Genomic DNA, 133,766 nt, shown 5'->3' with positions numbered 1-133,766 from the left:
TAGAAACATCCTGTCTCAGGGCTGGATCAGGTGACCCTGAATTCTCCCTTAGTTACAGTGCAATAGGTCTAGGCTGCAAGGGGATTTCCATGATGCACTGAATGTTCCTTCTTCATTCACCTTTTTCACTCACTATGTGTTCATACACCTCTTGTCTTGCTCACAGGGGGGCATTTAACTTTTAGGATTTTCTCTGTTTTCTTTGTATTATTGTAGGGCCTTTTCCCCTACAGTACAAAGCGCCTTGAGGCAACTGTTGCTGTGATTTGGTGCTAGATATATACAACTGAACTGAATAAGATGTTATTTCATTGATCTGTGTAGTCCTAAATCCTTGTTTCTTTTTTATTTTGAGATACTGAATAACTAAATACAGAGCAAGTACATGAAAGTGACTGAAATTTTTTTCTCATCAAAATCTCTTGACTGTATAGCAGCACTGATCAGGTGCATGACTAGCAGCAGCAACACAAGGCACATACTGAGTTTAAGAAAGTGCAAGAGGATTCTCGGACAGTTAATTTCTTCCATCCTTGGGGATGGAACCAAACCAACAGTGATGATAATAAGAAATCTAGATGCCTAAAATGAGAGAGAAACAGGAAAGGTGAACTTTTCTTGACAGATTCAGATTATATCTGCCGCCCTGTTGCTCATTCTAATGCCTTCTGAGTTGTTTATATTTTATTTACAGCTGCTCTCATGAGCTCAATGGTCAAAGGTAAAACATAATTCAATTAAAGCCCTGCTGGGAGGAAAATACCTACCGGTGTCATTAGGTGCTGTGCTCGTTTTTGGCCCCTTGACGCTATCTATATCACCCTAAGTACTTTAGGGACTCACTTAGGATATAATCCCATGTTGCACAGGGATAGATGGCTGATGCAAGGACAGCCTTTGGTGCAACAGTGCTGAGATAATCAGAGAGATGCACAGTCATGCTGGCCTGCTGCAAAGACTCACTGCTGTTTTTTTCAGCCTTCACAAAGGTACAACCTATATATGTGTGTGTGTGTGTGTGTGTGTGTGTGTGTGTGTGTGTGTGTGTGTGTGTGTATCTGTATGTGTGAGTGTGTATGTGTATGCTGGCTGGCTTAATATTTGATGACTTGCATAAAAAGAAACTTATTGTCTGGTGTTGCATTTTGATGATCTTCTCCATTACTCTCTTTCTGCTTGTTTCTGGCTCCGTTTTCTTCTAACGAGGACATCTTTTCTCGGTTTGTGCACGCCACCCATCCCCCACTTCCTCTTATTTCACTTGGTGTGACTCTGAGGTTTGGGTTGTCATGACAACAGAGGACACAGGCCCATCTCTATTCTGTTTGCAAAGTTTCTGTTGTTGCAAGCATATTGCACATTTGCTGCTGGGATAGGGGAAGAGCCTTGCACCACCATCCCCCACCCACACCTTGTCACAAACATGCAGGCGTGAATGAGTTCTCAGAATTATAAATGAGATACAAAGTGCTTCCTGTAATTTATACACAATGTTTTAGACTTGCAAGACAGTAATGTCTGACTTTTGAGGACCGTGCTGAGGAGCACCGCTCTCCCTTTGCTAACATAAACCTTTAAGAGCTTCAGCATCTCCAAAGTGAGCTCCCTCAATCAATAAGTCTACTTTGACTCACTTTGATCTTTTATCATTACATTGCTATTTCAGTCAATCCTTAGTGCTGCATTGGCAAAGAGCTACGAGATCATTGGTACACATCCACATAAATTATTATCAAGATCAATATCTATCTGCTTCAGAGACTGACTTTTGTTTTAAAAGCAGTTGCCACCTCGTAAAAGTATGTCCTTAAAAGGGTTGAGATCACGCTTGGCAGCAGCGGTGCAGTCGGCCAGGACCTGGGTGTACACTCTGAATTTGCATATGTGCATGTGTGTGTGCGCGCTTGTGGTTGTGTCTGTGTGTGCAGATGTGCAAATAAACACTTAAATTAGACCTCCTAAGATAAATGACGTTAAATTCAGAGGTACTTTTAGGTTGTGAAAATAGATTGATCTGATATTTTTACTTAGTGTGAACACAAAAAAGAAATATGAAGTATAGTACAAGTACATGTTTAGGTGTGTACGAGGTAGTTGGACTAACAGCAGCTACAGGTTCATAAGATTACATACACATCAAATTTAAAAAATCTCTACAAAAAGCTGTTAATACAACTAATAATTCCTGCTTTATCTTAAGGAAATGTGCAAATACTATTTCAACTACTGTGTGGTGTGTGTGCGTACGTGTGTCTTTGTGGGTGTGCATGTGTGTGTGCACATCTGCATATACTTGCATGCATGTATTTTTTGTGTGTGTGTGTGAGAAACTGTTGGGGCTTTTCCTGTGTAAACCACGTGGCTCAGACAGGGTTAATAAAAAGATCACGCTCACTTCTGGGTTTTCTTTCTTCCTTGGACTCCAAACGCTGGTAAGACCCTGATGACAACTTGAAAATCTGATGATCAACGTTTTTTAAACACACTAACATACTAAGACATTACTACTTCATTTCAGCCTAATTTTGAGCAAAATGTCAAGTCTTTTGAATGTTTTTCTTTCTTTTTATCAAGAATGATAACGTGAATTTTGATCGTGTGTTCGGTTCAGTTTGTGAAGCCTTGCCTTTGATTAACCTTCAGTTTTCAGTATTTGCGGTGGATCGACCAGAAGCTACTTGATGTACAGTGTTGTCACCCATAAAGTAGAAAGCACTACTAAACTTTACTACACAGTGTAGTGTTTCCTACTTTATGGATGAGTATACTGTTTGCTGCAGAGGAAAGTAAAAGAAGAAACCAGACCGACTATATGAACATTTGAAAACCTGCTGAACTTCTTTGTTATTTTAACCAATAAATTTTGTATTTCTTTTTATTACAACAAATGTATTTACCAGACAAGAAAAGAACTGAATGTCAATTTTTGGTCCATTGTTAAAAAGAAAAATCAGGTAAGGAAAGTAAGAATTAGGACAGTTTATTTTCAGTTTAACTACAGCTCTTACATTTGTTACATGATTAAAACTTTTTTTCAGTTATAACAAGAGTCTCTTTATTTTTACAAAAAATTGCTGCAAAATTCAAAATGTTTTTTTTTCTTTTTAAATAACTTATATGAAATAAGCCAGTGATAGAAAATATATACACAGGGCATAAGGCAAAAAATGGAAATGCTATATCAAAACACTGGGGAGAAAGAAATCTGTAAATTGTGTATTATTAAGGCTAAAATAATTTATCCATTCCCATCAGGTAATTTATTTAGCAAGTCAGCTCTTGTGTTTTTGTGAAAGCGCCTAAAGCAAAAATTGCCAGACAAAACATTTAGTATCTTACCTGTAATTTTCAAAATATGCATTATTGTAAATATTCTGTTTTTTTGTTGTTCATGTTTTTTTTTTGGTTTTTTTTTTTTTTTTTGCATCAAAGGGTTTGTAAGTATCTGTTATTTCAATAAAGAAACATTTAAACAAAGGTCGGAACTCTTTTTAGTTTTGAGCATTCTTATTGATACTAACAGAGGGGTTCATTAGCTGCTTACTTTCAGTCTAAAACGGATGCAGTTAGTAGAATATAAAAATAAAATAAACTATTTTTTGATATATGAAGTGTCCTTTTAGCCATATTTTACATAGAAACTTCTGGTTTCTCACTGCGTCTGTGACTTGGCATTTGTAGCAAACAGCTTAGCGTGCATTTTCTTCTAATCCCAGGGAAACAGCTGCAGAAAGTTTGATGGAACCAAACCTCGTTGTCCGTGAAGATCTCCCTGAAGTTGAAATTAAAGTTTAGCTTCTGTACAGACATCAGTATGAAAACTAAACACCAGTCACTGTATTGTAAGTGCAAGGATGATGCTTACATAGTAAAACCCATCTTGATCCATGTCACCTAAAACATATATGATATCTCCCGAACGAAAGCCGAGTTCAGCCTGTAAGACAGAGCAAGTCAAAACCAGTTTGTGTAAAACAGTAGATTAACAGTAGACTTAAACAGTAGATTAATCTTCATATTTTAAATATATAATATATGGTAATGTTACTTCACAGTGCTTACTTCACTGTCCATGTTGGGTGAGTTTTCCCATGGATCATAGTCAAATAAGGCTACCATTCGTCTAACAGCCCCACTGTCAGGGATACTGGTGACATCGCTCAGGTCTGGTGTTAGAGACATGCCTGCAGTACGAAAAGCAAACGTCCCAATGAAGCTTTCATGCTAACATAGGAGATAAACAAACACTCCACGCAGTGACAGTGGTAGTGTCATATTTTTACAATCAGTAAATTTTGCATTCACATTTCTAAGCGACGTGCGTGATAATTTTATTCACTGTTATTTGTCCTAATATCTGTTGTAAACTTCCTGTAGGGAGGAGCTCATTGCAAACATCCTCTCACAGATCATCTCTGAACGGCCTCGTTCCAAATTATGCCACAATAATTGTTTTTCAATTATACTTCAGTTACCCCAGCAACACTGTTTTGCCAGCGTGTTACAGTAAACAGGCTAATACCTGTGTGGTCCACGGGGAGGAATCCCTGCTGCATGAGTAGATGCTTCAGATACTCATCATCCACTGGGATCTCAGCCACCATATTACTCGGCACATAGCCAGAAAGCCCGCCAGACTCACCATGATAAAACCCATCTGCGTCTTTGTCTCCAGTAACCTAAAAAAAAACAGCACCAGCAGTTACTTTTATAACTTTAGGCTTGGTTTCTGAATAAAAGAGTGTATTTATTGCATACATGTATTTGTCTGTATTTATGTGATGCAGCAGCAGACAGATTCAGAGAAAAAAGGCGGTAAATCACATCAATCAGATGAAAAAGGTGACAGGAAATGAAGAAAAAAAACCTATTGTCTTCTTACACATTTAACTGTCGTGACTCCAGCACAAACAGGAAACACTATAGGTTCTTTCAAAGAACATTTTGAACTGATGAAGAGATGAAACGCAACTCAAACACAGAGAAGCGCTTCGGTTTAGTATTGTACAGAGTGCATGAAATTACACTTAATCTTACCTTGATGATCTGGCCTGGCACAAAGGGCAGCTCTTCTGCAGCTGTCTCGTGGTTTGGAGACATGGCAGCCGGGTTGTACGGGTAAAGTGCAACAAAGAGCCGGACGGTGGGTATGGACACCTGGCTCGCAGTTTCCAGCTCCCAGTCCCTGAGATCCTCCGGAGTAGCGATCCTTACTTCATCTGGGTATATCAAAACATCCAACTCGAGCCTTGTCTCCATTTACAGCAAAGTGAGTGCTCGACTGTCCACCTGGCAGACAGATGGCCACTGTAGACAGCAGACCTCTCCTTAGCCTCAACCTAATGTGAGGTAACTAAGCTAAGCACAAGGAACAGTAATCCTCTTTGAAGCAAGTAGATAGATTCATTAGTTCAGCACTGCCAAACTGCACTGTGTGCAAAGCAACAGGAGCACAAGATGAAATAACTTTAGTTTTAATGCAGATATTTGAAAAGCAAAAATGCTTCCAAATATACTTGAAAGGAGAAGTTCAAAAGTAGAGAAAACAGACCTTTTTAAAAAAATATTTCTTAATGACACATAGATACGTTTAACTGTAGCTCTGTTCGTAATATTTATTTTCTTTTATATACTTTCTTTTGCATTGGTCCTCGTCTCATAGGCCTCGCCAGAGATACTGGTGGGTTTTATCTGGTTGCTCTGGTTTTCTTCTGAAGCGTTGCAATTTATTTTCTTTTAAGTAAAACAATGGTTCTGGTTGGAGAACAAAGCCCTTTATCAGTGTGAGTGTGAATAGTTCAGTGTGGCTGGTTGTGTACAGTGTAGAGTGTATAGTTTATATGTGGCTCTGCTTCCTTAAACTATCAAGCCTTGCTCAATTAAGGAAGTAGCCTTGTTTTCTTGTTTCGTCTTATTGCTCCTCCTCCTCCTGACATGACCCAGTTTTCATCGCTGAAAGTCGACACTTCCTTTCTTCACCTGTGGCCAAGTCAGCAGGTGATAATCTCCTCCAGCAGAGATTATCAATCATCTGTGTGTTTGTTGAAAAAATGGTAAGGCAGAAACTGAAAACACATCTGAGCCATTGCTGCTGTTTACTCTTCCAACCATTAACTGGCGCTATGTTGTTTGAATAACTGAAAGTTGTATCTGAGGAAGTTGAGGCTGAGTAGCTTCAGGTGTTGTTGATTTTATTCACTTCATTAATTTTGTTCAGTTTTTGTTTTTTTGTTTGTGTATGTTTTGGACTTTGAGAAATGCTTTTCTGTAAAGACTGAAGAATATTATCTTTCTTTATGTATTAACTGCCACTATTCATTACTTTAGCTTACTCAGCCCTCATTTTCCCATTATTCCCCATCTGATTTATTTTGTCTCACCTTTATTTGACAGGACAGTGTAGAAAGTAAACAGGAATGAAGCGAGAGAGAGGGTGAAATGCAAAAAATGGACTCAAACCTCAACCAGATGAGCTAAACTGGTGCCCAATTATGTTTCAGTTTTACTGCTGAGAGACAAAATCTGTGTTTTAATGTTGATGATTAAAAGAAGAACCAGCGAACATGTGCACTCACTGCTTTTTGTCCTCTTCAGTTGTTAGTTAGGCTTTTCAAAAGTCAGTTTTCATTCAGACAGTCATTTGTTCTCATATGCCCTCTTTATTATTTTTGCTCTTTTGGATCATTTTGTTCTTACATTATGAGCCAAGCAGGCTTTCCAATTAACATCTTTGATTATTTTGAGTTAAATGATTCAGGTTCTGTTACTTGCTTCCAAACGATTATATGATTAGTTTGTCTGTTTATCTGTTTGCTAGCAGCTAAAGAAAAGCCACAGACAGTTTTAGATGAAATCTTTACCAGAGATAAAGCTAGCCCTAACATAGATTCTTTCCCAATAAGAAATAGAGCATAACTTGACAAATACACATTAAACTGAAATAAGAAATGTTGGTAGACATCTCCTTCTTGTTATCACGAAATTATCAAAAACAAATCTGGACCCAGGGACCAGGTTGACTGTTGGTGATATGTGACAGAATCTTGTTTTCTTAACTAACAAAAGAACCATTTTTAATAATTATTAATCAGAAAAATCTACATGGAGGTGTAAAGCAGGTTCAGGGAGTTGGTGCAGTCTATTCAGTATAAATCAGCATATCAACCACACCCCACTACTCTGCAGAGGGCTATGTATGATTAGTAGGTTTTATTTTTGATTTGGTTTGGATTATTTTTGCATTTTTACTGGAATACTACAATTTTTCTCGCATTTATGAAATCATGTAACTACAATAATGAAATTTGTTTGCTTTTTTCTCATTACACATCCTAATAGATGGAAAAGAAGGATGTATAGGCCAAGTTTATGTAGCTCTAAAGATATAAATAAATAGATTAATAAGAAAGAAAGAAAGAAAGAAAGAAAGAAAGAAAGAAAGAAAGAAAGAAAGAAATAAGGAACGATTTTCTTCGTTCCTTATTTCTATGGATGCCTAAGATTAGGTCATTTTTGTATTAAATTTTGAATTAAACTCATTGTTTGTATAACAAAAATAGAAAAGAAAAAACACCAACTTGCTAACATCATTTAGTTCGTTTAGCCAAACTGACCACTCACCCCTGGAGGGAGCCACATGTGCCCACATGTGGCTCCAAAGTCACAGGCTTGAGACCTCTTAAAGGATTTAATAAAGCAGGCTCCAAAAATTACTCTTGGTTTCAGTGAGCAACAAATTGAAAACATTTCTCATTCTCACTTGTTCTCTTGTCATTTTTTATGTTTGCCCAGAAGAGGGAGCTGTTGCATGTTTCTAAGTATAATAAAGAGTCTGCTGTAAAATTAGTCAGTTTAACAAATTCATGTGACATCAAAGTTTTAGATACATATTGACTTATAGGTACATACACAGACACCTATACTAAGAACTGCTGTCCTTATAAATGCATATCACTCTAAATTGCATATAAATGTACTTAAAGCATCCGAATAACTATTGAGAGTCAGATCCCCCCCCCCCCCCCCCTCTGGTATTCATGTATATCCTTTAATAACTGTTGTAATTAAATAATTAAAAAGCTTTCACTGCGATTGTATATGTTTTAAGTCTTTCAAAAAGGTTTCACCTCATACTCGCTTACATACAGTTTGGGCCATTATTTCTTACACTGCTTTATAATTATTCTAATAATTTTTGTATATAAAACTTATACTTAATATCAACAGAACTATTTAGTGCCCTTCTTTTATTCAAGTGTGGAGAGCTTGCTGTAATTAAAATCATAACTTTGGCAAGCCACTCTTTATTTTGTTAATACTTTTACCAGTGTAGCAAAATACAACAATTTAGTGCATTTTATATGAAAACTGAGTGCGTGTTCACAATACTCTCTTAGCTGTGTGCTCCAGTCATTTCAGGTGTGACCCAGTCTCCTTGATTGGAATCTGATATTGATGTTAGCTGCAAAACAAGTAAAGGTTAGTAGGCCAGCTGCTAGGTTAGGTCATTAGCAAATGGTAGGGTCAGCACATAAGCCAGGAGAACTTTAGGGTCAACATTGATTCATTGAGAGAAAAGTTTGATTTTGTCTAATGTGAACATGGTTTTCCTGTTTATGTAAAAGAGCAGAATCAACTTTCTGCGATATTGTGTCAGAAGTTTTGGATTGCACTCTCAAACGAAATAAAATGGAATTCCTTATCCTGTTATAATAAGTCAGTACCTTATAACCATAAAATAGAAACCATCAAAGCAGGTGGCATAGTTAGTAATATCATCTCAGAGCAAGAAGGTTCTTGGTTTGAACTTGCCCCTTGGCTCGGGCCTCCCGGTATTTTCCCTGTGCCACAGACCAAAGATATATGGTTAAGCTAGTTAGTGACTGACTATAAATTTGCCGAAGGGTTGGATGTGAAAGTAAATTATGTCTGTTTTTCTATGTTTGCCCTGTGTGGAATGGTTCCTTGCCTCTTGGCCTGAGAGCTGGCTCCAATCCTAATTTGGTTAAGTTGTTAAGAAAATGTATGGATGAAGGTTATAAAACCTTAAACTTGAGCTTTCTCATTAAGCCCTTGCTTTTGCAGCTTTTGATTCAACCTTTGGACAAAAAAAGCCTGTCTCCTGTTAGATTCTGCAAATCTGTTTGTATTAATATCATTTTTCTCTATCTATCTAGCACCACTGGCTAACCCAGAGCTAATCTCCCTCTTTACAAGTGTAGATTAATTCAAGATGAAAAGTTGCAACAGCATTTTGAGAGAAGGATGTCCAACAGAAAAGAGCGTGTAAAAATTTTAAAACACTTTTACAAATAAAACTACCAAAAACTAGTAGGTTAAGAGAATGCTGTTGAACTGCTATGCTTGTAGTGCAGAGATGGTGCATTTTTTCTATATTGTCGAAAAAAAAATACTATCAGGTAAATATTACTACCTGATAGTATTTGTTCCTGTCTTTGTTCTGTATGGTGTCATTCGTGTTTTAAATTGGAAAAAAACTGCATAGACCAAAAGAGAAGAGAGACATATAAAGGCAAACCACTAGTTGTACTGACGTGGTTTTAAAATCATCTACATTAATAAATGCCAACTACAACAACAAAAAAAATGTTTTAAGGGTGTAATTGTTACCATAATGGTCAGACCAGTCCAACATAAGGGCATTGTAAAGGGCACAGCATTTCTTGTTTTTCATCAGAAGGGCTGTTCACCTTGTGTTCGTTCACTGCAAGAGCACTCATCATGGCATCATGTTCTCTCACACGTGACAGCACCCTAATAATCACTAATCGTGTTTTTACTCACTTGAAATAGCACCCAGTTCTGCACTTAGGCATGTTAGAGGCACAATGGATCACATCTTTTCCACTTCTTCTTCATACCTCCCCCATAATTACAACAGCAGCTCATATGACACTGCATTGCATCTCCTTTATTTAAAGGCACTTTATCATGCTGCCTTGTAGGTGAGTGTAGTTACTGTCCATATTCTACCAATGTGAGTGCGGTCAAGAGGGCATTTAATCCTGTATTAAACATAAATAAGATGAATACTGGAGAGCTTGATATGCTTTTTCCCTTGATTGGAACTTTACAAAGCTTTTTTTATGCTTGAGTCTCACTCTTACTACACTTTATTGAGGTATTTCCTCTCCTTGGGGGAAGAATTGGCCAGTGAGCAATGTTATCAGTCATTACCATGCTGTGTCATGGTGACCACCTTCCCTGCCAGACCACAAATGTAATTACACCTACCTATAGTGATAGCTTTACTGATTTATCTTGCCTACAGTTGCCTATTGTGCATCTACAAGCTGCTTTGCAACCCACCTGCACCTCATCTCCTTGTTTTCATGTTGTGCCTGACTGAATAAAACCAATCTGTTATCAGTGATGCCTGCTTTGTTCTGTATGGTGTCACTCATGTTAAAATGCCCTTTTCTTTGAAAGACCTCTTTACTATGTTTGGAGCTTTGAAATGTGATTATTTGATATATAGTGTAGCTTTCTTGGACGTTACTGGTTAAAGAATAGCGCTTTCTAACCAAGCTGGCTAACTTTGGCTGATAACTCGAAATCTTGTCCAAATATGGTAGCTTCTGACTCTGACCATCTTAAACAGCTGGCAAATAAAGGAGGCCAAAATGCTAACGTTAAGGTTTCAAAATGGAAAGTTCAAAATAATAGGGTCATGTGATTATAGTGGATGAATTCATCTTTATCTGTGTTTGGATCAAGCATTTAGTGCAGAGATGGCGAAGTGTGGATGCAGTGTATACATCACAAACCTTTGAAGTTACAAAACTGACTTAAAAAATAGTGTCTACATAATAATGTTAAAGTCATGTTTGCTGAAATTAAGGCTAACAAGCAAGGCTGTGAACCTGTGTACTCATTGGTTAATGGCTTGTCAATAATTGTAACCTGGATGTCCCACCTTTCTGACACTAGGAATGACCAGAATTTTCAAAATGGACTTAATTTTTTATAAGTATGACCCAAAACTAGTGACTGTGCCATTAAACTCACTGGAAAAGTGTTTTCTTTGCTTAGGGCAAAGGGCTGGGTTGTTTTTTTTTTTTGTTTTTTTTGTAGGCTTCTGTTTTGCAGCCAAAGCTATCGCACCCTGGAGGCCTCTAAAAAGAATGCAGTTTAAGGCACTGCAATGACTTCACTTTTCAGTCCCAGAAGCTACACCCATCTTTTATATTGTCTATCCTTGCAATACAATGGCCTCAGCTGTGTGATGTCAAGATGCAAGATACAGCTGCACTCCACCTTTTCATTCAAGTATGGGCACTATACTGGATCCGAAAAACTAACATAACAGCGCGGAAAATACACAGTCCAAAACCGGTGGGTGACGTCACCGCGGTATGTCCATCATTTATACAGTCTGTGCTTTAGGCAGGCCTTTTTGTCGCTCTGCTGGGGACCCCATTTCCCATAATTCATCTATAGCTCACCTTTGCTCCCATCCATCCATCCCCATAGGCCTGGCCCTCTACTTCCCATGTATGGAGTGTTACATCATTGGCACAGACACCCACCTTTTCCAGTGATGACGCAGCCCGGGAAGAGTGTGTGTGTGTGTGTGTGTGTGTGTGTGTGTGTGTGTGTGTGTGTGTGTGTGTGTGAGAGAGGAGGAGGAGGAGGGGGGAGAAGGAGGAGGAAAGGCAGGGAGGGAGGGAGCGAGGAGAGAGGAGAGGGTGTCCCGTCTGCACGGAGCTCAGACAGACAGCAGGGAACAGCTGCAGCATTAGGTTCGCGTAGGATTTCACTGCATTGCGATTTAAAATTTAAGTAATTTCTTTCCCCAAACTTCACGTAGAGCAGCTCGACAAAGCAACCAAACATCATCTAAAAAATGGTTGATCGCGAGCAGCTGGTGCAGAAAGCCAGGCTGGCTGAACAGGCTGAGAGATATGATGACATGGCAGCTGCTATGAAATCGGTAAGTCAATTCAAAATAACAGTAAAATACAAAAAAAGAAAGATGATAACTGTGGCTTACATGTGCGTGAATATCGGTGTAAAGCTGCTGCGTTTGCGTAAAGGCTCGCCCTGCGTAAAGGCTCGCAGCTGTAAAGCTGCGGTTACAACTGGCTCTCGATATTACAGCACTACATCTGGGGGTCATTCTGAAATAACGTTCATTGTGTTTATTGTGCTGTCGCCAGTTCACTGACAGCTCAGAGGCTTTTTTTCTGATTCCCGTCCAAATCGGCTCCTCCTTGGGCGGTGCCTTTCTATCGGCCGTGCCGCTCATTGAGGGCGCGTTACAATGAAACGCATGCAGGCCCGAGCTTTCACTCTCAGGCTAAGAAGAGACTCGAATCGTGGAACGGCTCTGCTCTGACACATTTGCTGATTTCCTTTTTTCTCTCCCCTTCTTTCACCACCACACCTCCCATTCCTCCAATTTGCTGAATTTCTAAGAGCTTCTGCTGCTGGGAGCCATGTGAGGTTGCTCAGGAAAAAGCCTATCAACTGCTCTTGCCCCCCCTTCTCCTCGTCCTCTTCTCCTCCCACTCCTCCTCCGCCGCCTCCTCTCCTCTCTCTTTGTCACATAAATTAAAACAATAAGAATGATGGCGATCATTTTAATGTTTCTACTCGAGGCTTGGAGGATAAATTGGAGCATGATTGCTTTGGACAAAGAAAAAGCTTTCATAAACTAAACGCTCTCCTCCAAACAAACGTAGGAGGCAGCAGAATCTCTCTAGAATATTCTTTGTCATATTGCAGTGAGTCAGTGTGGTCAGATTTGATTACAGGAATTTCCTTCCTATTTATTACTTTATTTGTCAGATATCACCTTCTGTGCATGCTGCTTGTGTATCAAGGGCTGATATCTGGTAGCATTTTAATGCCATTTTTGGTTAATGACCCTGGTTAATGGTGTAATATTTGATGTGAAGAAGATGACATGCTGGCCTGCCTCACTGTAGCTTTCTCAGCTCTTAATGGATGGTGCTGAGGACAGAGCCTTTGTCTGCCTTTTTTTTTTTTTTGTTTCTCTGGCCCCTTAAGAAATTCTGGGAAGTGGATTCAGTAACAGTTTTTTTTTTTTTAAAAACTGCTGTGTCACACCAGCTCATACTGGAACCAGCAACATCCCGGTAGTCTCAGCACAGCGTCCGTGAGCTCACACACGGATTAAAATCATCCCACACTTTTTAAAACGAGGAACATTTTGCCTTATGCGAGATGGGTTGAGCCCCCGTGGAGCACTTGTCATCGAGGGTTTCTGGTTGCAGGAGGTGGGATGATGTGCGTGCAGGGGAGGGATTCCTTTCTCTTTAAGCAATCTGCCATGTCAGTGCGGTCCAAAGTGGGCCCTTTTGCAGGGGTGTGTACTCTCCCTCTCTAATCAAAGGGAATCCCTTGCCGTTGCAGCCAGAGAAGACAAATGATAGGCTGTCACCGTTGTGTTCCTCGTGAAAAATGTAGGCAGAAATGTGAATAATTACAAGAAATGCCCTTCAAAAGTTTCCCAACCAGTGCTGATAGACAGCCCAAAAGACAGAACTGGCACAGAACTCTTTTCACAGCTGATCTCATTTTTGCCTGATAAAACATTTAAACGACTGATTGATAACTCTGTATCAACCTCAGTCGTTCTTGTCTTGTTTTATGACCATGTTATCAGCAATGAGGTATTTGTTTTATTTTGTACATATATAATAGTATAACTATACTTATATATAGTGTACTAGTGTAGTTCCAGTTGGAAGCATCACAATAATTAGAGCAGTGACCTGTTTCCTTTCTTTTTACAACAAAACCCCCCCACATAGGTTGAGTCATCAGATTAGCAGTAATCTACCTCATTTGACTGTTTTGTGTGTTTTTCATCTGCAGTCTGATGGTATCACTGGGTTTGTGTGACAGTTTTGAACAAGCAGAGCAAAGGCCACTCAATCCCTATGAGTTGAGAGCTTTGCTCTCCATCGCTGTGACATCAGCGAGTCTGCGCCATGTTTGTGCTCCTCTGCCTGAGCAGAGAATGTCAGACCTGCTCAGGAGAAATGTTTGCACAAAACGAAAAGCTTTTTGAGTAAAACCTGCAAAAAAAATTGCAATAAGCTCTTTCTTCTTTTCTTGGTGAAAGGTTATGATAAGCCTAAGCACCATGTTTCGTACCGATTATTGATCTGCAAGAGTCCATGTACCGGCACAAACTACGTTTCCAATATAAAAGCCTCGAGTTACATAACCCAGTCTCTTTGAGGACTGCCTGGCCAGCATTCGGATTCATCAAAATCTCAAATTAACAGCCTAACTCAGAGTGATGTCACCGTGTGGTGTTTTAGACAGGTAAAAAGGTCAGTTTCAGTTGGGGAGAAGGTCACTGGGACATGTGAACCGCCTGAGCAGTGATGGTTTTCATTTACAGTGCAGCTGCCCCCGAGTTCTCGTGGGAACATTTTAGCCATCTCCAGTCCTCCTTTCCTCTCCCAACCCCCCACTGCTGCCAACTATCTTGAATATCATTTCTCACTAACTAGCATTAGCTGTCCACGTGGCAGCTGAAGCTACTGGTGCACTAAATGAATGGATTGCCATGGAAACTGGAATTGCACATGACGTGAAATATTGCTCATCTTCTTTGCTGCGGATGGCCCCATTAACCCAGGTTATTTCATGCAAAAGAAGCCCGAGTTGTGGCAATTAGGACTGCAACTAACAGCTGTTTTTGTTATTGGTTGATCTCTACATTTGTTTAGTCTTTAAAATTAAAAATTTCATGGAGTTCTATGCTTCCATTACAAACCACTAAAGAGCACAAAATCACCCTGTTTTGAGAAGATGCAACCGTTAAACAGCAACAGCCTTGTCATTTTTACTAAATCATATTACTGACTTCTTGAGGTCATTTCTTGGATGAAATGTTCTTGCTTTAACTTTTTTTTCCCACAAAGTGAATGTAGTCTGGTGCTGTTATTTAACAGTCCATCTGCTTCTTCTTCTTTTTCTTGTTCTTCCAGGTAACAGAGCTGAACGAAGCCCTGTCCAATGAGGAGAGGAACCTGCTGTCTGTGGCCTACAAGAACGTGGTGGGTGCCCGTCGCTCCTCCTGGAGGGTGATCTCCAGCATTGAGCAGAAGACCTCGGCCGACGGCAATGAGAAAAAGATTGAGATGGTGCGGGCCTACCGGGAGAAGATTGAGAAGGAGCTGGAGGCCGTGTGCCAGGATGTGCTCAACCTCCTGGACAACTTCCTGATCAAGAACTGCAGTGACACGCAGCACGAGAGCAAAGTGTTCTACCTGAAGATGAAGGGCGACTACTACCGATACCTGGCTGAGGTGGCCACGGGAGAGAAGAGGGCCACCGTGGTGGAGTCTTCAGAGAAGGCCTACAACGAGGCTCACGAGATCAGCAAAGAGCACATGCAGCCCACCCACCCCATCCGCCTGGGCTTAGCTCTCAACTACTCTGTGTTTTACTACGAGATTCAAAATGCCCCCGAGCAGGCCTGTCATCTGGCCAAGACCGCCTTCGACGACGCCATCGCTGAGCTCGACACCCTCAACGAGGACTCCTACAAAGACTCCACTCTCATCATGCAGCTGCTCCGAGACAACTTGACACTGTGGACAAGTGACCAGCAGGATGACGAGGGAGGGGAGGGCAACAATTAAAAAGAAACCGCACTTCGAAAAAAAAAATATGAAGGGCCGGTGGACTTTGGCAGCCGCTTTTGCCGATGATACTACCGCAGCAGCAGTTCTTTATTTTTCCATGTGTTAAAAGAAAAGAATCAAAAGAGAGGTGAGAGTGGAGGTTAAATCTTAGTTTAAATATATATAGAAATATATATACAGTTGAAAGGGGCCTCCGTCTTCTTGATTTTCTCTTTGACATTTGCCAAAACCACTGATATGTCAGTCAATCAGCCTGAAGTGGTTGTTGTTGGATTGAAATGGCAGCCTCACACTGGCGTAGGAACTGAACTTGTTCTGTCAAGATAAGCTGCTTAGTTAGGTTTTTGCGTGATAGAGATGCATTTGAGTCACTTGAGAGAGAAAATGCTTGAATGGGAATGCCTCACAAAACTAGTTTGCATTGGTTCCAGTAGTAGTCTACGTAAGAGAAAGAGCCCTGAAAGCCACTGATGCTTTAAACTCACACTAGCAAACAAAGAGAAAGTTTCAAACCAGTCAAGTCCCCCAAATTTTAGAGGTTAAATTAGACGGGAGTGAAAATATCTGAGGATTGGTTAGTTAAATTTAATTCCCCTCGTTCTATTAGTCCGTTTTGTCGCTGGAACCATCGATTCCTTTGGAGGTGAAGATTACTAAAAGGCAGAGACTTAACAAAATAAAACGAAAAAAAAAGACAAAAAATACAAAATAAAAGCAGCTTCAGAGTTTGTGGTTTACTTCTGTGTTTGTTTTATTAAATGCACTTGCCTACTATACTGTTTCTTCAGTGTAAGATGATGACAACAATAATATCGATTATTCAATATTGTGCATGCCGGTGATGTATTTATATACAGTAGCTTGACTTTATTAACTTATACTGTGGGTGTTAAGTATTCATATGATTGAGAAAAACAGGCTTTGTCTGATGTTGATTTCTAATTTATTTCATTTTGTTATGGTTTTTGATTTGCTATACCAAAATGCTGATCGTAAAAATTGACCTGTAATGGGCGTTGCTATAGTGACATGCAATATGTGTATTTTAATTTGTTAATGAAAGAAAAAAAAGGAAGATAAAAACCCACCAGTGATCACCTAATCTTATCAGCTGGTGTTTGTCACATTGAAGTATGATTATGATATATTTTGTTCTTTGAACAGTATTTAAGTACTTTTTTCTGTCATGCTATCCAGTTTTAATAATGGTGAAGTTTCCAAGCTCAATGTTTCTGTTATGAATTCACAGACATGGACCATATTTTATTTCTGACAGTATACATTTTTTTTTTGTTTGTTTGTTTTTATACTTTTTAGCTGTTCCTGAGTGACAAAATATCTTGAATGTGAGTCATTATGTAGCAGTTGCACAAGAACCGAAATAATAGCTATGATAATAAAAAAAATATGACTAAATTATACATGCACCATTTCCGTGGTGGTCTAGTGTATTGTTGTATCGTCACCCATAAGTAAATTTGTTCTTAAAGAAAACCATTTCATAGGAAAAAAATGTTTCACTATTGTTTTGTGCCCTGAGTACAGTACTGGCTTCTTTTTGTGCGTGCCTGTATTATTTAAGATGCCTCGTTTGCAAGTTGACCTTTAATGGGGGAAAAAAAAAAAGATTTATCTGCCAGTATTTTACTTTCCTGCAAGGATGTGTGAAAGATAATATTTTCCCTTCAGTGTTTTCTCATTTTCACGTTTCTGCTGTCTGTACAGCACATGGGTATGAATAATCATCACCAACAGTCACAGGGAGAGCACAGTCAGTTCGCTAGTGTTGGTTATCGATTAGCGACTACACGTCTTCAGAACAAACTTTAAATAAACACTTAGAAGCTGCTTAAGAGGACAGAAAGCTGCTGAACGGGTTTACAGTCACAATGCTGCTAGTTCTTTAGAGTATTAATATATTCACACAGATGGAAGTTTAGTTTTTTCTTAATGCATGGCAGGTTGGGAGACCTTTTTTATTTCAGATGTGACGACTTGAGAGAGAAACCTAAAGCCTTAAGGTCAGTCATACAACCTTGTTCATGTATGCCGGTTATGTCACCATCATGAGTCAGCCTCCATGAGCTCACACTTTATGTTACAGCTGCTTTGATTTATTTTTAACGCAGTTTAAAAGTTGACGGCGCTGAAAAACTCGCCACTCAAAAAGCTTGAAATCCTAATCGGCACAACTGCTCACGCATGTCACTGATATTAAAATGGAGTTCAGTCCTTTGCTTTAATTTTTAAGTGTTGTGTGTGGAAATGAGTAGAAAGGGAATTTTGTCACTTATTTTTGTTTGGATTTTTTTGAAAGACTTTCACTCATTGTCAAGAAAACATGCATTGTGTTCCCTTTTTAAATTAATTTGTTTTATTTTCCCAGTGCTTTGTGTTTTTCTTTTTAAGTTTTCATTATTTGGCAGTTGATCTTTGTTTTTATGACATGAAAACATGCAGAAATTACAGATAAATTACAAATTTGATTAAAAATAAAAGAGCTGAGCTGCTGCAAATTAGTCAGAGTTGGGGGTCAGGGGTTGATTACTGAAAACAGTACAAACTGTATCCTCTGAGGAATTTTTGGTTGCCATCTGTTGCCCATTAAAGTTATTTGTTTATCAGTATTATTCTATATTTTTTTCTTTTTGTCTGTTACACTCATGCCAAAACCACCACAGCTCATTCTTTTTCATTCCAATACTCAACATTTCTGCCCACACATTAATACAGGAAACCAGTTTGACCTTATATAACCTTTTGTGGGTCACATAACTGGTGCGTGTATGTGGTATGTGCAAGTGTTTGCATCCATATCTTGGTGAGTATGCGTGTGTATGCAACTGTGCTGTTCCATGTGCTGAACTTATGAGATGGAGTCTGTATTAGCTGCAGTGCAGAGATGCTGCCAGCACATACAGCTTACTGCAGTATGTCTTATATGAGGCTCTTTTTCAGGCCGCTTTGCTAATCATTAACTAAATTAGGCCATAGATCAAAGAATATTTCTTGAAAAGACTAGAGGTTTTATGACCGCAGCAATAAAACAAAGTCCTGGATCTAATATTGGGCAAGGATGGAGAATCACCATCCCTTAGGCTTTTAAATTCACCTCCCTGTTGTATTTTTTGACACCCAAAGGTCGAGTTTATCTGAGCATTTATGCACATCTGTCAACCCAATGTCGCTGATAAAGCTGCTGGCTCGCCCACCCCCGGACTGCAGCCTCTCGCTGCAGCTTGCTGCACTGAACCTTTCATGAGATGAAATTCTCTGCTTTGAAAGGTCCTCTTCACCAGCCAATAGCTGACAAGCTTACTCTCTGCAGTCACCAATCCTATTCCTGTTGCTAGGGCTATAATAAGTACCCCACTAGCAGCCCAGTACCTATTGCATCCTGTAAAAAATGAAAGCTCAGAGCGCACAGGAGGCATTAGGATTCAGCACCAACCTATCTTCATGCTGGTGCTTCAATGCACTCAGTGCCACACTTTCAGGGACACCGGTGTCACAGTTGTTGGTAAATGCTGCTGACATTATGCATCCCAAAACACTCTGGGGCCTGCTGATGGACGTGTAATTGAATCTCCAGTAGCTACAAATTCAATTTAGTACCACTCATGGCAAATTCTTTCAAATCTGAATAAAACTCAATAGTTTTACTTGCATACATATACATATAGTTTTCCATACATATATGTTCATTTAAATTAGTTATTTACATTAGGTATTAAAGGCCCTATGCAAGGGAAACATTTGTTTAACTGTGCATCACTTCCACATCCACAACAACTGCTTTGTCATTACAGGAAGCATCATTTCCCTGATGAGTCCAGGATGACGATGCAGTTAGGTATCATCGAGCCATTGTCATGCCATCAAAATGTCTTTTAAATCACTGAATCGTTATCATCAACAGAGGGCCACAATTAGATTTCCTGAGACGTTTCTGGTGATACAAAAGAATGTATACCTTTGATGACGGATTAAAAATAAACTTTGGAAGTCAGGCTTGTAGTGATAGGGGCAGGTTATTTTTGTCCTCTCTGAATTTCACAAGCTCTTTCAAGGTTGTAGAGAAGTAGCTGTCTACACACTTATTTAGATTATGTACGTAACGCATAGAAGAGGAAACTGAAAGTACAGACACTGAATTTAAAGACATTTTATAAATATGCTTATATGTCTTATTTCACTATTCTCATCTCTTTCCAGCAAATTAAAGCGAAAGAGTTAGCCTAGCGCTATCTTAAAATAACTAAAACTCCCTGCACTGCACTCCCAGTGTGTCCAGTACCTTGGATATTTTTAGTACATCCTTGTGGTATAGGATTGTTTGCACTGCTTGTGCTGTTGGCCATGAAGTTAAAATAATACAATGCTTTTACAAGGTGCTTTACCTTATAAAAGTAGGCACATAAATGCTTTAAACAGGTGATTTTAGCCCCTCTCTAGGTGGTTGCCAGGCAACCTGATGGCATTATCGTATGTCGTTATATTGCAGGTTTTGTGGATGTAAATCAAATGTTACTGTCATGAAATGAGAAACAATGCAATTCTTTTGTATGTAACATTTTCAGGTAAATAAATACTGACACACATCATTTTAGCCTGATAATATATATGATTGTTGGGAAGCACTAATGCAACAAGGTGTTCGCAGGTTGCCTCTGTGGTGGCCATCTTGTTTTCCCTGTAAAGAGGAGGCCGCCTCAGTTGCAGCTCTTTTATAGGCCAGTCTGAATTGAGAAGGTGTGGTCTCTATTGTATTTAAAGCTGGCAGGAAATGCTGTCTGTATGTGCAAGATATTGGCAAGAGACAATAAAGTAATTACTTCGGTTAAGATAGAGTGATGTCTGATGTTTTCCTCACCACACCTCTCTGCGTAACAATGATATAGATAAGAACCTTGGGTGGCCCAAGATTTACCTGTGTGTCAAGTCTGGTTGCTTAATTCCTGATAGGAGTTAGTGGACAAAGAAACAGACAGACAGACAGAGATTTGGTGTATTATAATAGGAATGCTTGATGGGAACAAGAACAAAACCATTTTTAGACTTAAATGTGTAAAGCAGCAACTTCAGGGGCTAACAAACACAGAAGAGATGCAAATGGCAGCTCTTGGCGTAGACCCTTTGAGGCCAGCTTTAAAACAGACTCAGTCCACACAGACACTCGTGTTAAAATTCCAAATTAACCAGCACTAAATTGCATGTTGGTGATGAGCTTTTTTTTTTTTACCTTATCCATTTGAATATTAATTAAGGCTTAAAGTTAGGGATGTTGACCCTTTTGGTTGACAGGTGTGCTGGCACAGGCTGCTGTAGCCAGTCACTGATTGGTAAGGGTTGCTCTGATAATTCCAGCAATCTAACAGGACAAGAAAAGTCAGGAAATTTGTGAAGCTGTGGTTTTTTTTTTTTTGTTGTTGTTGTTTTTTAATCAGATTTGACTGGTGATTCAGGTTTTTATGTCTGTATATAAATACTGAAACTTAAGTTAATTTAAAAGATAACCTGCTAAACGTGTACCTGGAGGCTGCCAAGTGCAAACACATGCACAGAAGGATTTTTCTAATAATCGTGACTTTTATATTTTTAGTTACTAATGCAATTAAAATATGAATGGGATTAATTGGCAGGTTTTCTTGTTGACAGGAAACTCCAGTCTGTCTTAGCTCAGGTAAGGTTTTACACTACTTTTCTTAAACATCAAGAAAACACCAGTTTCTCAAAATCTAAAATTTTGGCTTTTGATACCTTATGCAAGACTTACGGCCTTGAGAAACAAGACTTTTTTCCGATACTTGCAATTCCATGACTATATTGGCAAAAGAATAAACAGCTGTGTCCCTGGAGACTTCTCGATTGTTAACATCTTCATTGACGCTTATGACTCCGGGAGTAACAAAGCCCTGATAAGTAAACTGTACAAATGTATGACTAAGCTCAAAAGGGACTCGACAATTTACATAAAACAGAAATGGGAAAAAGAAATGGGCATTGAGATTACAGAAGATGGGTGGACACGGATTTGGGAAACACAGTTTACCACAACTAACTCTAACATGTGGCGGGACTTTTGTTGGAAGAACATTATACGCTTTTTCATAAGACCTAAACAAAAGTCGAAATTCAGTGCTACACCTGCGCTTTGTTGGAGAAATTGTGGGGAAGTCATGGCAGATCATGGACACATATTCTGGTCCTGCCCATCCATACGACCCTTCTAGACGGAAGTTGCAAAAATAATCACAAAGGTACTGGGATTCAATGTGACATGTACATTCGTATCATTGTATCTGGGATATTTTGCAGAAGATTTAGTTACAGACGATGTTTATCTCCTGAGAATTTTCTTGGCATCTGCGAAAAAGGCTATAACAAAACGCTGGCTTTGTAAAGACCCTCCCACTATAATACTTTTTACCTCTATAGTGGAAGACATCAAATTGATGGAATGTATGACTTTCACCCTGCGACTCCAGGGAGACTTGGGAAGGAGACGTTGGAGAAAATGGCTGGGCTTTACAAATTGTGGCAGCACTCTTTAATGCATAGAACTTGCAATACCAAAGTATTGATATATGTATGTGTGGATGTACAGCTGTATACAAGGGCATATATTGTCTTCCCATGACCTCATAATATTTTGTCTTTTTTGTTTGTTTTTTTTCTGCATAAAAATGTTCCTAAATAAAGAAAAAGTATCAAAAAAAAAAAAGAAAAAAGAAAACACCAGTTTCTAGCCATGCTTGCACAAATGGCATTGTTATTTCATCCACAATTTTGAATGAATGAATATTGGATGGTTTACCATTACATTGGTGCATTTGGTTATTCTTGCTCCCAAGAGGATGAGACATATTTGGTTTGCTGTTCTCTGAATTAGCAAATTATGAAGGCAATTTATACCATCTACCAAATCCTAATCTAACATATTAAACATGGTTAGAAAAAAAAAGAAAGAAAATGTCTGCTAAACAGTAGAGTATTAGCACTTTCACATGCTACCTTGTAGATGTTAGGAAAACAGAGCTATTGTATTAACATTGTATTATTTGAGGCCTCACATCTGTCAGTGACTTTAGTCAAAAGGTCATCACAAAGTCTAAGCTTGGTTGCAGTCTATTGATTTCCTTTCACAGGGCTGCACTCTACACTGAGTGCAGCATTTTCTGCTGTCTGCAAATTTCTGCACTAAAAGGCAGTTAACCTCCTGTAGTCCATGCTTCTCACAGTCATTGTTGACCCATTCATTCATCATCAGCCAAACCCCAAAGCTTTCATGGCTCATTTGAGGACTGTGGGACAGACGTGGCAGCTCTGTGAACCAGCAGCAGCAGCAGCAGCAGCACCATGCTAAAAAATAGCACATCAGAAATGTAATTAAAACTTAAGACATTCTCTAAAAGAATAGGGAAAGACTAAGGGTTAAGTGAGACTGAAAGACCATAGCTGAAACCTCTCAGCCCAACACCAATAAATAAAACCTTAGATTAATGCTGAATTGAATCACTTTCCTCCAGCAGCAATGCCAGACACAGTAAGAATATATTTCTGAGCAGTTCACCGCACAGACATGTCAGATTTTGAAAAGTTTATGATCCAGCTCAACGTGATCTGCATCTCAAAAGATGCAAAGAAGATAATAGCTGTACAGCTCCAGAAATACCAACCCATTAGAGGTAGAAAAGGAGGGAGAAAAGAGAGATAGTGAGAAAGAGGGGACTGATGTAGAAGCAGAGAACAGAGACAGATCTATAAATAGGCCTCCCTGCAGCCTGTGAATAGACAGTGAGTAGACCAGAGACATCAGTGTGACAGCCCCTCCGCTGTAGAGACTATCTGCCTCTGTTTTAGTGGTAAGAGTTCATATCCGTGGTTAAAACACTCTGATTCATCAGTTTTACCCCCAACCGAGCAAACTAGAAAACAGCTTGGAAATAACACAGACTATACAAACAATCAGCTCTGATCTGTTTTCTTGAAGTTCATTCCATTGTGCTATTATGTTTTCTGGTGTCATTAAGTTATGATAAGTCACAGAAAGCTACAGACTCTTTTGGGCACAGAGACAGCTGTTATGCATGGCTGCTGCAAAATAAATTATTCAGGCTAACATTTAGACTTTGTATTATTTATCAAAAAGTGCCACAGTGTTCAGCTGAAGGCTTTACGCGACTATTTTAGGGAGCACTCGTCCCCAAACAGTCCGAGATACATTGCACCTCTCCATCTGGCTGCAGAACACAGCGCTCTGCTGTCTGGAGTTTTTAAAAAATTATTTGGTTACAGATGCTTTCCTGCAATTTCTTTTAATACTAAGGCATTATTTCAACCTGCAGAGTATAGCATTATCAACAAAAGTTTGTAAAATTAATCCAGTCCATTTGCTGTCTGCATGTTTGGTTAGGGGCTTAAATTTCAGGAACATTACAGCCATTAACATAACTATTCGCTCAGACTTCCTTATTTAAGCTTTACATTTTATTCTCTTTAACTGCAAAGGGTAGAGTTATAATTTCAATGGATAGTTTTCCCATTTGGACTTTCTCAGGGTGGTGAAATGGTGTGCTGGCACTATGGCAAAAATAATACAGTCCTGCTAATGGAGGAGATGAAGAAGGCTCCTCTAAGTGATTGGAATCAAAAGCAAAACAATGAGGGGCTTTAAGGAGCATCTACACATGAAGCAATTCACTTGCGCATGATGCTTTGTTACTAGTGGATATTCCAGGCTACTGTTGCCTAAGTAACCTCTAATGTATTTACCACTTTGTGAATGGTATCTTTTGCTTTCAGTAGTAGCTGATTCAATTGCCTCAAAGTTAAGTAAGGTTTAACTTTGGTTGATCCCACTAAATATCATTGACTTTCTATGGACTCTGGTTGCCACGTCAGTGCTAGTTGATTCCTGTGTGATTGCCCTTTTTGGGACTTGGGAAGATATTCAGTTTGCATTATCTTAAATAGGTCGATCAGTGTTGTGAAACAGAAAGCAATCTGGTCTTTGTGAAAGCAGTGCTGGTGTCTGTTGCCACCTAATGATTTATCCATTGTTTGTTAGCAGAAATACAAATTTATGGGAAGTTAAAATAAAATTTTCACTTCCAATAAAAGCTGTTAAAATTCATTACATGGACAAAAATAATGGACCACCTACACCTATAGGAGCTGCTCAGCCAATGAAACAATCCTGGTGCACAACATTTCCTTTGAACTCTCTGTGCATCCATGTGTTAAGTCTGGTTTAAAAGACGTTTCTGGGTCCAAATGGTCCCAGTGATTTGCCTCAAGTTGGCATTAAAGGAACAGCTTTTAGCTTTTGGCATTTTAGAGCCAGTTTACAGCCACAAGCTTGATCAGCACTTAGCGATTGAATCGTGGCAAAGTAAAAGAGCCTTCAAGTCAGCTCAGGATTCAAAGAAGTGACTGATGGAACTACACAGGTATCATTTCTTTTCTAATTTTTATTTATAGTTGTAGAAACAAATTCAACTTTAATTTTGACGAGTCACCTGTTAATAAGGCTCAAAATAACCTTTATAAAACTGTAGTTATCACAAATTCTTGAGGTGAATTGAATTTGAGGTTTGAATGACAAAACAGTCCCAGATTGTTATGTTGCACTCTGTACTGTGAGTCATATATGTTATAGGTCCACGGCGACAGCAGACACGAGTGTATTTACTGTAATGCTGGGCATAATTAAAATGACAAGTTGATGTGGAGGTGACGCTACAACACCGTTTGCATGCTGTGCACTTTTCACACTGTGAAAAGTGTGACTTTTAAAATGTACAGAATCACTTACATTGATATGACACAAATTTTTCTGTAAAGGCAAAGGTTCTCTGTTTCTGGTTTAGGTAGCATTTTTCAGTTTCACTACCACTAGCTGAGAGGTTTGCAAGCATTTACAAACAAGTATGTGGCAGCTTGCTGGGCACCAAAGCAATCACAGGGAGGTCTTCAGTGCAGCACCCACTTTATTACCAATTTCACCTAATGATTGCCAGCAACCACTTGTCAACCGGGGACTAGATATCATCCTCTATCAACCACTGACTGGTCTTTAAGTTTGTGTGACTGGGGACTAATATGTGCAGATTAGCCACTTAGCTGTATCTTAGCAATGTATGAATAAATGTGTTTAGGGTTATTTGGTAGTTAGCTGTTAGCTGATCTAAATAAAAGCAAGCAATTTAACAGCCAGATCAGCCCAGAAGTTTGGATGAATAAACCAATGTTATCCAAGACAGGAGATATTTGGCTAACAGCTTATGTCACTGTAATGTTGTTAGTAACTACAAAATATAGATCAGTGCTTTGTGGGGGCTGTTTTGTGGACTACTGCCACTGAAAAATGCATGCTAAGTTAATGTTGCCTGTCTGGCCAAGCACAAAAGAGATCCCTCCCTTCTTATTCTCAAGAGTTTGACTTCCTGGTTAATTAAAAGTTGAGCATTGCTCACTGCCACCCTGCAGAGGAGAGAAAAGACTGAAGGCACAAATGGCTGGCAATATTTCATAAAGTCTTTTGACTTCTGCATGCTTTTATTATGTAATTTAGATTGTTTGTTTTTTGTTGTTGTTGTTGTTTTTAAAATATCTGTTTCTGATGTGTCTGCTTATTAGAACAGGTTCTACTCAGCACTGCTTTATTACAATCAGCTCTCCAGGTGCCAAATATTTGGTGCCAAATTTGGCCCACAAACACTGTAAGGTATAATTATACCTTACAGTGTTTGTGGGTCTGTCTGGTGTCTGAGCCAGTGAGTCAGTATGTATGTGGGCTCAGGGGATTCCCCTCGGTGTAGAGAAGTAGAAGAAAACCCCCTCCTTCACGGTGCAGCCTCAAGGGGATGTACAGTTCCACTGACAGCAGGGCAGTGGGGTCAGTTGTGGTGAATAAAAGGCAGAGAGGGTGACGTGGAGCTCCCTGGGTCTAAAGGGGTGAAACATAGCATGGCGATAGGAATAGGAGATTAACGGGGAGAGGGGGCTGAAATGCAGCTGGCTCTGAGTGTGGAAACTAAAGGGAGTGTGGGTGTGGAAGTAGACACTGAAGCAAAGTTTCCCCTGACCAGAAATGAAACAATGACTGTACAGTTACAACCCAAAATACTGGCTCCATTACACTCTGAAACAGACAGAATAGAATAGAATAGAATAGAATAGAATAGAATAGAATAGAATAGAATAGAAAAACAGATTACATACATTATTTCTCAGCAGTGGGAGCTGAGGAAGATGAGCAGTCATACAGTGAAGTTACTACTCTGTATGAAAGCAGTATTGTGCTGTTGCATGGCAACAGTTTCCACAGAAATCTTTGCTCAGAAACACTCCTCTTTGGTCTTCACATAACTGCAGCGAGCAGAAAAATGGGCTGACTGCAGGAATACAAATGAACCATTTTAGCTTGCAGGGGCTAAAGAGTTGTTTTTACAGGGAAGCTAAAGCAGAAGATGTAACCTGGAGTCTAGCCTTCTGTTGTATTTCACATCCCAACCATTTCTGTATCATGACTGCACTGTATTAGTGGATACAGTCCACATTGGACATAGGACAAAATGTGCAGTTAGGATAATAGGATAAAATGTGCAGTTTCTACAATGAAGGCAATAATTAAAGAAATGAAACGTTCTTTCTAGACTAAAGGCCCTTCGTTATGAACTTACATAACAGACAGAGAATTTGTAAAGCATTAATTTTATGCCTTGTATACTGACCTGACATTAAGATATACAGTTGTGGTCAGAAGTTTGCACACACTCATAATGAGGATGAATGTTATGGTGATTTGGGGGTTTTACTGATGTCTTGAAACTGTTCTTTTACAGAGTGGAATGACTGTACAGCATTCATCTTTAGTGAGTTTAAAAAACATGATTTTGGCACACAGGTTTTATTTTCTCTTAGCCATGCTGGACCAAAAGTATATATATAGCCTCAAATATATGCATAAACTCACTGAAATCTTTTAATCAATGGAGATGAAGGTTCTACAGTGTGAAGTCAAGACCTGTTAACTTCTCATTAGTGATCCTGATTAACCGCAACTAGTAGTTTGTCATCGCCAGCAAAAAAGGATTTGTTCGACAGCACTCACTGGATTGACCGATACTCCGAACAATGGGAAAGTCCGAGGGAGATTTAAGGAAAAGTGTTGTAGGCCTCTGAACCCTTACTAAATAACCGAAGATCCCATCATCAGTTCAGACAACCGTATAAAAGTACAAGTTATTTGGATCTGTCACCACTTTGCTAAGATCTAGAAGAAGAGCCAATCTGTCACCCTCAGGTGAGAGGAAATTGGTTAGAAACAACCCAGGAACCACCAAGACTCAAGCATGCCATGAACTGGAAACTGCTGTAGCACCACAGTGCTACCTCTCTGCTCCAAAATCAAAACCTTGAAGCTCGAGTGGAAATTACAGTAAGGGTTCTCAAGTAAGGGTTGCTAGCATTTAGGAAGACTGTTCTTGGTCTGCATTATGATTTTAGATTTAGCTATTGTTTGTTAATATATTAGGAAACCTTAGTTTCAAAGATGTTTAATCATAACTGGAGATGCAATTAAATGGTTTGTTGTTCTACCATCCATACTATTAGTGTGTTTAAGATCACTGTCCCGCTGAAGAATGAATCTGCTGCCAATCAGATGGTTTTTTAGATAGTATTGCATGGTGGATCAAAATCAGATACTTTTCCGTGTTCATAACTCCATCAGTTTTGACAAGATCTCTAACACCACTGACTGAAATGCAGCTCCAATCCATGACAGAGCCTCCACCGTGTTTTACACCTGGCTGTAAACACACGCACTGTTGTATTTTATCCTGACCTCCTCCGTACTGATGACAGTGTAAATCAGAAATTAAAAATTTGGATTTTCCAAGACATCTTGTCTCTGACTTTTATTGCAGTTCTTGTATAATTTGGTGTGCCTTCTTTCTTAAGACTGGCTTGTCTCTTACGGAAATTTTCCTACTCCACTTCTATCAAAGTTTGGATATAATATTCTCAACACTAAGCATTCCTGGGAGGGGCTTAGCTTTGCTGCCAACTTGGCACTTACTGCTAACAGTGGTTTTTGAAAGATCCTGTAGTCAGTGACCACTCTCTATCATGTGTTTAGGGAGTCACCGTCACATGAAAAAAAGTTTCCACAGGACTTTATGCAATCCTGTGTAAAACAAAGTACACCAATGATTCAGTAGGTTGTAGAACCACCTTTAGCAGTGATATCTTGAAGTAATCAGTTTCTGTATGACTTTATCAGTCTCTGTGCATTGTGCAATATGGCCAAACACTTTGGCCTTATCTGTCCAAAGGACATTGTTCCAGAAGTCTTGTGGTTTGTTCAAATGCAGCTTTGCAAATCTCAGGTATGCTTCCATGTTGTTTTCATAGAGAAGCCATACTTCCTCAGTCTGTTTTCTAATTGCAGTTTTATGAACTTTAACATTTAACTTGCTAACTGAGCACTGTAGAGTCTAAGTTTGGATAGTAATAGTTTCTCTGAGTATTGCACAGTCTGAGCTGGAATATCCACATCTTTGAAGATTGTGGGATTGTGTAACACACCTGAATGCTCCAGACCAGCAAACTGACAACATTTCTGCTTTTTTAGAGGTGCTCACTTGCTGAAGACTAATTAATCGAGTGGATTTGATTTTTAGCACCTGGTTGCTACTTACCCTCCTAATACCTCTCGTAGCTGTAAGGATTTCTTTTAACACAGGGTGCTGTGCAGATTCTCTCGTTTACATGGCTGTATATGTTGAGTGCTATACAGGGAGTGCAGAATTATTAGGCAAATGAGTATTTTGTCCACATCATCCTCTTCATGCATGTTGTCTTACTCCAAGCTGTATAGGCTCGAAAGCCTACTACCAATTAAGCATATTAGGTGATGTGCATCTCTGTAATGAGAAGGGGTGTGGTCTAATGACATCAACACCCTATATCAGGTGTGCATAATTATTAGGCAACGTCCTTTCCTTTGGCAAAATGGGTCAAAAGAAGGACTTGACAGGCTCAGAAAAGTCAAAAATAGTGAGATATCTTGCAGAGGGATGCAGCAGTCTCAAAATTGCAAAGCTTCTGAAGCGTGATCATCGAACAATCAAGCGTTTCATTCAAAATAGTCAACAGGGTCGCAAGAAGCGTGTGGAAAAACCAAGGCGCCAAATAACTGCCCATGAACTGAGAAAAGTCAAGCGTGCAGCTGCCAAGATGCCACTTGCCACCAGTTTGGCCATATTTCAGAGCTGCAACATCACTGGAGTGCCCAAAAGCACAAGGTGTGCAATACTCAGAGACATGGCCAAGGTAAGAAAGGCTAAAAGACGACCACCACTGAACAAGACACACAAGTTGAAACGTCAAGACTGGGCCAAGAAATATCTCAAGACTGGTTTTTCTAAGGTTTTATGGACTGATGAAATGAGAGTGAGTCTTGATGGGCCAGATGGATGGGCCCGTGGCTGGATTGGTAAAGGGCAGAGAGCTCCAGTCCGACTCAGACGCCAGCAAGGTGGAGGTGGAGTACTGGTTTGGGCTGGTATCATCAAAGATGAGCTTGTGGGGCCTTTTCGGGTTGAGGATGGAGTCAAGCTCAACTCCCAGTCCTACTGCCAGTTTCTGGAAGACACCTTCTTCAAGCAGTGGTACAGGAAGAAGTCTGCATCCTTCAAGAAAAACATGATTTTCATGCAGGACAATGCTCCATCACACGCGTCCAAGTACTCCACAGCGTGGCTGGCAAGAAAGGGTATAAAAGAAGAAAAACTAATGACATGGCCTCCTTGTTCACCTGATCTGAACCCCATTGAGAACCTGTGGTCCATCATCAAATGTGAGATTTACAAGGAGGGAAAACAGTACACCTCTCTGAACAGTGTCTGGGAGGCTGTGGTTGCTGCTGCACGCAATGTTGATGGTGAACAGATCAAAACACTGACAGAATCCATGGATGGCAGGCTTTTGAGTGTCCTTGCAAAGAAAGGTGGCTATATTGGTCGCTGATTTGTTTTTGTTTTGTTTTTGAATGTCAGAAATGTATATTTGTGAATGTGGAGATGTTATATTGGTTTCACTGGTAAAAATAAATAATTGAAATGGGTATATATTTGTTTTTTGTTAAGTTGCCTAATAATTATGCACAGTAATAGTCACCTGCACACACAGATATCCCCCTAAAATAGCTCAAACTAAAAACAAACTAAAAACTACTTCCAAAAACATTCAGCTTTGATATTAATGAGTTTTTTGGGTTCATTGAGAACATGGTTGTTGTTCAATAATAAAATTATTCCTCAAAAATACAACTTGCCTAATAATTCTGCACTCCCTGTATGGTGAGCTCATAGCTAAACTGAGAAAATACTTTTGACAGTAATGGGACCAGTCTCTCTGTGCCATAATTTATATCACTGCTATTGCATTTTTAAAATGTAACAGATTAGTGTCAGCTAAAAATATATAAAGACTACCATACATTTTTATGAATAACAGGTGATAACAAGGAGTATAAATTGTCATCAAGTGAGCAAAAAGATTAACACGATTAATCGGGCCAGTCTTTCTTTTGGTTACAAACTGAGATTCAGCTGTTTTTTGTTATGTAATATTAAAACAGAGTTACTAAGATTCTGGAGCATTAAAGTATCTTTATTAATTGAAAGAAAAGGGGGTTAATTAGCTTTAGCTGTTCACGCTCTGGTGACAATTTCTCTCTATTATTCTTTAAGATTTAACTCTTATTTGTAATGTTGTACTTTAAACTGTGCCACTTTTTTTCTGCAAGTCAGGAAATAGAATAATCCACTTGAAATCAAGCCTATTTAATGGACAATGACAAACTCATCCTGATATTTAATTTTATTATTCTTGTTTTGAAAATGGAACTGTTAATTAGATTTGACACTCATGGCATTATATCACTGTCTGATTTAACTTTTCCTTTGTCTGACTCAAAATAATTGGTGAACATGAATGGGGTTTTATTGAGAAACACGTACAGGAACATCTTTTTTATTTGAAATAAAATATGTTAAAAGATTATCAATAGCTCTGATGTTCATCCTGTAAAACATGGGTGCTAAATCAGGTATTCTACCACAGCAGTGTAGAGGGAGAATAGAGAGATGCGAAGAGTATGTTTTGTCTGATTAACATGGTCAGACAGATGAAGATGAGAGAGACAGATGACTTCATAATCTATTGAAAGAGCCAATGTAACATCTCATCATGTAGTTAGAAGCAAGCAACAACTCATCAAACCCGAGCTCTACACCTTTATCTGGAGCTCCTTTGACAATGTGAGCTCTGTGTTCGAGCTTCTCCACCGCAATCACATGGTACCAGCTCATATCTCTTTTATTGGTCTTTACCTTTTCCTTTTTTTTTTACTCTCTACTTGTTGCCTTTGTATCTTTTCCATATTCTGCTGTTCAGACTATCAGAGATATTGTTCCACCTACTACACGCAACCCCAGAAAAACCTTCAGCCCACCTGTACTACGGTGAAGCCTGCCTCTCTAAATCCAGCTCAGTGCGATAAACTTGAAATCTGTGCTGATCAGGGCGTTGTGCTGTTACTGTGAAGCTGTGATGGTGATTGGCAGTGGCACTCTTGCTCAGGGATTTTAAATTTTGCAGCATCACGCCTCGTCCTCACTACTGAAACATCTATTTTTGCTGCACAAGAAGAGAGGAGGGTTGTGATATAATACACTCCGGATAAAACATCTTAACAGTGGCAAATAAACGTGATTGATCATTTAAGAAAAAATGATTCTCCCTATATTTTTCAGCTTAAGGATATATATATATATATGTTTGTGTGTGTATATATATACACACACACACATATATATATATCCTTAAGCTGAAAAATATAGGGAGAATCATTTTTTCTTAAATGATCAATTTACAGCAAATTTATATAATGGATCACAAAGCAATGACTGTATTCACGTTTATGTGTCCATAATAAAGTGTCCAGTTCAGCGCTCATATAACCGTATAAAATTTTAGAAAGCTGTTTTTGAACTACTGTAATGGTGAGGTGGATCTGCGGCTGATTGTTATAGCAGTGTCCATGGTGCTAAATCGTCTATAGCTTAAGGGTCCTTCAGCAGGGCAGGTTGTTGAGTTTGAGTTTGTATAATTGCTGCATAATGCTTCCCTCTACTGGTCAAAAGCACGAAGAGCAGCCGATATACAGAATCATTAGAAATAGTGGTAATGGAGAAGTGTGCATTCATGCGTGCACAGCTGTAGCAGCCACTGATAGTCAACCTAGAAACATTCAAATAAAAGTCATTATGAAATAATAGGTTTTCTCAAGGCTGCCATCTAGTGTTTAATAGTCAACGAAACAAAACTAAACGTGACAGAAGAAACGTGATTCAGTCATTGTTTCAATAGTTTATATTTTGTTATCTTCAACAGCTGTAGGAAAATGTAAAAATATCTTCATCTTCATGGAGTATATTTACTTTTTTAAGCCTGGATGGAAGTTAATATCATCTTTTTCTGTATTTTCATGCACTACAAATCTTTACTTGAATATTCAGTAAATTTACAAAATGACCACAATCTTCTCCTCTAATGTCAAAAGCAACAACGAACAAAAGAATTAAGAGAAAAAGACACAAATAAATGTACAAAAACATACTTTCTGTGTTTTAAATCCATGTGAGCCAGATTAATCAGCACTCTCTGTAAAAGCTTCATCTTCATACAAGTCCTCCAACTCTCCTTCTCTGCTTCCCTCTCTGCTGACTTTCCTGCAGGCGACAAACGCTCAGTCATGTCGTTGAAGGTGCAGCACTATGTGAGATTGCATGTGAGGAAGAGGAGGGAGGAGGGGTCACACTAGACTACAAATGTTATGGCGTACTCGTCCTTCACAGCAAAGCTTATCACTTGCCCCCCAACATCAACCTCAATAGAGGGAGGAAAAGCCAACACAAAGCAGTTGTCAACAACGCCATGTGTCCTTTTATTTTTGGTACAGCTCGTTGCTGAGAGATTTGTGTTGTCTTGTTCCTCCTAAATCCTCTTAAGGTTGAACAAACAACCGATGAGCTCCACTAAGTATGAAGCATCTGAGCTCAGCCTAAATGCTTAAAAATTTACCTCAAGGAAGGATGAAGGTGAGACGAAGACCCCAGTAAGCCCCAAGAACCACTGTAAGAAGGAGATGTGACGTAAGAGGCCAGGATTTAAAGTTTGTAATGCAGTTTATGACAAACACAAATTTTTACTTTAGAAACGCAGCAGTTGGTTGTGGACAGAAATTTTGGGGAAAATTGCTTTTTTGCTTGAGAGTTAGATCAAAAATTTGATGACAGCTATATGTCTGTTTATATTTATGAATGTGAAGCTACAGCCTGATACTGGCTTAGCATAAATACAAGAGAAGTGCAGGAACTGCTGATCTTAATTGTAGCCTTAATCTTTAACAACTCTTTCAATCTGTACAAAAGAGCGTGTTGTGGATTTTGGGTGTGTTATGTGTAGAATGAAAGTCATTCATTTGCAAAGTTTTGTTTTTACATTTCAGTTTTTACATGTATTGTGTTACTGTGTAAGATTGTGAGGTGCTGTTATCCAGATTTTGAGTGATGGTAGCTGTTTTTGCTGCTGGCTAGTGCTTCATATTTTACTGATAGACATGTTCTCTGCAGAAAAAGATCAGTGAGTTCAATTCATTAATTTTGTGGTTATACGTAAATAAGATGAATAAGATCACTTTTTTAAGCTATTTTTGCCCACCAGGTTTTTTTCCCAATGACTGAAAAACTTGAGCGTACAAGCAGTCAAAATAAAATCAAGCAATAGACGAAGAAACAGAATAAATCTACTTCTGTGATCGTCCATTAATAATATATAGTAATTTGTGCTGGAATTTTTTTTAAAAATGTCTAAAAAAAACAACCCCATTTGTTAGTATTATACTATGATAATGCGTTGGAAGATTAACCTGGCTCAGGCTAAACATGAAGTTAATTCTGACCTGGATCAAAGTGCCGCACTACGTCATCCCTCCAAGAAGATCAATCTAAAAAGTTTTGATCTTCTTTAAGCTGGCTGGAGCGCCAATCAATACCTTTCAGAGTGTGGAATATTTCTGCCTTTAATTTGATTTAAAAAGCGTTGCCATTATTAGCTCAAATGATCAGAAGATTTCAGTATTTACTCATCACATGTGTCAGATGGGCTTCACATATTTTGCTGAGTGGGAGACTGCAGCTCTGTGCTGTAGTACTGCTGGTAGCTGGGTAAGTGTGGAGGAGGATGTAGCTTCTCATCTCTTCTCATGGAGGCGTAATTAGCTGTGCCCCCCACAGACCGTTAATGGAAAACAAAGGCAGCGCAGCCACTACCGCTGCCACCGGGGGCTCCCACTTAGCTTATCAGGAGAGGACAAATGCTTTTATCTGCCTGCTGCTCGTTTAAGGACACAACAAATACAGTGTAAGAGCTACTCGGTATTTGAAGATTAATGCTCTTGATATGCTGGAACTGTAGATCTCCTATGTGTAATATGGGAAAGAGACTCTACATATGAACTGATCTATTTTTATCCAAGCATCTGCTCGCTGCTTTGCTTTGTTAGAGGCCTAATCGCAGAGCTGGCAGTCTGGCAGAGCGGCGCAGGCAGGATTTGCAGAGTAGGCTACTTACGTAAGAAGACCTCCAGGGGCAGACATGGACCTCTCCGCCCGTCTGCCCTGACACTCAAAGGGATTACTGAAAGACCGCTTCCTCAGCATGGACTTCACAAGAATCTGAGGGACATCAGAGAGAGTATCAGTGAATTCCCATTTGATTTACATTTTTGGTAAACTGTTGAGCTGCAAATCTTAGTTTTTAATTCTATTATATAATGAAAAAATAATTAAAAAAAATTATCCCATGCAATGTTAAGCATGCAATATGTCTTCTAATGCATGCTTCTGGAGGCAGGAGGTCTGAGCACTTCAAAATCATAATAACCCACTGATTTTTTTAACCATTTTACTGTTACTTTTGTGTGCTTTCTCTCTTTTCTCTTGCGTGGTTTTGAAGCATAAAGGACTGAAGTAATTGAGTTCTACTACCAGATTACCATTTAAAACATGCAGATGAGATGTTTTTGTTTCTTTTCATTGTTGTTGTTGCGTTACTTTAACACATTCAAATTACAGCCACGCAATACATTACTTTTTTTTTTTTTTTTTGCAAAGACCACAGTGCCAGCTGCAGGTACTGTGGTCTTTGCATGATCAATCAGATGTGTGCGACTCACCACAGTGGAGAGGCTGGGGATGAGTTTAATGCTGTTCTGCACCTCCTCCTCAGTGACCTCAACAACCGTGCAGTGCTCCTCCTCCAGTGGGAGAGGATTTGCACCGTTCTCTGTCACCCACGGATGGAGCTGCATCCGGACCACATATGTTCATTATAATTGATGTTGTTTCTGTGATTCTAGGATGTAGATGTGATAGATTTTCCTTCTCACCTTAATTTCTGGGATGGTGATTCTTGTTTCAGGGTTTTTATCCAGCATCCTTTCAATGAGCTCCTTCAGTTCATTACTTATTAATGGCCTGTCAAAATAAAAGAGTCAGAAAAATAAGTGGATAGGAATTAAACACATTTAGGTATGTTAACATGTGACATGAAGCTACTGATGAATAATAATATATTATACAATAATATTAAATATCAAATCATTATAGACTGAATGTCAGTAAGTTCCAAAATGCTAAACAAGTGAGCACAAGTTTATAAAATATTTAAAGCGCCGATGAAAAAAAACAGCTAGCTGACAGAAGATAAATGAATTAAAGTAAAAACACAAATTACTGACTCCTTACCTTTAACTAGATTTGATTAAACACTTATGAATAAAGAAAATAACAAATTATAATCAAATAAATGATCAGAGACCAAAAGCAAATAGATTTGTTCCCATTTTTTGCTTGATCTCAGGAGAAATCTATTCAATGAATCTATAAGAAACTACGATTTTAACCCATACTGGTCCTACTATATTTTAGTCTTATGTATCTACATAGAACATTTACACAAACCTTGAAAGTCAAAATCTGATATTGTCTACTGAACAATCCTACAGTTTGCTTACGTCTCTGGAAACTCCACAGGTTTGTTCTTTATCTTGTTGTGTAGAGAAACTATGTATTCATCATAAAAAGGACACTAAAGCAGGAAAAATAGAAGAAAAGGGATTCAAATGTTAAACGACTGATGTAAAAGTGTATTAATCTACAAGCATCATGCTGCAAACATGCTTACCATCCCAAAGACGAAGCAGTACAGTGTGACTCCCATCGCCCACACGTCTAATGCCTGGCAAATAAACACAAATGATCACAGTGACACCACTGAAAGGCTCTCAGCTGGTTCGCTAAGCATCACTTCTTGATACTTTCTCTCAACTAACACAGCCTGATATGTAAAATCAAAGCATAGTTAAATCACTGATGACCAATAGGGAAAAGATTGTCTCACTTTTCCACTGAAGCTCTGCTCGTGTTCGGTCATCATCTCCGGAGCCATGAAGGCCGGCGTCCCCGCTGTGCTTGACAGAAGGGCGTCTGTCCCCTCAAACTCTTTGCTCACACCAAAGTCTGCTATCTTGACGTGGCCATCATCTCCCAACAGCAGATTAGATGGTTTAATGTCCCTGTGAATAATCCTTTGGTAGTGTACTGCACAAAAAAATATAGATTTAACATTAATTTACATTACATTTACATTTTTCCTGTTAAGTTTATTATTTATGTACAGTTTTATATTCTAAAGTTAAAAAACAGCTTAAAATTAACCTTTGAATATTTTCTCAAATATTTTTCTTTTAAAGTCAAATATTATCCAACAGCTTATCTGACCCAGATCATGGGGCAGCTGTCAAAGCAGAAACACCAGACTTCACTGCCCCAAAGACATCCTCCAGCTTTTCCAGCAGGATACTGAATCATTCCCAAGCTACTGAAGAGACACAATTGAGGACATCCTCCTGTCCAGGGTGTCTTCCTGGATCTGAGACAGATCCTGACTGCTTTTGGTCTCCACACACCTCAGCTTGATATTGTAAAAGCTCATGATGAACATATTTGCAGTTAGTAAAATCAACTTAGTTAAGCTGCTAATCGTTTTGAAATGTGTAGCTGTGACAGGAACGATCATTTGGGCTTAATTTCATATGGAAACAAATTGTAGACACAGATATTCACCCATTCCTGCCTTGAGGCTTATGAGTGAAGTGAATGCAACTGAACAGATATGTAAAATCAGATAGAAATGTGTCAGAAAGTCTGTGTACTTACAGTACTCTATTCCAAGGACAACGTCTCTGAAGTAAAAGCGAGCCTGCTGCTCCGTTAGAGGGTTGTCAGTAGGCACCTCCATCACCGGTCTGACCAACATGAGAGGTGCACAAAAGCAGAAACTTACATTAAATAGTCATGCTGTATCTAATCATCATGGTGGCATCCCCAACTCAATAAAATCCCAATTCAGAGCTCAATAGAATACATGAAAGCACAACAACATACCCTTTTGTCACCAATTCGAAGGCTTGAAGACAGATTAAAATGAGATTTTAATGACTTCTTGCCTTCTTATTGAAAACAGTATTGCAGCAAAATAGATTCATAAATTATAATAAATATAAATTATTGCCTACCCATGTGAAGTCCATCTTCATCAGGATCATCCAGCACCTGGAAGACACAGTAACTGATGTTTATAATAATAGTAATATTATTATTATTATTATCATTATTATCATTATTATTATCATCATTATTACTACTACTACTATTATCATCATCATCATCATCATCATCATCATCATCATCATCATCATTATTAAAATAATAAGTCTTTGGCTCCTTTCCCTTTGCTAGTGGAGAAAGTTTAGTCTTTTTCTAGTCTATCGTTCTGTCCACCACAAGCACATTTTAAGCACAAGGAAGCAGCACAAAGGCCAGTGACACAGTTACAGTGTTTGTTTGTTTTTAAACATCTTTTACAAAGACTGACTCAAACAGGGATAGAAGAAATAGATGGTTTTGGTTTTCTACATTAATACAACCAGGAAGTGTAAATTATCAGATTAATGATGGGATGACACAGGCACAGTTAATCTGGCATGTTTTTCATCGGCAAGAGCAACCAGGGCTCAGGCACAGGGTGAACATGCAAACTCCACACAGAAGAGCGGTCAGTACTCGGGTTTGAACCCACTGCTGTGAGGCAATAGTGCTGCCCTCACCTGGTAACTAGCCTCTGTTAAATCTACACTGTAGGTACGTTTTAACCCCAAGACGCTCTAAAATCTTAAAATGTAACCTGATGTCCAGCGCTCTGAAAATGTACCTACACCTCTCATTGATTCAGGCTGAATTGGCCTATTTTCTACTCCTCCTGTGCATTTCCAGCCTCAGTTTTTGAGTGTATCAGTAAGAAAATAACAACATTGCCTCAGCATAATATGTCCACAATTCTTGAAGGGAGATTTTGAAAAACGATTGACGTGAATGTGAGGGAATGTTCAAAGATGTGGAAAAACCTGAGCAATAGATATGTTTTCCTCCAGAGAAAAAAAAACACACAAAAAAAAAAAAAACCTGCCCCACCAGGGAAATACATCAGAGGGTTTTTTTTATTTGTTTCTATTGTGGCTGGCACCACATAAAATACTGGGCCGTGACCACAATGTAATTAACACTACACACAGGGATGCATGCTGGCAACCGCGTCAACCACATACATAGGTTACGTCATAAGCTCTACGAAGATTCACTGCCGAAGTCTAAATCAGCCGTGAGATGTTTCCATCACTGCAGACTGGAGTTGGACCTTACACCAGTCACTAATGCAGAATCATTTCACCCAGCAATGTTTATGGTACCGAACTGAAGACAAAAACCAGATGTGAGCAGATTCTTTTTAGTCCATTGCTGGAGGTTTGAAGCTGCCAACAGCAGGGACAACTTTAGAAGTTGCTCGTTATGTTTTCTAGAAAGAATAAATATCAGTGATTACTACAGAGTGAATCCACTGGGAGAATTCAAGACAAAAGCCTGATATTAACATACATTAGTGTGTACCATTGCGAAGGGGCTTAAACCACCCACCAACACTATCTAATATCTGCCTTTTTCCTGGATCAAATAACAGCTCATGATACGAAGCATGTTGAAGATGTCATTTCTGTGGGGAATCACTCTGTGACTCTGTGTAAGCCACCATTTCCCTGCATCTCTGCTTGAACCTTAATCCAACATATTATCCAATCCAAAGTTGCATTCCGCTCTGTATTAAAAGCAGAAAAAGACTTTTCTATTATAAAGTGTTTATTGCATTCAATATCGTGCATACTTCAGCACAACTTTCATTCAAAGCTGAAATGTTTGTCGTGTTTATTTGTGTTCTTCTAAGCTTCCAATGAGATTGTAAGACTGAGTCCTCGTACCAACCTCGATCAGTTTGACAACATTATGATGGTCCAGTTTCTTCAGGATGGCGATCTCCTTGTACGCGCTCTCCAGAGGCAAGGCGGCTTTAGGGAACGGATCCTGCTGTGACTTTGACCCTGAGGTTGGCAGGCGGCCTGGAATGTATACACATACATACACACACATAACCACTAAAACCACAGCAAAAATGCCAAAAGGGAATTAATACTTATGACTAAGAATACTTATTCACTCACGCAAAAATCCACACTGCCTCATCAGCTTCTTCTTTGAAACTACTTTCATTGCCTAAATGAATTAAATAAAGCAAATTGTGGTAATAAAGGCAAACTGACATGTAAATTCTTCAGTATAGTTTAATCTTTTGACTTACATAGTGCTCTTCTGAATCTTCATTATAAGCCAATTTCACTACTCCATACGAACCCTGGAGTGAAACACCAAAGGTAAAAAGGTTCATAAATCGCATTCCCTCACTTCTGTATTACCAGAGTATATGCTATATCATGATTTTAATTTACCTTTCCAATCTCTTCCTTTAGTTTATACTGGTTAAGCTGGATACAGTCCTACATAAGTGAAGGATAGAATTCCATTATCTGATCAGTAAAATATCAAATTATTTAAAAATAATGTGAAAATTATGTAAGAATATCTCACATCAACGCCAGTGATTGACACACGTTTGGTCTCAATGGTTGGCTGTCGGGCCATGCGACTCCCTCTCTCCTGCAGAGACATTTTCCTGTCTGAGAGGCGAATTCGGTTGGTGTTGGTGGTCCTTGGACCACCCGACCTGTAGCCATTAGGAGGGGTTAAACGGTTGGCGGCCACGTTCATGGCTGCCACCAAGTCAGCAAGCTCGCCGTTGTTCTCCAATTCCAGCTCTGGCCTGCTGACGGTGTCAGCGCTCATGGTGGTTAACTCTGACTCACTCACAGCTCAGCGTCCCAGAGATGTTTTGGTGAAGAGCTAGAGGACGCATCATGGTGCTGACAGGTTGAAGCAGAAACAGAGGCATGACGAGATTTTGATACTGAGATCTTTGACTGGAAGAAAGTACTACTGCATAGCCTCTGTCAAATATGTTGCTTCGATTTTTTTTGAGTAGTACTTCTGTGTTGACATTTGCATCAGCTCTGATTCATACAAAAATGTTCTGCTGCATTTTAATACAATATTAACATCTTAATGCATAATATTGCTGGCTGTGACCGCACCAAGAGTCAGTGCATCTACATCTGTGGCGATGAGGTTCAATGTTGCCTCTCATTAAGACACACATTAAAGGAGCAGGTTTTCCAACCTTGTTAGAGTCTGTACAGACAGATTGTGGGATGTTGGCTAACGCCTCAGGGTGACACTGTCACTGTAGATGTAACTATGACCTTCTGACTGTCTTTGTATTTGTTTTTGATAAGACTACAATGCTATGGCATTTCCGAGCATCTGGTTACATTTTTGCCTTAAATTCAATAGAGACAGAAGATTAACTAAAATAATGACTGATTTTTAACATTTATAGTAAATCTTAAAGGAGGCACACAGGTAGGATTAAAACTGTTATCTCTTTATTTGTATGCAAACATTTAATCATATAGTACACCATAATGCAGCCAGGTCACCACAAGATTTATCACCTTTATCACTTTTTTTGAAAAATTTAAAGTTGAACTATTGAAATGTTGGGTTTAATTACTTTGCACAACTGTTCTTAAGTGTTCTGTTATTGAAATATACAAACATGCAATAATATCCAAAAATCTCCTTATATGATTTTTGTGACTTTAAAACAGCAGGATGCCTTGATATTTTTAGATTTATTTCGGCACTAAAGCCACAGCAACTGTTGCATTGTGGGTAATGTAGGCACCAGAATTTGTGGAATAAAGAAGAAGCCCAGCAATGTTGTTGTTATTTGACTGCATAAGAGTTGAGGGTAAAATATAAACAATCTGATGTTAAAGTGTCACGTGAAGATGTGGTAAATTTGGTCTTCAGTAGTAAAAGGAGAAAAATGCAGTTTCAAGAGTCCAAAGGTGTAAAACAAAATTGGGCTCTTATGATCTGGATGAGGTTTTCAGATCATAAGAGTTAGCGGGAGCCAAAACAGACTTGTTGACAAAGGACAAAAGGAAAGACGTGACTAATTATATACAGAGGACTGATTACACAACAAGACAATTAAGACAGGGCGGGCAATCGCAAACAAGGACACTCAGACAGGAGAAGACAAGTCACACATGGAAAAGGAGTGAGTGAAGACGATGAGATAAAGTACAGATGAGTGAGATGACACACAGGGAGGAGAAACTACCAACGTAAGGCAAGACAGAGAGGAAAAGACAGAAACACTGGGACACTACAAACACAAGAAATGAATAAGAATAAAATCCAACCAGGAACCAGAACCCAGAAACAGAAAGTAATGTTTGTCCTGTAACACTGAAAACACATGAACATTAACTGTCTCAGGAGTCTTTGCAGTCTTAGCAAAAAACTGCCCGTAACCAAAACAAGTGACTGTTCACTTCAGGTCGGTGCAGTGATAACTAATGAGACAGTGAATAATCACAATACTTCAAACTACAGCTCATGTACTGTGAAAGAAAAATCACAAATTCATGGAGGGACAGAAAAAATGAAAAGAGATGTGCTGAAAAGTGAAAGGGCAGCTTTTAGCACATCGTGTCAAAATGAGAGTTTCACATCAGTGATTTTGTTTTAATAACTAGCAAAATTAAAATTCAAGTGATTGCTCTGAAGCCATACTTCAGAGGACTAACTTTTAAACTTACGTACAAAAAAACTCGAAATATCAACCTAACCTTGTTTGTTAGTTGTTGTTCATCCCCTCCATGCCATAATTATTTCTTATTTACTCACAACATGCAGCAATCACAGACTCACAGGACTCTTTTCACACTTTTTCTGCAAACTTTTGCGAACAATAAAATGTGTTGTGCTTTTTGTGCAAATAGAAAGTCTGGTTAAGAGAAAGGCCCGTTTGTGGTTTGTGAGTTGAAATAATCCTTTGAGGAGTTTGGAGTTATATAAATAATGACTTCTGCAAACTCCAGCACAAGCATAGATAAGATAAGAAGTGATGTGAACAGAAACAAAGGCAAAGACACAGAAAAGGAGAAATCCTAACAATCAGAAGGTGCAGATAACCATTAACTCTTTATGAGCAAGACTTCTGTTGCCCATAATGCAAAACTGAGAACTGCAAAGCTTTTTGTGAAGATCTGTAATATTTCAAGACGACACAATTTGCACATTTAAAAAGTAATGTTGTTATAAATTTTTAAAAAGGAGAAAAGGACCTAAGAAATGCAAAAAAAACCTAAAATAAAACCCTATAACCTCATTAGAGCCGTCTTCAGCATACCACACACACAGTAAAACACATCACTATGCAAAATTTTAAAAAATTAAGTACAAGCAGAATCGCTTCCTCACCCAGTGGACATGTCCTGTGTTCAGAGCTGTGGTGGTAAATCTGAATGTTGTCTGGACATGAAGCGCCTCTCAGTCTCAGTGCAGGACTTTCACTGACGGACGGCAGCGCTGGACTTAAGGATTAACTGAGGCTACATATAGCCTCAGTTATTCTGAGGGCAGCAGTAGTCATGTTGACAGGGTGATCAAGACAGGACAAGGCTAGACAACAGAGACACACAAAACCAAGAATAATCCCACAGTGATAGCGACAATATGTCAACAACACACACTCTCACAATATGCTGTGCACTGCTGTTTTCTTTTCATCCTTTACTGTGATAAATACAGCAGATTTATATAAAAAGTATGCAGTATATAAATACTAAGGTCTTTAATCATTACAAGTTACAATTCTTTTAAATTATTTTGAAATTCTCTAGAACTCATCTTGAACAAATATTAAGCATGGCAAGGAAACTATTTATGTAATTTATTGACAAGAATAAATAACTACCAGCATTATCTTCAAAGGCTTTTTCCCAAGTCCTTGATTCATTAATAGATGATGTGTTTCAGTGATTTTTACACATTCAAACTCAGTTTTAAGACACTCCCAAAGAAAACCACACAGACCTTTTTGTGTGAAAGGTTCACACAAGCTTAAAGAAGCATTTTTACCAATTTAGTTATTGGCTATTATTTAACCAATAACTAAAGTTATTATTTAAGTTAAACTAAAACATAAATATGTTTTAGTTTAACTACTTTCGGCAGAAAGTAGCAAAAATTACAAAAAAAAAAAAAAAAAGCAAAACATTTCTTTCTCCAGGATTTCAAACTTTCAAAGGAAGATTCATGTTTACTTCCACAAGTTCTGCAGTAGTATAACCTCTGACTGTCTTTGAATGCAGCATCAACAGCTCCCGAAGGACGCTTCAGGAGCCAGCAGGTGTTATACTGAGGAGACAGAGAGCATCCAGAGCACGGACGGTCAGCATGTCTCTGCCGGTCCGGTTTCACTTCGGCGTCCGCAGAACCAGAGAGCTGCGAGAGCTGCTGGAAGACGAGGACAAAATAACTCACATGGCCAGGAGCAGTGAAAAGGTGAGTGAAAAAGATGTTTAAACTAACACGAATAAGAAGTATTCGGATTCTTTTAAAAGTGCAGCGCTTAACAAATTCATTAGACCACGTTTCCCAAATTTGAGCCTGCACCCTTGAGATCTCCGAGAAGTAAATAAGTGAAGTAAATAACTGTAATTTGGCATCTTAATAAAAAGAAAAATGTTAATATGCTTTATAATTTGTTACTCCAAATTTATTCCAAAATTGATGGATAAAAACAATAATTATATGTTAAAACTACAAATATAATGTGCACACATGTAAATAAAGACAGGGAGAAAATTATTTTCGTAATTACCAACATGGTTAATTGAGGGCATTGGGTGGTAAATGTGTTAAGTAGGTTACTCTACTTCTGCGAAGTATTAATGACACACAGTAAAATACTCTAAGAAATATTAAAAATATTCATACTTGTTACATAAAAATGGTCCCTGTCAATGTCCTACTATTCGTCAGTGTTATAAAATCATCAACTAATTATTATTATCATCATAAATTCACAGTAGGACCTCTTCCATTTTATAATCTTTGACTATCAAGCATTTAATATTTATTGCTTTAAAAAAGAGATTTAAACAAACATTATAATAGCGACTAATACATTCCTCCCAGTTGATTAATCAATCAAACATCTTGGGTCTGCTGTTGTTTACTTTTGCACATATAGGGGAAAAGCACAGCACTAATTCATTTCTTGTTTCTAAAACAAGATGTGGTGCTTTTTTAGTTTCAGAGGCTCCAGCAGGCTGCGCAAAAGACACGGATTTCAAATCAAAACCTGGCCAAAGTCAATCTTAGCCAGAAACCCAAATTTAGAGATGCAAAGCTGCTGCTTGCAGTGAAGTACAAGGAGCTGAAGAAACTCAGAAGCATCATTCAGGCCAAACAAGATCAACTCGGTAAGTGAAAGCCCTTCTGGTCTGATTTTCTTTGCCTGTCCAAAAACTATTTAGACAACATGCTGAAACACTTTCATTTCTCATTATAGCAGAAAAATACAGTGTTCATTATGCTCACTGGTGTCTCCTGAACAAGATCAGACATGCAGAGGAGGAGTCTGAGGTGAGGAAACAATGTTTTGGGGTTGTTTTTTTTTAATAATTTGCAGAGCCACTTTGTTGATCTGTGATCAGTGAAGTATTTTCTTTAATAACACACTCAAATACCTTGTTGTTAATAAGACGATAGTAACTAAATCTCACTGCATTACATCAGAAAGATCTGCAGGATCAAGATCTGTAGGAATGAAAGGTTTGCCAAGTAAATAAAAAAAATAAACAAAACACAGGATTCTTTTGTTTTTTTCACATTTATATTAATTCAGGAGTAATATCCCTGCGTTGGCTCAATATGTTCACTCTGTCTGGCAAAGTTGTGGCAAACTATTATCCCATTATAAAAATAGTCCTAAAACACAATAAATATATAGAGTTTGGTCAAAAAGTATTTGGACAGAGACAATGTTTTTCTAATTTTAGTTTTGTACAAAACCACAATTTTTCTATTTTAGCAACTTAAGGATGGCTTGTTTCACCTGCATTGACCCATGTTGTCTGTTCACAGCTAAATCTTCCAAATGCAAGCACCACACCTCAAATCAACTCCAGGCTTTTTATCTGCTTAATTGACAATGACATAATGAAGGAATTGCCCACACCTGCCCTTGAAATAGACTTTGAGTCAATTGTCCAATTACTTTTGGTTCTTTTAAAAAGAGGGTGGCACATGTTAAGGAGCTGAAACTCCTAAACCCTTCATCCAATTTGAATGTTGATACCTTCAAATGAAAGCTAAGAGTCTAGACAGTATGCCCATGTCCATTATATAACTGCCATTGGAATATGTTTCATTAAACAGTTAAAAAAAAAAAAACTTGTGTCAGTTTCCAAATATATATGAACAGCAAGCTACATTTTTCCCACTTTAATACCCACAAACATTTCAGATTGATGCTGGAGCCAAGTTGTGCTCTGCAAAACGCCTTCTGTATGTGTTTCTGTCTCACAGCTACTGTTTCAGAGGTTTACAGATGGAAAGACAGCAATACAAGATTTTTTGGAGCTCTTTGTCAGCTCCCAGAAACTCCACCACATCAGGTTGGTCCTGATGAAGAACCTGCAGGAGATAATCCGAAATGAAACAAAAACAGCACAAAGGCTCAGTGAGGCTCACTATTTGTCTCTGGGCCTTCCTGAGCAGGTCAGTTTGACCACAGCTGCTGTCTTACCTCCATTCCTACTGGTGCTTGGCGCCCACATAAACACTGTCCCCTGTATCCAGCCTTCGCTGTTTTGCTCTGATGAGGATGAGCTCCTTCGAATGGGAGTGCACCTCCGAGGCCGCAAACCCATCCGTCTTCAGCCACTGAACGTGCAGCCGAGGAGGCACCAACCAGCACCGCACTGAAGTCATGGATTTTTAATCAAATTTAGTCTGGATTAATGTGTTTGTTGTAATAAATAAATAAATAAAATAAATATTGAAAAACAGTAAAGCATGGGTAGAAGAATATATTCAGTTATATCAGAAAAAAACTCAGCAGGTTTATTGTTTATTCTGCAGAAAGGGGTTCTTTGGGGACTAGACCATTTATTTAACTGTGCAGGGACCAGAATTAGTTAATTTTCAGCTTGTTTGGACTGATGACTGACCAGCCACTTAAATCACCCTCAACAAACTTAACATGGACATTTTAAAGAAGCTACCAAATGCAAAGTGACTAAAGATAAAGCGCTTCATAGCTCAGAGTTTTATTTATTTTATTTTATTTTTTTTTTTTGGGGGGGGGGGGATCATCCAACTCCCCTCAGAAACAGTTCCTAATGTATTTACTCTGCTGCTGTACTTTGAGTTACACATTTTTTGAAGCCTCACAACTCTATGAAGACCTTGAAATCTTTGAAAGGTAGCGTTTTCTTTTCTTTTTTTAATCTTTTGCACACCAGATCTGTGTCTTTAACTCATAGCCAGCATATGACGGATACCACTCAGCTTTCAAAGCTAGTGCCATTAGTGGAATATTATGAGAAAACACTCTTGCTGAGCTTACGGAAAGGTATCTTTTGAAGCACTTTTTAAGTGATGTTGATGACAGTTCTGTCTGGAGGGCAAAATTCAACTCATCTAGCTGACTTCTTTTCTATTCATTTAAAGGTGGCTGTGTGCATCTGAAGTCATTAGAAAGGCATATAAACCATGCCCCGTTTGCTTTTTCTAAAGTTTTGTTTTCCTTGCACATGATACATGATTTCAGGTGATCGATATGGAGGTTCTTTCCACAACTGAAAAAAAAATGCCATTCATAATGAAAAATTTCAAGTTTCATTCATTCAGTGCTGGAAACAAGTGTCCTTAGAACCATACACTGCAGATATACTATTTTAACATGGTAAACCACACCAACAATAACAGGAGGAAAAATCAAACTTAGATCATTTTGATTACAGAGTTTTAACTTAAGGTGATTTTACTGTAAACGCCGTCAGTAATTATAAACTGGTTAGAACACAGTAATGTTTTCTCTGTGGTGAACTTGAACTGCTCACTGACACTCGATACCTGCAGCCATTTATGCCCAGAGACTCCTGCCAAGGTCAGAGAAGGAGCACAAACAACGCTTCCTTCATGATGATGTCCACGCTCAAAGTCTTTTGATAAAAGACCAACGAGTCCATGTCCTGCTTTGGCTCAACATGGACTCGCCTGAGCGGACATTAGGGTTAGCCTGGGTGCCATGTGGTCCACCACACTTTGCCATACCAGTTCAGCCATGGAGATGATTAGCAAGGTGGACCATGTATACGGGCTTTTGTTCCAGCACAGACTTCAGTTTCATCTTTGTCAGCAGCGTCTTTTGTCCTGCAAGACTCAAACTGGGCAATTTTCTTGTCTGTCAGCTGGTTGTTTTGTGCTGTTCACCTCCGTGTCTCTGCATTGTTTGGCAGGAAACTCGATTATGTTTGAATATGCGGATACTTTTGTTAATAAGCTTGTATACACACCAAGAATGATACAAATGGCATAAGAAAGATGAACTATCATAAAATATTTGTAGGAGCTTGCATCCTCTAGCCTGAAAAGTCTTTTACTGGCTTGAATCTCACACTTAGGTGGTGTTTTATCTCTGTATTGTTTCCCTGAAAGGTCTCATGGGGGATTATACAGAAGAGTATCTGTAACAGCATCCAGTAGTACAGCAGGTATATAGTAACACATGATGAGGTTCATTGTGTACGTGTGTGGGTCAACATTTGCCCCCCTATAGAAAATCTTGTCCTTTTATTTACTGCCTTCTTATTTCATCTACATTTTATTCATATTTTTAAAACTTTAAACAGGACAGTCCAGTTGGTCAAAGCATAAACCATACATTAGACATAACTGACAGGCATACAAGTGCAACAGACCAAGTGAACCAGTATACTTATACATAGAGTCTAACTCACACACAGTCAACCTCGTATATGAGGTTAGAGAGAGGTTAAGAGATAAAAATGCCCTGACCCAGCAATACATTCACTTAAAAAAAAACCAACAAAAGTCACAAAGCAATAATTTTACCCAAAATACAGAAAATATATGAGGCTTACAGGGAGTTTTCCCACAGTAGCTTAAACCCAGTGAGCAAACATATGCTATGAGTGCTGTGTTCAAGTTTTCAATGAAGACTGAGACATTTTAGAAAACAAATATTATGTCGGATTTAATGTAACCCATTTAATCTCATCTGTCACAATACTGATCTGAGTTATATAAAGGTCTAAAACTATGTCGGAATTATATATCTATGCATTTTGAGCAGATATTGAAATAATAACACTTTAGCATAACTTGTCATATGACCAGAGAAGATGGTGGGTTCAAAGCCACCAAGCAAAAGGTTATTGATCACGGTAACTAAAAGAGGCTTATTTGTTTTGGTCATCATTATCCAGCACCCACTGAGAATGAGCGACTTATTGCTGGAATTGTGAAGCAGCAAACCACAACAGTTTGCTCAACACCCTTACTCCTGATTTACCTCCTACAAAACACAGGTAGACTGGGTGGGCAAATGTCTATGCACCTCAGGATGATATAGAGCTGGCCCACCATTACACAACCAGAATGAAAGCTGTTGTTCCTCCTGAATCTGCAGTTATAATAAACAATTTGCCCTTTTCTCTAGTATCCAGGAACATGCCTTTCTGAAGAGTGTGAGTAGAGTATACATGTTATCTCAGTAGTTTCAATTATGGCCTAACATAAAACAAACATTTCTACCTTATCCATGAAATAAAATAAAAATAAAAATAGGAGCTGCTCATTCCAAAAGGTGTTAATTGTATGCTTTGGGAAAATTCAGTATGAAATGGGATAATTACTCTGGGCTACATATTTACATACATTTGCACTTCCTATATTCTTTTTTACAGCCTCAGAAACATGTTCGACCTGTTCTGTCAGTATATATCCAACAGTCATTTGTTACCTTGCACATCTAAATTCAGCTTTGTGCTTCTCCATTCATGCGTGTATTACTACACTTGGAAGCAAAGGCAATGAATGCATACACTTGCCTAAGAAAGATACAACTTAAAGAATGCACTGTGGGCATTTTGTCTTGTGCGTCTGTTCAAGTGTGCCAGTAAACATTAAAATGCCTCGTGTGAAAAGAGGGCTTTTGGAGATATAAGAAAAGAATTAGTAAATATTTAAATAAATGCTTTTTTTTAAAAAATCAATCATCACTGCAGTTTCTCCTTGTTAGATGTGCACTTTTATTCCTGAGGGTGAAAAGGTCTAAACCAACAACAATAGCTGTGCTACAATGGCTTCAGTATCAAACCAACAGGCAAACAGGTCCGAGCAAAGATTTTCAGAACTGCTGAAACCTCATCACAGCTCTCTTTATCTGCTCGTAGCTCACAAACATCACAATGTTCCAGGAACCAAGGCGAAGGAATGAGGGCACAAAGCTGTGAAAGAAATCAGATGAAACAAGAATGTGTGTAGGAGTCACTCTGTCATGCTTGGTTTTCAAAAATACATTCCTTACCCCTTGTAGAAAGCTGTTGGTCCTTCTTTAATCAGCATGGTTATAGCACAGTTAACAGCACCGCTGTACTGCCCAGGCACTGAGTTCATGAAGCGTGTCTTTATCACATCCACAGGGGATGCTACAATCGTGGTGCAGAAACCGGCTGCACATGCTGCGGTGAAGTGGCACGGCATGTTGTCTGCAGGAAAAACTGATTTGTTATTTAAACAAACAAACACGACGCTGGAGAGAGCGTTAGAAAGATTTGCACTTACCTGTCATCAGGTTATACTTCAAGATGAGCTCTTTCATTATGTCATAGGTCACAAGCTCAGAGCAGTTTACGATGGCGTTACGAGTTATATTTGGAAGACAACCTGTAAGAACAGCAAACATATAGGAACACTTTTCTTTCTCTGGTGAACTCAGTCTTAAAAAACATCCTGCGCTGTCATCAAACAGTCATGAAAATCAGTCATGATTTTCACTTTGCTATAAAGAAGAAATTCTTCTACTGGCCTCAACAGTTAACAGCATCTCATTTTAAATCAGTTTCAGCAGCACACTCATGTCATTATCAGCAGAAATTTGCGATTTTTGTTTCAAAAAATGGAGTGAGAGGATAAAAAACAAAAGTAAATAGAAGTTTAAATTTGTGGCATATTTGCTTATTCCTTAAAAATCTATTGTGTAACTTATTTAGGGCTTTCAGGGGAAAAAATGATCATGTAGAAGTTTCACTGGCTGCTAATTTATAAAAAATATCCACAAGTCCCTCTGGAAGCAAGTCTTGCCATTCAACAGCCATCGTGGTAACATCTCTGGGTACTTGCTGTATTTGGACTGTTGTTTTGAAGCATTGTCTAAATTAATTCTAGTTTTAATGGTTAAAGGACACAAAAAAATGCATATATTGAACTATTAACCCACACTGATTAAAAAAAGCACATAGAAATGTAATGACTTCACCGCCAAATAAGGTTTAGGGTTAAAAGTTAAAGCTGAGAGTCTGCACTCAAGAATGTAGAGTTATGAAAAATGTGTCACTGTCCAAAGATTTCTAGACTCTACTGTATGTCTTATTCACTAATAGAAATGGGAAAAATAATTGTCAATTGTGGGATTATACAGATTTGTCTTCCTTGGGGAAAACCTTGTGATTTGATTACCAACAATTCCAGGGAGTTTGTTCAGTTCTGTTATGTTGCAAGCAGCTAACGTAGTTTTAAGCCCTTTTTTTAATTAATCTTAATTTTCTTCACCAAAACAAATTCAAATCACTTGTTGTGTTTTTGTCAGTCAATAGAGGAAGCACTTTTTTTCTGGAGCCACACAGTATTTTCCCAAACATACAGTAGTTTCATGAACACCTGAAAAAGACTCACATGTAAAATCACTGTGGTTCCCCTTTAGGAAGACTAATCTGAAAATGTGCTGGTTTATCCAGAGGTCATTGTGGGCTCTCTGTCAGATGCCTGAAGTAACGCAAGTGTCACATCTTTGTTTTGCAACATAAAATCTGCACATAAGGCAGCCGGTTTCTCTGAGAAATGCTCGGCCAACAGAAGACTCCGTAAAATTCTGGGGACAAGTCAGTTGAAGTCAGTCACCTGTGGTCTAATTTGTGACGTAACATAAGCGTTAGGCTGCAGAAACCATAAAAGCGCCACTAACTTGTGTAAGTATGATTTTTACTTTTGTTTCCCTCAGAGCTTATATTTTTAACATGACCCTAAACCCTTGCTTTTTGCTTTTTTCCTTTTTGTTGACCATGATGTTACAGCTCAGAGGCTGACATGAATCATCCCTGTGGCAATCTATGAGAAATATAATGATATAAGTCATAACTGCTACAAGATGACCGCTGCTCAGTGGTGTTAGGGATGTCATGTTGTGCAATAATAACACCTAAACCCTGTGGAGTGTATTTTAATATACCTTTCCAGAGGCCTTTAAAACCTTCGTCCCTGGCAATGGTCCTGTAGGCATCAGTCGTGCTGCTGTATCTCTTGACAGAGCCGCTCTCAGGCCGCAGGGCCTGAGCCTGGAACCTGACTTTCACCACGTCAGTGGGCTGAGCAAAAGCCACGGCCATCGCTCCTGTGGTGGAACCTGCCAGCAGTCGAGTCCCGAGTCCAGCATCTGTTACGCAAGCAATTGATTTATGACATGTTGGTGCCTCAAACAAAGACACACACAGCAATTAGAGATCAAACTTGGTGCAGTTCGGATAATCATAGTGAAACCTGGATGCACAAAATTTTTCAGTTATGCTTTTAATATGAAGCGAGTTAATATTTCACTTTCTATTTGGTAGATCCTCTTCTCTCAGGTTTCAAGCATCATTTCCTACTGGGGTAGACATACACTGTTTTCTTTGGTAGAACATTATTCATTCAAACTGGTTTAATTGATAATTTCACTAAATAAAGCAACAAGCTAGGCCAGAGATTATAGTTTGGAGATGTCCTCATCAAGGTCAGGCAGATGTCCTTATGCCTTTGGGAGAGTTTAAAAACCAGAGAAAAAGTGAAAGAGAGGGTTGGACATGGAAATGAGAACAAGCGGGTGTGTTGTTGTGTCTCTAATTTCTGAAGTTTTGTTGATCTGGGTGGAAATCTGGATTGCTTAATAATGCCACAGCGGCATAGTTAGAATAGGTGAGGCCTCCAGCATAAACACATTCCTTGAAAGAGGACGCCATCAGACTGTTTAACTCCTCTCTGGAGGGGAGAGGGAGGGGAAACAGGAGGACAAAGGAGGGGGGAACAACTAAGCTGCAGTGCCTCTGCACCTCACTGTACAATACCTTGTGCAATACTTTTTGTAAATAGTCAACAGTGCAATAGACTCAATACTTGAAATGTGCAATTCACTTGTATTTTTATTTTTTATTCCTATTTATTCTATTTATCCCCTTTGTATATTTTATTTATATTTGTCTCTGTATTTATATATGTGTGTGTGTGTGTGTGTGTGTGTGTGTGTGTGTGTGTGTGTGTGTATATATATATATATAGCAGTTCTGTAACTGTAACTTCGGTCGTTGCTGTGCTTTTTTTGGAAGTCGAATTTCCCAGAGGAACCCACCCGAGGGATTAATAAAGTTCTATCTTATCTTATCTTATCTTATCTTATCTTATCTTATCTTATTTTTTCTCCATGGCTTACATCATGGAGGCATTTTCTACATAACAAGTTCAGGCGATTACGGTTTAGACTTATACTCATTTTAGTCTGAGTCTGATTTCCGGTTAGATGATCAGGACTTTTCAATTTCTGAAGTTTATTTTCAGATATTAGGAAGGGAGTGTTTGAGCTCATTAGCCCCTTAAGAAATCTTAAAAAAATCTAAACTAACCAGTTGCTCTAAACATCAGTTAAACGTCTCTTTCTGAACATAATTTCTTACATGTTTATACCTGCCGACTGGCATGTATTTCGTAACAGCTGTGAAACACTGACATCAAACTCACAGTAAAGGAATTTTTGCACATCTGGATCACCTGCAAGGATTTTATCTGTTTTCCATCTGTACCACCTTTAGCTGTGATAATTTTAATTATTAATCAAAACAATAAGACAGTGAGTCCTTCATAAAATAATTGTATTTGAAGCTCATTTTGGGTTTTTTTTTAATGTTTATTTTTACTTTAACCAGGAAGTGCCGTAAATTAAGATCTCTTTTACCAATGGAAACCTGGCTTTAAAAGTTCACCATTATAAGGTTTGTTTAAAAAAAATCTAAATTATAACATAAAGAGACATCGGACAGAAACAATAAATCCATCCAAACAAGGCAAATAATACAAAGTCCAGCTCAAGACCAGCAACAGGTTTAACAGGTTAAATTTGTTTGGTAGTTGTGAAACTCCTGAGGTACACTGGCTGTAAACTGCTGTGTACTGAGTTGTGGGATGTGGTTTTGATGCAGACATACTTTCTGAGCTTTCTGCTGTGTACTGAGTTGTGGGATGTGGTTTTGATGCAGACATACTTTCTGAGCCTCGCGTGTAGAGCTGCTTCATGGTGTCATACATGCCGATGCGGATCGAGGCAAAGCTCATCTGCCTGTGCAGCCCTGCCACCAGGCCGCTGTACAGACTCCTCGGCCCCTCTGTCTTCACCATGGTGAAGATGGTGCCAAACACACCTCGGTATTCCGCCCTCTGGCCTTTCAGTAAGGGCTTGGATTCACCTTGCACCTGAAGAAACATAATAACAGGTTCAAGATGTGCCATCAGCCTCACTGCCTCACTTAGAGGGAAAATGTCCACATATGTCTGTGATCAGGCTGCTTTCTTAATTGTTAGGTTACATTCGTGTAACATGCAGCCGTGTTGAGATATTTCTGAGCATATGCTTGAACTAGGGGGTTGGACAACATGAAAAGCAGTTTATCTTCTAGTCAGCCAAAACACAGGTATTGGCTGACAACAATCTATATCTATAGTATCCTAAAAATGCTCATGTGGTAACATTATGAATAAATGTTATTTTTTATGCTCTTAGACAGATATGGCAACTTCAATGATTTTGGGAAAACTGACACTCACTGGTAATTTTGTTAGTTACGCCTGTAAAAAAAACAAAACAAACAACATTGTTTTTAACAGGCGTTAACAGCCTGTTTCAAATAACTCCCAAGCATCTCAATAAGATTTCAGTCTGGAGTTTGATAACGCCAGTTCCTACTTTGACAAGGCCATTTGGGGTGGTTATAGCTCAGGTGCTAGAGCAGGTCATCTGCTAATCAGAAGATTGGTGGTTCCATCCCTGGCTGCTTTAGTCTACATGCCAAATATCCTTGAGCAAGATACTAACCCCAAGTTGCTCTCCGATGCATCCATCGGAGTATGAATGTGTGTGAATTGTAGATAGAAAAAGCATAGCAAAAATTGCTTGCTTGAATGGGTGAATGAGGCAGAGTAAAAAAGCACTATATAAGAACCAGTCAGTTTACCATTTAGGAGCAGGATAAGGATCCAAAACACTAGTGTGTTTCTTGCATAACTCAAGTGTTTTTGGGTTTGAAGGGACAAACTTATTGCTGGACATTCTCCTTCAGGATGTTCTGGTAGAGAGCAGAATCCATGGTTCCATTAGCTACAGCAAGTCGCTCAGAAGCATCAAAGCAGCTCGACACCATCACATTCCCATCACCTCTATACCTCTGACCCTAGCTGAAGTGAGGCCTGCAGTTCTTCAGATGTTGTACTGGGTTCTTTTCTGTGGTTCACTGGAGTCCCAAAGCCTTAGAAATGACTTTCCATTTCCATTTCCATTTCCAGACTGATATCTTTCAGTGACTTTTTGTTTTACATGTTTTGTTTTGGTTTTTTGTTTCTTTGAATTGTGTCATATTTTAGCCTACTTCACTTTTTAGACTGGCAGTAATCACACCTGGGTGTGGCTAGTGAAATTGAACTTTGCTTTCTTAAAAATGTGAGTGGTCACAGTAAATTTTACATTTTCACACAAGGCAAGGTAGGTTTGGATATCTTGTGTAAAATGTGGAAGTAAATTTAAAGGTAATTTGATATACAAAAAGAGGTGTTTACAAGGGTTATAGAGCTAGTTATGCAGCTATTTGGTGGTTACCTGTTTTGGTATTTACATGTTTACACATTTGAATGTTTACACATGCATGTTCAAAGCAGTAATAAGTATGTGTTATATCTACCTAGTTGGTTTTTCTGCATTGATCTGAGTATAACATTTCCTGGCTTCTTAGAGCCCAGTGAAATATTGATGACGGCGGCACACAGGAAGTGTTGGTTTTTGTTGTTGCTGTGTGCTGAGAGTAAAGAGGCTGGTAAGACAGTTAACTGTCTCCATCGTGCTGTTCCTAATTATTCAGGGAGATTGCATCAAGTGAACCCTCACGTTACACTTGTTTCTTTAATAACTCAAATCATCAGTTAAAAACGGACTTTGGGGTTTCGGTAATTTGGTGATCTGAAACATTTGAGTGTGACAAATATGTTAAAAGAAAGAAAGAAAGAAAGAAAGAAAGAAAGAAAGAAATCAGGAAACAACACTTACACGATAAGCTGAGCCGGGTCGGGGTGAGGGGGGTGTCCCTGTGCACCAATTTTTCCACTTTTTTTATATTCTGAATTGTGTTACACTTTTTGTTATAAAATATAAAGCTCTTAATTACCGAGAATATTTTGAGGTGGCTATAGTTGCAAATACCATGAGGTGGGTGGGGCTTCCTGATGCCTCACCTGTAGCCGGACTTTGGCGGTGTCCAGTGGGAAGGTGACTAGGTCCGCCACGCAGCCTGCTGTTCCAGCTGAGAAGATTTTAACAGCAGTTGTGGGCACCAAATCAGCCGCTCTCCCTCCAACCATGATCAGTGCCTGAGCTCAACAGCAAGCCTCAGCAACAACAAAACTTAAATAACAAAGTGCGCATTGAAGGACTAATCATCATTTCATCCTTCGTGTACGGAAACGAATAAAAGCGATGTAGGTCAAGCTCCATGCAAAAGAAAGTTTGGAGTTTGAAGGGAACAGCGTCGTTGTGCCATTACACAGAAACGCTCACGACAAGAAGTCGAAAGCAAACTGAACTAAGTCGGTATCTTTGCATGTCAACAAACACCTGACTGCGCAGCCGACGAGTGAAGCCTGGCCCACATTTACTGACTTTGAACGGACCTGCTGCACCGCCCTGCAGAACTCCAGATACTCATCACACACATGCGCGGAATACCCCGGATTGTTCTTTATCGGTGTTCTCTGTCATGATCCACCTGCTTTCAAATAAAAAACAATTTCAATGTCAGCGGACAAGAGCTGAGGCGTCATCAGGAAAGTTTTATGTATCTTAGTACGGATAATGTCCTCCCATTCTTATGGGAAATAATCCTGCTTTTGGTGTTTTTATGATGGCAATGGCGACCACCAACTCACAGGAGTTCACGTGGGTGTATATCTGATAAATAACCTGTATTTGTATAGCGCTTTTCTAGTCCCTAAGGACCCCAAAGCGCTGTACACAACCAGTCATCCACCCATTCACACACTGCTGATGGCAAGCTACATTGTAGCCACAGCCACCCTGGGTCGCACTGACAGAGGCGAGGCTGCCGGACACTGGCGCCACCGGGCCCTCTGACCACCACCAGCAAGCCGGGGCTCGAACCGGCAACCTTGTGATTACAAATTGAGCCACGATCGATAACTATGAAGGGAAATAATATGAAATAATAGTCTTTTATTATAGAAATTGCACTTTCTCTTGATTGGCAGTGACATTTTCCTCTAAGAGGGACAAGAAGACTCAAACCATGGCAAAAAAAAAAAAAAAAATGCCCCCCAAAGTATAACAGAACCTCACAACATCCTCAGTACAGGAGTAAATGGTTCAGGATTAACTTTAACTGAGTTATGTTACATCCCCAAAACTACCCTGCAGTGTCATTTGGGTGTTGTATCATGGATATGTGGTTGTTTTTTTGTTTTTAGATCGATTCAGGTTTCATGTTTCTGCTATCATACATCTTAAGGATGATGTATTTAAACCCTCTATTTACAGGAATTGTAGGTGTGTTAATATTTCAGTAGGACCACTATCTGAAAATATTAAAGTCTGGAGATCACACCTCCCCACTCTTCCATATTTGTTTATCTTTTATATAGTTGTTTATTATCAACGAAACGTTCAACTTTAACTGCCACCACATATTCCATAAATATTCCCAGTTATCCTGACTTATGCCTCATTTTTGCATTTTTTTAATTTGATGCCAATTACGTGTATCACATTTCTCATATAAATACCCACACATATGTACAGGTGCCCTTCTGTTATGTCAGCTACTATAATGAGGTGAAGAGGTGATGTGGACTAGCAATGGCATTTTTAAACTGAACTTCAATGTTTTATTTCTTTAACAAATCAACATGATGGGAAACCCAAAAACATGAAATTAACATACACAGCTGTCTTATTCAAGAGAGAACCTGAAACAGTTACATCACCAAAACTTGTGGCCACCAGCCTGCAGACATTCAGCTTCAATAAAACATTTAAAAAAACAAAAACAACAAAAAAAAAAAAAACTTCAGTAGTGAAAATGGTTAATATTTATTTATAAAAATACAACATGTTACATTTAATATACATGATTATTGTTGCAGGCTGAAACCAAACGTCTCTAATTAGTCTCATCAAAGTGAGCTGCAAAAATTTTTGCTATTCTCTCCGTCTCTTTCTTCATGGATGACGGTGACATGTTGGGACGCTGCCGAGGGCCTCTGGGAGGTGGGGCGCTGTGAACCGATGAGTTCTGGTCCTGAAAACATGAAGCGTTAAAGCAAAAAAAAAAAAAAAAAAAAACACAAGACAGCTTAGTTGCAGGGGAGGCTGAAGACAAATAAGTTAATTGATCTGAATCTTTTTTTGTGATTATATGACTCACAATTCACACACAACAAACCTTTGTTTGGTTAGCCTTCATGTTGTGAGACTGTCAGCTGCATGTATCAGCAACAAATGGCATGCCTGAACTAGTTTCTTTGAAAGGTCTCGTCATCATGCAGGGAGGAGAGGTGGTGCCAACAGTCACACCACCTCTCCAAATAAGTTCTAACTCTCAACTTCTCTGTTTTATTGTGCTCTTCAAAAAGTTGTAAAATTAAAAAACAGGAGTGACAGTCATCTCCATTGATTCTTCTTTTTTGCATGTGACAGCATCTTATTGTATTGTACTGCAGTATTATATTGTGTTGTATATAAGACTTTTATTTTATTTTTATCTTTATATTGTTTTAGTGTACACTGAGGGCCGTGGGACCGTTTCAATTTCAAATTCTTGCGTATGGAATGTACATATGGTTTTTGACAATAAAGCTGTATTTGATTTATTATTTTTGTTTGTTTTAAATTGCATTAAAATGATCAATTACATTAGAAGAGAGATCCAATCAGTGGTTTTAGAATTCATACTTTTTACTTAATCACATCCAAAGTTTGCAAAAATACAAAAATGTGTTGTTGGTTTAAAAAACAAAACAAAAAAACCCCAACATTTAAATGCTGGGCAAACACTGTGAATGAGATCAGAGAAAGTCAACCTGTTAGTGCTGCAGAACTGAGTGTTAAATTACACCGAATGTCAGTCTGACATCACGCACATCACACATCATGCGAAAGATTATTCATAACACTGTGTGTACAGAAGGTTGGGCAAGTATATTTGCAAAACCATTAAATTATGCAAACATGAACAGATACATCAAAGGTAAAGGTTAATCTCTAACACCACTGTAAAAGTAACAGGAGTGGAGAGAGTGAACATATAAGCAGGCGTGACGGCCAAAAGCACTGCCCGTGGACAAACACTCACCGGGTTGCTGGATGCCTGGGAGAACGTGGGTGCTAAACGTATAGCTCTCATCGACGCCTCCAGTTGGTGGGAGGGGAGGAAGAAGTTTAGAACCTCTGCAGGAACAGAGCTTAATGGATAAAGTTAAAGAAAACACGTTCTCAGTGTGTTTTGAGGCAGTTACAACTGAAGAGGAGGGGAACTGTGTTTAAACACTCCCCAAAAACATGAAAGTAAATGTTCAGAAAAACAAAACAAAAAAAAATATCTGTTTGACCTCCACGGGAAAACTATATTAAGGGGAAGCGCATCTGAAGGTTGCCGGTTCGATCCCCGGGCTCTCAGTCCTGGTCGTTGTGTCCTTGGGCAAGACACTTCACCTACCGCCTACTGGTGATGGCCAGAGGGGCCGATGGCGCGATATGGCAGCCTCGCTTCTGTCAGTCTGCCCCAGGGCAGCTGTGGTTACAACTGTAGCTGCCTCCACGAGTGTGTGAATGTGAGAGTGAATGAATAGTGGAATTGTAAAGCGCTTTGAGTGCCTTGAAAAGTGCTATATAAATCTAATCCATTATTATTATTCATTATTACACAGACTGTGAGCAACCACATGGGATTTAGTGTGTGTGAGTTTATGTTCAGCCTGCTCAGCAGGAACGTTTTCGCACTTCCACCTGTCAGTCTCCTTATGTCTAGATTGTTGAGATGAATGTTGAAATAAAACCCTAAAGACGCCACACAAGATGAAGCATTTACACACCTAACACAAGTTTTATAATGAATCACTGATTTGAACTGGCTCAGAAAAGCAAAAACCAACAGCATAACCTAACGGCCACAAATGAATCATGAAACACATTTAAAGATACCGTTGGAGGTGTGGCTCGTCTGAGGAGGCGGAAACACTGTGGGTGTCTGTGGTGTGCTGTTTGGCTGGTGATGAATCTGTGTCATGTGACCTCTTGTTAGGGCTGTTTAGTTCTTGTTGTTGTCTTTCACCTCCAGCATGTTGCGACGTTTCATCACCTCTCTCCAGATCTGAAGCATCTCCTGTGGAACCATTTAAGCTGCAGTCGTCTTCACTTTCCTCTTCCCTGTGCTTCCCACTGGGGTGACCCGATTCCATATCTACCAGCAGTTCCTTCTTGCCCTCATCTTCACTCAGGTCCAGGTGCTCTGGTCCCTCCAGGCTCTCCAGAGAGGCCAATTCAGGATCTGACAAGATGCTGGTCCAGGGACTGGTTTTGTCTGTTAATGAAGTCACCTCATTTAAAGGCCTCAGCTTCACTACAACCTCCTCATAATCCTCATCTGTCTGCTCATCCACATCATCGTCCTCTTCCTCTCTGCAACCTGTTTCTTCTTCATCACTCTCAGTCATTTTAGCCTTGCCACTTCGTCTGTCCTTTTCTTCCTCAGGCTCAGAGTCTGTGAGGTCCTCAGACACTTCTGCTGGTGTAAATGACAGAGGAGACGTGACTTCTGGGGAACAATGTGAAACTCTGTGAGGACTGGACGATCTCTCAGTGATTGCTTGTGTATTGCTGTCTCCAACAGGTGACACTGTTGAGCTACTCTGTGGGTTTGAAGGAATTGTTTCCAAGCGGTGTCGTTGTAGACCTGTGTAAAGAGACAGACAAAGTTTGAAGGGTTTGAGAAACACACATGCATGCAACATGTGTCTAAACCCAAAGCTGAATCTTTTTAGTTTTGTCTGGCTCACACAGAAGAAGTTAATAACATAAATGTAATTTGCATATAAAATAAATATAATGGGATATGAGAAAAACTGTACAATGAGCTCATTTAAATAACAAGCAGCAGAAGACTGTCAGTCTGCCCCAGGGCAGCTGTGACTACAACTGTAGCTGCCTCCACCAGTGTGTGAATGTGAGAGTGAATGAATAGTGGAATTGTAAAGCGCTTTGAGGGCCCGAAAAGTGCTATATAAATGCAATCCATTATTATTATTATTATTATTATTATTATTATTATTATTATTATTATTATTATTATTATTATTATAATAAATGGACTGGTTCTTATATAGGGCTTTTCTATTCTGAGCACTCAAAGCGCTTTACACAACTCGTTCATTCACCCAATCACACAAGCACTTTTCTCTTTTCTTAAGTTTTTTAGTTCTGTCTAACTAACATTCATACACACATCCACACTCCGATGGATGCATTGGAGAGCAAGCTGGGGTTAGCATCTTGCCTAAGGTTATTTGGCATGCAGACTGGAGCATACTAGGACCGAACCACCAACCTTCTGGTTAGGAGGTGACCTGCTCTACCAACTCTGCCAACTATGCATAAAAAAGCAAAACAAGAGAAATTAATAAAAAGCAGATTTAAAAAGTTTTGTTTTTAACTGGCTTTTAAAAGAGTCCACCGATCTTAAGTCTTGAGTCTGTGGGCCACTAAACAGAAGAATCTGTCTCCTTTTGTTTTCAGCTTAGTATTGGGCACCATCAGCAGGCCCTGGTCACAGAACCTCAGGGGCCTGCCATAGACATATGTTAGTGAAAGCCCTCTGGTATAACCTGGTGTCTGTCTGTGAAAAGCTCTCCAAGTTTGCCAAAGAACCAAGAGGTTCTAATTATTTCATTTTTCTCTTGATTTAGCTGAAGAGAACTGCCTGCCATCTACTGTTTAACAGTGTCTAGGCACTTCAATAAACTGCTAAGTTTTCAAATTTCATTTGGGTGAAATGAGGTGTAGAACCAATTATCATCTGCAGAGCAGAGATAAGAGATGCCCTTAAAGGTTGACAGAATGTGCCCAAGGGGGACCAAATACAATAAAAACAGCAGAGGCCCCAAAACAGAAACCCTGAGGTACACCAAAATGAACTGGATAAGGGGAGATCTGTGCTTTGAAGTAGCTACAGAAAATGATCTGTCAGACAGGTATGAAGAGAATCCCTCCAACCAGATACTGATATACCAACCTAGTACTTCAGCCTATTAAGCAGAATGAAACGTTCAGCTGTATCAAAAACTGAGGTAAGGTCCAACCTGAGCAGCAGAGAACAGTTTCCCCTGTTGCTCGGCCTCAAAATGTCATGTGATACTCTCAGAAGAGCCGTTTCAATTCAATGAAATCTACAAAAACCTGATTGAAAGTGGTCAAGAATGCTGTGCTGATCCAGAGCAGCAGTTAACTGGTTGACCACAACGTCCTCTAGGACCTTAGCAGTAAATGGATGAACTCACCACTGATGATGTTGTGGACTTCTCCGACTAACTGGTTTGACTTTAGTAGAAGCTGAGATGAGCTGTACTCCGAGTCCCTCCGTTTCTCATGTTTATTGTGACTTTCCTGCTCTGGCATAGGTGGGAATGTAGGAGTTGAAAGTTTGCAGCTGAAATATTTCTGAATGTTGTCAAGCTCGCTCAGTTTTTTCCTGTAAGAAAAGAAACAAAGCTCAGGCTCTGCATCAGTCATAAATGGTTAAACAATGCAGTGTCCATAAACTGGTACCTGAGTGCTGAGAACAGGATCGAGCTGGAAGGATTGATGTCACCTGCACTGCTGCTGTGAAAGGACTGAGACGCTGTTTGCTCCTGCAGACTTTGATGGTACAGACGTACATTGTCCATGTGCTCAGAATGACGGTCACTCTCACTGGACCTGCAGCAGTCATTACAATAACATATAAATACAGTTGCAGACTTTATATTGTAGCATGTGGCAATGAATAAAACTATGCAAGGACCGGTTCTGCAAAGCACCAGTTCTGTGCCAATACCAATGTTTAAAATAATCTGATAGCAGACGCTTGTGTTCTTTTGTTTTGTTGACATTTTGTGACAGGAAAACGAATTAATCCCCATTGCACAAACACAGTATTATACACAGTACTTACACTACACTCATTTATTTGTATTTTGTTTCCAAAGGGGTCAGACTTGTAATTTTTTGAAGTGGTCTTGTGCAATAGTTCTCCAGACTTTCTGAAGGTTTTTGGAGGACATTGGCTGCTTTAAACTCATTTTCAGTCCATATCATTTTCAGAGACCAGTGTTTTTTTTAATTTTATTTTTGTAAAATATTATTTTATTTTACACAAGAAGTGGAAACTAAACTAAACTGTGTCACCAATGTTAAAACTGTTTTTTTGCCTAAATGCTTAATTGTTTGTTTCCAGATTTATACGTTTCAACAAATCGCTTTAGTCTGTGGCATATTTCTGATTTTCATGGCAAAATACAAAGAAATGAGGGGAGGCTTAAGGCTTACTTACTTACTGTAGATATACAAAAACCTGCCCTAATGTTTTTCAGTCCTCAATGTGTCTAAACTAAGTGATACACATTTATGAGACTGGATCTCAGGAATAAGGACCACAAAAATGATGAAACACAGCTGATGAACATCTTCCATTGCCTTACTGGCTGCAAATATTCTAACAGATGATCGGCACAACCATGGTGTGAATAAAAACCTTTCAGAGAACAGCCTGTCCGTGTGGTTGGGTGATGAGATCTTCTGCTCAGGGAACCTGCTGATGTGAGAGGGAAAGCTGCTGTATGTGGCTGTAGTCTGGTAGCTGAGAGGAAAGGCCTGGAACAAACCCTGCCAGACAAACACCTTCTGGTTTGTTTCAAATTTTGAGAAAGCCATCAAGAGTAAAAAAATCTGTTCAAGCAGTCTGAGTTCTCTCACCAATGAGTTTTTGGCAGCTTCTTCACTCACAGATAGTCTCTGCCAGCGTAAATCTTGGACCCCCTTCAGTGGAGTGATGGACACTTTAAGCTGGCCGTGACACTGGCCGCCAAAGTCTGTGATGTTGTACCAACCGCACACTGATGGGAAGCCACAGACTAAAGGGGACAGGTCTACAGAGGCAAATCCAATCACCCTGTCCAGCTCTATGGAAGCAAAATGAAAATGAATAAATTAATCCTTCAAAAACATTAAAGCAACACAAACAACGGGGTGAAACAGCTCCTGTACCTCCTTTATGCCAGACTTTAAACACAAGGGATTGTTGTGGATCAACCAGGAGCTGCTTTGATAGCCTGGAAATTTGAAACAAACACATTAGCCTGATGTTTGATCAGTAGGTTATTTAAGTTGAGGTCTGTGAAGTTATTCAACCTGCACTCGTGCTGATGGTCCCACACAGGGGAGTCTGTGTTAGCTATCACAGCCGTGGACACTGGTTCAGCAGAGTCAGCAGTGGCGTATGAAACACAGCAACATGGCATCCCTTCACTGCGTTCTGCGAGGGGACAGCCTGATGGAAAAGACAAACATGTTGTTGTTAGTGAACTGTACGTTTTGTTTCTGTTTTGCTTTCTTTTTTTTTAGAAAAAAAAAAAGGCACAAGACATCAGGTCACACCTTTCAGGTTCAGGTGCATGGCCCGATCCACTGTGACTGTCACAGGGAAAGATTCATCTGTACTCTGTTCCGTGTGCTGCACAGATGAGATGTCTGGAGTGGCTCTGGAGGATTTATACTTGTGTTTGCTCTGTGCTGATGATTTTCTGAGTGTAGATGGAGAAAGGACTTGATCTCTTTCTTCCATGTCCTCTGATACCAGTTCTTCCTGACTGTCAGAGTCCACCTGAGTCTCAGCTCCAGTAGGTATTTCTCCTGGATCTGAACCGCCTGTCAAGGTGATGTGTACCCTGAGAGCTGCTCCTTGTAGATCTGCTGCTGAGCGCCTGAACAGAGGGTACACTCCTGTGAAAATACAAAATTTATTACACTCTGAAATATGGAGACGATTTTACTAAAGCATTGCTGAGCAGTTATTTCATACCACTTAGCGTCAGCTTCTGCTTGGAAGTCTTTGCAAGCGAGGACAGATCGACGAATGCTGAGCCCACCAGTCGGTCTGTGTCACTGGGCCTTCTGGTTTTATTTTTCTTAAAGGCAACCCACACCTGCACCTCCAGCTTCTCCTCCCTTAGATACCACATTAAAGGCTGCGTACGTCTCAGTTCAACAGTCCTACTTCCTTCAAAACTCACTGTGGCCTTGTCTTCCCCTGCGCCTTCATCAGCAGATGGGTGTTTCAGGTGAGAACAGAAGGCGTCTCGGTCATAGAACTTGTACCTGATGTAGCAGTAGGTGGAGCGCAGCAGCTCACTGTGCCCAGGTAGCAGCAAACAGTGGATGGGTAGCCACACTCTAGGCATGGTAAAGGTCAGCGAGAGTTTTCTCATGCTCTCTTCAAACAGTTCTTCTTCATCCTGCATCATGGAACTGTCAGTCAGGGTATTTTCCCAGCCTAAACCCTGAGCAGCTTTAATGACCCTTTCTCTATCAGAGTGGTGAGCGAAGCTAATGGAAAGCTCTAGGCCTCCGACCAAGATGTGCTGGTGCTGAGAAGAACTTGCTTCAAGACTTATATAAACTCCAAACCAGCCAGAAATACCTACATATGTGGAAAAAGAAAAACTCTGACAAAGTCTTAACAAAAAATAACTGCTTTAACTATTTTAAGCCCAACATACCTGTTCTTTTGTTGATGAGCTCAGACAGAGGTATTTTCACAGTCCCCAACATTAAATCTTTAGATTTGGAAACGTTCACACCTACAAAAGAAAAAAAAAAAAAAAAAAAAAAGGACAATATTAGAAACAAATACTGCTAATAAAATTTTTACACAATAATGTTTCAAAAATTTTAAATACATGTTTGTTTGTTTTTTAACTTGACATTATGCTGCCAAAAAGCAAAGGTATCCTCCAATGTCCCATCCTGGATCAGCTCTTTTACAAACTTTTCCAACGCATTGATGTTTATCTCACTGTTAAATGGTGTATAACGAAAAATATTCACAAACTAGGGCTAACATTCATGACGATTCTTAATATCTAGATCAGTCAGTTATTGCACGGGTGTATATGATATAATATAAAAAAAAAAAAAAAAAAACTATGACAATTTCTTTAAGGCTCCACTGATGGGTAAAGAAAAGATAACTAAAAAGTAAAATAAATGATTAATGGTCTCAAGTTAAACATAATCAGAAAACTGTAACATAATATACTTTAGGCAAGTTAAATGTAAGAGCAACCTCATTTCACAAAGAGTGCACTGAGCTCACTTAAACTTTTACGATTGTCTCGGTTCCACACAGTGAAGACAGCAGAAGCCTGTTCCAGCTGCTCAGCAAGGCTGAAGGTTTCTCCGCTGCTGGTCTGAGCAAGCAGATCACAGGACACCTCCATGTGGTGGTCGAACTCGGGGCAGAAAGCCTTTGCTGCTGTGCGGGTGCACCTCCTTTCACTCTCGGGCAAGAAAGAAAGCTGGACTGTGATGAAAGTGTTCAAACCAACGCCGACAAAGTAGCTGAACCTCTCATCTTGTTCTGATAATATCCTGAAATAGCAGAGGCAGTATTTCTAAATACTAATTTGGGCATTATGGTTTCAATACACATAAAGAAGAAATGAGCGAATACTTTTATTTTGATCAGATGAAATTTGCCACCAATCTCAGAATGAACAAAAATAAAACAGCAGAGTCTCAACAACTGTAGATTTGGTGCACATCATCAGCTCTTAATCCTACATCCTAACCCAAATATTTTTATCAAAGTGAGCAGGTGTACAAAAAATCTGTTCTAATTAATGAGCTTTATCATACATAGATGAAATAAAAAAGGCAAATTGTCCAGAGGTCAGTAATAGTGATGTACCTTGCGGCAGCCTTCAGACCACATGCTCTGTGCACTTGAACCACGAGTGTCACAACTCGAGAGGCAGCTCCTCTTCCAGTGTGTCCTTCAGGTCTCACAGGCCTGTGCTTGTATCGAATGCAAACATCTAACAGTCCTACAAAAACAAAAGCAATAACATTCAGATACGGCCTGTATCTATATATTCCTATTAGCATGCGTGCATAATTATGTGTGTATACCTGAAGGCTGAGGTTGGTGTACTGTGGGACTCTCTGTCCTGGGAATCAGGGGCAGAGAGAACATCTGAGCCTCATCAGGAGTTTGCCTCTGCATGGTAACCATGGCACACAGCTTGGACAGTGGAAGCATTCCTCTGGCCACGAGCTGATCTCTCACATTTGGATAGTAATATCTACAGAGAGACATTATATTGATCACAAAAAGAAAACAAGTTGAGCCAGTTACAATTAAGACTGATTACTTTCACATAAATTCTGATTTAAGTTAGTGGATCTCAAAATTCTGTCTGGCATGCCCCCACTACACCTGGTTGTCTGTACACACACATGCAGCTTGAGAATCACTTCACTAAAGACACTAAAGAGTAATGCTGCAGACCTGTATATCATTACCGTATGCACAACTGAGCATTTAGAAATAAAGTATTTTCCTTAACAGGATACAGTGTGATACTCACTGATTAAAAACATACAAAATGCACTAGATTTATGTAATGAAACAAAATTTACAAAAGCTGCCAAGGAAGTAAAGTTTTCTGTGCTCCTTGTACCTAATGAAACTTTAAGTAAAGTTTAAAACCTATTTTTACAGAGGGCACTTCAGCTAAAACAGGAAACCAAAACATTACCATTCCTGGGGTAAAAATATTAGGCTTATAATCAGCATTTTAACTGTGGTAAACATCATTTCATTATTTTATTAAAGTTTAAATGATACATGGATGACATAACAGCATCCACAAACCTGCACCACACTTCAAACTGGATGCCTCCACCGCTGCTGAGACCTTGACTTGAGAGAGAGCTGAGTAGCAGCCTCTGGACAGGAACTCCTTCAGGAGCCAGGAGCACATGAGTCTCTGTGTGACCAAACACCGGGTCAGGAACACAGAGCGTTGTGGTGGTACGAAATGGTTTCAGGTTCACAGCTGTTGGGATGTGATTAAGCTTGGAATGATTCAGAGGGAATAGAAACATCTTATGATGAAGATTTGAAATGATTAGGTGGCCTTACTGCTCTCTATGAGGTTTTGGTCCATGTCTGCAGCAGAGTTGCCCTCCTGACAGGGGAAGCTGTACTGGATGTAGCAGTCTGCCTCACCCCACACTGTGGACTGCAGAGGAGTCATCCCACTGACCCTCTCCACCTTTACCACAAAAACATGCTCTCTCATAGATTCTACATGTGCTGCAGTCACCTGAGGGAGCAGAGCAGTTAATGTTTGTTTGTTTTCATACCAACACATTAGAGAAAGAAAGGGAACAAACAAGTTGTGTTGAAGTTTGGTGTTAACGTTTTCATGAATATTTATTCTACCAAGTCACATTCATGAGTTGTGAGGTTTTAAGGATCTAAATTAACAAAAAACAACAACAACAAAAAAGCATTGCAGCGAGTTTCCATAAAAACTCAATAGGGACAAATGTAAATTGTGCAGATTTATTTATATTTATATTTTGGTCTGTATTGTGTGCCAGCACATATTTAAAGTGGAATTTTCTCTATACTTTCTATTAAAATAAAATAAAAAAAACTGCCAGACTAATCTATTTGACAAGTATTATGCAGCCAATGGTAACACCAACCTTTGTTTGTGAATGTGGATGGTGATCAAGCAGATGAACTGGTCTCACAAGATGAGGCAACGAGTCATATTCTTCATCTCTCGTACGCTGGAGGGAAACGATCTGCTCTGATTGGCCCATAGCCAAAACAACCCTGAGGTTTCCTTTACAGCTCCCTGAGAACACATCAATGACAGGCATGTAGCAGTCCACCCCTAAAACAGGGTACTGCGCCTGCAGGAGGAGGTGGGTGATCTTTGGATCCCTGAAGGGGACAGACATATTTTAGTAAACATGTTAGTATGTTCTATACTTTGTCATATATTTTAGGAATCCACTTAGTGACTAGAATGTAGGGTAACTGCCTTTTACAATACATTCTTGGTGTATGTAAACCTGGGATACTAAAAGTTTTCACTGCTCTTCCCTCTCAGATATTATTATTGTGATTCCAATTTATAGGACTGTCAGCTAAATAACAATTACAATTGTTAATCAGTGGATAACGTTCTCAAAGCGTTGGTATATGAACAGTCAAAAAAACTAAACATCAAAATATAATTCCCAGGCACAAATGGTGTAGCATTCACATTTAACTAATTCCTTCAGTCAAAAACTCAGAGATACTTTTTGCAAACAAATAAATGGTCAGCTGACCAGCTAGCAACTGTAATATTTCATAATTATCCTATATTATTGTTTACCTATCTTACCTGAATGACATGTAGAACTGATGAAGAGGCAATTTAACTAGGCCAAGGAGTCGATCCTGCCCTGAGCTTCTAGTCTTCTGCCACACTTCTATGACCAACATATTATTCTTCATCCTCTCCAGCAGCTTAGCTGTTAAGGCCACAGGTGTCACCTAAAACAGAGAAATGTAAAGAGTGTATTTAGATCAAGCTGCAGGCACTGAGAAATCATCAATGATCCCGACAACTAAAAATGCCAGACTAAAAAAAAGGATTAAAGCCTGGAACATAAAACAGTTTTAAAGATAATAATAATAGTAATAATAATTATAATAATAATTATATTATTATTACTACATTTAATTAATCTACATTTACTTTTCACTAATTCTGAAGTGTCTGTTTGTTGCATCCATGTAGTTTTAATTGATTCAACAAACAGCTTCCAAATCTGGTAGCTTCTGGAATAAACAAATAAACAAAACGCCTGCCAGGTAAAACAGACTAATGTATGCATTGATTTTTATGTCAGATGCCTTTACTGAAGGAACCCCAAGAGGATTTGTTTCTCCTCCTGGTCTCCAACCAGGGATTTTTCCCATGATAGACAAACAGATAAACCACTACTCTGTGAAGCCACAGAATAATTTCTAATGCTAGTTTATGCTAATTTATTCTTATGTTAATTTTACTACTAGTTTCTTGTAGAATAGCACAGTATCACGTACATAAATAAAATATTAAAAAAACCATGTAACAATATGTAAAGCTTTTAAAACAACAGTCAAAAATAAAAAACTCATAATGCTCCCATATACTCCTTTATTACAAAAAACAGCTTTGTGCAAACTCTTTGTAGATCCAGAAAAAAGACTTAAGAGAAAAAGTAAGTTTTATGTCTTTTGTTTTGTGGATTCAGTTTGCAAAAACATTATAGTAATTTCCCTTCATAAATAAGATTATTCCAATGACGTACAAAGCCAGGCAGCAAACTTTAAATGTGGTGAGAATAATGGACCTGCAGCACTTACCTGAACAAAGTTAAACGTAGGGTTTGGCTGACCCCAGCTGACAACAGATCTTGCCGGCTCATCACACCAAAACAGTTTACAGTTCAAATAAACATTCGGAGCCTGCAGAGGCCCACAGTTGAAGTTCTTCCCATCTGGTACCATGAGTAAGGCATGCAGCAGGGCCTCAGGTTCCTCCTCCACCTGCTGCCACGATTTAGGGGGAGATGTTTGATAGCCGGAAATAGGAGCAGGTTCCCTGGAGGGTCTCTGAGGTGTCCAAACATTCAGCCTGGCTTCTTCAAAAGAACTAGCCGGTAACTCCTCTCTGCCATTGGTAGCATGCTGGGTTCTGAGGCTCACCTGTCTCTCAGGACTTTGTGACGGTGACATGTCTCTCCAAGTCACCTTGCTTTTACTTTTTTCAGAGGAGAAACCTTTACTGTGTGCTCCAAGTTCTAGTGAAACCTGCAAAACACATCAACATTACTTCTGTGACAGTTGCTTCCAAACATTACTTCCTGAGTAAAAGAAGCAAGCCAATGAAAATATATTGCCTTGAGAGGTCCAAACTCCCATGTTTCACTGTTGCCTTCTCTCTGAACAGGCAACACGACAGACTGACTCAGCTGCTCGTTCTGCAGCAGACTGCGCAATGGATGAATTGCCTTACCAATGGCAACAGGCTGCAACACAGGATATAGTGATTTAACACATAGTACACCCAAGCATTTAAAAGAAAACAGCAATGATCTTTTTTTATATTTAATGGAATCACAGCCATGTGTTTGTAGAACATGTTAGAAATACAATAACAGACTCTTCAATATTTTAATCACACTTGTGTTATTGTCTGAAAATGTGTATGTCAAAAATATTTTAACTTCAAAACAACCAGTTAATTAAAAATAATCATAACGTAAAGCCTTTGTTAAGAAAAACAGTAGCTCACATATCATGAAATAATTGACAAATTTCAACAAAATCAAATTACTAATAGTCAGCCTGAAAATACTTACTTTCCTTTGGTCACTCTTTCGTGAGTAAATCTTGAAAATCAGATCAGTTCTCCACCACTGTTCAACTGTGGCTGTACTGAAGTTGACAGGAAACACAGAGAGATGATGGAAGTTCACCACTAAAAAACATAATGTTTGTCAGTCACAAACCTGAAGCACCACAAGCAGCACTTTTCACTTGGGATGATTTCATTAAAGCAGATTCTCAATGGTCATACCTCTTCCTGTGACTTTACTGGAAACAACTCTGGTCACTTCCCCATCTCGGCTTGCCTTACTGCGATCATGTCGATTTGAAGTCACTGGGAACGAATACTCAACAAAATATGTACTAAAAGAAGAAAATGACATACGGTTTTGTCCCTAAAAGTTTGTATTTTTTATAACAAAGTCAGTGATTTGCATCATCATCATTATTATTATTATTATTATCGTTATAATTATTATTAGCATTATGATCAACAAGATTTTAAATGTTTTCCTAACCATTTCCTGGCAATTAATGGCCGAAGTGGTTTTCCTTTATTTGAGGTTTTTCTGGGTGTTGTGGGTGAGCTGCCAGCTGGTACAGTCAGAGACTCAATCGTCACTCTTGCCAGCCGCACCGAACTCAGCAAAGTCAGCTGCTCTGCACTCAGGAGAAAATGGATATTCCCACCATCTCCTGACCGCTGATTCTCTGAATTGTGGCTGGACACAGAAAAACACAGTTCCCAACCATTTCATGCATCTAAGAACAACCTGAGCCTCTGAAAGAAGCTCTAGCTCTGACTTAAAAAGAATACGTAAAGGCCCTCACCCTTCACTAATCTTGGGTGCAGACTCAGTCAGCTTTTTTGCCTGATTTTTACTTGAAGACACGATCCCTTGGCACTCCTCCTCAGTGTCAGCTAATGTGGTACCTGTAATCTGAAAGAATGACAGTTATACTAGAAAATCTGTTAAACTGACAAAGCTTACTTTACCAAAATTTAAAAAAACAAACATATAAAAGTCATCTAGTTACAGGAGTTTTGTAGAACAAATTTTCCAGCAAGCTCTGATCATACTGTGGATCATTGAGCTCGCTATCGCTACAGACACTGCTATGACCAGAAAGAGAATCAGGGCAGGGGCCTTGTCCATCCCAGAGAGGAAAAGCAGAAGTAGAGCTTTAAAGAAAAGAGAAAAAAAGGGAAAACTTTAAGTAAAAATACAACATCGTACATCTGCATCTGGATATAAATTCAAACATGGATACCTGCCAAGTACCAGATCCACAGCTCTGTTGTCTATGTCAGCAGGTCCGTCCAAGCCACTGTCTGAGATTACAGTAACATCATCAGAGTGCTTCAGAGTTAAATCAGTGTGAAGGATATTTTCAAGAAACATCCCAGAAGGAGAAGACAAGGGCCTGCAAAGAAAAGAAGAAAGTCTTACAGAAAGTGAATTGGTAAGAGAGAGGAAGCACTATTTTTTTTCAACACTAACTTTGGCAGAGGTTGGATGTTATCCTTTGGTAGAAGCAGTGGAGTATCTTTCAGAGCCGCCGCACTATCGGTGTCAGATTTCAAAGCTGATATAACCATTGCATTTCTGAGTTTGTTTCCACGGTGGAGAATAACTGAGATGAAAGAAATAAAATTTCAAAATATAGATATGCGTTTCTGCAAACTGATAATGCATGGATGCTTAAACAAACCTGAAATGATATCATTAGTTGGTTGATTTAAAGGATTCACAGCTGTTTGACTGTTCTGAGATCTGTTTGTTGTTGGCATCTGATTTTCAAGCGTCTCTTCTTCGTCCCTCTGTGCATTTTGGAAATATAAGTGGTCCTTCCCTCTGAAAATATTATAGCAACGAATAAAGTAAGATCACTGTCCTCTGATTTAAAAATGGCACTGCGTATGCCAAGATATGAGATGCTGTGCAGGTGTTTGAATTCAACTCTAAACCTTGGTGTGTTTCCGCCACTGCTCTCGGCTGATTCTTTCCCGTTGTTGGCTGAAAGCAACCTGTGCTGTGAGGGCACGGTCATTGGGGTGACTTGTCGTCGCTCAGTGCTGAGGTCTGTGTGGGGACCGGAGCCGCTGCTGTCATAAGCTTCTGTCAGTGGCTCCAAACTAAGAGCTACCTGATGAGGGGTGTAAGAAAAAGCTTAGATGTGGACTGTCCTCAATGTCACAAACTGAGTGAGCAAAGCCCAATTTCAATACAGCCAATAATACTCAGATCCAAATAAGCACTTGGCAAGTAAATATGATTTTAAGTCTACACTCACCTGTAGCTCTCCCAGCTTTTCAGACGTTGGAGATACAAGAGTGTAAAATCCACTGATTGACTGTGATAGTGACAGGGGGGAGATGCCAGTGACCTGAGCTCGTGCAACTGGCAGATGATCTGGTTTAGTTAGGGCTTCCAGCACCAAAGAGCCCATATCTGTTGATGAACAGCATAATGGAGATTAAAAGGAAATCGAAGCAGCATAGCAAACTCAAGAGCATCAACCTCTCCTAACTACCTGTAAGGTAAGAGGTGAACTGTTTTGGGCCACAGCGGATGGGGAAGCGAGCTGTGGTCTTGATAGTTTTCTGTGCCAGCTGTGATCCATCTCTGGGAAAGAAATGTGTACCGTCGGACGACTCTCCCCACCAGCGCAGCCTGATGAACGTTGCAGATGGTGGCTTGTGAACTGTCCATAAAACTCGGCCTATGGTCACCTTCAGGAAGCATCTGAGCTGGCCCTCGACCAGAGGTGGGAGACTAGTGGATGGGGACACATCACTGGGGACTGCAAGAGATAAAGTGGAAACACAAAGAAAGTAATAAAAAGAATGGGATGTTCAGTTTACCTATATTTTCTTTTATTGCCTTGAAAAACATTGGACAAATATAACAGATTGGATATGACAAATTATATCAAGCCTTCCTCTAGAAAGAAAAACATGTACTGAAAGATTTTACCTAATGTTTTTCTTTAAACGAATGAAAAATATTAGGTTAAAGAGGGAAAATTTTACTGTCAAAGTTACTTTAACCCAAACTAAAAATCACACTGACAATACTGTTCTAACTTCAGCGGGATATAACTGGTTATATGGGGCTTTCAGTTAGGTCGTATGTTACAACATAGATCCACAGAGATTTAAATCAGACCTAAATAAATTTACAGCAAAAAACACCAATGCTTATACGTTCAATGGATATTTTATAAGTTCTTTTAATATCGCCCATTGCTCTATTAGATTGAGATCTAATGACTGTGAAGGCTAGTTACGTACAATGAACTCTTTGCCATGTTCAAGAAACCAACATTAGACAATTTGAGCTTTGTGACATTGTACCCATCAAAAAATGGATACAATGTTCAGTAAAGGGATGGACATGGCCAGCAACATTACAAAGGAAGGCTGTGTTTTGTTTTTTAAACAGTTCTCAGTAAATACATACTAAGGGGTTCAAAGTGTGCCAAAACAATATCCCCACAGCCTTACACCACCAGCAGCAGCCTAAACAGGCGTACTTTAATCTTACACCAACTTGCCATGTATTAGCAAGTATTTTGGTATCTCTTATGAAATCAATACAGTCTTGTTTATGCATAAACACCACAAAAACGAAAAAGGAATAAAACAGAAACCGATTGAAGGCGCCCGTTTTAAAGAGAGATTGTATACTTTGCCTTTAGCTTTAGCATATTTTGACAAAACCACAAACAAAGGTTGCATAAAGTTGACTGCTAGAGCTACACGTAAACAAACAAAAGAGATTTGTGAAGACCGGCGAAACAAACCGAAAGACAGTGCATACAAAACAGACAGTACATAGAGAAATGTAACTAATAAGTAAGTAAACATTTGAGGCTAATCTGAGGCTGACAGCTGTCGGTAACATTACAGTAGCTAACGGCTAGCTAAACTGAGTTTACCTTTCTTTTTGCTGCCTGCAGTTCTGGCGGACCTCTGCTTTCTGCTCTTCATCCCTCAGCTCAGTAAGCATGGACTGTAACTAACAGCCAGGCCAAAGCACAGTCAGAGACGTTAGCAGGCATGTTATCGCTCTGCAGCTAACTTATAATCCGTTAAACGCAGCTGAGTGAGCGGCACACACACACACCCACAGACACTCATAATACAAACAGCAGCGCGGAAAACTGTTCCCGAGCAACGAACTACCCCGCTTCCGCTGCCGCTGCTTTTCACAGAGGCATTCTGGGAAAGTGAGTTAATTTTTGCTGCGATGTTTTTTTTTTTAGAGCTATTGAATAGATTCATTCATAATAAAAATGTGGAAAACTACGACTACACAATTACTGAGCAGCATGATAACCGCCACGAGGGAGGATTTATTACACTTATATTTATGGCATTTACATTGTGTTGTACTAATACAGTAACTAACAGTGTACAATGTCTATCTTAATTATGAGGTTTTTAAACCATAATGTTTAAATAATTGCTGAAATGGAAGCAGGAATACAGAGATTAATTGGGATGGGCGGGGGGGCAAATAATATTCTGTTTTAAGACTTTTCTCTGCCATTTGCTTTTTAGCCACAGTGGACACTTTTACTTTTTGCAGCTCAACCATTACATTGAATTGAAGCGATTCTAAAATTTGTGAAATATGTATCACAATGTATGTGACACACACATATGAAAGCTTTATTTGCAATCATTTTATTCAGAAGTGTATTTTATTGGCACAAAAGTGTTTTTTCTTGTACCCAGTGTCCAACAGTCCTTTAAAACAACCATAAGTGCAGCTTCAACAATGCATCCAAAACTGTTCAACTGTGTAAAAGCAAATAAACAATAGATTAAAAAAACAACCAAACAATATATATTACTGTGAAAAATTACAAATACACCTCCGAGCTGTCTACCAGTAGAGGGAAGCCCTGGTCTTTCAGTCAAAGCTGTTCACTAACACAAGTCTGTAATGCTCCCCCCCCCCCCCCCCCCCCCCTTTCTTGAATCTGAGATTAAAAAGACTTGTTATTACCTATGATTTGCTTTTTATGTTGCTACTTATCTGTATTTTCCATCAGTTGTGCAAACTCACTGACTTTAAAAAGTGTTCGTTTAGTTCTCAAAACTTAGAAAGACCCATAAGGCTCTGAAGAATTTGTTTTGTGAGGAACAGAATCACTGTGTGCTCTTGACAGTGTGCCGAGGAAGACCTACGCATGACCTGATATTATGACCTCTGGTTATGTGAGCTTCAAATAGTTTGGACTTTACGCTTGCAGAGCAGCAAGTCCATCTGCAGCTATATTTGCTGTGGAAACAGTGAGAACCAGTGATAATGAGTACATCCAGAGTGCAGATTAAAACTCCTTCAGTTCTAAAAGAAACAGTAAATTTTAAAACAGACAGAAAGAAATGATTACTTTAAACCATTCTGATTATTGAGATGTTTGATTTGATGAAATAAAAATAATCTTTTTATTAATTTAAAAAATAGATGATTTAGATGATTTTTATAGGTAAGAAAATGAAACTAAATACCTAACCCAGCTTGTAACTACAGTGTTTTTTAATATAGTAGTATTTAGTTATTCTTTAAATGAAATAAATTTGTGTTCTAAGATCTTTTTGCTTTGAGCATTTCCTGTGACTTACACATGACAAGCAAAGCGTTATTAGAGCTTCAGAGCAGTCGAGCCTGTCTATCCATCATCTCCCTGGGAAAACAATCCTGCTCTTTACTGTGCATGCAGGAATGTGAAACAGGCTGGTTTGTATACTTGGAAGTACTGTCTGTGTACACTGCGGTGAGCAAAGGTATTATTCAGAGATCCTTTCCACTCAAGCAGCAGGGCATCTCCAAAATGTCACATACATCCAATCCTGCTTTTCCTACCTCATATAGTGAATTTCAGCACTGTTTTATGATGGGTTATGACCTACTTAGACACTCATATCTGAATAGTATGCAGTCAGGATTGTTCATGTGAGTTTACACAAGTTCCAACATTAATGAAGAGCAGAATCTGAACCTCAACTCTCTACTCTTGCTGGTTCATTTGTTCCATGAGACATTCAGTTAAATCCAACCAAATTCAAAGAGTCTCCCACAGACAGCAATGACCACATCATTCAGCCAGCTGGGAATGTGCAGGCACATTCACAATTTCTACTTCCTTTGACTCACTGGCACCACCCTGAACTTCGAGCCTGAGCTCTGACAACATTAATCTCTGGTGACTCGGATTTTAACCTCTTGAAACCTGATTCTTTCTGAGACACTGATTATCTCTGTTGACTTAGTATTTATTATTAATTTACTATTTATATTTCAAAATAAAGTTTGATTTGTAAAAGCAGATCCCTGAGTGAGCCCAGTGTAGGAACAGGGCTGTATAAGATCTCTGTTTAAAGCTGTCAGGAGGTAAACAGCCTTGCACAGTGTACTAAAGCCAGCACAGTGTGCAAAGGCAAAGGCCTCTATCCATCTGCAGGAACTGGCCAGAAAGAGCATTTCGCCCTTGGGGGCTGGCTGCCAGATGCCCCACTCCTCCTCTGCCTCCTCCTCCTCCACCATGTCCACTGCAGCAGTGTCCGCTGTACACTCCAGGATCCCTGGGGCTTTAGGGCTCCAATCACAGATGCATGCTTCCCCAGCTCTCGCTGCCCTTGCTTGTGCATCAACTTTCCTGCTGCCTCCTTCTCTCTCCCTGTAGATGTGGCTCACAATTGCAAAGGCTTGCACTCCAAAGGGGCCCAGCAATGGCTCCACCCCTTCACTCTTGAGGATTCAGACTGCAGCGATGTTGGAACTCTTGACCATACTCATGGATCCATTTGTTTGCCACTGGAACACAAAGACAGACACAAATCATGTGAAATTATCTTCTACAGAAAAAAAAAACAGTATCATGAAAGTTTTTTTCTTTTTTTTTTTGCTGTTGAATATTTTCAACTTGTACTTGGAGTCATTGTACTTGGAAAGTGTAGCCTGGAGGTTAATATCTGGCGATATATATGGCTGCTAAAAACAACACCTTCACTAAATACTTCTGCAGCTGTTTTTCAATGATTAATATCTTTCTGTCAGCTTAACTGAGTCCTGAACACACGTGTGATGACCTGGTTCCAGGCATCAGCAGATGTTTACATTCCAAGTGTCTGAACTGCTCTCTGCCACATCTCTAAATGCCTAATGGGGTACAGATGTGCACCAGCATATCAGGAGAGCTGAATGCTGGATAAGTGATGGTGACTGATTTGCTACTTTCCATATTTACGCTACTTTTTCACAGCCCTGTCACATCATAATGCACCTGGGTCTTACCCCATTTGTCTCCAATAAGTACGGGGCAGCCAGCATGCAGTGTGTCGTCGTTTCCTTCACCATTTCTGTGCAGGTTCCACCAGAAGATAGCAGCTTTCTGTGACATGAAAAACAAAACAAATCATTTTGAGTATCTTAAAAAAAGAAGTGTGGTTTAAACTATGGTCAGTAACTATCAGTTATTTTAAGTACTTAATAATAAGTTCTATAGTCTTAATTTTTGGCCTATATAATATTATTAAGTAAACAAGTTTAAAAAGTGGGTATTTTATTGCGTAAGTATTTTATTTTTCCTAAAAAAAAAAAAAAAAAAGCACACTGGATTCTGCTGTTGTGCGAGGCAATTTGCTGACATGGTCCACTTGTCCCCTTAAACAGGATGTCTGCAAGTCAATACAGTCGCAGGAGGACGATATTACATCCTAGAGGTCAGTAAATGGTTTATTGTGTCTAAAAATGCTTTAAACCGTGCTTGGCATTCACAGTAACCACAGCAAACCAAATTTAAAACCTGTGGTAGATTTGGACTACCATGTTAGACCTTGTCTCCCCACGGCCATAATTAAAACACCAAAGGGGGAAATTTCTTTTCAAAGAGCATTTTTCAAAGACTTCCAGAGAGTTGAAGAATCAATGCCAAGGTGTTGGCATTTGAACACCTTGGCATTGAATATGCTGGCATTGTTTCCTAGTATTTTACTTTTTATGGTGGTGTTTCTTTTAATTTGTCACCAATGTGTATGGCTTCTCTTTCTTACTTTTTTTTTCTTTTTTTGGTCACTTTATCTTTTTCTGAAGTTTGGACAAGAAATGAGTTCTAAGGTGAAAGGTTAAACCCCAGGAATGGCCTGTTAAACTTTACACTGCAGCTCATTTATCAACCAGAAAAACATACCAAAAAACAAAAGATAAAAAAAAACCTCCACTGACTTTGCAAAGTAAAGTAGTAGTGAAATAAAGTAGTAAATTCATCTCAAGGCTATTGTTTCTGTGATCGGACATTTAGTATTTTGACACCAAACTTATTTAAATGTGTAAAAGGGAAAAATATGAAATAAAAGTAACAGATACTAAGATATTTGCAGTGTATTTACCTCCACAACAGGAACGCTGAAGTTGGCGTAAATGAACGCTGTGGACCCACCTGCCTCCACCGGGCTGAGCTGTGGAAAAGGACATTCCTTCAGAGCTGTGTCTTGTGTTTACGTGCTCATGTTATGAAAAGCCGCTCTGTCTGCTGCAGTGTTTGAAGACTCATTCTTTTTCAATCACCACCCAGTTTTACTTTTATTGTAAGGACAAAAGCACTCAGCAGAAGGACAAATTGGTTACATGAACACAAATAAAGGTTCAAATAAATGTGTTCTCCCACCAAATATTTCCTGAAGCCACCGCATCAGGACAGATAAGAAGGTGACTGTGAGAGTTTGTTTCAAGTTTGTTGCGTGGCAGAATATCCCTAAAGTGTAAATGTAGTTACTGTTGTCAGTTTCTCAGGCTTGCTGTCCAAGTTGGCCAGGTTCTCCAAATGTGTTTATTTTTAATTTAGACTTTTGGACAGCTGAAAAAGAACTGCCAAAGAACTTTTAGCTACAGGGTCAAATAGGGTCAATAGATGGTTCGGCTTTACTCACATATATCATAAATGTAGCCACCCGATTCCCAGTTTTCAACTTGAACACGGGGCTTGAAGGTGACTGTTTTTACAGAAATGCAAACAGACATTATAAAGGCAATTAAAATATCCACGATCACCATGTAAATAAGCGCTAATCAACTAACGCAACAAACTTACAGTAGCATGGTCAAAATGAGGTTCATAATGGCCACCAATCCCATAATTCACCACCTGGAGGTACTCGCCGTATGGATGCTTCACATTCAGACCTGTGAGCAGTGAGATCCTCTGGTCCAACTTCCCAACAATAGACTGTGCTGAGCCCTTCAGCCATGCACTAGCAATAAAAGATATTGATTAATAAAATGATACGGTGACTGAAAAGAAATACCAGCTGCATGTAGTAGTAAACCTGCAGCAGATGTTTTTATTGTTATGGCAGTAGTAGAGTAACAAGAGGTGATGTTTGTACCTCTTACTGATCCGATAGTCTGCAGTTGCTTGTTTCTCTCCAGCTGCCACTACAGACCTTCTCAGCTTGTTAGCAAAGACAGAAAAAAGCATCTTAATTTTGCGAATGTTACAGCAGCCAAACTTTAATGCATCTAAGGATGGGTTTCCATTAATCCTTCTTTCTTTTTAGGGCTTCGGAGGAAAGTGAAGCAGAACCTGAGAAAAAAGCACCGCAAATATATTTGTGTAAACCACAGAGCTTCTCCGGTTTTCATGATTGTTTTCCAATTTTCCAACAGGTATACACAAACATTTCCATGCTGAGAATCAGTAGTGAAATATTCAACTCAATATATACAGTTCAAACAATTAATCACCAAGAAAACCTATTTAAACTGTTTGTTAACAGACCTGTATTCTGGGATCTAGCAACAGCAAGCTGGAAACCATGCTCCATTCCACTCTCTGCTCCAAACTAAGACCAGGGGCCTGTTTTCAATCAGCCCACAAGCTGACATAATGATGAAATAAGTACAGGGGTTTCCATCTGAGCAAGAGATGGAAAACCCACTGAACAATGCCAAAACCTCACAGAAACTATAGGGGCAGCAAATGTGTTATCCCACCAAATATTTCCTGCATCAGAAGACTGAAGAGCTCTCAGGACGATCCACTGCAGTAAAGTTTCACTTTACTCATTGGATATTAAGACTCAGCTATCGTGGACTGAACATTTATCGGCCCCAGCTCTGTTGGTTTATTTGGACAGTTTGAGGAATTCAGCCAAGTTTTTGTAGTAATGTATTCCTCTTTTCCTTAAGCTTTGCTAAACGTTTGGAAGCACGCCAACTCTTCCGCTATATGATCCCTCCAGAATCTTCCCAGTAGGAAGTCTGGCTTAGACGCCAGCAGTCAGAGGCATTTTGTAACACACCTACACACGGTCTAGATTCAAGTCTCGTCTTTGCAAAATTAAAGAATGATCAGCAAAAAGCACTAAAATTAATAGTACTCATTATGACCTACATTTCTATTCACAGCATTTTATATACATCTATATTAAAATATTAGATTCCCTCTACTCATGCATTAATTAAGTGTACCAAATTTTAAAAACTAAATGTATTAACTGTTTATAACAATTCAGCATTTGATGTTTTTCACCATCAAGAAACATGACTTAAAAGTTTACTCTGAATCTTTATCTGTTATAAATAAAAGCTCCAAAGGCCGAAAGATGTGTTTCGTTAAAGAAAAAACTTGTCAAATGATAATGTTTGTTAGTGACACACACATATACACTTAATACACTTATTTTCCACCCTGATTTACGAATAAATTCTTTACAAATCCTACCATGTGGATTCATGGATTTTTTTCTTCACATTCTGTCTCTCACAGTTGAAGTGTACCTCTGGTGCAAATTACTGACCTCTGTCATCATTTTAAGTGGGGGAACTTGCACAATCGGTGGCTGACTAAATACTTTTTTGCCCCACTGTATTGATTTAGTCTATTAGAACATCTATTATATGCTTCAGTTTGGCAGTCCCACACCTTAATGTGACTTTGCAAAGGAAAAAAGTGTTCATTTAGTGCTTTTGTTGATTTGACTTCTTGTTGCTAAGTTAACATTTTGCAGATTCATGTTTTGTGAGTCCCATGTGGGAAACCCCCTCCCTTTGTTGACAAGATTCTCCAAAAGTTTGGATTACAAAACCATTCAACAATCTGACGGAATCAACTAAAACACAAGACGTTAAGACACTGTTTGTTTGTTTTTTAATTCCCAAAAATCTAACGTATTGAAGGCACATGGGTTGTTTGACCACATGCGATGAGCACTCACTCCTGGCTGGGCGAGGCTCTTGATGTCTTCAGCCTCTGTGTCAGTAACAAAGTCATGGTAGAGGACCACATACGGCTGCAGGCTCACCACCTCCCGTTTTGCAGGCATCAGTATCAGTGCAGGATTGTTGTTGGTGAAGTAGTCACAGAAGAGTTGGGGATTTGCAAAATGCCTGCGCTGTAAGAAGCAACGGCCATATGAAGTCTATTAACAAGATCAAAACATGGATATCCATCTACAGTTACTCATATAATGGATCTTGTCACCACATAAAAGCTTAAAAACAAAGACGACATTTAGAGTTTTTGCGGTGCTTTTTAAAGCCAAGAAAACATTTTACAGACCTAAAAATGTAGAAATTAAATGAAGTTGTTAGAGTATGCTAGGAGCGAAGCTTTATGACTTCAGATCGGCACTTTGGTCAAGACTTACATTTGTAAACTAATTTGATGGATTCATGTGTTTTTGGACAGAAATTAAGGATCCTCAGAGGATAAAATCAAATCAAATCACTGAGATTTTCCTCTGTTAGTACTGGTGGTGTTTTGGGTTTTTTTGTCAGCAGTATCTTAGTGTCAATTTCCATGTTTGTTGTTTTTATTTGATGTGAAGTTTGTGCTTGTGCTTTTATCTTGAAAGAGGCTATGTAAATAAATACGTATTTACTTTTGATGAAATAATTTCATGAGTGTGGCAGGCATGTTTCAGGTGAAAAAAGGTGAAAAAATAATTATTTTTATTGGCATACCGATGTGAAGATTTTAAAAAAGGCTCTCCAAAATTGCCTCAACTTTTATCTCACATGACATCTACATACACTGATGTAAATATTTAAATTGTAGTCCATGTAAAAATGAAAAAACAAAACATCCTCTTAAATAAAGTGCATCCTGAAACACTGAACATCCAGTGACATAAAACCCTGTAACTCAAGGCTACATTATTGTATATACATTTAAAAAGTTTGATGTGTTCCTGTCCTGATCTGCTCCTCATTATTGCAATACCTGAGAGCCTCGAGTCCGGCAGAGTCTCTCATAAGTGTCCCTGGTCCTTAAAAAACTGGAGGAGGGTCTCGTCAACCCAGTGCCTCTGGGTGGACCAGCAGCAACCAGGAGCTTCTCGTATTTCTTAACATTCTGCAAAACTCTTCCATTCATTGGATCTGAGAAAGAAAATGTGTAAACAGTCTGAGAGAGGGATGACACAGTTCACTGAGAAAAGGGGTTTTAAGAGCCTTACTGTGATGCAGTAACTCCTGAGATAGACTCAGAGCGTAGGAGACGTTTCCTGTCTGAGACAAGAAAAGGAATTCAGAGAAATCTAAATCATCAATCATGCAAATTTCCTCAGTCTGTCTGTTTACTTACTTTAAAGTGAGAAAAGGCAAGGTGATCCAAAGCATCCTCCAAAGTGCCTTCATTTTCAGGGCTCCACTCCTCTCCTGCTCCCCTGAAAAGGCGCGCAGACTCCTCCAACCACTGCACTGAGTGATAATAGTCTTCTTGTTCATAGGCCACCTGGGTACAATAACACCAAAAAAAACAAGTACTTCACAATTTAAACAGAGTCTGTCTAGAACTGAAGAGCTGAATACTGCATCCATGTCAGCCAGAATTTGTGAGGTTTTGTGGTTGCAGGGATGATTTCAGTAAGGATCACACTAACAACTGTAAGACCAGCCAGAGTCAGAGTCAGCAGCCAGAGTCAGATAGTTTCTCATGATAGTCAGCTGATATATGTTTGTGGCTGGCTGAGCCATTTTAGCCATTTCAGCTTGATTTGAATTCTTTTCTTTTGGATTTACTGGGTTAGGATCTTGTTTCATTTTTTTGCATATCACCGCCATCCTTTTTCTTAGGGTTTACTCTTCTGTGTGTCCTGTGGTGCCTTGTACCTCCTCAATTCTTCTATATGTGCTTCTTGTTAATTGCTTTCCTTTGTTCTTGTTCCACACCTTTATGGCTATTTTTGCTTTTGTTGTCTCTCCCTCACCTTCACCCTATTGTCGGCCCATCTGTTCACCCACCTGTGTTTATTCCTTGTGCTCTTCCACTTTCAGTTTTTGTTTAGTCCCCCCTTTTATCCTGCGTGTATCATGTAGCAGCTTATGTTCTACAGCTGCCATCAAGGCCCAGTTTCAGAAACCTTTCGCAGCACACTGACACCTGGAATCAAATCTCTGATAAACACACACAACCAAAATAAATGAATTCCTTCTTTGTTCTTTCAAAAACTGACTTTGTCTTTTGAATTTCTCTTTTCCTTGGGTCTCATGATTTTAGAGAAGCTCTGCAAAATCTGATAAAGTACTACAAAGTGGTGTCAGCTGAAAGATATAATTGGGAAAAAAATCTAGGTTGCAGAGTCAATAAAGTAAACCTAACAGACCTCTGCAGCCTGATTCTCATCAGTGCCTGAAGCAAGTAGATAAAAAAATAATCTGGACATTTCTGTAACCGAATATGGGCGGTAGATTTGCATTACATGTAGGCATGTCTTCCACAGAGTGTGTCCCTGCATCACATTTTCATGTATGATGTGGAAATATAAAACTGGACTACAGCATTTTTAGATTTTGAAAGTCACAAACACTAAAGGTCTCCTTTACTTAGGTTCAAAGCAGTTTAGCAGTTGACCTGACTTGATGAAGTAGGTGCTGACTAAAGGGCTGACAGCACCCACACTGAAAGTGGGTTGTAAGAGACTCCTCCCGTCACAGATTACATCCACAACCACAGCTCCATGTGTGCTATTTAACCCCCACAAACACACACAGAAGCTCACCAACTCATCACACATGCTGAGTTAATCCACCACAGGTTTACACCCACATTTCACTCTTTAATTTAAGATCAGCTATTCTTAACAGAAATAGCCTAAAGAGCAATAAATGTGTAAAAATACTCAGCTGATGAGGTAATGAGCCTGAGGGAAGCGTCAGCTGGCAATTACCTTAAAGGGCCCTAAACCTCTCCCCACTAAAACTGAGACACTCAAATTTGTGTTAAATGTGTCTGGTTTTGAAGATCAGTTTAAAAACTACATGATAGCACATGCATGCAGGAGCTCTGTTATAGAGAAAACCCTAAAACTAAGCATCTCTGCTGACTGACCGCCTCACATAATTTCAGCCCTGGTACAAGTGAAGACAAGCTTCTGCAGCATGACTTAATGTCTTTTCCATACAAGAGTATGTCTCTCCCACACAGTGCCCTACCCTTACACATAACCACTGCATGAAAACAGTGGAATTTATTGTGGGGAAAATCTCCTTTTTTTCCCCTTCTATAGAATATTATATTCATCTGCGCATGAAAAGAATTCCCAGGCACACAATGGAAAGAATCCCAGTTTTCTAGTCTAGGTTCCCACAACAGAACTATTAACAAGTCTGGGATAAAACTGCAGCCCTCTGGAATGGGATGTTAACCAGAGTGAAAACTTTTCAGGACACCAACTTCCAAATACGTTAATTTCCTTCAGTGACTCCTCCTACCTTATGTTACTCTGACAGCTGTTCCAGAAAGAAGACAGATGTGTACTTGCACCACACTTCCTTTGTTGTGCTTTTAAGAAATACAGAGTTGGCACAAATACTGTATACTCTACACTGCTTTCATTTTATGCTTCGTCACATTTTATTTGAAAACATTTATAACACAGCTATATTTTCCTGTTTAAAAGAAAACAATAATCTTGCATTGTTAAAGATTAAAGCGGGTGGTGCAGCCAACACATACAGCTGAAGCTAACAGCTGCCTGTTTAGATGTCATCTCTACTAAATCAAGTCACTGAACCTTCTCTCTCGACTTTGTTTCTGGTATTAATTTTGGAGGATTTTACTGCAGTAATCGGACAAATAATATGGCCTGCTCTGTGGTTAACTGCACTAACAGCCTGCCAAGAGGTTTGTGCACCACTTTTATGGTTTTCTCAGTGTTTGCACTAACTGAAAGTTAAGTGCAATGCCCCTTTACAGTCCACAGATAATTTAACTTCAAATTCATTTGTTCACTTCTGGCTCAAAAAACCCCAATATGGAGATGGTCAAAATGCCAGACTCAAAGCTTTAAACATCAACCCGCCAACCTTTGAATGATGTCATTGTGGCTTTATCCATCTTTTATGTAGGCTTAGGTCGTTATTAGATTCACTGATGAATGGTTTGCCTTTCAGGCAATTTGGTAAAAATTACTTTTTGATCTAAAGTGTAAAACTTAGACAAATAAGACAAAATTGTGAACACGTATTTGTGTAGCAGTAGAAGATTTTCTTTCCCAACACATTAAGCATAGGAGGAGAACATACATGGCATCGCCCATCACATGACCAAACCCTGGGCTGGGAGCCAGACGTAAAAAAAGCTACATAGTAAAACAGCACCATTATTTTTGTTACTTAAATTTTCCAAATATTTCTGTTCTTTTACATGCAGGATTGTGTTTTTTCCAAAGTACATAATTTTTTCAGTACCTTCCCAACCAGAAAGCAGTCATCACCAGAGAGCTGGACAGATACTGCAGGCATGTAGACATCCACAGACTCGCCATTAGTGACTCTCTGGAAACGGCCCCTTACAAGGCTGGAAACTTGCAGAGCATATACATCCTGCAGCCTCATTAGCCCCTTAGCAGCCCCTTGGAGGTCTTCCAGATTCGGGAGATCAGCCTCTTCCTCCTCGTAACTGGACCTGAGAGCTGGACAGCAGAGGGGCAAAAAGGTGAATGGTGAGGGGTTGGGTGGTGACAGTAGAGGGGGGTGGATGCTTAGATATCACCACCAGATGTGTCTTTGAAGAAGGCAGTGGGGCAACCTTGTAGGTTCTCGAGGGCTTCATTGCTGTAGACGACATTCAGCCACTCTGAATGAAGACGTTTGATCAAAGTAAAAGCCACCAGAGGGTTGGCCATTGTGACCGCTGGGCCTTTGTAAAGTTCTGTGTGCAGGTTGGATACTTTGGCATAAAAACTGTGTGAAGATACAGAATTATTAAACAGGGTCTTCAGACTGGAAACAATAAAAACTCAATAATTAAAATGGCATTTTATGCACAAAACATTATTTTCACCAGAAGAAAAATTAGAAGCAATTCTACAAAAAAACAAACAAACAAAACTACAGTTATTTGTATAAATTAGCGGGAGGTGACTTCGTTTTGTAACAGTGATCCTGCATACAACATTGTGAAATAAAGCCACGAAAACCTAGTCTATTTTTTCTGCTTTTTAATGACATACATATAAGGTTTATGTAGTTCATTATATGATCATTTCACTATCAAGCCTCACATCTGCAACGCTTGTTCTATTACTATTTACTATGTGTGTGTGTGCAGTGTCTCCCGGGTTAATTACCACCTCTGGAAAACTCGAACAAACCGAGATAACAATACCTATGGGGGTTTCTTTTAATTCTGTGTGATATTTTCCAAGATACACATCGTTTAAATCCTTTACAATCAAATCTGTTTCCAGTGTTTCACCATTACTCACCGTTTGATGTCTTCAAGTCTGTCCAACTCGTGGTCAATGTAAGTTCTCAGGTAATCGATCAGCTTCCGTTCAACTCTGACCGCCTGCTTTACGTTCAGCAGCGATGTATACATTTCCCCTCTAACGACACTCAGGAGGCCCGAGAGAAAGCAAACAAGAACACAAAACTTCATCTCCGAAAGTGAGCTGTCCGCTCTCTTCCTCGGCAGATTCACCAGTTCTAATTGCGTCTCTCAGTTTTGCTGAACAGCACCGCTGAGCTTCAGCATTTGGAGCAGGCTCTCAGCTGATCTGAGATCAGCCTTCGCCCTCTGTTCATCATATCATACGTACAGCCTGGATTCATTCAGAACAATTAGTTTGCGCTCATGTACTCACCAACATCATCTGATTTATGGGGTTTCGCGGATGCTGATGAAATGAGTTCAGTTTTTGCAAATAATGCGATGTAATATATTTGCAATATTTTGTTTAGTTTTACTTTGAAGTCAATTTTCTAAAATGTGAAAATCAACGAGAAATCATCTGCTCTTCAAAAACTGAGTTTGGAATCACAGCGACATCTGCAGGACAAAGCTCTGCGCAACAACCAAGCTGCAGCAGCGAAGTGCCACAGCAAGGATCCCTAAAAGACGGACTGCGCCTCCCTGGTGGTGATTTTTGATCAGTACAGTGGAGGAGGAGGAGGAGGCCAGGAAACTAGCAGTGAGAATGGAATAGATAAGGAAGTGTCAAAAGCGGAAGATGGCATGGAATATAATCTGTGCAATCTAGGCTAAAAAATAACTGATGAGAAGGAACTCAGTGATGAGGAGAATGGCTATGTTGAGGCTGTTGTCACTCAAAGAAGGGGAAATCCCCACCTGAGAATCAAGTTTGGCTTTCAGCTAAAAATGTCATCAGGATGATCACAGAACCAAAAAACCATGACGTATCCTGGACTGATGACATCAATTACTGCTTTGACCTATTCTTGACTGAGTCCAATAGTGTTTATTGCAATGAAAGTGGAGGGGAAACAGACTTATAAAGACAACTGAAAGCAAGTAAATCAGAAAGACATCAAAGCATACATGCCTCTTTTTATTCTGAGCAGTGTGTACCTTTCCAGAAATGAATCTACCAGCAGTGTACAGTATGGGATGCAAAGTCATTTCAGAAATTTTATTAACACAACAAATAGTGATAAAATATTTATTGTTATAATTTCTCTAAAAAAGAAAAAAAAAACAGGTCACCTGCCTAAAAAGATCATCAAAGAGGGAAAACACAATGGGTTTCAAAATTTCCATGCAAATCTCACAGTAGATTTTAGAACTGATCCTGTGTTTAAAAGTATGCATATTTATTTATTTTATCTCTGTTGTCCTCTATAATAAAATTATTCCCCATTTGTTTCTTTATTTTTTGTTTTTTGTTTTGGTGGGGGGTGGGGGGGTTCTTCTAAAGTGAGATTATGTGCCGAAAATATGTATCAAACATGCTAAATTATTAATATTTTTTTAAGTTTGACATTGCTGTAAACGATCTATTTAAATATTCAGCCTGCAGTTAAAAATGAGTTAAACCGAACCAGAACAAACTCAAATGTATTTAATTCATTGTAAAGACTATTTTAGTCTTGTGTAAAGATTTTCTTTTATTATTAATATGAAGATATTTTCAGATTGCCATTGAATTGCGATGCCATGTGCAGCAAAAGTGACAAGCAGGAGACAATGACTTATTGTAAAGTAAGGAAGGCTGCAACTGTGATATTAATGATGAAGAGATTCATCTGAAAAAAGGTGTTTTTTTCTCAGATTAAAAATTTGTGGAATTACGTTTTTAAGACTAATCTACAACAAATTTGTTGGGTAACCGAGAAGAAAATTTTTTATCTACTGCTGTAGACTTTCAACAGCTCTATTCTGTGTTCAGTTTTATTAACATCACGTGATAATCATCCTCAAAGAAATGCAGTAAACATCAAAGTCTGATAAGAAACAATATCATTATATGCATTCAAATGTTCTGCATCCAAATACTGTTGCAAGGATTTCTTTATAATACTGACAACATAAGATTTTAAACATGTGATTACTAAATGTCAAACTTATCAATAATGCTTAAATTAAAAGGTCAAAGCATTATGGTTCGCAAATTTCAGATTAAAACGGCAGAAAATGTTCACAAAGTACAGCTTTTTAAAACAGAGTGCAGTTTAAGATGATTTAATGATAATACTAACCAAAGTGTTTAAGAATAAAACTGAGATGATAAAGGCATTTTATCACAATTTTGTAGAATTTCCTTTCAGTATAAAGTGACATCTTTTAATAGTGCAGTTATTTTTTAACAAAAAAGTATTTTCTGAGATTCACTCTAAACTATTGTAGGTTAGAGATGTAATGGAGCTGTCAAACATTTATTAGTGCAAATATCTGACACAAACACATGACCAACGTGAGGAGTTTCTTATTAAGATTTTAGACACCATTTATTAGCCTTTTTAAGGAAAAGAAGTCAAATCAATATTTAAATTACCACTGAAATTTTTTTTTTTTAATTTACTGTAAATATTTACTGATAATTACAGAGCCCCTATCATGAGCCAGATTCTTTGATCTGTGCAAAAATATGTGAAGGTAATATGAGGCTTTAAAAACATTAGTCAGACAAATAAACTGGATCTGTTAGATATATTTTTAAATATATTGCCTGTTTGTGTTTCCAGATTGAGCTTTAGAGGAGGAACAGTAATACAAAGAGTTTGTTTTCTCTCCAGTGTAACTTTTTCCACTTACTGTCATTTCATGAAGACTGGTTTTAGGTTATTAGTTTGTTCCACGTGCAGTATAAGAAGGAATCTGTTATTAGCCAGTGTGAATGGAAAAAATAATTACAGCGTAAAAAAAATTGCTCGGTGTTCATTCGGGCAACTGACAGACAGAGATGCAGATACTCTGAACAGGTTTTCTGCAGGAGTCTAAACTGTTTTTTTTTCAAGAAGCAGACAAGCTGTCCTGCTGTTTGCTTCTGAAATGGGGCTTGACTGTGTCTAAGCAGCAGAGGACTGTTTTCCCAATGTAGCCCCTCAGACTGTGATCTCTGAAGCCGTAGATGAGCGGGCTAAGAAAGCGTGGGATTAGGATAAAACAGAAAAAACAGAAATAGGTAACGTCTTCTACTGGCCAGTTAGTGTACAGCAATATGAGAGTTTCAGTGATGGGGAGAGTGAAAGCCAACATGCACAGAAGCAGCTGAAAGCCGTGCAGCAGCACAGTGTGCTTTGCTTTATTCACAGATACTCTGTCCTGTCTCAGCTTCCTGGTTTCCAGCAGGATTCTCACATATGTGAAGAAGATGACAACAGCCACAACTGCAAAGAACATCACACTCACAGCAGTTCTGAATAATGCTTGGATTGGAGATGAGTTGATAAATAAATTTTTGCAAAGTAGAGGTGTAGAGAGGACATCTACAGCAGGACGCTGCTTTCCGATGGAGTACTCGATTATGAGGAAAATGCAGCTTGTAAGCCACAGACAAAGATTAATGATCCAGATACGGCCTGAGCGCCAGGCGGCCGGGCGCTGCAGGGGATAGAAGATGGCAACATAACGCTCCAGGGACATTGCAGCCAGGATTAAAGGTGTGTTCTGATAAGTAACAGTGGATATGAACAGCAGAGGAAAACAGTAGAAAACGGGAAATTTTACCTGACCCATTACAAGTAGGAAAAGCAGCACAGAGGACAGAAGCTGCAGGGTGTCATTGATCAACATGTGGGCAAACAGGATGTAACGTGGAGTGTTTAGGAACTGCCTGTGAGATGCAAACACATGCAGCATGACAACAATGCAGTAGAGGAAGGTGCAGAAGAAGGGGATAACTGCACATACTTTGATGATAACAGACAGGCTTTTTTGGGAAGTTGCATTAAAAGGAAGTTCAGTCAGATTCTGCATTCTGCAGCTTTAAGTTGCAGCACACCTGTTAAAAAAAGCACAACTTAAACTTCCATATACAGAAGATAAAATAAAACATAATGCATACTATCATTTACATTTACAACAGAAATTAGCTGCCTCATGTTAATAAAGTAATCATTAAAGTCAAATCACCCTGTAATACTAACCATTTACCCATTAAAATGAGACAGTGCCTCGCTCACCTAATAACAATGACTTTGTCTGACAGAAGAGCTCAGATTTCTCTTCTTCTCAGCACACAACATGTTTTCAACAATCAAAGTGTCAAAGATGGTCTTCTCTTGTCTGATCTGTTTGGCATCGGTTATCTTATGTTTGACTCAGTGCTGATTCCCCAGAGATAAATTAATTTCATGCTATCGTCATTAAGCATCATGGTTCTCATTAACTACAGATTACTGTAGGGGAAAAGGATAAAGCACCTTTTATCACAGGATCCATGAAAGGAAGTTAAACAGACAAGTGATTCTATATCGCAAGGCATCCAAAGCAGCAGTTGCAACAGTCAAATTAGGAAAAATGTTCTCAATTTGTATTTCTACAAATTGTTTTTTCCTTTTCAGAGCACCAAGCTCCATCTCCACCCCCAGTTTCATGCGTCCTCTTCTCCTCACCTGCAGTGCATCGTAAGTAATTAGCTCACCTGTATTTAGGACCAGCTCACACCTCTAGTCTTCGCCAGTTTGTCAGCTATTCTTTAGCAGTAAATCAGCCTCAATGCTTCGTTTAAACTTTGTAACATCCTGTGTTAATCTATTGTTCTCTTTGTCTTCAGTCTTTGGCATTTCTGGATCCCACACTAACCCACACTAACCAGTTCTTTCCTCGGATTTCCTGGAGCAGATCTGCTACCCGTGACTACTCACCTGCTGCTGCCAACCCATTGCTCATTGGAAATATGAAAAGGATCAAAGAACTCACCTGCCTGCCGTCCTGCCCGCCGTCACTCATCTCCATTGACACTCACCCAGCAAAAGCCCCTCCTGGATACTTCGTACTTTATTCTTCACGCAAACTCTGACTCAACACTTCTCCCAGCAATATCCTCGATCTTTCTCAGTGTCTGCTTATAACCCTCCTCTCCTTCTGTTACAGTTGCTGCTGTACCTGCATGATTACCTTTCAATGCCCTGCTCTTATCCCAGACCTCTTTGTGATGAATAAAGATTTCAGTGTTTGGAAATCTTGGTCTGTTGTGTCTGCTTTTGGGGTCCAACTCTCTCTCTTGGCCCTCACATTACACTGACTTTGTTGAATGGACACCTTGCAAATGATCATGGTTAATTGGGCCAGCTGTTTCTTGTATAAACTGCTTGTGAACGTCTGGGCGATGGCATTTGACCACATTTATGTACAACTAAATTTTAAGAATGACTGTGGAAGTCAGTGTAGAGACAGTTTGTGATGTGGGGATGTTGGTGAGGCCTCTTTCATATTGAGCCTGTCAGTGTAGGGTTATTGAAAGGTTAATTTAAGGCAGACTTCTGTATCATTTTTTATAATTATTTTCTACACAGTTGCATCAAAGTATTTTTAATTTGTCTGTTCATAGTTTTTCCTTTTAGTTTAATCCAGCTTTTAGGTTTAGTACAAAACAAGTTTACTATATTATCATATTCACTCTGAGCTAAGAGTAAAACATGGGCCTTTAAGTGTTTCTTACTAACAATGTAATAAAGCAGGACTCATTTTGTGCCACATGCAGTGCAATTTTACCTGGACCAGCAAAGCAATTCCCTCATAATACTGTCAGTGTTATAGTCACAAAGTTTACATTGTCTTGATGCATGTTCAGTCATCCAGGTAAGGAAACCCCCTCTAAATTATTCTGTTTATCTGGATGGGAGAAAAGTTTTGTTGCTCAGCCAAGTGACTTCTTCAGTCTCAGCTGACTGCAGGGTTCTCCAACTTTATAAACAGTACATATGCACAATGCCTGAAATGAGCACCACTGACAAACAATGGGCTGTACGGTCAGTTTCTTCATCTTCTGATATGCAAATTCAACAGTTGCTGTGAGTGCCACTTATATTACTCTGTTTCCTCTGCTTTCCAACCCCAAAACACACTGCAGCAAAATCTGGTCCAAGGATCTGGCCTCTAATATGGTAATATAGCGTATGCTGTTACAGTAAGTGCCAGGAGGATTGCAGTGATTTATACATCAGGGAAACCAAACGACCTCTGGCTAAGAAGATGGCACAACACAGAAGAGCTAACTCGTCAGGCCAGGATTCCGCAGTCCATTTACACCTACAGGCCAGTGGACAGTCTTCCAACGATGAGGATGGACACATGAAAAGGGAAAGACCATCTCTGAATCGAGGAGGGGCCTAAGGGTACATCTTTCACCATCTTACAGTACTGTGATTGCAGCCATTGAGTACAAGTCACTCTCTGTGAATGGTACTCATGGCCATTGATCAGTGGTGACTAATCAATTTGCATTTTAATGATCAATAAACTGACCTTCCACCCATTATTAATCAGTGGTGCCGGTTTCAGTCATTATCCAAATGTTCTGTTTATAAAGTTGGGGAAACCTACAGTCGGCTGAGACCGAAGAAGTCCCCTGGATGAGTGACGAAATGTTTCTCCCACTGAAAACGTCACGACCAGATGAACAGAATCAACTTTTTGGGAAGACCTTTGGGAAAAGTCTTAAGGTCTTCCAGTTTCAAGATTAGCCTCTTCCTCCTTGTAACTGGACCTGAGGACAGGACAGCAGAGAGGCAAAAGGTGAATGGGGAGAGGTTGGGTGGCAACAGCAGAGATGAGGGGACAGATGTGTCTTTGAAGAAGGCAGAGGGGCAGCCTTGTAGGTTCTTGAGGGCTTCATTGCTGTAGACAACATTCAGCCACTCTGAATGAAGACTTCTGATCAAAGTACAAGTCACCAGAGGGTTGGCCATTGCGACCGCTGGACCTTTGTAAAGTTCTGTGTGCAGGTCGAATACTTTGGCATAAAAACTATGTGAAGATACAGTATTGTTAAACAGGGTCTTCAGACTGAAAATAATAAAAACTCAATAATAAAAATGGCATTTTTATGCACAAAACCTTATTTTCACCAGACGAAAGGAACAATATGAAAAAAAGATACAAATTCTGGGTATAAAGTATTAAATTAACATCTGCCAAAGTCCTCCATGGGCAAAGTATCAATTAGAATATTAGACTGATTTCAGGAAACCCGTATCTCATATAAATACCATAAATATTGAGCTTATTCCAGCTCAAACACTGCAAAAATCCACCACAATCTGTCACGGCCAAGGCCGAACTCGACAACCAGATTCAAATACAGATCATACACACAGGCACGGACGAGCGTAATAAACAGAACTTTATTTCCTAGGGCCTGACTACGGAAGAGGATTAGGGCCACTGGGGGAAAAAAAAAAAAATAAATTCTGAGATTAAAGTCAGAATTCTTTTTTTTTTTTTCTCTCCTCTCCAGTGGCCCTAATCCTCTTCCGTACCTGACAAATACTGTGAGCTATGAGGAATAACATGGGAATTCAATTACGGTGGTAAACAGGAGTGACGCTAAACTATGAGAAACACTAGATTTACGAAAGCACTAGAGAATTGTGACGAGGGGATATGTACAGGGGCAAGGGGCAGGAAACATGACCTGGAGGCTCTGAACACTAGAAAGAGAGGAGACAAGTTTTAGTGACTGAGTCTGTAAATCCTGGTGAGTGTGAACCATAAAGAAACATTCACCAGGCAGGTGAGTGAATCCGAGAGGTGCTGTGACGCAAAGAGCTGCCAAACTAGCTTCAGGATGAAAGTGTGTATTGCCAGGAGATGGAGGTGGCAGACAACAGGATAGCTGATGGAAGAAAAAGCACAGGTTGAATATAATCCTCTTGCAAACAAAATCTCTTTCAGTGAACTACTATGGTGACCCGCACTAACTGTGATTAGCTGAAGACTTAGCGAAGAGGAGTGGTGACCGCTGGTCTTAAGTACTGGCAGCTCAATTGCCAGCAGGTGTGGAGACATGCAGGAAAGCAGCGAATCCACCCAGGGGTGGAACTGTGGCTCAGTGGAAAAACCCCAGCACTCACCCAGACCACGACACAATCAAGCCAAAGTTTGATTTCTCGTGACCAAAAGATTCCTTCACAAAATTAGAAACACTTCCACAGAAGAACTATTGAGTTATTTGTATAAATTAGCGGGAAGTGACTTAGTATGTTTTGTATCCGTGATCCTGCATCCAACATAGTGAAATAAAGCCACAAAAACCTTAAATCTATTTTTTCTGCATTTTTTTAATAATATCATACATATAAGGTTTATACAAGCCTCTCCATTGACTTTAATTGCGTCTCCCCGTTTTTGCTGAACAGTACCGCTTCTGCATTTGGAGCAGGCTCTCAGCTGATCTGAGATCAGTCTTCGCCCTCTGTTCATCATATCATACATACAGCCTGGATTCATTCAGAACGATTAATTTGCGTTCATGTGCTCACCAATATCATCAGATTTATGGGGTTGTCAAGGATGCTGTTTCTGATTAAATAAGTTCAGTCTGAGCAAATAATGCGATATATTTTTGCGATATATATATATATATATATATATATATATATATATATATATATATGTATATTTGCAATATTTTGTTACGTTTTACTGTGAAGTCAGTATTTTAAAATCTGAAAATAAAAGAGAAATCATCTGCTCCTAAAAACAGTTTAAAAACCGTGTTTGGAATCACAGCGACATCTGCAGGACAAAGGCAGTGAGCCTGAATGAGCTGTGTGAGATAGTGCGTTGTTACACATTTGTACAATGTCTATACATTTGCAGTAAAGGCAAACTCACAAAGCTACACTGGTTTCAATTCATCTTAATATGTGAAACATATGCATTCAAAAGTTCTGCTAAATTCACTCCCACAATTGAGTAATCTTGTCTGATGGTTCTGGCACAGATTTTTAGTCTCTGCTGGTTTATGTTTAACAGCCTTAGATCTCTAAAACATTTGGGGTCATGATTGTTTTCACAGACAGTCCGAGAGATTTAGCCAGTTCATTTTTTAAATCTTATTTACATATTAAATTACTAATGTCAAAATTATCAATAAATCCTTTGCTCAAAAGGTCATTTTCACTAATTTCAGATCGGGAACATTTTCCCCAGTGCTGATCAAGACAACTTTTTAAACCAGAGTGCAGTTTAAGATGATTTCATGATAATACTAACCAAGGTGTTAAAAAATGAAACTGAGATGATAAAGACATTTTATCACAATTTTATAGAATTTCCTTCCAGTATAAAGGGACATCTTTTAGTGTTGCACTTATTTTTGTTAACAAAGTGACAAAATTGAAACAAGAATAAAAAAGTATTTTCTGAGATTCGCTCTAAACTCAAACAACTATTGTAGGTTAGGGATGTAATGGAGTTGTCAAACATTTATTAGTGCAAATATCACACTTTTAGTCAAACATGCAATCTGACACAAACACATGACCAACATGACGAGTTTCTTATTAAGATTTTAGACACCTTTTATTGGCCTTTTTAAGGAAAAGAAGTCAAATCAATATTTATGTGCTCAAATTACCACTGGAATTTTTTTTTTTTATTTACTGTAAATATTTACCTGATAATTACAGAGCCCCTTTCATGAGTCAGATTCCCTGTTCTGTGCAAAAATATGTGAAGGTAATATGAAGCTTTAGAAACATATTAATCAGACAAATAAAGTGGATATCTTAATTTAGCATTTATATATACATGTATATATGTTGAGCTTTAGAGGAGGAACAGTAATACAAAGAGTTTGTTTTCGCTTCAGTGTAACTTTTTCCACTTACTGTCACTTCATGATATTAGTTTGTTCCACGTGCAGTATAAGAAGGAATCTGTTCATGGCCAGTGTGAATGAAAAAAATAATCACAGCATAAAAAATTGCTGTTCATTAGTGTTCATTCGGGCAACTGACAGACAGAGATGCAGATACTCTGAACAGGTTTTCTGCAGGAGTCTAAACTGTTTTTTTCATAAAGCAGACAAGCTGTCCTGCTGTTTGCTTCTGAAATGGGGCTTGACTGTGTCTAAGCAGCAGAGGAATGTTTTCCCAATGTAGCCCCTCAGACTGTGATCTCTGAAGCCGTAGATGAGTGGGCTAAGAAAGCGTGGGATTAGGATAAAACAGAAATAATTGAAAAAGGCAATGTCTTCCACTGGCCAGTTAGTGTATAACAATGTGAGACTTTCAGTGATGGGGAGAGTGAAAGCCAACATGCACAGAAGCAGCTGAAAGCCGTGCAGCAGCACAGTGTGCTTGGCTTTATTCACAGATACTCTGTCCTGTCTCAGCTTCCTGGTTTCCAGCAGGATTCTCACATATGTGAAGAAGATGACAACAGCCACAACTGCAAAGAACATCACACTCACAGCAGTTCTGAATAATGCTTGGATTGGAGATGAGTTGATAAGTAAATATATGCAAAGTCGAGGTGTAGAGAGGACATCTACAGCAGGACGCTGCTTTCCGATGGAGTACTCGATTATGAGGAAAATGCAGCTTGTAAGCCACAGACAAAGATTAATGATCCAGATACGGCCTGAGCGCCAGGCGGCCGGGCGCTGCAGGGGATAGAAGATGGCAACATAACGCTCCAGGGACATTGCAGCCAGGATTAAAGGTGTGTTCTGATAAGTAACAGTGGATATGAACAGCAGAGGAAAACAGTAGAAAACGGGAAATTTTACCTGACCCATTACAAGTAGGAAAAGCAGCACAGAGGACAGAAGCTGCAGGGTGTCATTGATCAACATGTGGGCAAACAGGATGTAACGTGGAGTGTTTAGGAACTGCCTGTGAGATGCAAACACATGCAGCATGACAACAATGCAGTAGAAGAAGGTGCAGAAGAAGGGGATAACTGCACATACTTTGATGATAACAGACAGGCTTTTTTGGGAAGTTGCATTAAAAGGAAGTTCAGTCAGATTCTGCATTCTGCAGCTTTAAGTTGCAGCACACCTGTTAAAAAAAGCACAACTTAAACTTCCATATACAGAAGATAAAATAAAACATAATGCATACTATCATTTACATTTACAACAGAAATTAGCTGCCTCATGTTAATAAAATAATCAGTAAAGTCAAATCACCCTGTAATACAAACCATTTACCCATTAAAATGAGACAGTGCCTCGCTCACCTAATAACAATGACTTTGTCTGACAGAAGAGCTCAGATTTCTCTTCTTCTCAGCACACAACATGTTTTCAACAATCAAAGTGTCAAAGATGGTCTTCTCTTGTCTGATCTGTTTGGCATCGGTTATCTTATGTTTGACTCAGTGCTGATTCCCCAGAGATAAATTAATTTCATGCTATCGTCATTAAGCATCATGGTTCTCATTAACTACAGATTACTGTAGGGGAAAAAGATAAAGCACCTTTTATTTCAGGATCCATGAAAGGAAGTTAAACAAACAAGTGATTCTATATCGCAAGGCATCCAAAGCAGCAGTTGCAACAGTCAAATTAGGCAAAATGTTCTCAATTTGTATTTCTACAAATTGTTTTTTCCTTTTCAGAGCACCAAGCTCCATCTCCACCCCCAGTTTCATGCGTCCTCTTCTCCTCACCTGCAGTGCATCGTAAGTAATTAGCTCACCTGTATTTAGGACCAGCTCACACCTCTAGTCTTCGCCAGTTTGTCAGCTATTCTTTAGCAGTAAATCAGCCTCAATGCTTCGTTTAAACTTTGTAACATCCTGTGTTAATCTATTGTTCTCTTTGTCTTCAGTCTTTGGCATTTCTGGATCCCACACTAACCCACACTAACCAGTTCTTTCCTCGGATTTCCTGGAGCAGATCTGCTACCCGTGACTACTCACCTGCTGCTGCCAACCCATTGCTCATTGGAAATATGAAAAGGATCAAAGAACTCACCTGCCTGCCGTCCTGCCCGCCGTCACTCATCTCCATTGACACTCACCCAGCAAAAGCCCCTCCTGGATCCTTCGTACTTTATTCTTCACGCAAACTCTGACTCAACACTTCTCCCAGCAATATCCTCGATCTTTCTCAGTGCCTGCTTATAACCCTCCTCTCCTTCTGTTACAGTTGCTGCTGCACCTGCATGATTACCTTTCAATGCCCTGCTCTTATTCCAGACCTCTTTGTGATGAATAAAGATTTCAGTGTTTGGAAATCTTGGTCTGTTGTGTCTGCTTTTGGGGTCCAACTCTCTCTCTTGGCCCTCACATTACACTGACTTTGTTGAATGGACACCTTGCAAATGATCATGGTTAATTGGGCCAGCTGTTTCTTGTATAAACTGCTTGTGAACGTCTGGGCGATGGCATTTGACCACATTTATGTACAACTAAATTTTAAGAATGACTGTGGAAGTCAGTGTAGAGACAGTTTGTGATGTGGGGATGTTGGTGAGGCCTCTTTCATATTGAGCCTGTCAGTGTAGGGTTATTGAAAGGTTAATTTAAGGCAGACTTCTGTATCATTTTTTATAATTATTTTCTACACAGTTGCATCAAAGTATTTTTAATTTGTCTGTTCATAGTTTTTCCTTTTAGTTTAATCTAGCTTTTAGGTTTAGTACAAAACAAGTTTACTATATTATCATATTCACTCTGAGCTAAGAGTAAAACATGGGCCTTTAAGTGTTTCTTACTAACAATGTAATAAAGCAGGACTCATTTTGTGCCACATGCAGTGCAATTTTACCTGGACCAGCAAAGCAATTCCCTCATAATACTGTCAGTGTTATAGTTACAGAGTTTACATTGTCTTGATGCATGTTCAGTCATCCAGGTATGGAAACCCCCTCTAAATTATTCTGTTTATCTGGATGGGAGAAAAGTTTTGTTGCTCAGCCAAGTGACTTCTTCAGTCTCAGCTGACTGCAGGGTTCTCCAACTTTATAAACAGTACATATGCACAATGCCTGAAATGAGCACCACTGACAAACAATGGGCTGTACGGTCAGTTTCTTCATCTTCTGATATGCAAATTCAACAGTTGCTGTGAGTGCCACTTATATTACTCTGTTTCCTCTGCTTTCCAACCCCAAAACACACTGCAGCAAAATCTGGTCCAAGGATCTGGCCTCTAATATGGTAATATAGCGTATGCTGTTACAGTAAGTGCCAGGAGGATTGCAGTGATTTATACATCAGGGAAACCAAACGACCTCTAGCTAAGAAGATGGCACAACACAGAAGAGCTAACTCGTCAGGCCAGGATTCCGCAGTCCATTTACACCTACAGGCCAGTGGACAGTCTTCCAACGATGAGGATGGACACATGAAAAGGGAAAGACCATCTCTGAATCGAGGAGGGGCCTAAGGGTACATCTTTCACCATCTTACAGTACTGTGATTGCAGCCATTGAGTACAAGTCACTCTCTGTGAATGGTACTCGTGGCCATTGATCAGTGGTGACTAATCAATTTGCATTTTAATGATCAATAAACTGACCTTCCACCCATTATTAATCAGTGGTGCCGGTTTCAGTCATTATCCAAATGTTCTGTTTATAAAGTTGGGGAAACCTACAGTCGGCTGAGACTGAAGAAGTCCCCTGGATGAGTGACGAAATGTTTCTCCCACTGAAAACGTCACGACCAGATGAACAGAATCAACTTTTTGGGAAGACCTTTGGGAAAAGTCTTAAGGTCTTCCAGTTTCAAGATTAGCCTCTTCCTCCTTGTAACTGGACCTGAGGACTGGACAGCAGAGAGGCAAAAGGTGAATGGGGAGGGGTTGGGTGGCAACAGCAGAGATGAGGGGACAGATGTGTCTTTGAAGAAGGCAGAGGGGCAGCCTTGTAGGTTCTTGAGGGCTTCATTGCTGTAGACAACATTCAGCCACTCTGAATGAAGACTTCTGATCAAAGTACAAGCCACCAGAGGGTTGGCCATTGCGACCGCTGGACTTTTGTAAAGTTCTGTGTGCAGGTCGAATACTTTGGCATAAAAACTGTGTGAAGATACAGTATTGTTAAACAGGGTCTTCAGACTGAAAATAAAAACTCAATAATAAAAATAGCATTTTTATGCACAAAACCTTATTTTCACCAGACGAAAGGAACAATATGAAAAAAAGATACAAATTCTGGGTATAAAGTATTAAATTAACATCTGCCAAAGTCCTCCATGGGCAAAGTATCAATTAGAATATTAGACTGATTTCAGGAAACCCGTATCTCATATAAATACCATAAATATTGAGCTTATTCCAGCTCAAACACTGCAAAAATCCACCACAATCTGTCACGGCCAAGGCCGAACCCGACAACCAGACTCAAATGCAGATCATACACAGAGGCACGGACGAGCGTAATAAACAGAACTTTATTTCCTAGGGCCTGACTACGGAAGAGGATTAGGGCCACTGGGGGAAAAAAAAAAAAAAAATTCTGAGATTAAAGTCAGAATTCTTTTTTTTTTTTCTCTCCTCTCCAGTGGCCCTAATCCTCTTCCGTACCTGACAAATACTGTGAGCTATGAGGAATAACATGGGAATTCAATTACGGTGGTAAACAGGAGTGACGCTAAACTATGAGAAACACTAGATTTACGAAAGCACTAGAGAATTGTGACGAGGGGATATGTACAGGGGCAAGGGGCAGGAAACATGACCTGGAGGCTCTGAACACTAGAAAGAGAGGAGACAAGTTTTAGTGACTGAGTCTGTAAATCCTGGTGAGTGTGAACCATAAAGAAACATTCACCAGGCAGGTGAGTGAATCCGAGAGGTGCTGTGACGCAAAGAGCTGCCAAACTAGCTTCAGGATGAAAGTGTGTATTGCCAGGAGATGGAGGTGGCAGACAACAGGATAGCTGATGGAAGAAAAAGCACAGGTTGAAGATAATCCTCTTGCAAACAAAATCTCTTTCAGTGAACTACTATGGTGACCCGCACCAGAGGCGGAGCCAGACATTTGAAACACCCGGGGCTTAGCCCAAAGGGTAGTATGCATGTGGGATTTTTCTTTTTCTTTTTTTTTTTGGGGGGGGGGGGGGGGTGTAGAAATGACTGAAAGATTAATAGGCTCTGTTTTGAGTTTTGTTCAAAAAAGAATGACTTCATATAGGGAAAAATATATATCACATGTGCAGGACACCTTAAACTAGTTTTTTAATTAAGCAGCGAGGCAGAACAAGGTCAGGGCTGTATCAAGACACAGGGACTAAACCCCAATTCAACCAGACCCAGAACTGATCCAGAATTAAAACAGGACTACAACAGTTCAAAATCAGGACTACTGAGGACTTAACCAAGACAGAACCAGAATCAGAACTAGATGATAGCACTAAAAATCATCATAGACCTGCACTACACTTGTTTTTTAATTCTACCAAAGTCCACTATTTAGATTGAGAAAAGTTTATATAATTATTTAGCCTTGTTGTGCAAACAAGCCTGCAGAACTTAATAAATACAGAATTTGAAAAATAACAAACCTAAAAAGAAACACTAGGTACTAGATACATGAGTACCTATGATACGGTGATACTTTTGGTAAACAACCATTTGACTAACATGTGTGTCTCACCTGCTCTTGTTCCACCTCTGTTCTGTCCTCGTTCTCCTCTCTCTCCCTCTTTGTGCTGACAATCATCAAATATACAGTTGAAACCAGATATTTACTCTTCATATAAAAACACTTTTTTAATTGTAACATCAAATCAGACAAAATGTTTATTTTTTTAGATTGATAAATATAAAAACATATTTGTTAACTTTAAGAGTAAAGAGAGAAACTATCTGTATTTCTTAATAGCAAATGGCATCAAATTGTATTCAAACTGAGCCACACTTATGGAGCTCCACAGTTCTTTTCCTGGTGTTTTGGTTGACATCTCTTGATGTTCCCATGTCACAGAAACAGGCTCTGTGTTTTGCCTTATATGCATCCACAGCTGTGCCACCAACTTACTCACATGGACTCTACTAACCTATCAGAAGCTTCTTCAGCTCAGAATGGAATCGTCTGGAGTTTTCTTATTAATTAACAATAAACTTAGTGTACATGTACTCCTTAATATGATGAAAGTGATAATAAATAGACAGATCCCTCTCTCTTTATTCTGACATTTAACTAATTCAAAATATATTTCAATATTTATCTAAAACAAAAGTTTACTCTAAATTGATGTTGTACAGTAAAAATGTTTTATGTTTTCTCCCTAAAGTGTATGTAAATATCTGGTTACAAATGTGAATATCCTGCCGTGTACTGAAATCCCTCTTGTTTTGCATAGAAATATACTGAACAACATACAAAGCATAATATATAAAATAACATTTACCTGAGTTTTTTCTTTGAAAGAACCCTCTAATGTCCATTCTTATGTTTCAGTGCATAACTGAAACCGATTTAGTCGGGGAGGGTAAGAACTGAAAATATGAAATAAACACACGTAAGCTAAGACTCTCTAAAGAAACAGCATTTGTTCGGCTTTTCATTTCGCCATTTGTTGATTCACTCGAAGAGCAAGTAATGTAATATTGGTCAAGTGATCAGTTTGATATCAATCTTTCGTGATGCACCGTCATATTTACATTATTTGTACAGTACGAATGATTTTCTTTGGTACCTGGTCAAACTTAAGCTCTCCTTAGTATGGCTGGTTCCGTTTCTCCAACAGCGCACTCACTGCTGGCAGCAGCTGTCCCGCCCCCTCGCTCAGTTGCTTAGTGTCTGAGCTCGAATCATACCAATATCAGGGGGGATTCACGCACAGTCGTAAATTCCCACAGTGTGCACTATGTGCTTCGAATATTGTGTGTACTTTTTGTTTTATACAGTTGTCAGCCAGGCATCTAACTATGAAAAATTACACTCCAAAAGACCCCGGGCTTCTGACAAAACAACCCGGGCTTAAGCCCAGTAAGCCACCCCCACGCTCCGCCCCTGACCCGCACTAACTGTGATTAGCTGAAGGCTTAGCGAAGAGGAGTGGTGACCGCTGGTCTTAAGTACTGGCAGCTCAATTGCCAGCAGGTGTGGAGACATGCAGGAAAGCAGCGAATCCACCCAGGGGTGGAACTGTGGCTCAGTGGAAAAACCCCAGCACTCACCCAGACCACGACACAATCAAGCCAAAGTTTGATTTCTCGTGACCAAAAGATTCCTTCACAAAATTAGAAACACTTCCACAGAAGAACTATTGAGTTATTTGTATAAATTAGCGGGAAGTGACTTAGTATGTTTTGTATCAGTGATCCTGCATCCAACATAGTGAAATAAAGCCACAAAAACCTTAAATCTATTTTTTCTGCATTTTTTTAATAATATCATACATATAAGGTTTATACAAGCCTCTCCATTGACTTTAATTGCGTCTCCCCGTTTTTGCTGAACAGTACCGCTTCTGCATTTGGAGCAGGCTCTCAGCTGATCTGAGATCAGTCTTCGCCCTCTGTTCATCATATCATACATACAGCCTGGATTCATTCAGAACGATTAATTTGCGTTCATGTGCTCACCAATATCATCAGATTTATGGGGTTGTCAAGGATGCTGTTTCTGATTAAATAAGTTCAGTCTGAGCAAATAATGCAATATATTTTTGCGATATATATATATATATATATATATATATATATATTTGCAATATTTTGTTACGTTTTACTGTGAAGTCAGTATTTTAAAATCTGAAAATAAAAGAGAAATCATCTGCTCCTAAAAACAGTTTAAAAACCGTGTTTGGAATCACAGCGACATCTGCAGGACAAAGGCAGTGAGCCTGAATGAGCTGTGTGAGATAGTGCGTTGTTACACATTTGTACAATGTCTATACATTTGCAGTAAAGACAAACTCACAAAGCTACACTGGTTTCAATTCATCTTAATATGTGCAACATATGCATTCAAAAGTTCTGCATCCAGATACTCCTGCAAGTATTTCTTTTTAATACTGACACCATACAATTTTAAATATTTGCTATAAAGTCCAACTAACTCACAGAGAGCCAAAAAGCATTTAGAGTTACCTTGAATGCAACTCAGTCCCTGTTAATCATAAATCCTCACTGAAAGAATGAGAGGATGTGTCCCTTCAAACGTCATTAAAGTTACGTTAAATTCACTCCCACAATTGAGTAATCTTGTCTGATGGTTCTGGCACAGATTTTTAGTCTCTGCTGGTTTATGTTTAACAGCCTTAGATCTCTAAAACATTTGGGGTCATGATTGTTTTCACAGACAGTCCGAGAGATTTAGCCAGTTCATTTTTTGAATCTTATTTACATATTAAATTACTAATGTCAAAATTATCAATAAATCCTTCGCTCAAAAGGTCATTTTCACTAATTTCAGATCGGGAACATTTTCCCCAGTGCTGATCAAGACAACTTTTTAAACCAGAGTGCAGTTTAAGATGATTTCATGATAATGTGTTAAAAAATGAAACTGAGATGATAAAGACATTTTATCACAATTTTATAGAATTTCCTTCCAGTATAAAGGGACATCTTTTAGTGTTGCACTTATTTTTTTTTTTAACAAAGTGACAAAATTGAAACAAGAATAAAAAAGTATTTTCTGAGATTCGCTCTAAACTCAAACAACTATTGTAGGTTAGGGATGTAATGGAGTTGTCAAACATTTATTAGTGCAAATATCACACTTTTAGTCAAACATGCAATCTGACACAAACACATGACCAACATGACGAGTTTCTTATTAAGATTTTAGACACCTTTTATTGGCCTTTTTAAGGAAAAGAAGTCAAATCAATATTTATGTGCTCAAATTACCACTGGAATTTTTTTTTTTATTTACTGTAAATATTTACCTGATAATTACAGAGCCCCTTTCATGAGTCAGATTCCCTGTTCTGTGCAAAAATATGTGAAGGTAATATGAAGCTTTAGAAACATATTAATCAGACAAATAAAGTGGATATCTTAATTTAGCATTTATATATACATGTATATATGTTGAGCTTTAGAGGAGGAACAGTAATACAAAGAGTTTGTTTTCGCTTCAGTGTAACTTTTTCCACTTACTGTCACTTCATGATATTAGTTTGTTCCACGTGCAGTATAAGAAGGAATCTGTTCATGGCCAGTGTGAATGAAAAAAATAATCACAGCATAAAAAATTACTCAGTGTTCATTTGGGCAACCGACAGACAGAGATGCAGATACTCTGAACAGGTTTTCTGCAGGAGTCTAAACTGTTTTTTTTTCAAGAAGCAGACAAGCTGTCCTGCTGTTTGCTTCTGAAATGGGGCTTGACTGTGTCTAAGCAGCAGAGGAATGTTTTCCCAATGTAGCCCCTCAGACTGTGATCTCTGAAGCCGTAGATGAGTGGGCTAAGAAAGCGTGGGATTAGGATAAAACAGAAATAATTGAAAAAGGCAATGTCTTCCACTGGCCAGTTAGTGTATAACAATGTGAGACTTTCAGTGATGGGGAGCGTGAAAGCCAACATGCACAGAAGCAGCTGAAAGCCGTGCAGCAGCACAGTGTGCTTGGCTTTATTCACAGATACTCTGTCCTGTCTCAGCTTCCTGGTTTCCAGCAGGATTCTCACATATGTGAAGAAGATGACAACAGCCACAACTGCAAAGAACATCACACTCACAGCAGTTCTGAATAATGCTTGGATTGGAGATGAGTTGATAAGTAAATATATGCAAAGTCGAGGTGTAGAGAGGACATCTACAGCAGGACGCTGCTTTCCGATGGAGTACTCGATTATGAGGAAAATGCAGCTTGTAAGCCACAGACAAAGATTAATGATCCAGATACGGCCTGAGCGCCAGGCGGCCGGGCGCTGCAGGGGATAGAAGATGGCAACATAACGCTCCAGGGACATTGCAGCCAGGATTAAAGGTGTGTTCTGATAAGTAACAGTGGATATGAACAGCAGAGGAAAACAGTAGAAAACGGGAAATTTCACCTGACCCATTACAAGTAGGAAAAGCAGCACAGAGGACAGAAGCTGCAGGGTGTCATTGATCAACATGTGGGCAAACAGGATGTAACGTGGAGTGTTTAGGAACTGCCTGTGAGATGCAAACACATGCAGCATGACAACAATGCAGTAGAAGAAGGTGCAGAAGAAGGGGATAACTGCACATACTTTGATGATAACAGACAGGCTTTTTTGGGAAGTTGCATTAAAAGGAAGTTCAGTCAGATTCTGCATTCTGCAGCTTTAAGTTGCAGCACACCTGTTAAAAAAAGCACAACTTAAACTTCAATATACAGAAGATAAAATAAAACATAATGCATACTATCATTTACATTTACAACAGAAATTAGCTGCCTCATGTTAATAAAGTAATCATTAAAGTCAAATCACCCTGTAATACTAACCATTTACCCATTAAAATGAGACAGTGCCTCGCTCACCTAATAACAATGACTTTGTCTGACAGAAGAGCTCAGATTTCTCTTCTTCTCAGCACACAACATGTTTTCAACAATCAAAGTGTCAAAGATGGTCTTCTCTTGTCTGATCTGTTTGGCATCGGTTATCTTATGTTTGACTCAGTGCTGATTCCCCAGAGATAAATTAATTTCATGCTATCGTCATTAAGCATCATGGTTCTCATTAACTACAGATTACTGTAGGGGAAAAAGATAAAGCACCTTTTATTTCAGGATCCATGAAAGGAAGTTAAACAGACAAGTGATTCTATATCGCAAGGCATCCAAAGCAGCAGTTGCAACAGTCAAATTAGGAAAAATGTTCTCAATTTGTATTTCTACAAATTGTTTTTTCCTTTTCAGAGCACCAAGCTCCATCTCCACCCCCAGTTTCATGCGTCCTCTTCTCCTCACCTGCAGTGCATCGTAAGTAATTAGCTCACCTGTATTTAGGACCAGCTCACACCTCTAGTCTTCGCCAGTTTGTCAGCTATTCTTTAGCAGTAAATCAGCCTCAATGCTTCGTTTAAACTTTGTAACATCCTGTGTTAATCTATTGTTCTCTTTGTCTTCAGTCTTTGGCATTTCTGGATCCCACACTAACCCACACTAACCAGTTCTTTCCTCGGATTTCCTGGAGCAGATCTGCTACCCGTGACTACTCACCTGCTGCTGCCAACCCATTGCTCATTGGAAATCTGAAAAGGATCAAAGAACTCACCTGCCTGCCGTCCTGCCCGCCGTCACTCATCTCCATTGACACTCACCCAGCAAAAGCCCCTCCTGGATCCTTCGTACTTTATTCTTCACGCAAACTCTGACTCAACACTTCTCCCAGCAATATCCTCGATCTTTCTCAGTGCCTGCTTATAACCCTCCTCTCCTTCTGTTACAGTTGCTGCTGCACCTGCATGATTACCTTTCAATGCCCTGCTCTTATCCCAGACCTCTTTGTGATGAATAAAGATTTCAGTGTTTGGAAATCTTGGTCTGTTGTGTCTGCTTTTGGGGTCCAACTCTCTCTCTTGGCCCTCACATTACACTGACTTTGTTGAATGGACACCTTGCAAATGATCATGGTTAATTGGGCCAGCTGTTTCTTGTATAAACTGCTTGTGAACGTCTGGGCGATGGCATTTGACCACATTTATGTACAACTAAATTTTAAGAATGACTGTGGAAGTCAGTTTGTGATGTGGGGATGTTGGTGAGGCCTCTTTCATATTGAGCCTGTCAGTGTAGGGTTATTGAAAGGTTAATTTAAGGCAGACTTCTGTATCATTTTTTATAATTATTTTCTACACAGTTGCATCAAAGTATTTTTAATTTGTCTGTTCATAGTTTTTCCTTTTAGTTTAATCCAGCTTTTAGGTTTAGTACAAAACAAGTTTACTATATTATCATATTCACTCTGAGCTAAGAGTAAAACATGGGCCTTTAAGTGTTTCTTACTAACAATGTAATAAAGCAGGACTCATTTTGTGCCACATGCAGTGCAATTTTACCTGGACCAGCAAAGCAATTCCCTCATAATACTGTCAGTGTTATAGTCACAAAGTTTACATTGTCTTGATGCATGTTCAGTCATCCAGGTATGGAAACCCCCTCTAAATTATTCTGTTTATCTGGATGGGAGAAAAGTTTTGTTGCTCAGCCAAGTGACTTCTTCAGTCTCAGCTGACTGCAGGGTTCTCCAACTTTATAAACAGTACATATGCACAATGCCTGAAATGAGCACCACTGACAAACAATGGGCTGTACGGTCAGTTTCTTCATCTTCTGATATGCAAATTCAACAGTTGCTGTGAGTGCCACTTATATTACTCTGTTTCCTCTGCTTTCCAACCCCAAAACACACTGCAGCAAAATCTGGTCCAAGGATCTGGCCTCTAATATGGTAATATAGCGTATGCTGTTACAGTAAGTGCCAGGAGGATTGCAGTGATTTATACATCAGGGAAACCAAACGACCTCTGGCTAAGAAGATGGCACAACACAGAAGAGCTAACTCGTCAGGCCAGGATTCCGCAGTCCATTTACACCTACAGGCCAGTGGACAGTCTTCCAACGATGAGGATGGACACATGAAAAGGGAAAGACCATCTCTGAATCGAGGAGGGGCCTAAGGGTACATCTTTCACCATCTTACAGTACTGTGATTGCAGCCATTGAGTACAAGTCACTCTCTGTGAATGGTACTCATGGCCATTGATCAGTGGTGACTAATCAATTTGCATTTTAATGATCAATAAACTGACCTTCCACCCATTATTAATCAGTGGTGCCGGTTTCAGTCATTATCCAAATGTTCTGTTTATAAAGTTGGGGAAACCTACAGTCGGCTGAGACTGAAGAAGTCCCCTGGATGAGTGACGAAATGTTTCTCCCACTGAAAACGTCACGACCAGATGAACAGAATCAACTTTTTGGGAAGACCTTTGGGAAAAGTCTTAAGGTCTTCCAGTTTCAAAATTAGCCTCTTCCTCCTTGTAACTGGACCTGAGGACTGGACAGCAGAGAGGCAAAAGGTGAATGGGGAGGGGTTGGGTGGCAACAGCGGAGATGAGGGGACAGATGTGTCTTTGAAGAAGGCAGAGGGGCAGCCTTGTAGGTTCTTGAGGGCTTCATTGCTGTAGACAACATTCAGCCACTCTGAATGAAGAGTTCTGATCAAAGTACAAGCCACCAGAGGGTTGGCCATTGCGACCGCTGGACCTTTGTAAAGTTCTGTGTGCAGGTCGAATACTTTGGCATAAAAACTGTGTGAAGATACAGTATTGTTAAACAGGGTCTTCAGACTGAAAATAAAAACTCAATAATAAAAATAGCATTTTTATGCACAAAACCTTATTTTCACCAGACGAAAGGAACAATATGAAAAAAAGATACAAATTCTGGGTATAAAGTATTAAATTAACATCTGCCAAAGTCCTCCATGGGCAAAGTATCAATTAGAATATTAGACTGATTTCAGGAAACCCGTATCTCATATAAATACCATAAATATTGAGCTTATTCCAGCTCAAACACTGCAAAAATCCACCACAATCTGTCACGGCCAAGGCCGAACCCGACAACCAGATTCAAATACAGATCATACACACAGGCACGGACGAGCGTAATAAACAGAACTTTATTTCCTAGGGCCTGACTACGGAAGAGGATTAGGGCCACTGGGGGGAAAAAAATAAATAAATAATTCTGAGATTAAAGTCAGAATTCTTTTTTTTTTTTCTCTCCTCTCCAGTGGCCCTAATCCTCTTCCGTACCTGACAAATACTGTGAGCTATGAGGAATAACATGGGACTTCAATTACGGTGGTAAACAGGAGTGACGCTAAACTATGAGAAACACTAGATTTACGAAAGCACTAGAGAATTGTGACGAGGGGATATGTACAGGGGCAAGGGGCAGGAAACATGACCTGGAGGCTCTGAACACTAGAAAGAGAGGAGACAAGTTTTAGTGACTGAGTCTGTAAATCCTGGTGAGTGTGAACCATAAAGAAACATTCACCAGGCAGGTGAGTGAATCCGAGAGGTGCTGTGACGCAAAGAGCTGCCAAACTAGCTTCAGGATGAAAGTGTGTATTGCCAGGAGATGGAGGTGGCAGACAACAGGATAGCTGATGGAAGAAAAAGCACAGGTTGAAGATAATCCTCTTGCAAACAAAATCTCTTTCAGTGAACTACTATGGTGACCCGCACTAACTGTGATTAGCTGAAGACTTAGCGAAGAGGAGTGGTGACCGCTGGTCTTAAGTACTGGCAGCTCAATTGCCAGCAGGTGTGGAGACATGCAGGAAAGCAGCGAATCCACCCAGGGGTGGAACTGTGGCTCAGTGGAAAAACCCCAGCACTCACCCAGACCACGACACAATCAAGCCAAAGTTTGATTTCTCGTGACCAAAAGATTCCTTCACAAAATTAGAAACACTTCCACAGAAGAACTATTGAGTTATTTGTATAAATTAGCGGGAAGTGACTTAGTATGTTTTGTATCAGTGATCCTGCATCCAACATAGTGAAATAAAGCCACAAAAACCTTAAATCTATTTTTTCTGCATTTTTTTAATAATATCATACATATAAGGTTTATACAAGCCTCTCCATTGACTTTAATTGCGTCTCCCCGTTTTTGCTGAACAGTACCGCTTCTGCATTTGGAGCAGGCTCTCAGCTGATCTGAGATCCGTCTTCGCCCTCTGTTCATCATATCATACATACAGCCTGGATTCATTCAGAACGATTAATTTGCGTTCATGTGCTCACCAATATCATCAGATTTATGGGGTTGTCAAGGATGCTGTTTCTGATTAAATAAGTTCAGTCTGAGCAAATAATGCGATATATTTTTGCTATATATATATATATATATATATATATATATATATATATATACATACATATATATTTGCAATATTTTGTTACGTTTTACTGTGAAGTCAGTATTTTAAAATCTGAAAATAAAAGAGAAATCATCTGCTCCTAAAAACAGTTTAAAAACCGTGTTTGGAATCACAGCGACATCTGCAGGACAAAGGCAGTGAGCCTGAATGAGCTGTGTGAGATTGTACAAATGTGTAACAACGCACTATGTCTATACATTTGCAGTAAAGGCAAACTCACAAAGCTACACTGGTTTCAATTCATCTTAATATGTGCAACATATGCATTCAAAAGTTCTGCTAAATTCACTCCCACAATTGAGTAATCTTGTCTGATGGTTCTGGCACAGATTTTTAGTCTCTGCTGGTTTATGTTTAACAGCCTTAGATCTCTAAAACATTTGGGGTCATGATTGTTTTCACAGACAGTCCGAGAGATTTAGCCAGTTCATTTTTTAAATCTTATTTACATATTAAATTACTAATGTCAAAATTATCAATAAATCCTTCGCTCAAAAGGTCATTTTCACTAATTTCAGATCGGGAACATTTTCCCCAGTGCTGATCAAGACAACTTTTTAAACCAGAGTGCAGTTTAAGATGATTTCATGATAATGTGTTAAAAAATGAAACTGAGATGATAAAGACATTTTATCACAATTTTATAGAATTTCCTTCCAGTATAAAGGGACATCTTTTAGTGTTGCACTTATTTTTGTTAACAAAGTGACAAAATTGAAACAAGAATAAAAAAGTATTTTCTGAGATTCGCTCTAAACTCAAACAACTATTGTAGGTTAGGGATGTAATGGAGTTGTCAAACATTTATTAGTGCAAATATCACACTTTTAGTCAAACATGCAATCTGACACAAACACATGACCAACATGACGAGTTTCTTATTAAGATTTTAGACACCTTTTATTGGCCTTTTTAAGGAAAAGAAGTCAAATCAATATTTATGTGCTCAAATTACCACTGGAATTTTTTTTTTTATTTACTGTAAATATTTACCTGATAATTACAGAGCCCCTTTCATGAGTCAGATTCCCTGTTCTGTGCAAAAATATGTGAAGGTAATATGAAGCTTTAGAAACATATTAATCAGACAAATAAAGTGGATATCTTAATTTAGCATTTATATATACACATGTATATATGTTGAGCTTTAGAGGAGGAACAGTAATACAAAGAGTTTGTTTTCGCTTCAGTGTAACTTTTTCCACTTACTGTCACTTCATGATATTAGTTTGTTCCACGTGCAGTATAAGAAGGAATCTGTTCATGGCCAGTGTGAATGAAAAAAATAATCACAGCATAAAAAATTGCTGTTCATTAGTGTTCATTCGGGCAACCGACAGACAGAGATGCAGATACTCTGAACAGGTTTTCTGCAGGAGTCTAAACTGTTTTTTTCATAAAGCAGACAAGCTGTCCTGCTGTTTGCTTCTGAAATGGGGCTTGACTGTGTCTAAGCAGCAGAGGAATGTTTTCCCAATGTAGCCCCTCAGACTGTGATCTCTGAAGCCGTAGATGAGTGGGCTAAGAAAGCGTGGGATTAGGATAAAACAGAAATAATTGAAAAAGGCAATGTCTTCCACTGGCCAGTTAGTGTATAACAATGTGAGACTTTCAGTGATGGGGAGCGTGAAAGCCAACATGCACAGAAGCAGCTGAAAGCCGTGCAGCAGCACAGTGTGCTTGGCTTTATTCACAGATACTCTGTCCTGTCTCAGCTTCCTGGTTTCCAGCAGGATTCTCACATATGTGAAGAAGATGACAACAGCCACAACTGCAAAGAACATCACACTCACAGCAGTTCTGAATAATGCTTGGATTGGAGATGAGTTGATAAGTATATTTTTGCAGAGTACAGGTGTAGAGAGGACATCTACAGCAGGACGCTGTTTTCTGATGGAGTACTCAATGATGTGGAACATGCAACTTGTAAGCCACAGACAAAGATTAATGATCCAGATACGGCCTGAGCGCCAGATGGCCGGGCGCTGCAGGGGATAGAAGATGGCAACATAACGCTCCAGGGACATTGCAGCCAGGATTAAAGGTGTGTTCTGATAAGTAACAGTGGATATGAACAGCAGAGGAACACAATAGAAAATGGGAAATTTTACCTGACCCATTACAAGTAGGAAAAGCAGCACAGAGGACAGAAGCTGCAGGGTGTCATTGATCAACATGTGGGCAAACAGGATGTAACGTGGAGTGTTTAGGAACTGCCTGTGAGATGCAAACACATGCAGCATGACAACAATGCAGAAGAGGAAGGTGCAGAAGAAGGGGATAACTGCACATACTTTGATGATAACAGACAGGCTTTTCTGGGAAGTTGCATTAAAAGGGAGTTCAGTCAGATTCTGCATTCTGCAGCTTTAAGTTGCAGCACACCTGTTAAAAAAAAGCACAACTTAAACTTCCATATACAGAAGATAAAATAAAACATAATGCATACTATCATTTACATTTACAACAGAAATTAGCTGCCTCATGTTAATAAAATAATCAGTAAAGTCAAATCACCCTGTAATACAAACCATTTACCCATTAAAATGAGACAGTGCCTCGCTCACCTAATAACAATGACTTTGTCTGTTAGAAGAGCTCAGATTTCTCTTCTTCTCAGCACACAACATGTTTTCAGCAATCAAAGTGTCAAAGATGGTCTTCTCTTGTCTGATCTGTTTGGCATCGGTTATCTTATGTTTGACTCAGTGCTGATTCCCCAGAGATATATTAATTTCATGCTATCGTCATTAAGCATCATGGTTCTCATTAACTACAGATTACTGTAGGGGAAAAGGATAAAGCACCTTTTATCACAGGATCCATGAAAGGAAGTTAAACAGACAAGTGATTCTATATTGTAAGGCAGGGGTGTCAAACGCCAGGCCTCGAGGGCCGGTGTCCTGCAGGTTTTAGATCTCACCCTGGGTCAACACACCTGAATCAAATGATTAGATCAATACCAGGTCTTTGGAGAATTTCAGGACATTTCGAGGAGGAAATTTAGCCATTTGAATCAGCTGTATTAGATCAAGGACACATCTAAAACCTGCAGGACACCGGCCCTCAGGGCCTGGAGTCCGACACCTGTGTTGTAAGGCATCAAAAGCAGCAGTTGATACTGACTAAATGTTATCAATTTGTATTTTTACTTTTTTTCCTTAAATTCACTTTAATTTCACTGCTCATATTGACAACAAAGATCATTAAAATTTCACAATTACTGGTGCTAAAATATTAGCGTACATTAAAAAAGTAAATGTTCTTTTTTTTAAACAGTACAAAACACAAATACCCTGAATATAAACTATATTATATTTAGTGGAGGGGTATGTGAGCCAGTGAGCTTTCCTGAGCAGCAAAATACAATAGCAAAAGTAAAAATGTATTAAGTAAAACCACAATAAATGTAGATCATTATCATCTGAGCTTTGCAGTATTTTTTGGTGTAGCAATGTCTTAGTAGGATGAGTTTTTTTACCTAATAAATTTTGCTAACAAAATTATATACAGTTAGACCTTAATCTGGGTGTGACTAATGAGGGTGTGGCTGCATTTGTTTACAGTACAAAAAAGACATAACTTCTATAGATTTTTCTAAATTGACTAAAAGGCACAGTTCTTACTCCAATTATAAAATAAATGTAGCTACCTTGACCTCACCTAGTGACCCAAAATGTGGTTTTGAAGCACTGATATATCATGCCTTCTAGCACAGATTGTATGAAAAAGATGGCTGTAGCTGTTGTGGTCCAATTCAGTGGTTTTAGATAATAGGAAGTCTCAGCATTAGCTTTTCAGTAGCTGCTATATAAAGACAGAAGAAATTATGCTGGGGTGTCAAGCCTGGCTTGCAAGCACAGGAACAAATGTCTACTAATAATGGTTAAGTAACAAACAGTATGCTGTCATCATTATTTTTTTACTGGAAAGTTTCATTTTAGCAACATGCTTTTGGGACTAGCATTAAGATCATCAGGCCTCAGTCCTACGCTATTTCCTTTAAATGTCCTCCTGAAAAGACTAGGGATGGGTATCGTTTAGGTTTTATCCGATACCGGTGCCAAACCGGTACTTTTGAAACGGTGCAGGTGTTTAAACAGTGCTCAAACCGCTGCTTAAAGAATGGAGAACACAAACTTTGTCCAAAAACCTCTCATGTTTAGCTGTTTTTTTGTAAAAAGATAACAATGTTAGCCTTTTCTGCAGCTATAGGGCATATATGGTATCACTTTTGGCTGGAAGCAGTGCTTAAACAATGGAAAAAACACAAACTTTGTCCAAAAACCTCTCATGTTTAGCTGTTTCCCACTTTTTCTTTGGTCATTTTTGGCCAGGGTGAAGGGAGTATCTGCCATCAAACAAGAGGACAGCCGCATGTAACTACGATGGTGTTTGCTAGTTCACCTTACATGCATTAATGTAATAACGTGGTGAGCCTACTCAACGTAAATTACACACGAACAACATTAAGCTACTCACGCAGAGAAGAACGGCTGCTGCTGCCATCATCATCCGTCATCATTTCTGCTACACTGGCAGGGCTAGGGGCCAGGACTCTCCTCTTCGGGTTCTTGGGGGATGTTGCTAACTCCGGGTCTGATAACAGGCACCACACCCGCAGTAGATGCGCTCGGTGTGAGGTCTCGCAGCAAGCTATCAAATACGGTGCATTTCTTGGCTTTTAAAAAAACGCTATGCATCGTCAGGTGTTTCATCAGATTCGAGGTGTTACCTCCTTTGCACAGTATCAGCTTAAAGCACTTGTTGCAGGCTGCTGAGTTTGCATCTTTTGCTGTGAAGTACAGCCAGACTTTTGACCACTTCGCCTTGGGCATTTTTAATCTGTAGCTCTGCTCTAAAAGAATGTACGTACCTGGGCCTGCCTACTATCCTTGGAAAGGTAAAATGATTGGCTAGAATCCAAAGTGTACACAGCAAATCCAGCATGTCCATATTAACACTGTCGGATTTGATTTCAACACTATTAAAGTGTCTATATGGGTCCACACCAGAGAGTGTTAATTTAACTCTTTTTGGAGAGTTGGTACGTTAACTCTGATTTAGTGTTAAACACCAAATCTGTCTGGAGTTGATAATTTAACACTTGGTGTTAAGAGTTTATATATTAACTCTCAAAGAGTATTTTAGTTTAACTACGTAAGAGTTATCTTCTAATTCTGTCACGGCGAGTGAGGTGAGCCGTGTGGAGGCAATGAAGGAGGATCCAAACGCAGGCAGTCGTGAAGGTGTGAAGGTGGTTTATTGAGCATGAAAGTAAATACAAACGGCAAAGGGAGCTATGACTAACTAGACTGGGAACAAACTAACTACAGAACACGAACCTGAACAGAAACACTTGGCGGTTGACAGCAGGGAAACACACAGATGACGCAGGGTGGAATACACAGACGGACCAGCAACTACAATGACGGCAGACATGACTTAAATACACAGAGAATCACAGGGGAATTACACACAGGTGGTGGACACAGCTGGGAATAATCAACAAGACGAGACAAAGGTAAAACTGAACACACTCACATGAGACGCAGACCATCACAATAAAACAGGAACAAGCAACCATCACACTAAGACACAAACTCGACATAGAGAGACAGACAGAAAATGGCACATGGAGCTAGACAAATACTAAGCAGACACAACTGAAGAACAAATCCTAAACACCACAGAAACATGAAACTCAAATAATAAACATCATCATAATCAACACTACAAGAGAACAAGAAAACAATCCCTGATGCAAACTAAAACCAAAACATAATAAAACTCAAACTACTGGGTCCGACGGACCCAGAACCGTGACAAATTCATTCTAAAAAGCGGGAATTTTACTGTTCTGAACTTCTAGAAATTTCTTTTGGAAATAAACATTTACTAAAAAGATGCAATGGTTTTTGAAAAACATTTATTCTGAACTGTGCACCACAATTTCAAAACATTTTCTGAAAGATGTAACAGTATACATGTTCTCACTTCATTAGAATTTTGTTTATCAAAAGGTCTGACATGGTAAATGCAAATAACAGCATTCTCATCACTTATTTCTTCAATACAATATGCATGTCCTTCATTCATCCCTTTGTGGAACTTCAACGCACTTCTGCTCTCCCCCATATTCCATCTTCACAAGCATATCCTGTGCGGAGATTGAATAAAAATTAGTTGACACTAATTAATGGCACAAACAATCCAGTAAACAATTGCAGCACAGTAAAAAAAAAAAAGGAATCCTCTTTGAGCCATTACTTGTGTAAAGTATTTTCCCAAAAGACAAGGACACAGGCAACAGGTACTATCCGGTGCATACTGGTACCCATCCCTAGAAAAGACTGTAGGGTCAAAGAATTTAATGTATATGTTAACCTTCATAATCAAGATATATAAAATATTTAAACCAACAGCCAAGAATTAAAAAACACCTAAATGATCATAAACCAGAACAGTAATTACCTTCCTAAGCTCAGTGTTTTTCCATCCCACAGGCTTAAAAGTTTGCTGAACTTGGCTCCATGTTGGAAGCCTCTTATGCAATGAAGGTTCATGTGTACCAAAAGCTGTACTTTGAGGGCACGGAAAAAGGCTCGAACACAGTAGAAAAGCCACAAATGCTGATACTGATGAAAATGCAGATGTAGGTCCAAAATGCACACCACTTTGTTCTTAAAATTTCCACATTTTGTAAACCATCCACTATGACAGATTGGACATTTGGTGGGCCAGTTCTGGTTATATGTTGGACATAATTGTTAGAGAAAATGCAAGAAAATGTAGTACAAGAATCTAATGCTTTAAGATGTTTTTTTATATTTAAAAAAACATTTGATAAAATGTATAGTTAGCTGCAAGTTAAAAATAATTTGCTTGATTATCAATAAAATAAAATGTTTTAGAGTTTGAACCCCTTCAGTCAGTATTTTTAACAAAGTGGAAAATGGAAAATGGTTGGTGGGCTAGATGGCACACTATTGCTCACATTTGGTCTGGCAGCTCTAAATGCAGTATCACTGGTAAAGAATTTAGACATCTAGCTAAGATTTGGCTTTGGGTTTTTACCAGAATCTAAGTTTACTCTACCTGGTCATACTATCTTAGTTTGTAGTGGATTGTCCAAAACTGTCAATGGCTCAAAGCTACTTAAACAGACCATCAGACTCTTGATGAAGTCCAGGATTATGTTCAGACATGTGATTAAGTGTTCAGTAAGGTTTTAACGATGATAATTGCTGGTATCATATGAGAAGTAATGTTTTTGCCAGATAGGAGGACAAATATGTGGACCTCTGTATATCAGAACTCCAGCAGGAATGGCCTGAATGTTTTGAACACAATGCACCATTTAATTTTTGTTTATCCTCCAACTGTGATTTTCAGGTCTGTACTAGTATATGCTGCTTAGATTTTTGTCCTGGTCTTGTAAAAATGGCAAACACCCTACTGGCACAAAACCTGTGGTATCTTTGACATAGTGCATTATCTTTTTGTGACAATGTTTAACATTCTTGCACAACATCACTCAAGTTGGTAATCAGAGCATAGAGCTGCAGGTGCAACAACAGTATTGTTTTTTAAAAAAAGGTGATGAAATCTATTAAGAGGTTTTTCTTCATTGAGTGTTGAATCTCCAGAGGGCCGTTAGAGGGCATGTCCCAAGTCCCCCGCTTAGTAATTAACAGACTCGCTGATTATTAACACAAAGCTCTCGAGTCCCATTGAGCAACCCGAAGTTTTTTTTTGTTTGGCAAACCAGTTGACTCTATAGAGAGCAGCTCATGGGGGTTTGTCAGCTGTTTACGTAAGTTCTGCGTCAGTAATGAGGACCCCAGAGGACTGGGCCACAGTTCTGTCCAAAACAAACTTTCTGTTTTTTGAACCCAGCTCAGCAAATAACTTTCATTGCATCAGACAAAGGGCAATTGCCAGACTTTTGGCCAGTTGAGTTTTAGTGGAACATTAAATGGCACACAGAGAGAAACGCAGAGAAGGTGAAGTATGTGTGTAATGCAGATTTGACGAAGAAATGATGCATTATTTTGCTACAGTGTTGGCCCAATTGTATGACCATCCAATGTGCTCATCATGTTGTAAAGTTTTCCTGAGATTCAACACCTAAGTATATAGTTTCTCCAGTCATTTTCCTCAAAGTAGTTTTAAACCTGTTGAAGTCAATTTATTATCTGATCATATCAGCTTATTTAATGCAGTACTTACAAAGAAAAAAAAAATTAAAACCGAAGCTTATGACCAGTGTTGGTCAAGTTACTTGAAAAAAGTAATCAGTAATTAATTACTGATTACTCCCCCCAAAAAGTAATCCCGTTACTTTACTGATTACTTATTTTCAAAAGTAATTAATTACTTAGTTACTTAGTTACTTAGTTACTTTTTAAAAACACGATTTACAACCTGAAGAGGTGATAAAGTGATAGATCTTTCAGCCCAATTCTACTTTTTCTACATAATCCATCATACAAAATGTAATCAAATGGAAAAGTCTCTTTTTTTAACTTGTTTTATCAGTTTTAATCTTTTAACTTTATGCATCAAGCAAAACATTTAATTATATGCAACATTCTCTGACTTGAATAAATTAGTTTAACATTTAAACCTATTTTCTACACATTCCAGCACATAAAATAAAATATTTTTTGTGTTTTCACTCACTCTTTCAAACAGATGCAAGTAAAACACAGCAGAAAATAAATAAAGTCAAAGACTCAGCGGTCCTTTTGCTCTATTTTCACCTGTAAAGCAGGAGCAGGGTAGGCGGAGGGTTACCCTGGTGTAGGTGTGCTGTGGTCAGTTGAAGAATCCGCGCGAGTGTCTCTGTGAGTTTCCCATCACGTCGTAGCTACTCGGTGCTTGCTCGGAAGTTTAGGGTTTTTTTTCGCTGTAAAAAGAAGTTTTCTTCCCACGCACGATGGACGCTAATGTTTTTGTCACTTTTTATGGAATCAAACTCAAAGTAAGGTCAGTACTTCCACACTTTAAACGCTGCACGCTCATACTCTCTCCCGCACTCGATATATTATCCATTGTTGATCTGCACACAGCTGCTGTCACCAACGTCGCACTTGCTTACGTCACTGTCATGAGACATTCTCGCAAAAAAAATCACGGTTTTAGTAACGCAGTAACGCAGCGTTCCTACGGGAAAGTAACGGTAATCTAATTACCGATTTTGCAATAGTAATCCCTTACTTTACTCGTTACTTGAAAAAAGTAATCAGATTACAGTAACGCGTTACAAGTAACGCGTTACTGCCCATCTCTGCTTATGACATCAGCAGTTCCTCATTTCCCAACTGAGGCCCTCTTTCTCCACCATAAACAACTGTAGTCTCTTTTTGGATTCCAACACAAAAAGTTTATTTTGGAAAAGAAAACATTTGTAATGTTTTGTGCATCATTTTGAAAAACTACCTGCCAAAATTCATCTTGGCATATTTGATATCTTAAGATTTGCATTAGTAATTAAAACTTTCTATTTTAACATTGTTTGTTTTGAACACAGTTTAGATGACTTGTACAAAACAATGGACTCAGTGCTGCACTTATGTCATATTGTTCATACAAGATTAACTTGATCCAAAAGGGGGGGGGAGGCGAGAAAGTGTCTGAAAATAGTGCAGCAGAAATAAACCAAATATCTGTTTCAGTTATGTTCTGTATTTTTTCAATCGTTGATGTTTTTGCATACTTTTCACATTCTTAGTGAACTTCAATATTGCTCTCTTCCCTATTTCAGTCCATTTGTCAACCGTTCGACTGATGTATAGGCCATTTACACTCAGTGACATGCAGTTAGTGAAAACCCCTCTCCCTATGAGTCTGTATGGAAATCTGTATGCAAAGTGATAGATTTGCAGTACCATAAATTACACACAACATAGTGATTTTCACAGTGGTAGTTGATGAAGAAATGCTGACGTTAGGCACAGACAGCAAATGCACTACATATGCACCACAGTCTACCCGAATTGTGACAAATCTACCTCTTCAAGGAGTATAGTGTGCCATGACCAGATGTGGTACACAACTTACAGTCACTTCCTTCTATTTTGGAAACTTTCCCTTATGCATCTTTTGTTTTTTTCTTGCTACCTTTGTCTTGCTTTACCTGTAATTCCCTAATTATTTTCACTCAATCCTTGGTCTCTCCTGTCTCATTTCCTCACCAATGTGAGCATGCACAACAGCCCTACTTCCAATCTTTGGCTCTTGTGTTAACCTGGGGTGGTTTCATTTGAAGTTACTAGCTTCAATAAGCCTGTTCAAAACACCTATATTACCCACAATGCAACTCCCAGTAGTTTGTTGTTCTAGGTAGTGGCTACTGACTTTCGTTGTAGTTATGCAACATTACAAAAAATGATAATGAAAAATGAAAAACAGAGTTTGGCCCTTGTGCTTTATCAATCTTCTGCTCTGCCCTAACCCTAATTGTACATTATGAAATAAAAGCCCCTTTTCAGGTGTGGGAAATTGTATGAGTAAAAATAGTTGTTTTGCTTTTTTTTTTTCAAATTAAAATGTAATGAAAGTTGGTAAACTTTTTGCCATTAACTACATCTAGCCATACATATAAACCCTAAGCAGTGATAGACATAGTAAAAGATAGAAAGTCCACAACCAGCACAAATGGTCTCTAACCTGCACGTATCTACAGGGTTTTAGAGATAACACCAAATACGCACATTTGCAGGGACAGTCAACAGATCAATGCCTTTTGCGTAATTGAGTGGTGCTGAGTCACTATAAATACTGACAAGACATGATAGTTTTTATTCACAGAGCAGATTCAAACCTCTCTAGCAGCAAGTAAGACTTTTACTAAGGAAAGGCAACAGTGAGAAAAGTGCAAGGTTTAAACTGAACAGAAAAACCTCCAGCCAGGAACTTATTTTACAGATTAGATAAATAGACTCTGTAAGTGCAGCAGATCAAATTAATCTGCAAAATGCAAGCTGTTCGTCAGTGTTCAGTGTGTGCGAGCCGTGCCGCTACAGGACTTGTGCGGAATCAGATAGATATTTCAGTGCTGCGGACCAGCAAGAGCGTGCTGAGGAGAGGAGCAGCCTGCATTCGTTTCCTCGGGTAAGTTAAGAATAAATATTCAACAAAATGCTTTGCAAAGTTAAAGCCGGACTTTGATCTTTGGTACTAATTGATATTTACCACAAGTTGGTCCAAATCAGATCATAGGACAATAACTCACAGCATTTCAAAATGAAATATCATTAATTTGTTTGCTGGTCCTACTCCTAACGTTCTGCACTGTTTCTACAGCAGCTCTGAGAGCAGGATACCTGGAAACCAGAAGTTTGGGGAACCGATAAAGCCTTCACACATGAGCATAGCATCTTTAAGCGTTGCCCGTGGGTTTTGCACTGTCCGTTTTACACAGGTGGGTGAGTCTCCAAAAATATCATAGAAGTATGAATTAGTACAGTCACCTACAACTAGCACTAATGTTGACTCTTCAGGAAAATTTCTTCTTCTTATAGATAATATACATATGGAGAAATTAAAGAAAAGACTAAAAAACACTGATTTGTTTGCAGCAAGTGGAAAACCTCTCACATGACTCTCTGATCAGAAGAGCTGCCTCAGTGATTACAGACAGCTCATGTACTTTCCTCTCCCAGACCACCTTGGCTTACTTTGATGCCCTTGCAGACTATTCAAAGGTAGCTTTTTACAGTGTGTAAGACATGGTTTGTAAAATTTCATATCCCAAAAGATTTAAAAAAGCTTCTTTTAAATTCAACACAAATATGAGAGGACAAAAACATCTGGACACATCTATTCAGTAATATACTGCAGCAGTTTTCAGCCTAATATTAAATATGGTGACAATAAACTTTGGAATTTAATTTACTTGGACCAATTTACAAAAACTGAGAGACAATGGATAAAATTTGCAAAAAATCTAAAATAAAGTCTTGTATGTCTGATTTGAATTTACACAAGTAGCCCGAAATACTTTTCAGTGTCCTACAAACTCTTCTGAGTTTGTAATTCAAATGTTGCTGTGTACTGTAACTGACTGCTTTTGTTCCCTCTGTTTACTCACAGGCTGTGCACTCACGCATTGCTTTTCAAAGACAATATTTGGCCTCACTGGGAAAAATTACCCCAGCAGAGGAGGATTCACTCCAGCAAGCGATCAATGGCTGGCGTGCAGAGGTTGGTGTGTGTTGTCCTCTTTGTTCTTAACCTCTTAAGCCCCAAGCCTACCTGATCGCCTGCCTTTTTCCCCCGTATCAGCGGGCGTTGGGGCTTAAGAGGTTAAAACAAATGTTTAATGTACTTTTGTGTTGAGTTTATATTTTGGAAATTAGCTTTTACACCACAAAATTATTGAGTTTGTCACTTCTCTCTGTCTTAACAGGCTAGTGAAAGACTAGTCGAATGCAAACGTTATGAATCAGCTTGGATCAATGCCATCAGCCTGTGTAAAATGGCAGCTGAGGCAGCGTGCACTTCAGGTGAGAAGAATATTTTCCTGAATTATGGATGAATGAAGTCATTACAATCAAATTTGAAACATGTGCTGTTACTTTATAAAGTTCTGAGAATAGTTGCATACACCTATATTTTTACTTAGAAATCTGACAAAATGAATCTGTGTTTCCAGGAGCTCACCAGGCATCCATCTCAATGAGGACAAACATCCAGGTGGCCCAGTCGCAGGTGGAAGAAGCACAGAAACTTTCTGCAGAGGCAGATAAGAAGCTGGCTGAGACAAAAGTAGAAGAGATCCAGAGGATGGCAGAATATGCTGCCTTCCTTGAGGATAGTGATGGGCCTGAGGTGCATGAGGCTTATCTACGAGAGGACTAACACAGACATATGGGAAAACAGGAAAACAATGTGCAAGTGCTATTGATTTCAAAGTAATATGAGCTCAACTTTGAAAACTTTTTCTACTCTTTTTGCTGTAATAGCTTTCCTGCTGTGAGATATTTACATGTTTACTTTCACAGAAGAACAAAGCACAAAAGGCTAATTTTGAAAATAAAATTAACAATAAACCACTTGCATATATTTTTATTTAAGACTATTTATTAGGGTTAGTAAATGTAGGAAAACGATGGAATCACTAATATTTTGTTCCAGTGATTCTTATCCATCAGTGGATTACAATATATGTTTTGCTTTAACAAAGATTTTTTTTAAATAAAATGACTGTGTCCTCCTCCTTGTTTTTAAAGATTTAATTTCAATTCAATTTTATTTATAGAGTGCCTAATCACAACAACATCAAGGCTCTTTATATTGTAAGGTAGGCCCTACAACAGAACATACAGACAAAAACCCAACAATCATATACCCTATTATCCCCTATTATAACTATCACGACAGTGGGACGAAATACTCCCTTTGTGGAAGGGAGCCAGAGATTAATAGTAATTAATGATTCAATGCCGAGACTTCTATTAACAAATGGTGAATGAGAAAGGTGACTGAAAAGGACTACTCAATGCATCATGGGAATCCCCCAGCAGCCTATGCCTCTTGCAGCATAACTAAGGGTGGATGGGGATCACCTGATCCAGCCCAAAATATATGCTTTAGAAAAAAGAAAGGTTTTGAGCCTAATCTTAAAAGTAGAGATAGTGTGTGTCCCCCGAATTCAAATTGGAAGCTGGTTCCACATAAAAGGGGCCTAAAACTGAAGGTTCTGCCTCCAATTTTACTTTTAAATACTCCAGGAACAACAAGTAAAGTGCTCTAATGTAGTCATATAGTAGGGCTGCACGATTTTGCATAAAATGAGAATCACAATTTTTTGGCTTAGAATTGAGATCACGATTCTCTCACGATTTTCTTTTCCAGTATAAATATTTATTGCACTTATTAACTGCACATCAACTTCGTAACAGTTGAGACTGAACATAAAAACAATAAATAAACATAAAAACAACAAATGTCTCACGTTTTGTTGTTGCCGCAAAATGTTGTACTGCTTGAAATTCCGTCTCCACCGTTGCTCGACACTGCATGTATAGAGCAGGTAGTGCAACAATAGAAAAATAGTTGCGGGACGGCACTGTGTAGCGTTTGTCTAGGATGTTGATCATTTTCCTAAATCCCTCGTTTTGCACAGTGTTGATGGGAGCCGTTAGCTTCGAGCTAGTGGGTGTCAGATCTCCAAAAACGTCGGAGCACTTTTGCAAATATGTGATGTCTTGTAAACTGAGCAGGTATCTGACGTTTACACAACTACATTCACGCCTCAAAATATCTTAAAAGTGTATTTTGTGACCCAGAAAGAGTAATATTAAAACTAAGTAGCTGCCGCCATTGTTGGAATTCAACTTTTGCGAGATCCCGAGTTTGTTTTGCGAGATCTCCCAAAAGTCCGTCTTAATTTTTTTTTCTCCCATGTCCCCTGCGGGGCTCCGTACTAAACCAATGTTGTCTGCAGTTTTGGTTGTAGCATGCAACAAAGTTATACTGATTTTGATGATACTGCTAACAGAACTTCAGCTCTTTGCAAACATCTGCAAGACGGCATGCTAACGCAAAGCTAGCCAAGAACCCCAAGTGATAAGATACGATAAGACTTTATTGATCTTATGGCGGGAAAATTTATGCTTTACCTCAGCTCAGGTACAGAAGAAAAATACAAAAATACAAATAAATACAAACAAATACAAAATAAGTAAGATAATATTATAAACAGTAGTATACACAGTATGTGATTATGGATATAGAGTTCTGGAAATATGCAAGACGTAAATGATATTAAAGCTGAGTGTATGGACACCACTGCCCAGCAGCCAGAGCCTGATTGCTAACAAGTAACAAAGGCAGTAATGAGCAGTCAGGCTTGCAATCTCCATTTCTACCTGTTCATGTGTCTACAGTAAAATCATTGTGGTGTCTTTAAAGTCTCTTTGAGCTGGTTTTCAACTTCGCTTGCTGCATTACTTTTAGGAAAAGTAACACAAACTCACCAACAAGCATTTATTTCATTTGTTTACTTGAGGTTTGATACAACCTTTAATGAAGCCAAGTGTATTAATGATGAGTTGAACCAAGAACTTTCTAAGTTGGATAAATCGTTACAGCTTGTTACTATTAACTTTCAGTCCCGTTCTTATGTAATTTGGCATACTTCAGCCTTTTCTTGCTGTTTTTCTTCCTTAAGAATGACTTCTTGACAGACACCATTCTATCTAATCCATAAGTGAAATATAACATGTGTTTTGCTTTAATAATATAACAAAATTATTGTGTGTTCCATTGTTTTATGACATCTACATAACAGTAGTAAAAGAAAATGTGTATTTGTAACAATTTATAATTGTTATGATATCGGTTGTGCATCCACATTTGGTGCCCTATCACATAATGCCAAATTGCGATGACATGATTCAGGTGTTTTAATAATGAACATATTAGATCCTAGAAAATTCCATTTAGTTTTATTTATATTGTGATAAATAATCATGAAGTGTTTGATCTTGCTGATTAAATATGTCTATGCCTAAAGACATTAGAGAAATAAATTTGTTTTTACAAGTTCAAAAAGACATTTATTCTTATTTAGCCTCTTATGTTAGACTTGATAAGTGGAAAACACCACACATACTTATTATTTTGTTTATTGTTCCACATATTGTGTAGATATTCTACAGTAAATTCTGTCAAATGAGATGAACTAACTCTTATTATTTACATTTTTTTTTTAAACCTCAGTGTAAATTGTACCTGTTAAAATATATGAAGTTAATCATTACATGCTTGTCGATATTGTCCAAATTAATGAATGTTTTGATTAAATATGGATGTTACCATTATTAATAGTAGTGATGTACTTTGTCAAATCACATGTTTTTTTGAACAGGATGAAGTAGGCATGAGATTTTTCAAAGAAAGAAAGAAAGTTTCATCCCTGAGGCCATAGATGAGAGGACTCAGACACCTTGGAACAATACTAAAAAATACATAGTTAAAATATCTGAAATCTCTAAACAAGTTGACGTCAATCTGAAGGACAGCTGTTTCTATGAATGGACTCCACAGCTGAACAAGACAGAGAAACAGCTGGAAAGCATGAAGGATCACTGTTCTCACTCCTTTTTGTGTTGACTTCTTACTCTCTCCTGATGCAGCTTTGGCCACTTTCATTATTTGAACATATGAAAAAACAATAGTGATGCCCATAGTCATGAAATAAAACTGACTTACAGCTGAGCGAGCATGATCCTGCCATCTATAAAGCATAAACATTTCAACAGAGCAAATAGTGTATTGATTGTAGAAGCTAAGTGAAGCAGTAGCAAAGAACATGGAAATGATAACAATGCATGGCCCAGAGCTGAGGCCATGAATAATCAGGATACAGTACATAGTGCTGCGTGTGGAGCACAGCTGTCCATGACGAAGGGGCATACAAATGGCCACATAGCGCTCCAGAGTCATTGCTGTCAGAGTAACTGGTGTGACAATAGAATACACAAGCACAAAAAGACAGATAAATATACACAACCAAACTTGCACTGAACATCTGGTTAAAATAAGCAGGATATCGGTCATGAGTAACAAAAAGCTGTCTGACAGTAAAGTGACAAAAAATAAAATGTAGCGAGCAGATGTGTGAAAACATTCCTTTTTTACAAAGGTCACAATGAGCAACATGTTGATACAAAGAAAGATTATGACCAGGGTGTGCACAATCATGACCCGGACTGTCAATAGTTGGTGCAAGAAAGCACAAATTAGTGAGCTGTTACCTGCCATTGAGAACAAACACGAGTATTTAAATAACTTCTAAGAGTCAATCATTGTCATTATAAATGTAAGATTTACTCTAAAGACTGAAACCAAAAAATCAGTCTAGTGGAGAAACCTTTCGTCCTTTTCCAAACACAAATTTCCTCTTCTGACCACTGCAGTTCTCTTATAGATGACAGTGGAACATTATTTTAAAGGTTATATGAAACTGAAGTTGTCATATGGTGTCATCATCTTTCCTAAGAGATCATTCCCCTTGATAGCTGTACACTGTTGATAGATGGAGCACTCAGTCAGGAGAGTCTACAACTAATTAAAGTTTTGAAAACTTCGTTGCTTGTTGACAAGTTAATCAATTGGCATGGTTATTGCCAGAAGCAAGACTACATCCCATTATTTTTTTAAGGTATGTCTTATTATGCCCTACAGTGACGTGACCGTGACAAGCAGTAGGCCTATTTTGTGCAATATTCAAACAAGTCAATAGGAAAAATTATTTTCTTCCCTACTTATTGCCTTTAAGGTATTTATTGCACACTGGGCAGCGTAAATGATTTGTTGTTGTTTTTTTAATAAATTGCCAATACGTAGGGAATAGGACTCAGACACCTTGGAACATATCCAATAAATACACTATTCTCTTACATGTTTGTCTGAAATACCCTTATCATGGTGGCGGGGTTTGTGTGTCCCAGGGGATCCCAGGGGTTATGTTGTCTGGGGACTTCTGCCCCCTGGTAGGGTCTCCCATGTCAAACTGATCATCCTCTGTTGTTGACTTGGCTGTCTCTGACCACTACTGTGTGTTTTTTAACATCACCGGTTTTATTCAGCGGGAGACCTCGGTGCGAACTGTGAGGAGGCGCTATCTAACCTCTGAAGTGGCTGCAAATTTTACCAGGGTTTTAGACGAATGCCCCCCTGTGATTTTATCTGCACCCTGCGATTTGATTTTTAATCATTTCAACAGCAAACTGAAGAAAAGCCTTGACTCCGTTGCTCCACTCACCACCAAAAAGATTAACGTAAAACACGTATCACCCTGGAGAAACGAAGAAGTCAAAAAACTCAAAAGAAATTGCAGGGCAGCAGAAAGGAGGTGGAGGAAAAATAAAAATACTATCAACCATCAAATATTTTGCGAGCAACTTAAAATGTACAATAATACATTAAGGAATTCAAGAAATTCATACTTCGCCAAAATAATCAGTGATAACAAAAATAATCCCAAGGTCCTCTTTTCCACCATAGATCATTTATTTAACCCTGATTTTAACAGCTCCCAAAGAACCCCCACAGACTCACTCTGTGAGCAGTTTGCAGACCACTTCAGGGGAAAAGTAAGCGCCATCAGATCTGATATTTTATCTAATCGCGATATGTTTGTATCTGAGGGCTCGATTGTACCTGAGGAGACACTGGACAGCTTTGTCCTGGTTAATGCTGAGAACCTTCAGAAAGTTTTCTCCACAGTGAGACCCACCACATGTCTTTTAGATCCAATCCCTTCTTCACTCTTTAAAACACTTTATGGATTTTTTGAGGCTGAGCTTTTATACATGATGAATTGCTCTCTTCAGTTGGGTGTCTTCCCTGCTGCCTTTAAAACGGCGGTGGTGAGGCCCCTTCTGAAGAAGAGCAATTTGGATTGTAATGATTTTAATAACTACAGACCTGTATCCAACTTACTATTTTTAAGTAAAATCTTAGAAAAACTTGTTTTTACTCAGATTAATGATTTTCTAAATGATAGACAGATCCTGGAGATATTCCAGTCTGGATTTAGGGTGAACCACAGCACAGAGACTGCTCTCCTAAAGGTTTTAAATGATCTTAGATGTAACTGGGACTCCCAAAAGCTCTCAGTCCTGGTGCTACTGGATCTAAGCGCAGCCTTTGATACAGTAGACCACGCTATTCTTTTAAACAGACTGAAACACATGGTAGGCCTCTCTGGTGCTGTACACAACTGGTTCACTTCCTATCTCTCTGACAGAACTTTTATGGTGAGTATGGATACATGCTCCTCTAAGATCCATAAAATGACATGTGGTGTGCCTCAAGGGTCGGTTTTAGGCCCTGTACTTTTTAATTTGTATATGCTCCCTCTTGGCGGTGTCATCAGGAGGCATGGAGTGAACTTCCACAGTTACGCTGATGACACGCAGCTGTACATCTCCGTGTCTCCTGATGACACCAGACCAATGGATGCCCTTTTTAACTGTATTTTAGATATAAGATCTTGGATGGCAGAAAACTTTTTACAGCTTAACCAGGACAAAACTGAAGTTTTAATCGTCGGTCCTGAGGCTCAGAGAGAGAAACTCTTGTCTAAATTAGAGGCATTTTCACTATGTCCTTCGCTACAAGTGAAAAACCTGGGTGTTATTTTTGACTCTGAGCTTGGCTTTATCCCACATATTAAACATGTAACCAAAATTGGATTTTATCATCTAAAGAATATAGCCAGAGTCCGCCCTATTCTCTCTCGGGCCAACACGGAGATGCTGATGCATGCTTTTATTACCAGTCGCATTGATTACTGTAATGCCCTGCTCTCTGGTCTTCCTAAGAAGAATATTTCAACTTTACAACTTTTGCAAAACTCGGCAGCTCGTGTGCTGACGAAGACCAGAGGGCGGACCCACATTACACCGGTTTTAGAATCGCTGCATTGGCTCCCCGTGTGTTTCAGGATCAATTTTAAAGTTCTTTTATTGGTTTTTAAATGTCTTAATGGTCTTGGGCCTTCTTATCTCTCAGATCTGCTTTTACCATATGAACCCTCGCGGACCCTGAGGTCCTCTGGTACTGGCCTTTTGATTGTCCCTAAAGTCAGGCACATACTCACGGAGAGGCAGCTTTTCAGTGGTATGGTCCTCGTCTGTGGAACAGCCTGCTGGAGGAGCTCAGGGCCGCAGAGAACGTACATGTTTTTAAGAATAGGCTCAAGACTCACCTTTTTAATTTAGCTTTTACTTAGCGTTTATTTATTTTATGCTTATTTATTCTATCCTGTTATTTTATTATTAATTTAGGCTTTACCTAATATTTATTGATTTTATTCTTATCCATTTTTTAATCTTCTTACTCTATTTATATTTATATTGTATCCCGTTCTTATTTATTTTATCATTTTACCCTGTATATAGCCTATTGTGGCATATCTCCAGTGTTTCCTCGGAGGGGGCTCTCTGCACCGGGGCTGTGATCGACCGTGGCTGCTGGGTCTCCGGGGGTCCTCTCAGCCTGGCTGGGGGG

General features: G+C 39.1%; 13 protein-coding genes across 22 annotated transcripts; 3 read left to right on the top strand and 10 right to left on the bottom strand.

Annotated features, from left to right (window-relative positions):
• Positions 1-3,335: 3,335 nt before the first annotated feature.
• On the bottom strand, positions 3,336-5,368 carry LOC309688365 (RIMS-binding protein 2). Its single transcript, XM_082504025.1, has 5 exons — positions 5,038-5,368; positions 4,523-4,679; positions 4,063-4,184; positions 3,866-3,937; positions 3,336-3,772 (listed from the first exon to the last, which is right to left on the bottom strand). Exons 1-5 carry the CDS (start codon positions 5,257-5,259, stop codon positions 3,707-3,709), a joined length of 639 nt encoding a protein of 212 aa, XP_082360151.1. The 5' UTR covers positions 5,260-5,368; the 3' UTR covers positions 3,336-3,706.
• Positions 5,369-11,670: 6,302 nt separating this feature from the next.
• On the top strand, positions 11,671-18,277 carry ywhag2 (3-monooxygenase/tryptophan 5-monooxygenase activation protein, gamma polypeptide 2). The gene is made up of 2 exons (XM_082503287.1): positions 11,671-11,953; positions 14,991-18,277. The coding sequence occupies exons 1-2, from the start codon at positions 11,867-11,869 to the stop codon at positions 15,645-15,647; spliced, it is 744 nt and encodes a 247-aa protein (XP_082359413.1). The 5' UTR covers positions 11,671-11,866; the 3' UTR covers positions 15,648-18,277.
• A 14,806-nt stretch (positions 18,278-33,083) lies between these two features.
• On the bottom strand, positions 33,084-43,750 carry camkk1b (calcium/calmodulin-dependent protein kinase kinase 1, alpha b). 2 transcript variants are annotated; one of them, XM_082502172.1, is made up of 17 exons: positions 43,628-43,749; positions 40,826-41,157; positions 40,687-40,734; positions 40,539-40,592; positions 40,402-40,453; positions 40,166-40,299; positions 38,368-38,404; positions 38,237-38,258; positions 38,009-38,097; positions 37,191-37,390; positions 36,975-37,028; positions 36,805-36,878; positions 36,178-36,265; positions 35,965-36,093; positions 35,361-35,464; positions 33,810-33,860; positions 33,084-33,457 (listed from the first exon to the last, which is right to left on the bottom strand). In XM_082502172.1, the coding sequence occupies exons 2-17, from the start codon at positions 41,078-41,080 to the stop codon at positions 33,376-33,378; spliced, it is 1,473 nt and encodes a 490-aa protein (XP_082358298.1). In that variant the 5' UTR covers positions 41,081-41,157; positions 43,628-43,749; the 3' UTR covers positions 33,084-33,375. The 2 variants fall into 2 exon arrangements, with proteins under 2 accessions (XP_082358298.1, XP_082358299.1); XM_082502173.1 differs by lacking the exon at positions 33,810-33,860 and having other exon boundaries at positions 43,628-43,750.
• Positions 43,751-44,539: 789 nt separating this feature from the next.
• LOC309687315 (vacuolar protein sorting-associated protein 37D-like) lies at positions 44,540-47,163 on the top strand. Of its 2 annotated transcripts, none has more exons than XM_082502175.1 (4): positions 44,540-44,713; positions 45,465-45,636; positions 45,729-45,799; positions 46,745-47,163. In XM_082502175.1, exons 1-4 carry the CDS (start codon positions 44,606-44,608, stop codon positions 47,141-47,143), a joined length of 750 nt encoding a protein of 249 aa, XP_082358301.1. In that variant the 5' UTR covers positions 44,540-44,605; the 3' UTR covers positions 47,144-47,163. The 2 variants fall into 2 exon arrangements, with proteins under 2 accessions (XP_082358301.1, XP_082358300.1); XM_082502174.1 differs by having other exon boundaries at positions 45,726-45,799.
• A 1,864-nt stretch (positions 47,164-49,027) lies between these two features.
• Positions 49,028-57,460, bottom strand: LOC309687808 (dicarboxylate carrier UCP2-like). Its single transcript, XM_082503008.1, has 6 exons — positions 56,987-57,460; positions 54,754-54,961; positions 52,695-52,898; positions 51,032-51,133; positions 50,775-50,955; positions 49,028-50,694 (listed from the first exon to the last, which is right to left on the bottom strand). Exons 1-6 carry the CDS (start codon positions 57,110-57,112, stop codon positions 50,595-50,597), a joined length of 921 nt encoding a protein of 306 aa, XP_082359134.1. The 5' UTR covers positions 57,113-57,460; the 3' UTR covers positions 49,028-50,594.
• Positions 57,461-58,620: 1,160 nt separating this feature from the next.
• On the bottom strand, positions 58,621-76,490 carry c2cd3 (C2 domain containing 3 centriole elongation regulator). Its single transcript, XM_082503949.1, has 33 exons — positions 76,177-76,490; positions 74,770-75,039; positions 74,530-74,687; positions 74,204-74,382; positions 73,948-74,090; positions 73,737-73,869; positions 73,507-73,659; positions 73,273-73,417; positions 73,066-73,175; positions 72,753-72,956; positions 72,485-72,597; positions 72,267-72,385; positions 71,805-71,933; positions 71,269-71,715; positions 70,259-70,410; positions 69,567-69,810; positions 68,995-69,178; positions 68,725-68,908; positions 67,980-68,152; positions 67,759-67,894; positions 67,165-67,439; positions 66,569-66,649; positions 65,872-66,489; positions 65,448-65,792; positions 65,202-65,340; positions 65,058-65,122; positions 64,767-64,972; positions 64,546-64,676; positions 63,582-63,731; positions 63,314-63,504; positions 60,963-61,713; positions 60,115-60,223; positions 58,621-59,061 (listed from the first exon to the last, which is right to left on the bottom strand). Exons 1-33 carry the CDS (start codon positions 76,226-76,228, stop codon positions 58,924-58,926), a joined length of 6,627 nt encoding a protein of 2,208 aa, XP_082360075.1. The 5' UTR covers positions 76,229-76,490; the 3' UTR covers positions 58,621-58,923.
• A 421-nt stretch (positions 76,491-76,911) lies between these two features.
• On the bottom strand, positions 76,912-89,584 carry p4ha3 (prolyl 4-hydroxylase, alpha polypeptide III). Of its 3 annotated transcripts, none has more exons than XM_082503950.1 (13): positions 88,961-89,584; positions 88,282-88,436; positions 87,942-88,165; positions 84,835-84,984; positions 84,707-84,758; positions 84,472-84,629; positions 83,465-83,668; positions 81,635-81,699; positions 81,340-81,499; positions 81,179-81,241; positions 80,639-80,707; positions 79,545-79,641; positions 76,912-79,064 (listed from the first exon to the last, which is right to left on the bottom strand). In XM_082503950.1, the coding sequence occupies exons 1-13, from the start codon at positions 89,131-89,133 to the stop codon at positions 78,994-78,996; spliced, it is 1,641 nt and encodes a 546-aa protein (XP_082360076.1). In that variant the 5' UTR covers positions 89,134-89,584; the 3' UTR covers positions 76,912-78,993. The 3 variants fall into 3 exon arrangements, with proteins under 3 accessions (XP_082360076.1, XP_082360077.1, XP_082360078.1); XM_082503951.1 differs by having other exon boundaries at positions 83,465-83,641; XM_082503952.1 differs by lacking the exon at positions 83,465-83,668.
• A 1,072-nt stretch (positions 89,585-90,656) lies between these two features.
• Positions 90,657-99,688, bottom strand: LOC309687948 (odorant receptor 131-2-like). Of its 4 annotated transcripts, XM_082503278.1 has the most exons (3): positions 93,964-94,241; positions 93,856-93,880; positions 90,657-92,935 (listed from the first exon to the last, which is right to left on the bottom strand). In XM_082503278.1, the coding sequence occupies exon 3, from the start codon at positions 92,908-92,910 to the stop codon at positions 91,945-91,947; it is 966 nt and encodes a 321-aa protein (XP_082359404.1). In that variant the 5' UTR covers positions 92,911-92,935; positions 93,856-93,880; positions 93,964-94,241; the 3' UTR covers positions 90,657-91,944. The 4 variants fall into 4 exon arrangements, with proteins under 4 accessions (XP_082359404.1, XP_082359406.1, XP_082359403.1 ...); XM_082503280.1 differs by lacking the exons at positions 93,856-93,880; positions 93,964-94,241 and adding an exon at positions 99,662-99,688 and having other exon boundaries at positions 90,657-92,911; XM_082503277.1 differs by lacking the exons at positions 93,856-93,880; positions 93,964-94,241 and adding an exon at positions 93,117-93,798.
• LOC309686974 (odorant receptor 131-2-like) lies at positions 98,957-100,810 on the bottom strand (the record flags this gene model as incomplete). Its single annotated transcript, XM_082501644.1, has 2 exons — positions 99,857-100,810; positions 98,957-99,779 (listed from the first exon to the last, which is right to left on the bottom strand). The coding sequence occupies exons 1-2, from the start codon at positions 99,892-99,894 to the stop codon at positions 98,957-98,959; spliced, it is 861 nt and encodes a 286-aa protein (XP_082357770.1). The 5' UTR covers positions 99,895-100,810.
• Positions 100,811-108,000: 7,190 nt separating this feature from the next.
• LOC309688069 (odorant receptor 131-2-like) lies at positions 108,001-110,069 on the bottom strand. 2 transcript variants are annotated; one of them, XM_082503499.1, is made up of 3 exons: positions 110,049-110,069; positions 109,038-109,128; positions 108,001-108,960 (listed from the first exon to the last, which is right to left on the bottom strand). In XM_082503499.1, the coding sequence occupies exons 2-3, from the start codon at positions 109,073-109,075 to the stop codon at positions 108,138-108,140; spliced, it is 861 nt and encodes a 286-aa protein (XP_082359625.1). In that variant the 5' UTR covers positions 109,076-109,128; positions 110,049-110,069; the 3' UTR covers positions 108,001-108,137. The 2 variants fall into 2 exon arrangements, with proteins under 2 accessions (XP_082359625.1, XP_082359624.1); XM_082503498.1 differs by having other exon boundaries at positions 108,001-109,128.
• Positions 110,070-115,129: 5,060 nt separating this feature from the next.
• Positions 115,130-118,726, bottom strand: LOC309686973 (odorant receptor 131-2-like; the record flags this gene model as incomplete). Its single annotated transcript, XM_082501643.1, has 3 exons — positions 118,024-118,726; positions 116,030-116,120; positions 115,130-115,952 (listed from the first exon to the last, which is right to left on the bottom strand). The coding sequence occupies exons 2-3, from the start codon at positions 116,065-116,067 to the stop codon at positions 115,130-115,132; spliced, it is 861 nt and encodes a 286-aa protein (XP_082357769.1). The 5' UTR covers positions 116,068-116,120; positions 118,024-118,726.
• Positions 118,727-124,562: 5,836 nt separating this feature from the next.
• Positions 124,563-126,911, top strand: LOC309688421 (diablo IAP-binding mitochondrial protein-like). 2 transcript variants are annotated; one of them, XM_082504136.1, is made up of 6 exons: positions 124,563-124,853; positions 125,046-125,163; positions 125,321-125,446; positions 125,835-125,945; positions 126,151-126,247; positions 126,397-126,911. In XM_082504136.1, the coding sequence occupies exons 1-6, from the start codon at positions 124,717-124,719 to the stop codon at positions 126,600-126,602; spliced, it is 795 nt and encodes a 264-aa protein (XP_082360262.1). In that variant the 5' UTR covers positions 124,563-124,716; the 3' UTR covers positions 126,603-126,911. The 2 variants fall into 2 exon arrangements, with proteins under 2 accessions (XP_082360262.1, XP_082360263.1); XM_082504137.1 differs by lacking the exon at positions 125,321-125,446.
• A 2,679-nt stretch (positions 126,912-129,590) lies between these two features.
• LOC309686972 (odorant receptor 131-2-like) lies at positions 129,591-130,511 on the bottom strand (the record flags this gene model as incomplete). Its single annotated transcript, XM_082501642.1, has 1 exon — positions 129,591-130,511. The coding sequence occupies one exon, from the start codon at positions 130,509-130,511 to the stop codon at positions 129,591-129,593; it is 921 nt and encodes a 306-aa protein (XP_082357768.1).
• Between the last annotated feature and the right edge of the window lie 3,255 nt (positions 130,512-133,766).

Source organism: Aulonocara stuartgranti, assembly GCF_965226115.1.
Source record: "Aulonocara stuartgranti genome assembly, chromosome: 14".
In the NCBI taxonomy this organism is placed as follows: Eukaryota; Metazoa; Chordata; class Actinopteri; order Cichliformes; family Cichlidae; genus Aulonocara; species Aulonocara stuartgranti.
The sequence above is the reverse complement of the archived record's forward strand: the minus strand, read 5'-3'. Positions and strand labels throughout refer to the sequence as shown.

What these genes read in the sequence shown, in the direction of transcription:
- LOC309687315 (XM_082502174.1), top strand. Translation starts at nt 44,606, where the DNA reads ATGTCTCTGCCGGTCCGGTTTCACTTCGGCGTCCGCAGAACCAGAGAG. An exon ending in TGGCCAGGAGCAGTGAAAAG is followed by an intron (nt 44,714 to 45,464) that starts GTGAGTGAAAAA and finishes GTGCTTTTTTAG; the next exon opens with TTTCAGAGGCTCCAGCAGGC. An exon ending in GGCCAAACAAGATCAACTCG is followed by an intron (nt 45,637 to 45,725) that starts GTAAGTGAAAGC and finishes TTCTCATTATAG; the next exon opens with CAGAAAAATACAGTGTTCAT.
- p4ha3 (XM_082503950.1), bottom strand. Translation starts at nt 89,133, where the DNA reads ATGAAGTTTTGTGTTCTTGTTTGCTTTCTCTCGGGCCTCCTGAGTGTC. An exon ending in GACTATCGGATCAGTAAGAG is followed by an intron (nt 81,500 to 81,634) that starts GTACAAACATCA and finishes TTTTATTGCTAG; the next exon opens with TGCATGGCTGAAGGGCTCAG. An exon ending in CTCATTTTGACCATGCTACT is followed by an intron (nt 81,242 to 81,339) that starts GTAAGTTTGTTG and finishes CTGTAAAAACAG; the next exon opens with TCACCTTCAAGCCCCGTGTT.
- LOC309688421 (XM_082504136.1), top strand. Translation starts at nt 124,717, where the DNA reads ATGCAAGCTGTTCGTCAGTGTTCAGTGTGTGCGAGCCGTGCCGCTACA. An exon ending in GCCTGCATTCGTTTCCTCGG is followed by an intron (nt 124,854 to 125,045) that starts GTAAGTTAAGAA and finishes CTGTTTCTACAG; the next exon opens with CAGCTCTGAGAGCAGGATAC. An exon ending in GCACTGTCCGTTTTACACAG is followed by an intron (nt 125,164 to 125,320) that starts GTGGGTGAGTCT and finishes ATTTGTTTGCAG; the next exon opens with CAAGTGGAAAACCTCTCACA.
- camkk1b (XM_082502172.1), bottom strand. Translation starts at nt 41,080, where the DNA reads ATGAGCGCTGACACCGTCAGCAGGCCAGAGCTGGAATTGGAGAACAAC. An exon ending in CCTGTGGAGTTTCCAGAGAC is followed by an intron (nt 36,266 to 36,804) that starts GTAAGCAAACTG and finishes TTATTTTGACAG; the next exon opens with GCCATTAATAAGTAATGAAC. An exon ending in CACCTTCATCCTTCCTTGAG is followed by an intron (nt 33,458 to 33,809) that starts GTAAATTTTTAA and finishes TGTCGCCTGCAG; the next exon opens with GAAAGTCAGCAGAGAGGGAA.
- LOC309688069 (XM_082503498.1), bottom strand. Translation starts at nt 109,103, where the DNA reads ATGCAGAATCTGACTGAACTTCCTTTTAATGCAACTTCCCAAAAAAGC.
- LOC309687948 (XM_082503280.1), bottom strand. Translation starts at nt 92,910, where the DNA reads ATGCAGAATCTGACTGAACTTCCTTTTAATGCAACTTCCCAAAAAAGC.
- c2cd3 (XM_082503949.1), bottom strand. Translation starts at nt 76,228, where the DNA reads ATGAAGAGCAGAAAGCAGAGGTCCGCCAGAACTGCAGGCAGCAAAAAG. An exon ending in CAGTTTGAAGTGTGGTGCAG is followed by an intron (nt 68,153 to 68,724) that starts GTTTGTGGATGC and finishes GTCTCTCTGTAG; the next exon opens with ATATTACTATCCAAATGTGA. An exon ending in ATCCTGTTCTCAGCACTCAG is followed by an intron (nt 63,505 to 63,581) that starts GTACCAGTTTAT and finishes CTTTTCTTACAG; the next exon opens with GAAAAAACTGAGCGAGCTTG.
- LOC309688365 (XM_082504025.1), bottom strand. Translation starts at nt 5,259, where the DNA reads ATGGAGACAAGGCTCGAGTTGGATGTTTTGATATACCCAGATGAAGTA. An exon ending in TGCCAGGCCAGATCATCAAG is followed by an intron (nt 4,680 to 5,037) that starts GTAAGATTAAGT and finishes GTTTTTTTTTAG; the next exon opens with GTTACTGGAGACAAAGACGC. An exon ending in ATCAAGATGGGTTTTACTAT is followed by an intron (nt 3,773 to 3,865) that starts GTAAGCATCATC and finishes TTTCAACTTCAG; the next exon opens with GGAGATCTTCACGGACAACG.
- ywhag2 (XM_082503287.1), top strand. Translation starts at nt 11,867, where the DNA reads ATGGTTGATCGCGAGCAGCTGGTGCAGAAAGCCAGGCTGGCTGAACAG. An exon ending in TGGCAGCTGCTATGAAATCG is followed by an intron (nt 11,954 to 14,990) that starts GTAAGTCAATTC and finishes TTGTTCTTCCAG; the next exon opens with GTAACAGAGCTGAACGAAGC.
- LOC309687808 (XM_082503008.1), bottom strand. Translation starts at nt 57,112, where the DNA reads ATGGTTGGAGGGAGAGCGGCTGATTTGGTGCCCACAACTGCTGTTAAA. An exon ending in CTACACGCGAGGCTCAGAAA is followed by an intron (nt 52,899 to 54,753) that starts GTATGTCTGCAT and finishes CTTGCGTAACAG; the next exon opens with ATGCTGGACTCGGGACTCGA. An exon ending in TTTTAAAGGCCTCTGGAAAG is followed by an intron (nt 51,134 to 52,694) that starts GTATATTAAAAT and finishes CTGTTCTTACAG; the next exon opens with GTTGTCTTCCAAATATAACT.